The sequence below is a fragment of the Panthera uncia genome (genome assembly GCF_023721935.1).
Source record: "Panthera uncia isolate 11264 chromosome A1 unlocalized genomic scaffold, Puncia_PCG_1.0 HiC_scaffold_17, whole genome shotgun sequence".
In the NCBI taxonomy this organism is placed as follows: Eukaryota; Metazoa; Chordata; class Mammalia; order Carnivora; family Felidae; genus Panthera; species Panthera uncia.
The window spans coordinates 90,940,312-91,072,200 of record NW_026057577.1 but is presented as its reverse complement, the minus strand read 5'-3'; the positions used below and the strand labels follow the sequence as shown (position 1 = coordinate 91,072,200).

General features: G+C 42.2%; 4 protein-coding genes across 7 annotated transcripts in view; all 4 read left to right on the top strand.

Moving 5' to 3' along the window:
- Positions 1-13,706, top strand: part of RPL26L1 (ribosomal protein L26 like 1) — a 51,099-nt gene extending 37,393 nt beyond the window's left edge. The window contains 1 exon segment of the mRNA XM_049648694.1: positions 13,213-13,706. The gene's annotated coding sequence lies outside the window, so the exon portion shown is untranslated.
- The window catches only part of ATP6V0E1 (ATPase H+ transporting V0 subunit e1), a 32,422-nt gene extending 18,716 nt beyond the window's left edge, over positions 1-13,706 (top strand). Inside the window, exons 3-4 of the mRNA XM_049648696.1 lie at positions 5,045-5,174; positions 13,213-13,706. Of these exons, the coding sequence (XP_049504653.1) occupies positions 5,045-5,138 (94 nt within the window). The 3' untranslated portion in view covers positions 5,139-5,174; positions 13,213-13,706. The remainder of the gene's footprint in view (positions 1-5,044; positions 5,175-13,212) is intronic.
- A 12,075-nt stretch (positions 13,707-25,781) lies between these two features.
- On the top strand, positions 25,782-78,979 carry CREBRF (CREB3 regulatory factor). 4 transcript variants are annotated; one of them, XM_049648666.1, is made up of 9 exons: positions 25,782-25,878; positions 46,773-46,974; positions 49,193-49,318; positions 50,992-52,078; positions 58,307-58,501; positions 60,311-60,500; positions 61,684-61,757; positions 68,052-68,174; positions 77,969-78,979. In XM_049648666.1, exons 2-9 carry the CDS (start codon positions 46,966-46,968, stop codon positions 78,082-78,084), a joined length of 1,920 nt encoding a protein of 639 aa, XP_049504623.1. In that variant the 5' UTR covers positions 25,782-25,878; positions 46,773-46,965; the 3' UTR covers positions 78,085-78,979. The 4 variants fall into 4 exon arrangements, with proteins under 4 accessions (XP_049504623.1, XP_049504627.1, XP_049504626.1 ...); XM_049648670.1 differs by lacking the exon at positions 25,782-25,878 and adding an exon at positions 26,745-27,092; XM_049648669.1 differs by lacking the exon at positions 25,782-25,878 and adding an exon at positions 26,745-27,422.
- A 7,886-nt stretch (positions 78,980-86,865) lies between these two features.
- Positions 86,866-103,878, top strand: BNIP1 (BCL2 interacting protein 1). The gene is made up of 6 exons (XM_049648692.1): positions 86,866-88,222; positions 90,094-90,186; positions 93,895-93,986; positions 96,321-96,422; positions 97,181-97,299; positions 100,636-103,878. The coding sequence occupies exons 1-6, from the start codon at positions 88,139-88,141 to the stop codon at positions 100,830-100,832; spliced, it is 687 nt and encodes a 228-aa protein (XP_049504649.1). The 5' UTR covers positions 86,866-88,138; the 3' UTR covers positions 100,833-103,878.
- The last annotated feature ends 28,011 nt before the right edge of the window (positions 103,879-131,889 follow it).

Sequence of the window (131,889 nt, the reverse complement as noted above, 5' to 3'; positions counted from 1 at the left end):
ATATATATATATATGCCTATATATATATAAACCTATATATATATATAGGCATATATATATATATAGGCATATATATATATATAGGTATATATATATATATATACCTATATAAAAATTTGTTTTATTTACATATCATAAATAAATTTACATATCATAAATATATATATATGTTATATATATTTTTCCACATATAAGAGAGGCCATACAGTATTTAACTTCCTCTATCTTATTTTACCTAGCGTAATGCCCTTGAGTTCCATTCATGTTGTCACAACTGACAAGATCTCATTCTTTTTTTTCTCTCTCTTTTTTTAAGATTTTATTTATTTATTTATTTAATTTTATTTTTTATTTTTTAAAATTTACATAGAAATTAATTGGCATATAGTGCAACAATGATTTCAGGAGTAGATTCCTCAGTGCCCCTTACCCATTTAGTCCATCCCCCTCCCACAACCCCTCCAGTAACCCTCAGTTTGTTCTCCATATTTAGGAGTCTCTTCTGTTTTGTCCCCCTCCCTGTTTTTATATTATTTTTGTTTCCCTTCCCTTATGTTCATCGGTTTTGTCTCTTAAAGTCCTCATATGAGTGAAGTCCTATGATTTTGTCTTTCTCTGACTAATTTCACTTAGCATAATACCTTCCAGTTCCATCCACGTAGTTGCAAATGGCAAGATTTCATTCTTTTTTGACTGCCAAGTAATACTCCATTGTGTATATATACCACATCTTCTTTATCTATTCATTTCTTGATGGACATTTGGGCTCTTTCCATACTTTGGCTATTGTTGAGAGTGCTGCTATAAACATGGGGGTGCATGTGTCCCTTCGAAACAGGACACCTGTATCCCGTGGATAAATGCCTAGTAGTGCAATTGCTGGGTCGTAGGGTAGTTCTATTTTTAGTTTTTTTTTTTTTTTTTTTTCAACGTTTTTTATTTTATTTTTGGGACAGAGAGAGACAGAGCATGAACGGGGGAGGGGCAGAGAGAGAGGGAGACACAGAATCGGAAACAGGCTCCAGGCTCCGAGCCATCAGCCCAGAGCCTGACGCGGGGCTCGAACTCACGAACCGCGAGATCGTGACCTGGCTGAAGTCGGACGCTAACCGACTGCGCCACCCAGGCGCCCCTATTTTTAGTTTTTTGAGGAACCTCCACACTGTTTTTCCAGAGTGGCTACACCAGCTTGCATTCCCATCATTCTTTTTTTATGGCTGAATAATAACCCAATAATAACCAATATATATAATCTATATATATATATATGCTACAATCTCTTTATCTATTCATCCATTCATTCATTGATGAAGGCCATATTTTCTAGTAGTGCCTAATAACATTGCTGCCCTTGAAAGAATTTGTGTCATTTGATTGGGATGAGGGGATATGACAGGGGTCATCTCTGTGGGGATAAGGCAGGTCGCTCTCCTGCATCTCTGCTGTTTCTTCATGAAGCCACTAATAGAGGTCACTCCTATTATGGCTCTCACTGGAGGGACAGTGGATCAGAAGAGTAGTCCTAGCTGGACTTACCCATTCCAACAGGGAAGCCAAGCAGTTATTCGCTTAATCTGTGCGCCACCGGGAAGTAATCATCCTTTTGTTCCCTGTTCTCATATCTGAGTGTGGAACAAAAAAACCAAACAAGATTTGAGAGAGCTGGCTATAGTCTTTTCTGTGCGGAGGGTGTATTTTGTGCTTGGAGAATTCTAATAACCAAGACCTGAGCTTATGATAAGTGAGCAGGGAGTATTTGTAGAATGAAATTCTCTGCATGTTATTTAAAGCCCACTCTACTGCTAACCTTGTTTTGTCTCACAAGCTCATGAGCCCCTTGGGGGTTAGCCCCTTAACCAGTTCCTCTTTGTGTCCTCACAGCCTGACATGGAGCATGGTCTTGGTAACTGGTTGTGGAATTAGTTGGGAGCTCCTGGACTGCTTGGTTTGTTTTGTCCTTAATAAGCTATGGAAGCAGTCTGGTAGAGTGGGACTCAGGAGGTGTGGGTTCCTCTTCCAACTCTGTCACTGATTCAGTGTGGTATTGAGCTCCCTGGCACTTAGTTTCTTCATCATTAAAATGAGGAACATGGACTTGACCTCTGGGCCATTCCAGCCCTGCGGTTCTCTGAAATATGTTACCACACCATAGCTGCCTCAGTAGTTTGGATAATTTCAGATGGTTAGTTAAGTTATTAGGCTGGCCTTCAGGTTATGGAGACATGTGGAACAGTTTGGGCAAATGTGAAGGGTACACTTAGTTCTCTTTTCTTGGACACATGAAGTGATAGATTCATTGGAATATGATCTCTTCCTCCACCCACTTCCATCAATTCAGAGTGGATTTTTTTCTCTTCCAGTTTTCCAACGTGTTTATCAGCTTTAAAGGGAAATTTTAAGTCAGGCGGTAGTCAGAAGGGCAGGCACAGAGCTCAGCTGGTTGGAGGGGGGAAAATTCCTCCATGAAATTTCAAGTGAACTGACCTGGGCTTTTTCCCAAGGAATTTTCTTGAACTGTGGTTTGTTGGGGGTTTTTTTTGGTTTGTTTTCTTTCTTTTTTTGTGTGTTTGGTGTTTTTTTGTTTTGTTTTGTTTTTGTAATAAGATGTTTTGCTGGATTTGAAACATTAAGAATAGTATGTAAGATTAGATTTTAAAAAGTTTCTGAATCCTGATCTGAGCAGGCAAAGTGGACTTTGTTTTTGACTTGAGATATTTCTGCTTTACCTCAGGTAACAAAAGCTTTTGTGATAGACTTCATCAATAATCGGCAGATGGATTCTTTGTTTCCTTAACTCCAGACAGATTAAATTTAGTTAAGTAGATGCCTTCTGAAATGTTATCTGTTAAAATAGATTTCCAGAGATAACTCTTGTAGTTACCTACAAAACGTAGTTAGGAACATTAGTCTAACCTGATTTCTGGGTTCAGGAGCTGCTACCACCTAATTAGATTTGTGACCCTAGGCAAACCAGTTAGCCTCTCTCTGCCTCAGTTTCCTTAACTGTATCGTGGGAGAATTAAAAGAAAGATTATGTGTGAAGTATAGCGTCAGTATCTTTTAAAGCTCCCTGGATGATTATAATGTGCGGCCAGGATCGAGAGGCACAGCTATACGACATCATACAAAGTGCTGGGAGATGGTGCTTTCATTTCATTCTATATGTTTTTGATGAAGAAAGGAGACAGACTAGCATAGGTTCTAGCATTTTTTTTTTATCTAGTACTTGTAAGCACTGGCCAGTTATTTCAGTCTCTTACGAAAGGATGAACGACTGTTTTTACGGTCAGCCTCTCTTGCCTGCTGGGATTGGGGAAGTCCTGGGTCTGTGGAATTTTCCATGACTCTTAGCTCTGCACCAATTAGTGTTCACTGCAGGCACAGAGCTCTTCAGTGTGTCTGCTTGTGCTGTCTTCTTCCTTTTTTTTTTCACAGTGTCAGATAGATGCGATCTCAGCTACAAGTCTTGGCATTTTTTTGTGTTTAACACTCTCGTTTTAAGGACAGATCAGAGAATCTCACCTGAATTAACTTTTTGTTTATAAAGTGAGTCAGCTTAGGGTATCTATTTTGGCCCCATTTCCTCAAGTATCATGTTTCCTGTCACAAAACCACCTTACATGGGGTGGGGCAGGGTAGGAGGGCGGGCAGGTATGTTTGTTTCCGTAGGTGCAAGCTTCTGGTGTGGTGCTGGCAGATTCTGTGGCAGTCTAGTCGCTGGTGATCAGAATCGGCTTTTTGAGCCGTTGGCTGGCAGAGTTCTAAAAACGACAGCAAGTGGAAGAAAAAAGGTGCAACCAGCTGACAGTCCGGTTGGGTTTGGCTGGTTCCCCTCTTATAATAGGGGAATTTAAAGTGCTAAAATTTTAGAAAGAGACTCCTGCAGCAATAACTCTCCTTTTCCTTGCAAAGCGGTTCCTTCTATTCCATGCAGAGAGGATCGCTGCGTCAGATCATGTTACTAAAATCCACTCTGCCAGATCAGTCCATGGAGGCTGGGCTTGTTCACCATACCCTTGCCCCGTAAAATGAGAGTCTCCAATCACTTCATATATATTAAATAGGAATGAAAGGCAATGTGTATTCTGCTCAAATGTTACCTCCTTGGAGAGGTCTTCCCTCACTACCTCCATCATTCCCTATTCCTTCGTCCCACTTTCTTTCCTTCCTGATATTATATTAGGTAAGCTTCGTGAGGGTGGTGACATTCCATTTTCTCCTCTGTATCCGTGGGGCCTGGAACCTAGTAGGTGCTCATTAAATATTTGTTCACTAAGTAAAACATGGAATGGTTTGAACGGCCAGACATTTGTGTATTATCTTTCTTGTTGTTTTTGCTTTAGTCTTAGCTCAGTGATTCTGAAACTTTGCTGGATTATGTGTATTCCTCTATCAGACACAAAACCATTTATTCAGAATTTTGGGAGCAGTAGAACAAAAGTTTAAAGACAATTTAGGTGCTATTTTTTCGCTTCTAACCCTGAGGTGATGTAGCATCACTGTACTTCCTCCATAATTAGTCCATATAGTACAGAGGAATGCCTTGTTGCTTAGATTCTCAAGTAAGCCGGGGGAATTAAATTCCCATTTGGTTCAGCTCCACTGGGGCCCAAAAGACGTGTTACATATTTTAGTGGTGATGGTGATTAGAGAAGGGGAGCTCAAGTGTTACAGTCTAATTGGAAGATGGGGGGCTGAAATTTAACCTTGGCTGTGCCAGTAAAAATGGGTGTGTCATATCAGTGTGGGTCTTAGCATTTGGAGAATGGATAAAGTAACACCCATTCTTCCTGAGCCTGGAAGTTGTGATGATGCTAAATTGAGATTAGGTAAAAATACTCTGGGTTAAAGGTTTCCTATGAATGCAGGAAATCTTGGATACTTGGAATTAAGGTAATGAGAGAAGAAAAGACAGAGCAGACTATGGTGAAACCTCACTGCTAAATTTGACTAAAGCACTCGTTCCATCCTAATTGAAGATGGTCCTGTTCCCACATGAGTTCACCACTTTCTGTTGTTTTTTCCTCCCCCATTATTCTTTTAGTTGGCTGATTGCAATTCTGGCCCAGCTCAACCCTCTCTTCGGACCACAGTTGAAAAATGAAACCATCTGGTACCTCAAGTATCATTGGCCTTGAGGAGGAAGACCTATTCTCCAGCACTCAGTCATTGAGGTGACTATGCCCTGAACCTTTCACATCAGTGTTGTCCATCAGGCAGCTAGAGGTTGCCTTGGCTTTTCCTCAGAAAACGACAGCCATTTTAACACTTGGCAAGGGCAGGCTGCCGAAAGCAAACATCTGAAGGACAGAATTTGGAACTTAGGCCATTCACCTTACCAGAGGATTTATTCATGAGATTCTTTTCAATTCTGCTGTTACCCAGCCATTTAAATAAAGTTTGCATGCAGTCTTTCAGACACAGGAGCGCTATTATTTATACTTGATATTGCAGGATTCTTAAGAGTTGCTGGCAGATTTTAAATTAAGAGCATTTCTGAATGCTTTGGATAGAGAGAGACAGGTGCTTTTGGAAAACTGGAATGAAAATTGTAGCTTTTATTTGGTTCACAGGCTCAGAGACATAAGGAGTAGTATAGTGGAAAGATTTATTCACTGGCCCAGAGTCAGGAAACCTGTCATTAAGTTTGTTCCTCTTTCTTGATTATTTCGATAAATGGAAGTTAGCACTCAGTGCTTGCCTAGATCTGGCTCAGCTTTTTTGGCAAGGGTACTGCTTATGTGGTACTATGAAGCCCTAGCAAGAGACACAGAGTGTCTGACTCTCCTGTCTTTAGTAATGCTATGATGATCGGTGAATTCAAGTAATGACAGCCTGGTCCCTCCAATTGTAAAGTTCTCTGCCAGCCTTTTATCTGGGGGTTTTACCCGTTGATTGTCATAATCTTAGCCTGAAGTAAACGTTTCGGTAGAAAATGCAAAATGGTGATTTTCTAGTTCCATTATTACTTCTACATTTGATTAGATAAAACGTCTCTACCAAGATGAACTTAACCCTCATTCTAAGGTTATTTAGTAACCTTGAAATATAGAACATACAGGAAGAGCAGTGTCTGTATTTAATTATTTTAATTTTCAGAGTGAGATATTGGGTGTCCAAGTTACTTCCAGGGTATCCAGTGAGGTTGTCTTTTCTTCCCTTTTGAGTTTTAATCAGTTACATTTATTACCATTTTCGTAGTCAGTTGCTCTTTCTTTGGCCTACTAGAGCCTGTGTAAACTGGCTTCTGTGTCCTTTTATTATTAGTCTTTGGTAGTTTCCTCACTTACTGGCAACATCAAGATGTCCCAGACCCCTCTTGTGTGTTTCCTGTCCCAGACTTGGAATCAGCTGTTTCCTACTGAAAGGATACCTGGTTCACTAGTCAGTCCTCAAGCCCAGCTGGCCTTCATTCCTTTCAGTGGGAATGGTATTTAAAAACCAAGATCTAAAGGGCTCCTGGGTGGCTCAGTCGGTTAAATGTCTTGACTCTTGGTTTCGGCTCAGGTCATGATCTCACGGTTTTGTGGGTTCGGCCCCATGTTGGGCTCTGCCCACTGACCACTTGAAACTTGCTTGGTTTCTCCCCCTCTCTCGGGGGCTGTCTCTCGGCCCCTCCCCCGCTCACCCTCTCTCTGTCTCTCTCAAAGTAAATTTTAAAAAAAGAAAAGATCTGATTGCTAGGTACATCCATTTCTGCTGGGATGTTGCTTCTAAGCCTTTACAGTGGACAGAGCCAGGAATTACATTCTTCTGAGAAGAAAAAAAATCATGAGTTTATGTTAATATTTCTAATTAAAATTTAACATTACATGGTTTTGACTTCTTTGGTTTTATACTTGAGTATCACTCATACATGCTGAAAATCTTGCCTCCTACAGGCAGTAACTTACTTTCATTATCCTGCAATACATAATGATTTCCAGATAACACCAGATAACTACTAACTGTAAGTTTATTGAATGCAATTTAGGATTTCTTTGCTGCTTTATTTGTCCTTAGAACAAATAAAGAAAAGATGTTGTTTTCTGAGGTCACTTGAAATAATTATTTTCTCTCATCATTATCAATGTGATACATAATCAGATTAAGTTGTTTTATTTTGTGTTCAATTCATAGTAATATTTTTATTTGCTACTATTTTTGAATATGTAAACATATTTTCACAGTCAGAATTATAAACAAGATACATTCAGAGATGTCTGTCTTTCCAGTGTTTCATTTTGCCAAGATAAGCAAATACATACATACAGGTATATATATGTATATACGTAACATGTATATAAGCAAATACATACACATAAATATGTATATGTGTGTATATCCCCCCACACAGCTATTACAGAAAAGATATCATATTGCATATACTATTCTGTACTTTGCTTTTTTTCACTGAACAATGTATTTTAGAGACCGCTCCTATCGGTGTATAGAGATCTTCTTCAATTCTTTTTATAGCCATTGGTGTACTTTTAGATTGTTTCTAGTCTTTGCTGTTATTGATAGAGGCACAGTATCATCCTATACATATGACATTTTATTTTCTATTTTTGCTGGAAATCTTTGGGTTAGATTCCATGAAAAGTAGATCTCTGGGTTAAAGGTGTATGCTTTTTCTAGCTATTACTACACTCCCTTCTATAGGGATTATACCATTTTTACATTTCCACTAACAATGTAGGAGAGTGCTTGTTTCCTCACAGCTTGGATTTTTGCCGATCGAGATAAGTTAAGTAGTCAGCTTTTTCTTTTTTTTCTTTTTCCTTAGAGTTCTGTCTTTGCCCAAAGGGGTTTTGATATATCATATATATATATATATGATATATATATGATATATTATATATATTTTTTTTTTATCCAGCATTCCAATCCTTCCAGCATTGCCTTTCACTTAACTTCTCTGAGCCTCATTTCCTTCCTGTGTAATGAAAAAGGGCCCTTTGGACCTGAAGAACACTGGGTGTAGATCTGAGGTTTCATTTGTCCATTTTCTTTAAAAAAAAAAAATTTTTTTTTTACATTTATTTATTTTGAGAGAGACAGAGACAGCTTGAGCAGGAGAGGGGCATAGAGAGAGAGAGGGAGAGAAAGAGAGAGAATCCCAAGCAGGCTCAATGCTGCCAGCTGCAGAGCCCCATGTGGGGCTCAGACCCACGAACTGTGAGATCATGACCTGAGCCAAAACCAAGAGTCAGATGCTCAACTGAGTGAGCCACTCAGGCGTCCCTCATTTGTTCATTTTCAATCTCAAGTTAACCTGACTGACAAATACCTTCTGTCTGCACTCTGGTCCATAGCACAAACCAGGGCTGCTTAAAACTTGTATTAAAGGTGGTTCCTTTACAAGCAAACACCAGGAAGCAGGAGGGCAGAGCCAGACAAACTCTAATTAGGAATGTCTTCACATTTGTTCTGCATTTGAGGTCATGACTATGGTAGTACAATAACTGTAGGCCTTTGGAATTATCACATGAAGAGATCTAATCTCTGCCTAACAGAGCAAATAGAACTCTTGTGACAAGACTTCATTTTTCTTTGTGGTAAATCAAAAGATGGAGCTAAATTCCCTTTTGAACTTTGTACTTTTACACAACAGTGGGATGATAAAGGAGTGCAGAACCAGATTTAGGCCTGTCTTCATCTGGTAAGGAAAAATGTTTGATTTTGTACATGATTAGAGGCCAGATTTGGAAAGTAGGAGGTGTAAACCAGACATGGTATGCAGCAGAGAAAAATGAGGAACAGCCATGAAATCTTTAGGATAATTTTATATAGATGGAACTGATTTGATTTCAACAGCACAGTTAAACACCTAGCTGATCTTTTGCTACTTTAGTCATTTTAATTGCCACGATTTTCTCTCATGTGGTGATGATAGGCTGAGTTATAGCACATTATGTTTATTGGCTGGAAATCTTGCCCAGTACTTCTAAGAACGGTGCTCACTCCCTCTCTTTCCCCTGCCAACCTTGTCTGCCTTTCTTAGATTCCTAAGATGCTTCTGGAACTGTCACATCAAGATTGCTGTTTTTGTCATGGCCCATTTTCCTATTGCCCTGGGGGTGCGATGCTAGTGTGGAATCTTGCTGGAGTGGATTTGGCCCGGCCCCAGTGTCCTACAAGTTAGTTTACCACAGCATTGTAACATTTTAGATGAACTTATATGGCTTACTGTAGTCCTAAAGGGCAAACCTTGTTTTTGTTTTTTTTTTTTTTTTTTTTTTTTTACAGAGTCTGGACAGGAGAGGAATAAAGTATATTGGTAATTAGGCCTATGCCCCAGGGGGAGCTGTTTTTCTATGCATTCCAAAAATATTTGAGTGCTCATGAGGTGCCTGGTACTGAGTGGGGATTTCAGGGAAGGCTGTGGGCTCTAAAGAAGTTTGTGACTTGTTGAGAGGTTGAAAGTAAGCCATGTTTGTGAAAAGTTAAACAGTGCAAGGTGTTTTGTGGTTAAAAAGTGTATCTTTTAGGGGCGTCTGGGCAGCTAAGTTGGTTAAGTGTCCAACTTTGGCTCAGGTCATGGTCTCACCACTCATGAGTTTGAACCTCATGTCAGGCTCTGTGCTGACAGTTCAGAGCCTGGAGCCTGCTTCGGATTCTGTGTCTCCCTCTCACTTTGCCCCTCCCCTGCTCATGCTGTTTGTCTATCTGTCTCAAAAATAAATAAACATTACAATTTTTTTTTTGAAAATGTTATCTTTTACTCGGCTCTCTCTGACCGGATTTGCTGCTGCCACTCAAACTGTCATGTCTCTGTTTCAATTCCTGATGTCATAGATCTCCCCGTCACTTAGAGTCAGAACCTGTTCACTCACTTCTTTCTCTAATCACTCCTTTCTCCTTTTCCTCGAATCCATTTGATCCTGTTAATGGCTCTTGTGTCTGTTTTTGTTTCCCGTTTCTCCTTTGGGCACCCTAATTTCTGACCCAGATCAATGTGACTCCAAGTTATTACAGTGGCTCTTCCTCAGGTCTCCCTGCTCTGTAGTCACAGTATCTACAAAACTCCACCCTGTTTGTCTTCCTGATGCAGCTCTCCCGGAAAGAGATCACTGCTTGCCTCAGAAGCTTTCAGTAGTTCTCCGTAGGCTACTGTAGGGTTTTTTTTTAAACTTTAAATCTCTGAGGTTAGTGAGTACCTGCCTCTGTAACATGTTGTAAGCACAGCTTTTGTCAGGGTCACCAAAGGTCCTATGAGCCACAAAAGATAAGAATGACTAACCTGCAGATCATGTCCAGCTTCCTCACTTGGCCGTCAAGGCCTTGCCAGTTGCCCTCAGACCACTTTTGCAGCCTACTTATTCGCTACTTTCCTCCGTGACCTATTGGTTCCAGCCCTGCCATTTCCGTGTTCTTGGTCTAATTAACTTCACTTAGCTTTTCCTGTCTCTTACTACCCTATGACATTCATTAATTTAGGATGCAGATTAGTAAGCACATACTCTGCAGACATTCTTTCTGCCCTCCGTTCACCCATTCTCTCAATTCTTTGTGATGTTTTCTCTTTGAGTGTCCAGCTTTTCTGGCCACTTGGTCTCAAAGTGATTTCATTTCTCCGTAAATGTATTTAGCTTTTCATTTGGTACATTGCCTTGACTCGTTAAATACACATACTTTTCATTTGCTTAAATATCTCTTGTAGTTACTCTGCAATAAACACATATCTTGCACATAATCGTAAAAAAGGAATTGTTGTGTGAATTTATCGAAAATGAAAAACAGAGGGGCGCCTGGGTGGCTCAGTCAGTTAAGCGTCCGACTTCGGCTCAGGTCATGATCTCATGGTTCATGAGTTTGAGCCCCGCGTCGGGCCCTGTGCTGACAGCTCGGAGCCTGGAGCCTGCTTCGGATTCTGTGTCTCCCTCTCTGTTCGTCCCCCACTCGCACTCTGTCTCTCTCTCTCAAAAGTAAGTAAAGATTAAAAAAATAAAAATAAAATGAAAAAACAGATAAAAATAAAACCTATTCTTTGACACACACACACACACACACACACACACACACACACACTCACTCACACACACTCATCCTCCTCTGAAAAGATTTCCTGGTTCAGGCCTTAATATTTTTATGTTGTCTTCACTGTCAGTTTTATCTGAAAGTAGCCTTAGTCATTCCCTTCTTTTACAGAATGAGAATGTGGACCCTTTGGTTGAGGTCCTCCCCACCCACCCCCAATGGCGGTTTCATGTCAGAGAGACAATTAGAGTATGTGCTTCTTTAATTCACCCCCAAATCAAACCACAAGTCCATGCCATTTAATATAATGCCCACTCACATTTATCTCAAGCTAGTATCATTGAGCCTAAGTGAAAATTAGCCCCTGTTTCAGTGTGGTTTTCTAAAGATGAAGACTTACTTTTTACTTTTGTTATTGTTCGTTTGTCCAAAAAGGCCTAAACGATGAGGAGGTCTAACCTGTATGCTTCATAAAAAACTAACACACGAAACATCTGCATTCACTGCTTCGGTATTCTCAAGTAAAATTTCTCATCTGCGTGGAACACAGGTCTGTGCAGACAGGTTGTTCCGGTGGCCTAAGGAGGAGAAGAGGAAATGATCATTAGATTAAAGGTTTTATGAGGCAGTGAGGCACAAGAAACCAGTAGCTCTCGTAGTTGCCCCTCCCTGGCCTGATGTGGTTATTTTCCTAGTACATTATAAAAACAGTCCTCTGATTATATCTCGAGTTGAATGTATTTTGTTTGCAGTGGCCTGCCTTAGTGGGTCGAGCAGTCTGGTACTTCCCATGCGGAGGGTGGTTGGACTGCCCCAGCTTGCACCAGTAAGACTTAGCGGCCGTCTTGTATCTGCTACTGGGCATTGTGGACCCTGGGAAACCTATCATTTTACCGCACTGCTCTGTGGATTCTCCTGCTTGTGCCCACTGATCTGGAAAAACTTAAGGACCCATCGGATCTCCTACGTACTACTTGACCTTCAGTCTTGTCAGACGTGCCTGCCACAAACCGTGTCTCTTCTCAGTTTAACTAGCCCTTTGCCCCCCTGCACTTAACCCTCAACATTCTGGGAAATTCTGTGTCATAACCAGCTTGTTTTCTTATCTGCCAACTCAGGCCTTGTGTGGAAATTGCCTTTGAAAGCCACTATTTACTTAATTTTTCTATTCTCTTTAGTTTTTAATTTTGAAAGCCACATATGTGGCTTTATTTTTATAGTCTTTTTTTTAATGTTTATTTATTTTTGATAGAGAGACAGAGCATGAGCAGGAGAGGGGCAGAGAGAGGAGGAGACACAGAATCCGAAGCAGGTTCCAGGCTCTGAGCTGTCAGCACAGACCCCGATGCAGGGCTCGAGCTCACGGGGCTCGAACTCACAAACCACGAGATCATGACCTGAGCCGAAGTCAGACGCTCAACAGACTGAGCCACCAGGCACCCTTATTTTTATAGTCTTTTAAAATAAGCTTTATGGGGGTGCCTGGGTGGCTCCATCGGTTAAGCATCGAACTCTTAGATTTCGGTTCAGGTCATGATCTCACCGTAGTGGGATTAAGCCCCAAGTTGGGCTCCTCGCTTGGCATGGAGCCTGCTTGGGATTCTCTCTCCCCCTCTGCCCTTCGCCACACACACTCTTTCTCTCTCAAAAATAAATAAAATAAGCTATATTAAGGGAGTGGACGTGACCACTGTTACCAGTTTGATGTGTGAAGATACATATTTTAAATGTTTGCTAGCTCTGCAAAGGTGATATTACAGCTTTAAGCTTCCAGAAAAAGAAATCTCATTTGTCACCTATACCTGTAAGAATGGGGAGCAAACTAGGAGCAACCTCGAGTACCAAGGAGCTAGCTCTTTAGGAGTCTGACATAAGAGAAAAGCTTGCCATGGCTGTGGGAACCGTGCTTCCTTGCTGTAGGAGGGGAAGGGCAAATACAGATTCTTGAAGTGAACCCATTAGATGCCAGTAGGATTGGTCTGAGTCAACTTCCTGCTTTCTGTGACACAGTCCAACTGTTACTTAACGACCCTCAGTTCAGCAATGTCCTTGGTAATCGGACCTCTTGTCACAGCTCTACGAAACCTGTCCAAACCGGGACATTATTTGAGCTAACTTTTTATTCAAGTATTTACTGAGCACCTATATATTTTAAATTATTGGCCTGATTGACTTTTATTGATGTTATTAGCCATTTGCCCACTTGAGGATGGGTTAAGGATTAGTTACTAGAACGGCTTTGTTTTGCAGGTCACGAAGAGAATTCCTCTAGATGCAAAATCAACTCCAAACCCAGAACACCTCTGACTCGCCTGTGTTGGCCATCAGCTGCCTTAAACATTCACACCACGTTTGAATATCTCCTTCTACAATGCAGTATTTTCTCCTGTCACCTTTTTTTACATTTTGATGAATTATGTGCCTACTTAACCCAAACTGTGCTGGCTCTGTAAAATGTCTATGCACTCTTCTGAGATAGGAGGCGCTGTACTTCTGAGAAACGTGCTGCTCTCTCCTTGGAGCCTGTGCATTTGGAGACCACTCCTGCCTGGTCACAACATGGGAATCTGCGAAGTGTTTAAAAACTGTCGCGAGACCGGTAGAGTCAAGTGGGGCAGTCCGTAGGAGAGCACGTTCAGACGGAATATCTGTGCTAACAGAATTACACCAAAGTATATTTTCAGGACAACTTTCTTATTTCTGCCATCTATTGGAATAAATTATTTTTCTGCTTTCTGTGGAAATCTGGTTTCGGTGTTTGTTAAGTTCATTTTTGGAAGCTTTTCTATCTTTAGATATGATGCCTTTAAAAAAAAAACAAAAAAAAACTGATGTTGTAGTTCAAACTAGGTTGGAAGTGTAAACCTGGTCATGTGGTTTGACATACCTGAAGATACTGGTGAGTACTTTCCTGAATCGTTAGTAATCATTTCAGCGCTTACTGTAGCCAAGCAAGGCACTGGAGGAATCAAAGGTGTGGAAATTGAGGTCCCTGCAAGGTCAAGAGCTGATACACAATTTGGAGAGATAAGGTCAGTATACATAGAACTGTAATGCAAGGCCATGTCTGAGCATGGTCCATAAAAAAGTGGTCATGATGGTGAGCAAATTGAAGGTTCCTTGTATCACAGCAGCTCCTTGTATCATCACACCCCCAGAAATAGCACTGGAGAAATCGAGGCAGATTAAAAAGCCTGGTATAGGACAGTATTTCTGTGTTTTGGTAGCAGGCATCTGAATAATTCACTAATTTGGGGACTTTATTAGTTTTAAGAAATTAAAATTTTAAATGGATCTAAATTTTCACCAGTGCATGGCTTTTTGACAACCAGCCAAGCCAAGAATGGATTTCCTGTTTTGCAGTTTGTGCTTTTCTATTCCTCCCCGACTATCTGAACTCATTGCTTTGCCGTTCTTAGGACAAAAGAGTTTCGAGTTGAAATGACCGTCCTGCTTTCATTTCTTTGTTTCCATTCTTTACTTTTTGAACTTCAGATTTTCCTGAGAGGCAACTTCATACTTTACATTTCCAGCAAAAGGGTAGCCAATTTCATGGAATCCATAAAACCCTGAAGATCTGACATTGGAGGGGACCATGGTAACAAATGCTAGCTAACCCCATCGTTTTATAGATAAGCAATCTGCACCCAGACAGGGAGAATCGCTTGCCTAGTTAAATGTAGCTGCTCAGAGGCAGACCAGGGAGTAGGATCCCTGGTTTTGTAATTTCCATTTGAAAGCCCTTTTCACTTGCTACCCTGACTCTCCCAGAGTTGGAGCCAACTTTGAGCTTCGAGTAGAAGGGAAGACTTCTGCCAGGCTGTCTCCCATTAGAGCAGTTCACTTGACCCTTAATATCTGTCATTTAAGAAGGCAATGCAGGTGATTACGGTGGCCACATAAAAGGATGCCACAGTCTTTGAGCCCTAGCCGTGGGGGAAGCGTGACTCCATTCATTGCAGCTCTCCACCCAGATTCTTCTCGCCAGGCTCTGCACCCCATTATCCCTGGGGGCTGGGGAGTCCGTCTAAAACCTTCCCACTGCCACCCTGCACTGCTTTCTTGCAAACCACCACGGTTTTGAAGCTGAGCCTTGTGATGTCTCTAGTGTAGTGGCACTTCTTTGAGTGCTGCTTTCACGTGGCTTGAGTTCAGCATGCTGCATTAGCCAATAGGGAGCCTACATAGTTTTGGGACAGCAGACCTTAGCTATGGCGTGCTTGCAGCAGTGATGGAGAGCAGCATTCATGATCATGTTTTGACACATTTCCAATGTAATGGCCTAGTTTAAGGCAGAGGTCATGACCCTGGCTGATCCAAGTCCCTGATTTCTGCCTTGTTCTGTTACTTTGTACTGATGCATTTTTTTTACTTGCCATTTGCTCTCAATTAGACATTGAGAAACCAACTGGATGACATTGCTATTTGCACTAGGGCTTGCTTGCCACTTGCTGGGATCCAATTCCTACAGACACGAGTCAGGAAGATTAGTATGTTGGCTGCACTAGTAACAGTGTGAAACACAAGGATGAGAGCCCTGAAGGGCCTGGTTCTGTGCCAGGGAGGTTTTGATTGTCCCCCAGAAGGGAGCATTCTGCTCAGTAAGCCTTCTAGGGAAGGAAGAGGCCCTAATGAGGTAATAGTTCAGGCCTGAACCTGGAAGGGTTCTCCAAACCCTACTGGGACTTACTGCTAGTGAGGCCCTAATGGCCTCAGCATAAAGCCTATGGAAGAAGACAGGAGTAGGGGCGCCTGGGCGGCTCAGTTGGTTGAGCGTCTGACTTCCGCTCAGGTCATGATCTCACGGTTCGTGGGTTTGAGCGCCACGTTGGGCTCTGTACTGACAGCTCAGAGCCTGGAGCCTGCTTCAGATTCTGTGTGTCTCTCTCTGCCTCTCTCCCACTTGCGCGCGCTCGCTCTCTCAAATATAAACATTAAAAAAAATTTTTTTTTTAAACGAAGAAGAGGAAAGGACCTCCTTTCCTAGCCAAATTAGAGACCAAAGACTTCCTAGATAATCGCAAGCCCCTAAAGGCCAGGTACTGTCACTCTGTCACCTCATAGCTTTATTGGTATTGCTGAAATGAGGGAATCAGCTCAGATTCTGGGAGGGAAACTTGTCGAGTTCCCTTTGCCCAGGAAGTCACTTAACTCTTGAGCCTGTTTCCTTGTTTATGAAAGTGTTGAGAATATTAATATTAACCAGTATATAAACTCAGATACATGTTTTCTCCTCCCCTCATTCCTAGTAACTGACCCATTTTGTTACAGCATGGCCCATTGTCTGAGATGGATGGATGGCCGCGAATCACATTCCGCTTGGCAGTTCACTTGTTCCGGTGATTGCCGCGACCCCTGCTTAGAAGGAGCTCCATCCAGCCCTTTAAGAGGATATTGGAAATGTCCTTCTACAAAGCCTGTCCAGGTGAACACAGTGTGGACTCCTGGTATGATCATTAGACTAGGTGAGGCCCCAGGTTTGCAATCTTACTGCATCACTTGCAAGCTGGATTAACTTTGCACAAATCATTTAATTTATGAGCCTCAATTTTTTCTTCTACAGAATGGGGCAATACCTGCCCTTTCTGCTATCCAAGTTATTACCAAATGAGATGGTGGTGGTGAAGATGATTTGTAAATTTTAATAATACACAAAGTGTATTTTGCAAAGAAACGACAAAACCGCTGGGACCCCCTGATGACTTTCCTATTAAGATAAGCCCCAGAGGGGCAGCCAACTGATGTTTTCTTCTACATTTGGTTTACCTTTTGATTAGTCATTTGTGCTTGGGTCATAGAAAAAGAAAAGGCATGCTCCAGGCTCCAGGCGTGAGCTCTCAGCAGGGAGATAGATCTCTTAGAAACCATCATAGCGTAAGTGTCTGGACCACATCCTTCTTGCCCTTCCAGATTCTATGCGAGTTCTATGAGCCCTTCTGCCAGGACAGGAGTATTTCCAGCATGATTTGAAGATGTAATCTGAGGGGCACTGGTTGCTTTTAACAATGTTTTCCTTGTTTTCTTTCAACATAGAATGATGTCTATATCCTTATTACTGACCCAACAAAATTTTATCATATGTTATTTTGACATTGCTTCAGATATAGCACCATTTTGTGCATTTCTTCTGGGCAGTTTTTTAACAACAGTGCTTGGACTCATGGGAGATTTGACCCTGGATTTCCTTTTCCAAAAATTTGAAGAGTCAATTGCTCTTTTATTAACTATATTTAAATTATATCTTAAAATACATATTTAGGCATTTTAGAATGGGTTCACCACCCTATCCTTGCTCCCTCCTGTTCAGAGAACAAATGTTTTTTTTTTAACGTTTTATTCATTTTTGAGAGAGAGAGAGAGAGAGAGAGAGAGAGAGAGAGAGACAGCACGCCAGCAGGGGAGGGGCAGAGAGAGAGACACACAGAATCCGAAGCAGGTTCCAGGCTCTGAGCGGTCAGCACAGAGCCTGATGTGGGGCTCGAACCCATGAACCATGAGATCATGACCTGAGCCGAAATCAGCCGCTTAACTGACTGAGCCACCCAGGTGCCCCTAGAGAACAAATGTGTTTAAAATGAAGATGGGCTCTTAGGCAAAAGTTATGTATTTTTTTTTCTTGCCCCTTTATTTCAACTTCTTCTCAACAGTTGAATGGATGGAATTAATTTCTTTTTTTCTGGAACATATGCCTAGAAATGAGATTGAAAAGAGAAAACTACTAGCATTGCTTCTGGATGGGAATCACAAGTGATTAAAATTTTCTTTTTCCTTTTTAGCATGTTCTCCTATGAAAAGGTAATACTTGAGTAAAAAACAATAACAATTATTTTAATAACAAAAGATAATAGAATATTAAGAGAAAAAGGATTTTTAACTTCTGTACATAGCAAAAAGCCTGGTGAGAAACAGACCAAAATGTTGATAATGATTATTTCTTTTATGGCTTTGTATATTTTCCAAAAAGAGCATGGTATTACTTCATAATCGGGGGTAAGAGGGAAGGCATTTTGGAGGGGACCATTGTCAAAATAGTGTTAGTACTTCCTTCAAACATTATATAACACACCCACTTTTTTTTTTTCTTTGAGAGCAATTCAGGGTCAGGGGAAATGAAGTCAACTAGCTCTATTAAAACACTGAAGCTATTCTGAATCAATAAAAATCAGCAAGTTCACACAGCAATTCTGATTAACTGTTTCCATTGTGCCGGACAAAGTACAGAGCATTCAGCTTATAAAATTCTGGCCTCCTTTTGTATAGGTGTTCACAGTGACAGCATGGTGAAATGAAAGGGGAGCATTGATTTCGATTCTGCCCACATAGAAAAGTAGAAGCCTGGGGTATTAATGTTCTGGGGTCCCACATGCGTTAGAATAAGCCCCACTGTTCTTTCCCTCCCAAGTGCTCCAAGCAAGTCTTTTATTCAGGCTGTGTCACTGCTTCAGTTAAAACCTCCTCCTTTTGAAATGTGTTGGCCCATTTTCCCCCCCAATACTCACCACCACCACCACCACCACCACCACCACCACCCCCCCACCCCCACCCCGGCCAGCCGTAAAACGGGAGTATTCTAGTGGCTGAGGATGCTCAACGACTAATACTGCTACCCACGTGAATCCAGTCAGGATTCTGACATGGTTTCCATAGTTTCTTTACACTGTCCAAAGTGTGGTACTACACTGTGGGTTGCCACTCCAAAACAGAACAAGCAGAGCAGATGTTTTGTAAAAGTAGGCGATGTATTTGAGGAAGCCGGAGTTGAGAAGCTAAGTGTGACTGTGCAAGCCACAAAAGCTTCTCAGCAACACTCAACAGGTATTTTCCAGCTCCTGTTCTTTGTCCCGATGTTAGCTGCTCAGAACAGTGGGAAGCAGGAGACTCCCCCTGGGCTCCTGGAGCTTAGAATTCAGCAGGGTGACAACTGGCACTGGGTGTCCCTGGTGGGTGGAGCCCGAGGTAGCCAGGTCCTGTGCCTTAGGACGGACTGGTTGCTGGGTAAGAGCACTAGAAACACTGGTAGCGGGAGGCTTCTTGAAGGAAGTGACCTTTAAGGGTAAACTCAAAGGATGATTAAGAGCTAGGCCAACGACTGATGCCGCTGTTTCAAGAGTCTGCGAGAGAGAAGCATCCTGGGTTATGGTAATAGGAATGAAATGGAGTCAGAGAAGTAGTGTTTTGGGGGCTAGCGCATATTTACTAGCATATGCAGGTGGGTGACTGATTGGATGTTAGGGGTGGGGGTAATTAAGGGACAGGAAGGAGTCCAGGTTCCCCGCTGGGTGGACATTGGAACCTTTCACTGAGATGAGGGCAGTGAGGAGTTTAGTTGTAGACAGATGGAATTTGCCGGCACCAGAGGTATGCACGTGCAGATACCCAGTGGGCAATTGTTATGTGGCTCTGGAAGTTGAGCAGGAAACCCGGGCTGTAGGTGGGGGTGTGGGGCACCAGCATGGAGATAACTGAACCTGTGAGTGTGGCTACGAGGGCCAGGAAGAGCATGTAGAGCGAGCAGAGACGCAGTCTGGGCTGGAGGCTAGGAGCATCCTCTCTTAAGTGGTGGGCAGAGAAAGAAGAGGAATCTAAAGGGCACCCATGGTAAATGCCGCCTTGGCTTGGACAGCAGTCAGCACCGCCCTCCCCTCCAGCTTCCTCACATACCTTATCCTATGAGTAAGTGGGACATATTCCTATTTTACAGTTGGGGATACTGCGGTTACGTGACTTAGCCAGTTTCACCCAGAGGCTACCACCTGAAATTCGCAAAATTAGGTGCATGTACACTTGTCTGTGTTTTTCCAGGGAGCACATATATGGCTTTCATGAGACCTCTGGAAAAGTTCAGAACCACTATTACTAGGTACTATCAACAGTAGGGGCACCTGGCTGGCCCAGTTGGTGGAGCATATGACTCTTGATCTCAGGGTTATGGGTTTGAGCCCCATGTTGGGCAAAGAGTTTACTTAAGAAAATAATACCAACAATAGCTGATCCTTCCCTGGTGCCTACTGTGTGCCAGGCCCTAAGGACTTTACCCTTCACCAGACTGTAACTGGGGCAGGACAGGGCAAAGAGCAGTATTGCACATCTCTCCCCTTTCTAATAGTCTCAACTCCTCTGTGTCCCCCAACCCCCAGGCGGGAGAAAAGACCGCCAATCTGGTCCTCTTTTCTCCCGTGGTGTTTACAGGGGCCGCTTACTGTTATTACTTCCTTTTTTAGAAGGAGAGGAAAACTGCCCCCTACTTTGTCCTAATCTCACTTCAGTCTCCACCTCGACTCCCAGGTTTCCCAAAGGTGACTCCCTTGTTTTGCCATGCTGGGAAGAGATGCTTGGATAGTGGGCAAGAAGCCCCCTCATGTCGAGCTGACTGGTTATAGGGGCACCAGGGAAGAGCTGTGGCCAGGTCATCAGGACTCCTGCAGCCATGATCCTGGCTTTAGCCTGAGTGACGATGGGTGGGCTGACCAGGTTGCTAAGATGTCCTCAGGGTCTATATGGAAAGGCAGGCACCCTGCAGGGGCCTAGGTGGGCACTGAGGTATGGGGGCCAAGGCATGCATCTTCCCCCTGGTACTTCCCCTCCTAACAGGCTAGTACCTGCAGTTGGCATTCAGGTTTGTTAACGTGCTTTATGTCTTGCTGCGACTGGTGTGTAAGAACAGGTGTAGAGGGTGCCACCCATTTCTTTTACACATTTCACTCCCGGGCTGGACCCTGTGAGGCCAGGGTGAAAACACTGGTGGTACCTTCCCTGGTGTTGCTGTCACACCAGGGAAATTTATGACATTGCGAATTTGCAGGGAAAACAAAAAAACCTGGGATACACAGGACCCCCCCCCCCCCACACTTCACCCATAGTTCTCTGAACTTTTTATTCTTATTTATTTCTGTCTTCTAGCAACCTCTCTGGACTGTTCACTTCCTGGATGTGGAAATCCAGCTTCATAGTTTTACACTGGATTGAGGCTTTCGGAGCACACTTCCATCCGTAGCTCAGCAATCTATTATCAGAGTTACAGGTCTTGGTTCCTGCTGCTTATCAATCTGTTCCTCCACTTGCTGTTTTTATCGGCCTACTTCGGGCCTCACCAAGAAGAATGTCTTGTTGTACCTGTCCTTTGGGAATCTTTCCTACAACAAATGCTAGATTGTTCTCACTCTCTGGCTTCCTGGTTTGCTATCAGTTAGAGTTGCTGATACTAACAATGTATGTTCAGCTCAGTGCTGACAAAAAAACCAAACCAAAGCAACAAACAAAATCCCACAGGAACTGCTAGTTGTCCTAGAAGTTTTCAGTCTTAGTGGAACAGACAAAACAATTTTGACAGGAATGCCGCCTTGGAAGATAACGGGATCACCAAACAGTCTGAGTTGCTGGCTGCCTTCTCTTGCCAGGCTACTTTCCCTTTGCTGCTGCTTCTCTTCTAAGAAGCTTCTGGTCACATTCCTCCCTAGAAGGTGGAGGAGGGGAGAGCCAACACTGTGGAGCACCATTATGCATCAGGTTCTGCATTTGATTTTCAAAATCAACCTGAGGGAAGTTATGCCAGAAATCAAGGAACAGTCAGCTTAGTTTGTGCCTTGCCCCAATACGTTAGCAAGAAAGTGGCCCTGAAACACATAGGTATCTTGTTGTTAACCCCTGCACCGCGGCCTCCCCTGTTATAAACTCTGTTGTTGTTATTGGAAGCTTTTCATGTCAGTCTCCTTCAGGTTCTGGGTTCCTCCAGGACGAGGACTGTGTCTTCACGCACACATGAGACGCTCAACTTGTCATTTTATTTCTCTCTCTTCTCTTCCCCTACTCACCACTAAGCACAGGCTTGATTGACTATGCTGTCTAGTGACGTGCTTTGCATTCTCCCTAATTCAAGGACATATTAGTGTTTATGCCACTTGGTTTATTTTTTTTAACTTATGTTTTTAAATATAAGTTATTGTCAAATTGGCTTACATACAACACCCAGTGCTCATCCCAACAAGTGCCCTCCTCAATGCTCATCGCCCACTTTCCCCTCTCCCCCACCCCCATCCACCCTCAGTTTGTTCTCTGTATTTAAGAGTCTCCTATGGTTTGCCTCCCTCCCTCTCTGTTGTAACTATTTTTTTCCCCTTCCCTTCCCCCATGGTCTTCTGTTAGGTTTCTCATGATCCACATAGGAATGAAAACATATGATATCTATCTTTCTCTGACTGATTTATTTCACTTAGCATAATACCCTCCAGTTCCATCCACAAATTGCTGCAAATGTATGCGCCTCGATTTAATTGAGGACATAATAACACATGATAGGAATAGTACAAAGCAATAAGTACATTAAGTGCTCATTTGGGTGGTAGAGGAAAGGGTATTAATGAGGGCAGTAGTAGATAAGGTAGAAACAGACTTAAAAGATGTGGGATCTTGAGCCACGGAGGATAAATAGGATTTGGACCATAAGGGGTTATTAAGCTCCTATCCCATGGTAGGCCTGGTTCTCCATATGGGGAGTGAGGAATCAGGGTAAAGAAGTAACAGATAGAGTGGAGAAGAGCCTTGGCACAGAATTGGGGGCTTTCTGGGAGAAGAAACCAAAGCTCAGAGCTGTCACATAAAGAATACTGCATCCTACTGAGAGGTTTAGGCCAGGGGAAGAACTGAACTCTTCTTCCCCCAAAGAATGTTTTTTAGGAGAAGTAAAGGAGGGACGGGTGCCGATTGCCAACCATCAATTAGTATTTTTTAGATTCACCCTCAGCAATGCTCCAGTGTCCTCAGGAATAAAATCAGTTTTTAAAAGTGCGAGAAGGACACAGCTTTTCCTGGAGATCTTCCAGCTTTGAGTTAATCAATCGCACTTCTGAAGCTGTGAAATCTTCAGGTATCATACAGGTCCACAGGGGCCTGGAAAGAAAATACTTAGACTCAAAAGGATAACACTCATTTAAATATGTACATAATCAGCAGGCAGGGCTCAGTCCGTGCTCGAATGAAGAATTGCAAACTTTAGGTCGTAAGTCAAGCTAGGACCCGTGGCAACCATTTAAATTATTTTAATTATTTTCAGGAGAAAATCGGAACCCAGAGAGGTCCAGCCCCTCACCTTGGATCCTATAGTAAGTGGGCTCAAATTGAAGTCTTGGGTCCAAGAACAATGTTTCAAATACATTAAGGTTTAAAGTGGGTGAAATGTCAGCATATCCAAAAAAAAATATCGCTAGTAGGTTACACAGAGCATGGGCATTTGTGCTTGCTTCTAAGAGGGGAAAACGAATGGCCAGGGAACAGGGGTAGGGGAAAGATTTACTATTCACTGAATACCTTTTTGTACCTTTTGAATTTTGTGCTGTGTATATGTTACCTAATCAAAAAATAAATAATTTATTTTTAAGAGTTCAGCGGAGTCCTCTAAGTATTGCATTGTGTCCCCCATTGTGTCATGTTTGTGTAAAAAAAATATATATATATATATATTTTTTTTTTGACTAAGGTTATGTAAATGATTCTGCAGAAGCGAGGTTAAGCACTTGAGAAGTGGTGATGGCAGTTGGCTTCTACTTTGTGGCTAGAACAAGAGGCTCCTGAGCCTCAAGCCAATGCTATTCCAGAGTCCCAACTTCCTGCCCATTTTGATTGTGGCACAATCTGGCAGGATAAAACCCAGAGAAACACAAATCAATTAGCAGTCAGTGATTTCATTCACTTCAGAGCAAGATATGGTCATTAACAAACCGTGATGTCTCTGTCAGTCAAAACTGTCCTTTCCAAGACAAGGGAAGATGCAAAGTCGGGAATCCAATGTAACTCACTAGTGAACCCCTTCAATGGCAGAGCCCCGTGCTAGAAGAATCAGGCTGCTCCTTGATCCCAGCGAACTGTTGCCCAGCAGAAGTGTGAAAATGATGTGTCAAAAGGGCAGTGGAACAATGGAAGAGCTAACCATCAGCTGGAGTTTTTCCAAACATAGTATCACGTGAAAGGATAGTCTGTGATGTGTTCCATGGAGATTTAATACATGAATCAAAATGTGAACAAGTGAGAGGAAACTGGCCCAAATTTCCCAAGCCAGTTTTTCTATTGATGCTTCAATTTTAAACTCCAGTTGATATGGAAAATTAGAATGTGGTATGTTAGACTTAAAAAAAATAATTACAATCCTGCTACTTCCTGTGCAGTAGGGAAAAGACTTATTTCTTCACTGGGCATTGAGACCCTAAAGTATTTTGAAGGATACAGAGGTGAGATTTACTTTCCCCTTAGGTATCTACGTATGCCCACCTATTAATATTGTTTACAAAGGTATTATTTTAGTGGCTGTTAAACTGCTAAAGTCTAGAGTTACCCTTACTTGCTATTTAGTTTACAGTACATCTTCTAAATGATGTCTTTGAAACAATCTGATAATACTACCATTCATTAACTGTTCACCATATGCGAAGCACTGTGGTAAGTACCTCCTGAATTTTTCCACTCACTTCTCACAACCCCATGAGGTACTTACAGAGGAAGCTCACAGAAGTTAAACAATGTGCTGGTTCACATATGGTAGAGGCAGGGATTCAAATCCAGCATGTTATTCAACAAGTATTTAATGACTGTCTATGTCATGAAAGGTAGAGTAAAACAACCGGGCTAGTCCCTGCCCTCTTGAAGTTTATGATCTTTAGAAGTCTTTCAATTACAAAGTCCGTGGTTTTGACATTGACATTATACTTCTTTCCTAGGTCTGTGCAAAGAGGAGCCACATTTTCTAAGGCAATTATTCCTAAGAGAAATATGGCAGCCTGAGGGAATCTGGCCAAGCATTTCTGTTCTCCTATCCTCCTTTCTCCATGGCTACTAAAGTTATATTTCTGTTCTGTGCTCAGAAGATAAATTCTGTGCCCTTAAGAAGTATAAAGAGGAGTCTGGAAGCACAGGCTATGGTAACAGATCTGGGTTCCGGACCCAGCTGGTTCATTTACTAGCTGCCTGACCTTGAGCAAGTAATCCCACTGAGCCCTAATTTCCCGCTCTGCAAAAATGTGTATATTACCATTGCGCGTCCCTGTAGGGTGAACTAAATGAGATGATGAGCCCACCACACAGTACACGTTCAGGTCGCTATTGTTATCAACAGGATTAGGGAGCACAAGAAAACCTCAGGCACATGTGTTATGAAGGTTTGTGTAGGCGCTTCTAGTTAGCATCCTGTTTGTACAGTCGTGTACAGGTATTCTCTCTCAAATGTGCACGCAATATAGTTGATCCCAGTGTCTGGGGTTTACGTACACAATAAATATTAGTTGAATGAACGAAAGACTAAAGGCAAGGTCAGTCTCAGCAAATTAAGAGGTTCAGATGTGGAGGACATACCTAAAACAGTCGATACAATTCCTCTCCTAAGCTTATGCCCCTATGGTCCCGGAGCCCCCTTCAAGTTTCACTGAATTTCGAATGTAAATGCAAATTGGCATAAACATAAATATAAACGAGTATACGTATATTCAGGCCTCACCGTGTAGCTGTGAGATCAGATAAAACGCTGGATGGGAAAGTCATTGTAAATGAACCTCCCCTACAAACGTGAGTGTGGCTGGGTATCAAAGTCGGCCCACGCCCACGCAGCAGTGGCAGGCGCCAAGCCCCCGCTCCGCCCCCTCTTCCTGGTTTTTCCCGGCAATCCGCCCCTCCGGCGTCATGTGACAGGGGTGCCCTGCCGGGCCGAGCTCCTGATTGGCCCGGCTGCAGAACGTCTCGCGATTGGCCCGAGGCCGGCGGGCCCCCGCCTCCCTCCTCCTCCTCGCCGCGGCCCACGTGAGGGGGGCGAGTCACGCGATTTCCGGGAACCCGTCAGGAAGGACATAAACAAAACAAACCGAGGCAGCATGGAGAGGGGCCGCGGCCCCTGCAGCGGAACCGGACCGAGCCCCTGAGCCGCCCCCACACGCACAGGTGAGCTCCGTTGCCCTCCGCCCAGATCCCACAGGGGTCTGGGCTGGAGGACTAGCCAGGCGAGGGGCGGAGGAGGGCCGCTGGCCTACGAGGCAGCAGCGCCGGGGCTCTGAGCCGGGCCGGCGCGGGGCGGGGGCCGGGACCAGGGCCGAGTCTGGGGGCGCGCGAGCTTCAGGCTGCCGCCTGCCGGTCACGGGGTCCCCGGTTCCCCTCCCCCACCCCCGGCCCGGGACGGTTATATAAAAGCGCGGGGCGGCGGTAGAGGGGACCCACGGGTGGGCGGCAGGGTAGACCGGGGGTGGGCAGCTCCAGGCGTCTGTCCTGCCAGGCCGCCCGGCCCTTCACTGTTGCCTCCAAGCCCGGGGCCGTGGCTGCCGGCAACCGGCCTGTCAGAGAAGCGAGCGGGTGGGAGGGGCCGGAGAAGGGAGGGGAGGCGAGGCTGGAGGGGGAGGAGAGAGAGGGGCGTGTGAGGAAGGGCCGGGTCCACTAAGGTTGGAACCGTGCAGGCAAGAGACTAGGAAGCGCGAGCTGGAGGTGGGGGGGCTCCAGGCAGGGGTGTCTCTGGGGTAGCCGCTCCCCCTTCCCGTCTCCGCCCCAGAGACGGGCGAGAGGGGCCTCCCTCCCGGGATTTGTTTATATGTCTTCTCAAAGCAGCTTGAAGCGGCTCGTAGGCGGAGCCCTCAGCGCGGAGTGGCAGGCCGTTCGGCCCAATGGGGCAGGAGGACGGAGACAGCCGCGCCAATGGGCTTGGGGGAGGCGGTGCCGCGGACCCCCCCCCCCCCCTAGTTGTTAGGCTGTGCCGGGGGGTGGGCCGGGTGGGGCGGCCATGTTAGATGGGAGGGGACCGGTGGTGGTGGGTCACTGAGAGGGGAGGAGACAGGGCAAAGGGCGAGGGAGCCGGGCCGGGGGCGTTTCGGGTGTCCGAAGGCGAGTCCGATCGGACCAGGAAGTAGCTCAGGGGAGCCAGACCCCGACCCACCGCTCTCCCCTCCCGAGCAGAGGAGGCAGGGAAGTACCGAGGGCAGTCTAGCCGCCCATGGGGGTGGTTCCTGGGACTAGATGGAGCTCAATCTCTGGATTCTCCCTCTTTCTCTGCCCTACCCTTCCTGACAAACACGGCCGCCAAACCCTGTAATTGCTCTCTTCTAATCCGAGAAAGCAAACCTTTTTGCTGTTTTCTGAGCGGGCTTGAGCCTTACGACTACCTTAAGAAGGTACTTGGATAACTAGCGGTCTGAATTTCGGCACAAGGCCTCAGATAGAGGCAGGCAGTGAGGAGGAAGTTCTGCTTCTCTGGATTTTGCACAGAAGCCGGGACTAGAAAAAGCCGAGAAAGTTAAGAGCTGGGTGGGGTTTCCATGTTTTCATCAGGGTACCTTCTGAAGATCGCCCCCGCACTTGCTTGTCCAGTCTTAGGAGTAATTTGCCCCTCCTGCTAACATAAATCCGTAGCTCACGTGAATCAATTTCATGAGAAAACAGCCTTCAGAAAATTATTTACATTTGAAGGCTCTTTAGGAGTTTGTCTTCTGAATATCCTGCAGGTGAGGAATAGGATCAAGATCTGACTTAACTTCCTTTTTAAAAAGCAGAAGAGAAGACTTTTGTGTAAATCTGGTCATCTGTGGTAAACTGGTTGTCACTTGATTGTACTGTTAAATATTTCCCCCCGTTTTCTTTTTATCCAAAGTAGCTAGGAAAGCACCAAAGACGAAGGGGGGAGATGGTATGAGTAGTTAGAAAATCAGTTATTTTACTTTGTTTCCTGGTTATTTTGGCATCCCGTCGCCTTATTAGATGCTTGATTCAGCTTTATGTTCACGTCACCTTACAACCTGTAACTGCACTGGTATTGTCGAGGGTACCAGGCTGCGTGTTGATGCATCTTTGGTTAAACACTTAGGGTATCAGGCAGAGGCTATTCAAGAGTTGTCTGTATTTACGAATAGGCGTTGTCTCCTATTGTAACTGGAGAATAATAATAATCGGTAAATAAATGATTTGTCAATTTCTGTATTAATTGGACATGGTAGACTCAGTACTGTTAAGAATGATATGTAAAAATGTAATCCCTGATTTTTTTTTTTTAATTTTTTTTTCAACGTTTTTTATTTATTTTTGGGACAGAGAGAGACAGAGCATGAACGGGGGAGGGGCAGAGAGAGAGGGAGACACAGAATCGGAAACAGGCTCCAGGCTCCGAGCCATCAGCCCAGAGCCGACGCGGGGCTCGAACTCACAGACCGCGAGATCGTGACCTGGCTGAAGTCGGACGCTTAACCGACTGCGCCACCCAGGCGCCCCTAATCCCTGATTTTTTAACAGACGTCAGTTCTTAAATACAACTTTTATAGCAAAAAAAGTATTAGCTTTTTTTTTTTTTTTCTTATTTGAAGAATGGCATAAAGAGGGGTGCCTGGCTAGATCAGTGGGTAGATCATGCCTCTTTTGATCTCGGGGTCAGGTTCAAGCGCTACATTGGGCCTAGTGCTTACTTAGATAAAATAAATGAAGAATGGCAAATAGATCCAGCAGGACTTACTTGACTGTAATTCTTCCCTATGACTTACATACCAACTTTGGGATTTTTAGACTAGTAAGCATAGAAGAGGCTGAATACATCCAGAAGAAGAGATTTTGGACGTTCCACTTACCATCCCATTCTCTGTCGTGACAGGTGAAAGCAAAGTTAGAAAGATTATGGCCTACTTTGTTTACTGGTTCACTGTGTGTGGGCTCTTGGATGCCAGCTTAAGGAGTAAAAGAATAACTTGCATGGTTCCCTGGTGGTGGTTAACTATACAAGTGACAGTGAAAGTCAGTAAGTTTGTATGTTTGTTCTATTAATGTAACACAGGTTTTAAAAGATTAAGAGTTGAATCCACCATTTGCTTTGAAAGTTTAGTTTTTAGTCACGATTGACAATTATATGACTTGGAATGAATCAGCAGAGGTTTGCTTCCCTGTGGGTTTTGACTTGGATGTTTTGGGGAAGAATTCTCTTTCATTGCATTCAGTAGTTCATCATCCAGGCTAGGTAAACTCTTAGGCGACATAATTTGTCAGGTCATTAGTCTGATGATTTTAAGATAGGGGTTGACAGACTTTTTCTGTTCAGGGTCAAATAGTAAATACGTAGGCTTCGTGGGCCATGTAGTCTCTGTCCCAACTACTCAGCTCTGCAAATTGCATGAACAGCCATAGACAATTTGTTTGGGGCTGTATTGTAATAAGATTTATTTACACGAGCCGGTTGTGGTTGAAGGTTGTAGTTTGTCAACCTCTGTTCTAAGATATCAGTCACTGGGTTTTAATTACTTACATGTCTAGATATTGCAGCATATATGAACATGCATCAAAAGTAGTAATTGGAACACTTGTAGAATGTACGTATCTCTTGAAGAACTTTTAGAATAAGAGCACATGGGAGCATTGTATTCTATATTTTTATATCATTTGTGGATAGATGTTTTCCTGAAAAGACATTTTAAAGCAAATGTTGGAATATTAAGTCCTATTTATTTTAGAGATGCATTCTGATTGAAAACATTGCTTTTTAAGATATGATACCTAAGAACCTTAATACAGTCGAGGGGCGCCTGGGTGGCGCAGTCGGTTAAGCGTCCGACTTCAGCCAGGTCACGATCTCGCGGTCCGTGAGTTCGAGCCCCGCGTCAGGCTCCGGGCTGATGGCTCGGAGCCTGGAGCCTGTTTCCGATTCTGTGTCTCCCTCTCTCTCTGCCCCTCCCCCGTTCATGCTCTGTCTCTCTCTGTCCCAAAAATAAATAAAAAACGTTGAAAAAAAAAAATTAAAAAAAAAAAAAATACAGTCGAGAGTATGGTCCTGTTGATACCTAAAAGTGCATTTAGGTTATCATGCCTAATAAAACTGTGTATAGCTGTTTGAAGAGATGTCAGTGAATCGTCCACACACTTGGCTCTTATATACATCATGCAGTTAATTTAGAAGCCACACTGATAGTGCCATTGCCTGAGATGTTTGTGAAATTACCGAAATAGGGTTGGGTACTTTTTCACACAAGACCCCAAAACGTACAGATTGCTACCCCTTCCCTTCCTTGGAAAACGTCAAGTGGTGCTAAGTGCCCACTGAAGCCGAGATGCCAAAACGTAAAAATACTACACAGGCATATACTTAATTTTCTCATGGGTGGCTTTTTGCTTAGTTTCTGTGTAGTATTTCTCCAGTTTTGTTGACTTGAACTGGATTTCAAGTGCGAGCATGACAGCTGAGAAAGGAGAATATATTGATCTCTTAAAACTGATAAGCATCATGTGGCCTATAATCTTTTTTCTAGTTAACCTACTGTTTGCCTGGGTGACTGTGGCTAATCCAGTTTATTAATTTGTGATGGGAGAGATTAATATTTTCTGTCTCACAGTGGGATTGGGAAAGTGTCAGTTACTGTATTCCCAAGCTTTTCTACTTTGAATATGCTAATACTTCCAGCTGCTTGGAACCACCTCTCAAATCTCTCTTCGGTTTTTTTTCTCATAGTTTAATTGCCTCTCAATTTATCTTTATTAGTACTTGTTCTACTCTACAGTACTTATCTACTCATTTATCTCATCTACCTGGTGAGCAACTTGAGATCAGAGTCTGCCTCTTTATTTCTATATCCCCAGTGCCTCACCCTGTGCCCAACATCTTTTAGTGCTTGTGAACTGTTTAAATAAATGAGTAAATGGGCGCCTGGGTGGCTCAGTCGGTTAAGCATCCGACTTCGGCTCAGGTCATGATCTCACAGTTCGTGGGTTTGAGCCCCACATCAGGCTCTGTGCTGACAGCTCAGAGCCTGGAGCCTGCTTCGGATTCTGTGTTTCCCTCTCTCTCTGCCCCTCCCCGGCTCGTACTCTCTCTCTTTCTCTCTCTCTCTCTCTCTCTCTTTCTCTCTCTCTCTCTCCCTCTCTCTCTCAAAAATAAATAAACATTAAAAAATTTAAATAAATGAGTGAATTGCTAAAGACTGCTTATCTGGAAGGCAGTAAGTCAGTCTGCTATTGGTAGAGATGTTGGGCTTAGTTGGAAGGGAGGAATTAATCACCATCAATTTCACTTAAAAATTGACCTTTTAAGAAAGTTTATGTAAAAGCTATTTTGATGATGTCTTAAAATCTCTTGAATTCTTAAAAAATTTTTTCAGATACATTCTATTAGTTAAATTTGTTGAATATTCCTTCTAGACGCATGCATACAGATATGCATGCGCACACACATAAAACCCCTGTGCCTTGTCCTTTGGATTTGTCATTAGCTCTTGGCACACTTGGTCTCTGAGTGTTTGGCAAATGTGAGTGGAACCTCTTATTTCTTAGAGGTTTGTGATAATTGTTCATCTGTATAGCAGTGTTCCTCGTCTTGGGGAAGCACTGTGAAATCGTTCTTGCTACTAAGTCTGGTTCATCCCAGTGGGGACAGTTAGACTCAGAGTTTGTTGCAGGGGACTGCAGTGCTACTTGGTGACTGCAGTACCATCCCGTTCCACTGCCAGCCAAGCCTTACATGCTTTTTCACCAGTTCATGACCTTTCTTCCAAAACGGAACTTTCCTCCCTAAACGACTTTCTAAACCGCTCATCTCCCCACTGATTCCCAGCAATTCTGATCATCCTGCTATTCTGTCCATTTTTTTCCCTCTGCTATTCTGTCCTCTTAACACCAAACCCACTTTTACATATTTTGTTACAAAGTCATGTTTTACTCATTTATCCTTGGGTGTTGTTGACTTTGACAGTTTCCCTGTGAAAGCATTATGAGCGTGCTGATTTTGTCTCCTCCAGTTTTCTTCAGATTCTTTTTGTACACTTATTTTCTTTAGTATATGATGTTCTGCCTTTGAGGGTTTAAGGTGCTTTTTTTTTTTTTTTTTTAATTTCAGAGAGGAAATTCCTTCTTTGACTACTACACACTATTCCTGATGCAGTTTGCCTTCTCTTTATGTTTTTGCCATTCACTGGAAATTTAAAGCATTACAAAAATAAAACTTTAAGGGGCATCTGGATGGCTCAGTCTAAGTGTTCAACTCTTGATCTTGGCTTAGGTCATGATCTCATGGTTCGTGTGATCAAGCCCTATGTCAGGCTCTGTGCTGACAGCGTGGAGCCTGCTTGGAATTCTCTCTCTCTGCCCCTCCCCTGCTTGAATGCTCTCTCTCTCTCTCTCAAAATAAATAAACTTAAAAAAATATATTAAAAAAAAAAAGTTGACCATGGGCGAGTTAAAAGAAAATAAAACTTTGCAAAAGGGTCCTTTATGGTATGGGGAGGAAGTAGGGGTAGGCCATGTGGGCTCTTGTTCGAAAGATTCACTGTAGAATTCCTTTAAACAGCAAGGCTTCTAGCTTCCTACTTGTGATGTATAAGATGTATAAAATTTCCTACTTGTGAAAAGACTTCACAGTTTTTTAATTTTTTTTTTTAACATTTATTTATTTTTGAGACAGAGAGAGACAGAGCATGAGCGGGGGAGGGGCAGAGAGAGAGGGAGACACAGAATCTGAAACAGGCTCCAGGCTCCGAGCTGTCAGCACAGAGCCCAACGCAGGGCTTGAACTCACGGACCGTGAGATTATGACCTGAGCCGAAGTCGGCCGCCCAATCGACTGAGCCACCCAGGCGCCCCAAGACTTCACAGTTTTTTAAAATTCTTTTTTTAGTAAGGGTTTTCATCCTTCCTATTGAATGCTCTACTGGAGTTGCTCATAGACTAATATAGGAGACAGACATTGCAGTTCAACAGGATAGCATTTAGAACAACATGTTCTGAAGATATGGAAGAGGGACTACTAACTCTGCCTGTGAAAGTTGAAGAAACTTCACGGAAAAGGTCTATTTGAACTGGGTTTGGTTTTTTTTAATACTTATTTTTGAGAGAGAGAGAGAGAGCGCGCGCGCGAGGAGGGGAGGGGCAGAGAGAGAGGGAAACAGAATCCCAAGCAGGCTCCAGGCTCTAAGCTGTCAGCTCACACAGGGCTCGAACCCACAGACCACCGTGAGATCATGACCTGAGCCAAAGTCAGACACTTAACCCACTGAGCCACCCAGGTGCCCCCGAACTGAGTTTTGAAGACCAGCAAAGGAAGCATTCTAGTCCAGTCAAGGAGGTATAAAAGGGGTATGCGGGGCACCTGGCTGGCTCAGCTGGTAGAGAATGTGACTCTTGATCTTGGGTTCAAGAGTTCAAGCCCCACGTTGGGTGTAGAGCCTACTTAAAAAAATGAAAGATGATGTATGCAATTTGTGAGATAGGCTTGGGTATGAGGAGGCTTCGCCTAAGGCAGGGTCATGGAGAGGGGTAGATGGAAGGGGAGGAGACTACTTGGTGAGATTTAGGAGGAAAGTGCTTTTTTGTTTTCCCCTTGTTCTCTACTTCTCCTGGGCCTGCTCTATACTGCCAGGTCTCTGGTCTGTTTTCTCTGTAGCTCTGACTTTGATTAGATGCTCTCTTTCCCCATAGTTGTTAGTTTTTCTTTTAGTCCTTCATCAAGGTCTAACATATCTCCTTTCTCTCTTACAATTTGTCGGTACCAACATACCTTTTATTCTGACCAAATGTGTCTCTTGCCTTTATTTTACCTCCTTGCTTGCATCCCTTTCTTTATTCCCTTTGAGTTTCTTTTCACCTTTTTTTGACTCTTGCTTTTCCTTTTCATTTTGCTTTATTTAAAAACAAAAACACTTTCACGCATTTTCTTTCTGCTTATTTTGCATTTGAGCAGTAATATATGTCTGAGTTGATTTCCTTTTGGGAAGTCTTGTGAAATCAACTTGTCTTTGATACCTATCCAAGTACTGATTATCCATCTCTATGAATTTCCTTTTATGAAGCATTTTCTTTGTATTCAGAGATGCCATTTCTGATAGTTTACAATGCAGAATATAATCACTTACAGGTTTTGTTTTCTATCTCTTATGCACCTTAAAATTAATCTATGATGAGATCCAATTCATATATCACCTTTTCCTGACGTTTTCCCAAAAGTACCCAAGTAGAGATGGTAGTACTCTTCTCTGTAGTTTTATAGTATTTTCTAAACACCTCTTTTTAAGTCAGCTTTATTGAGGTATAATTTGCATAAAATAAAGTTCACCTGATTTTTAGTTTTGACAAATGTATGCAGTCATCTAATTACCTCTGCAGTCATGATAACAGAACATTCCCAAAAAGTTCCCTCATGACCCTGCTTCACCCCTGGCCCCAATCACTGATTTACTTCCTATCACTATAGTTTTCTCTTCCTGGAACTTCATTTCATTTATTTATTTGTTAATGTTTATTTTGAGAGAGAGTGTGTGCGCGTGCGCGTGCGCAGAGGGGGGAGGGGCAGAGAGAGAGGGAGACACAGAATCTGAAGTAGGCTCCAGGCTCCAAGCTGTCAGCCCAGAGCCTGACATGGGGTCGAACCCACAGTCCGCAAGAGTGTGACCTGAGCTGAAGTGGGACCTTTAACTGACTGAGCTACCCAAAGGCCCCTCCTGGAATTTCATTTAAATGCAGTCATAGAATGCGTTCGTTGTCTTTTGAGTCTGTCTGCTTTTCCTTAACATAATGGTTTTGAGATTTCATGTCATTTCAAGGATCAGTTGAGTACTTGTTATTGTATGGATGTACCACAATCTGTCCATCCATTTTGGGTTTGCTTCCAGATTTTAGGCCATTGTGAATAAAACTGCTATAAACATTCATGTGCAGATCTTTGAAATACTTCTTTTATCATTAACTATCTTTGATTTGGAGGTCCAGTTGCAGAATGCTTATGAGTAAAAGTCCTGGAGTTAACTGTATTCACAAACAGGCCTTTTGCTTGTGCTGTGGTTTTTCGCAATGTGTTAGCTTAGATACCTCATCTGTAAAATGCAATTGGTAGAGATTGGAGCAAGCTGGAGAGCATAGGCCAGTTTAAAGGGATAACTCATTTCAGTTTGAGTGATTCAGTTCAAGTGATCTTGCTGGAAATATGTACCCAATGACTCCCCCGCCCCCCCCCCCCCCCACCAAGAGAGTGGCATTTGTTAACAGGATTCAGAAATTTTATATGAAATTTCCAATTTAAATGCTGGTAGTTAAAATTACATTTTTTTAAATAATTTTTTTCATTTTAATTTTTTCATTTTAATGTTTTCATTGTGTGAGCCGAGCAAAACCCGTATGTAGGCATTGATTTGTGGCTCCAGTTCGAGACCTTTATTTTAAATCTTCAGTTAACTTTGTATTTTGTTTTAAATTGTGTATATTCCTGGTAGAGTGAACTTGGTAGGATCTTGCTCCCTAGTAGCTTAGCATAATAACTTGTGGTTGTCCAACCTCCCAAGTGAAAAACGAATGAATTACTATAAATGAATTTCATTCTTTTCTCTGGTAGGAGGATTATCAGAATTCTGAGTGTCTGATGGGAGGGTGGGATCAGATTCTTTTTACTTTTGGTACTTCTTTGATAGTGGCTGATTCTATTCAAAGTTCTGTTTTCCTGGCAATTGAGATAGTCCATCTCCTTTGGTTTATTCTGAACCCTATTGAGACAATTATAATATAAACTGTGTGTATTTATTAGGAACTGTGTAAGGTATTATGGATATAAAGATAAGTTTTAAATGTTAAGTCCATTCTCTTGAGTTACCCATAATCTATGGTGAAGCTAATAGAACTATAAAAAAGATAAACTGTATGTAATTGGACAATTAGAGCTATAATCTCTCTGAAGAAAGCCTTTCCTCTTGTAATTTTCTTGCCAGTTTTTTTTTTTTAAGATTTTTTTTAAGTGATCTCTACACCCACGGTGGAGCTTGAATTTACAATCCTGAGATCAAGAGTCACATGCTCCACTGATTGAGCCACCCAGTCACCCCTACTTGCCAGTTCTTTATTGTTGTGTTGTGTTTTTCTTTTCTTTTCTTTCTTTATTTTAACTGTTTATTTTTGATAGAGCACGTGTGCACACGGGGGTGGGAGGAGGAGGGGCAGAAAGAGAGGGGGACAAAAGATCCGAAGCAGGCTGTGCTGACAGCAGGGAGCCCAATTTGGGGCTCGAATTTGCTAACGGTGAGATATGACCTGAGCCGCAGTCGGCAGCTCCACCGACTGAGTCACCCAGCTGCCCTTATTTTATTTTTAAGTAATCTCTACACCCACTGTAGGGCTCAAACTCACAACCCAGAGATCAAGAGTCACACTCTATCGACTGAGCCAGCCAGGTGCCCTGCCAGCTCTTTATTGTGTACAGAGATGACTAGCTGGCAGCTTTATGAATTACTTTGTAAATCCAAAGATTCTTTTGCTGATTAAACCAGCATAATTGACACTGACCCTCATAAGCCAGGACAAGGATGTTAAATGATCTGTGTTGCCTGTGTATACCTTATACATCCTAGTGCCAAGCAGTTGAGTTTTTGTGATCATTAAGTGTGGATTTTAGACAATCTAGGACTCTGAGTTGAGTTTGGGTTTATACCTTAAGTAGCTGCAACGCCCCAGGATTATTTTATAACAAGGAAGAAATCTTAGGATAAAAAATAGCCACAATTTATTGAGTAGCTATTTATCTGTTTTGTGCCAGGGCACATATTAATGTGAATCACAAAATCCCTGCAAAGTGAGATGGGGAATTCTTGTATTTACAAATAAAAGAAGCCAAGTACGAATCTAGAATGAAATTCCAAATACTCATAAAGCAGAAACTTTTATTTTGAATCTAGAGTTTGCTTCTCACAGAGCGAGCCTTTGGAGTACTAGAGCCAAAGAGCCAGCCTTTCTCAGTGTTGAAAGAAAAGACTGCAAAAAACTATTCACAACCTCTTTGTAGCCTTATGCCCATAACCCCTGTACCTGCTGTTCTGTAGTCTTGTGCCAGTGGTGTAGCTCATTTCACAAAATAGAATTTGAAGAGGATTTCAAAATTGTTGTATATATTTTGAAAAGTGTCCAATCTGGGAAAGGAGGGAGGAAACGAAGTTTGAAGAAGAGCCCAGATCGCTGATAACGAGTGCTGAAGTTGTTAGGGTATGTCCAGAGTGTCTTGTGATGGTTTTTCTGCTGGAATCTTGCAGGATGGTTCAAGCGTGTTTGCTTACACCACTGTCTGTTTCTATGCTACAACCTTTAATCCTGCGGTTTCCTTTTTACACTGTAGTTCTGCTGAAGAGCTCAGAAGACTAAAGGATTCTTTAAAATTTCAGCGTTTAACCTGCAAAAATATCTTGTTTTAATTAAAAATGGGAGTGGGAAGAGACAGAACAGTGTAACATGTATCAGTCCAGTGCCTTAATTCAGTTGGTTTAAATAAAATTTAATCCTACTCCTTCCTCTTCCCTCTCCTCACTAAAGAAGAATTCTCTCTGGTCTTCAGAATTGACTGGAATTCAAATAATACTTTTTCTGGTTGTGTAAAAGAAAATTCAGGAGTACAATTTAAAATATTTTTATTCTATGACACTACAGTGATTCAAGACTCATTTAACAAGCTGCTACTAGATAACTTCAGAGCACATAAAAGATGATCAATAAATATACAGTGCCCTTGAATATCATGTGGGTCAGGGGCACTAACCTTCCCCTCCCATGCAGTTGAAAACCATGTGTAACTTTTGACTCTCCCAAAATTTAACTATTAATAGCCTGCTGTTGACAAGAAGCCTTACCGATAACATAAACAATTGATTAACACGTATTTTGCATGTTGTATATATTATATACTGTATTCTTACAATAAAGTAAGCTGGAGAAAAAAATGTTCTTAAAATCATAAAGAAGGGAACATACTTTTACAGTACTGTACTTATTGAAAAACATTTATGCATAAGTAGACCCACACAGTTCAAACCCATGATCCAAGGGTCAATTGTATACTAAATGACTGACTTTTTTGTATATAAAGAAAGTTGCACCTCTGACTCCTTATCCAGAAAGACCTGTGATCTTAGGGGATTTCCCATTTATTGTCCGTCAGCTCTTGTCTGGATGCCTGTCCTGGGAAAGGCATTGCTTTTGGCACTGTTGTGAAATAGAGATGGTCGGTCTCAAAGATTTTACGATCTGATAGTGGAGACAAGGGTTTGAGGAGGAGGAAGAGAAAAGCCATTATGAGCAAAGGCATGAAAGGCCAGAGCCTCACTGTTGGAAATTCCTAGTGGAGTGAAGTGAGATTGTGTGTACCTCAAGGGTTTGATGGAATTGAAAGATCAAGCTAATATTAGTGTTATAAAATGGTAGTGGAAGATGGGATTGGAAAGGTAGTTTCATTATATCTGAGTATTTTGAACATTATCCAAGACATTTCTGGGAGTTGATGAAAATTTTTGAGCACAATGCTAATACAAAGTGGTGGTTTAGGGAGAAAATACAGTGGGACATAAGAACTGGAGAGAGGGGGGAAGGTCTCTAGGGCAGCAGGAAGGTCTGTAGGGCAACTATTGGAATGGTAAATGTAACACGATGAGGAGCAAGTAAGAGTTGAGAAAGTGGGAAAGGCAAAGATGAACAGATGCCTGTGTGCTGGGTACAAGGTAAGTTGTCCGTGTATCTTTGTTAAGAGAACTGGCATGATTTAACAAAGACTTGAGGAGGAAGAAAAGAGGGTTGAGATCGGTGTTCCATGCCTGGATGTCTGAGAGTGGTAGTACTGCTGACAGAATGGAAATGTTTGGATAGGAAGGTGACATGTTGTGTCTGAGGTCATGGGATGTGAATGAACATGGAAATACCTGGTTCTCAGAAGGTAGGGCTCGTGCATTCACATATTTAGGCTGAAGGTGTGGATTTAGAAGTCTTCTGGAGGTGCACTGAACGAGACAGTCTCTATAATGATAGGTTTGCACAGAGGCATTTACTAAATGACCTCAGATAAATCCCTTATCCTTGCTGGACTTTTTTTATTAATGTAAAAATGGTTGGACAGAGGTTAGGACATGGCAGTGATGTTAATATGTACCCTAACTACTTCACCAACTTGTTTTATCAAATGACGGGGTATAGCAACGTGCCTGTTGTCTGTAAACAGTGATACAGGTATAAACTTGTGAATATTTTGTTGCCAGTGGTAACCAAGTGTGGCTGGGGTTAGAAATGCATTCTTTAGTTCTGTCAAAAACTGTCCCATACTCTTATTCTTGTGCTCTGAACAACTTAATTGACAGGTTTCAATGCTTCAGAAGGCCGCTAATATCTTGTAGTTAATAGTTTTTAGAAACGGAAAGTAGCTCTTCCTGGGGGCGCCTGGATGGCTCAGTCGGTTAAACATCCGACTTTGGCTCAGGTCATGATCTCACGGTTCATGAGTTCAAACCCCACGTTGGGCTCTGTGCTGACAGCTCAGAGCCTGGAGCCTGCTGCGAATTCTGTGTCTCCCTCTCTCTCTGCCCCTCCCCTGCTCACACTTTGTCTCTTCTCTGTCACAAAAATAAATAAAGATTTAAAAAAATTAAAAAGAGAAATAAAAAGTAGCTCTTCCTGTTTAACTCACGTCGATCCAGACACCTGCTTTAATGGTCTTTCTTTTTGGATCCCAAAGGGTTTTAAGTAAGCTCCCATATGTTTCTGTAGGTCAAAGATTAAAGTTGGGCAGGAGCCTTTGGAAAGGAATTGAATAAAATTCTGAGAGGTCTTGTGTCTTCCTCCAAAACTGTATTTCAGGGAGAGATCATTTTTGAGATGTAGTATCTTTTCTTAACTCCTCAGGATCCTCAGTAAAATGTAATTATTTTAATTAAAATATCCATATTTTTAAAACTCTCTGAATGTGAGGATCAAAGGGGACTATCGGATTTACCCAGGAATAAAGAGTTTACAAAATGGGACACCTGGGCGGCTCAGTTGGTTAAGCATCCGACTTCAGCTCAGGTCATGATCTTGCGGTCCATGAGTTGGAGCCCCACATTGGGCTCTGTGCTGACAGCTCAGAGCCTGGAGCTTGCTTCGGATTCTGTCTCTCTCTGTCTCTCTCTGCCCCTCCCCTGCTCGTACTCTGTCTCTCTCAAAAATAAACATTAAAAAAACAATTAAAAATTTAAAAAAAAAGTTTCCAAAGTGTTACGGTAGGAGGATTACATCTGCTTATATAGGGTCATGATAGGTACTACGTGGCTAGGAAAATGATCTTTTCTCACTCAATATGAGGGAAAAGATACGTCTTCTCTCTCTTTACCCTGCTCTTTTCCTTAAACACCAGCAGCAGCAAGGTTTGGAAAATAAATAATGGGGGTCTTTTGCTAATAATTCCAGACATAAAGTATAACCATTTAAGTGTGAAGTGTTACCTGTTTTCTATATTTTGGAGTCCAGAGAACTGCTGTTGAAAGGTAGAGAATAGCAGTTCACTTGCAGTGTGTTCATGGGATTTATATTACATAATAAAGGGAGAATGTGGCCACCACCATTTGCCCCATGTGTTCCTTGCATAGGCAGTGTATGCTTCCTTAATGGTTTGGAGATTAGTGGATCTCTGATTTCTGCTGTGCCGTGAAACAGGTAGTGACTTGATTCAGTAAGCATCTGAAGAACTGTTTTGTTCCATAGAACTATTTTGTTCACTATTCTACTGCATAGTTTTCAAAAGGAATTGTTGAGTGGGACATATGAAGTATGGCAGGATGGATGGAATGTGGCTCATGGGTCCTGGTCTGCTAAGGAGCTTGGGCAAACTGATGAACTGTCCCATGGGGAATCCCGTGGGACATACACACTGTATAAACTTAAATTACCAAGTCGGTGGTCCTTCTTTCCTTCCTTCTTCCCTTTCCTCCGCTCTCCTTCCTTTCTTTCATCTTTACTTGGGGATTAAGCTTCAGGAAAAATGGTTTATTTAAATTAGGGGGTCAGGACAGTGAGCCACATCTTAGAATTGTGGATCTAGTACAGTTGAAAGATAACAGAGAGAACCCAGAAACTCTGCACACATGAAAGAAATGATGAGCATGAACCAGCAAAGATTAGGAAATGTTAAAATAAACCATGGTATGTGAATTACTTAACAATGTAAATGTGTTGGCATTTCTTACCTCAAAAAATTTTTAAGTATTTTTCATAAAACAAATTTGGCCATTTAAACCATTTTCAAGTGTAGAGTTCATTGGCATTCAGTACATTGACATTCTTGTGTAACTTTCCAGAACATTTTCCTCATTCTAGATAGAAACTCTGTACCCATCAAACAATAACTCTCCCAGCCTCTGGTAACCTCTGTTCCACTTTCTGTTCCATGAATTTGCCCATCCTGCTACCTCATATAAGTAGAATCATATGATATTTGTCCCTTTGTGTCTGGTTTATTTCACCTAGCATAATGTTTTCAAGGTTCATCCATGATTAGAACTTCATTCCTTTGTATGGCTGAATAATGTTCCGTTGTATGTATTACTACGTGTGTGTGTGTGTGTGTGTGTGTGTGTGTGTGTGTGTGTGTGTTACCGCATTTTGTTTATCCAGTCATCTGTTGATGGCTGGTAAGGTTGTTCCCACCTTTTGGCTATTGTGAATAATGTTGCTGTGTAAATGGGTGTATGTGTATCTGTTTGAGTCCCTGCTTTCAATTCTTTTAGATATATAGCCAGATGTGGAATTCCTGGATCATATGAATTCATGTTTAACTTGGTGAGGAACTGCTAGAGATTCCCAGCTGCACCACTTTGCATTTCTACCAGCAATTACACAAGGGTTCCAATGTTTCCATATCCTCCTCAATATCCTCCACTTGTTATTTTCTGGTTTTGGGGTAATAACCATCCTAATGGGTGTGTCAGAAAGCTTTTGACCTCTACTCTGATGAGTGTTGGATAACTCAGAAATGCTACCTCCCACGTGTGAGGAATCAGTTCCCTCGGGTTAACTAAGAGGGAGCAGTGACCTAAGTTAGTGCCATAAAAGGGGAGCTCTAGGGATTCTGACCATCACATATGGTATCTGCTTTTTTATAAGATATTTTCATTTATAAGTTCATTTATATTTTTAGCCTTTTAAACATATGTGGACTCTCAGGAATCACGTGAAACCCTCAGGTTCAGAAGGGGCACAATTTAGGGGCTCTTGGATGTGTGTAAGCTGCCTGGGCCCCTGCAGTCAGCTCTTCAGTTTGGCTTTTTAAGTTTGGATTAGTGGTTTGAGCAGTCCGAGGGATGAGCTTTTGTAAAAGTCCTTTGGCCTTACCTATCATCTTACTTCACATTCACTTTTTGTCTTGCCTAATGTACATAGTAAGCCTCAACGTATTTTCAAGTGGAGTACTGAAAAAACCTAGGGAAGGACTTGGTAAAAAGGGCTATGAAAGATACTGAGCTGTGGTTGTCTTCGATAAAGTGGTAAATGCTCATAAATCAGTCATTTGCTCCATCTCATTTGTAGGGGAGGGAAACTTTTTCTTTCTTCCCTTGTAGGTTCTTTGGCTGGTCTTATGTAATTAAATTGACACAAGGCAGATTAACAGGAGAAAAAAAATTAATTTCATATGTATGGGAGCTCAAAGAAGTAAGAGATTCAAAGAAGTGACCAAAGCAGGCAGCTTTTATACCTTTTAGACAAAGGAACAATAAATCTGTTAAAGAGTTGATAAGACAAAGATGGTTGGGCTTGGGATAGCAAATTAATGAAGAGATAACAAGGTTTATTTATACAACCTTCTTGGCCCTGAATTGCCTATCTCTGGCAATAAGTATGCCTCTATCTCCCAGGTGCAGGGAGGGTACCTTCCACATGAAGACTTTATTTCCTGCTTTCAGGGGGACAGAAGAGGGTCTGAGTATCTTTCTTGTACTGGCTCTTTGTTGAGTAACTTTAATTAAAAATAATATACCAGGGTGGCATATTTTGGGGTGGCCTATCCTGGACCCCATCACATTGCTTCAGAGAGCTAATTTTCTGCTAACGGTATCTTCCTGTGCCTAGAAGATGTTGTTGAATAGTTCTGAACAGACCCAGGTACAGGAAATGTTGGCGAATGCTTCTTTTTAAAAAAAGTTTATTTATTTTGAGAGAGAGGGAGCAAGTGAGCACAAGTGAGGGAGGGGTAGAGAGGGAGAGAGAGAATCCCAAGCAGGCTCCAAGCAGTGAATGTGGAGCCCAGTGCCGGGCATGATCCCATGAACCATGAGATCGTGACCTGAGCCCAAACCAAGAGTCAGATGCATAACTGACAGAGCCACCCAGGTACTCCTACTGGCAAATATTTCTGATGGAAGACAGTCTTCTCTCCCTTGAAAAGCCCACAAAACTATATTGGGAACTGGTGAGCCAGAGCTATGAATAAAGGGAACTCATAACTAGGGAAATTAATTTAGCCTTTTCTTTAGGGTGGTGTTGTTAAACAACAAGAAGCTCTAGTCTTGAGGTCTCCTTGAGTGCAGGGTAGAGGATTTTAAGATCAACTAAGTTTGGGAAATGATATCTGCTCTATTCATCTATTGGTGGTTTATAATGCACATTAGCACCTAGCACCTTAAAGTTCGCAAGAAGTCCTACATAAAGGTAGTATTAACAGTTTTATTTAATGTTGTATTTTCCAAACCTCATAACCCTTTTGTTGAGTAACTATTCAACATCATTTGGAACAAATACTCCTCAGGTCACACGTTGGGAAATTAATTGCTTTTAAAGTACATAACTTTAATATCAAAGCTTTGAGTAAAATAGTGGGTATTCTTGAGAAGTATGAAGGCCTCCTGAAAAGCCCATTGTTACACTTTTCCTCTTGTTACTTGCTCATCTAAACATTAATGTACCCTCTGTATATGGCTCCCCAGTATAGAAGATGATTTGGGAGCAGTGTATCATTACAGAAGATTCTGTGCAATGGTAATTGGTGTAGAAATCTTTATTCTTTTTTTTCCCTTCCACTTTTCGGTGGGGAATTTTGTTGTTTGTAGTTGTTTCACAATAAATGTTTGGAATGGTATGAAGCATTTGGAAAACCTTGGGAATGAAGATAATTGATTGTGACCTTGGATCATTAGTTTTAGAGACTGAGAGAGTTTATTGCTGAAAAGAGGTTCTGCTGCTTGGGGTACAATTTGCTCTTCGCCCATCCTGTTTGCTGCTACCTGAGAGACTGGGAGAAGCACCTAAGGACCTTTACTCCAGGAGTGCGTGCTCAACTCTTTACATGGTGGATACCCTCTCTTTGGGAATTGGTGTCCTTAAAACATTCAGCCTTGCTGCCAATAACTGTCACAAATGTTGAGCTTCTGAGATGGACTGCTGTGCAACAAAAGAAAGCATTGGCAAAATATACCTGCTGATAATAATCACCTTTCAGATTTATTTTATTAGTACATCCTAACTTAATATATCATTCAAGTCTCATAGCATTCCTGTTACATAGTTAAAGGAGAATAATTGTAATTCCTCGGTCTGGGTGCTCAGTCATAAATTTAAATAACTTGTTCAAAGTCATAGGACTGTTTAGTTTTAATTATAGGATCAAAACTGGAATCCAGATCTCCTGTCAAGTGCTCCAAACAAGTGGTCTTTTTGCTAATTGCATTGACAGCCTAGTTTTGATGTCCAGTGTTTAAATAAAATTTTAAATAAAAAAAGGTTTCTCCTGCTATGCAAAACTAGAACGCTCTTCTGAAACCTTTCGTAAGCTGAAATGTCATAAGGCGGAGAAGCAATTACCATTAATTATGAGGAAAAATTTTGATCATTCCCAGACCCAAAAAATAACCTCTCGTAGGGTTTCCTGATAACCTTAGGATACACCTTGCTAACACATGCGCAAAATAAATGTAGATAAAGCACAGAGGCTCACAGACACTGTTCAAGCTGTGGTAGCTTGATGCTGAGATGCTGAATGTTGTTCCCAGGGAAGGAGCTGGTGAGGCTGCTCTCGCTGTTCTGCTTGTGGTGTGCCACTGCCTCTATAAGGGCCCAACAAATGCTTAACACTATTTTCACCTTTTTTCATAAAAACAAAAGTTTGCTCTGGATTTCTTTCAGTTAGCAAAAACTGGTACTGATGTAGGTCTTTTGTAAAAGTGAGGTGGCATAACATGAACTTCAAAAAGTGGGATATACCTGTATTTGTATCTGTACATGGTTTTGTAGCTCGGAGAATTCAGTGGCCAGGAAACTAGTATTTTTAGTAGTAGTGTTTCTTTCTAGAAATGAGAAACATGAGGCTTAGAAAGATTGACCTACTCAGTGTTGTATAGTTTGCAAGTGAGAGCTGCGACTAGAACTTGGCCCTTTTTTGGTCCAGCGTTTCCCTGATAAACCAAGTTGTTGGTAGCTGGTGTCCTTAATAGACGTCAGTAAGTATTTGTTGAATAGAACTTAGTTTTTCTTGAGTTCTTCAGCCCTGTTGCTTAGTAAGGGTAAACTTCAGGTTTTAGAGTATCAAACTTGTCTCCCAGGTCCATACTAACCCAGTTTGTTGAATGCATCACTTGAATCATATTTCTTTTTGGAATCTAAAGCAATAGGTCTAGAAAAGGCAACCGACCCTGTTTCTCACAGGAATCAAGGGAAGAATTTGGACTGAGATTATATATCAGCAGTAGGACCAAGGCAGAAGGAAGGCTGCATTAGGAGAAGCTGGACTAGAACTGGCCTTTGGCAGGAGCAGGGAATAATCTGGTTGGACTGTAGCATTGGATTGAGGTGCATAATTATTGAGATGTTAATTCTGTTTCTAGGCCCAGTCTGGGCACTCGATGGTGTTTCCTAGGCTAGAACAGTAGCGTAAGAATGAGAGCCCACCAGAGGGGAGAGCCCAGCAAAGATCCAGGAAATACAAATGGTTGTCAATTTATTAATCTAAAAAGTGGACCAATTGTTGAATCCCTTGTTGACAGTCTCTTATTTGTTCAGCAGAGGCCTTTGAAATTGATATAATGTACGATTCTAATCCTCTAGTCCAGATGTGTTAACTATGGAGCAGCTCAGCTTAAATTGGCTCTTTACATCAATCCAAGAAACGATACTGCAACTAGGCAGAAATGAGAGCAAAGAGTTGAGTGTAGAGCTGTGGTTCTCAAATTTTAGGGAGAATCAGAATTGCCTAGAGGGTTAAAGACATAACTGGAAGAAACACTCCCAGAGTTTCTGCTTTAGCTGCTCTGGGTTGAAGCCCAAAATTTTGCACTCGTTAACACATCTCTAAATTGATGCTGATGCTGCTGGTCTTAGGATCATGCTTTGAGAACCACTGATAGGAAAAGTTGATGAAGTGCATATAATTAAGGCCTTCACAGAGAAGGAAAAAGGGAATTAATCCACCATAGTCAAGACACTGTGCAAGGTGATTTGCAATCATTACTTAATTTAACCCTTGAAACCCTTCTGCAGAGTAATCCTTAATCCCTGTTTCCTCCCAGGATAAACATGTTGTTAAATAAGATATAAAAAACTTACTGGAATAATTCTCATTTCAAGGACAGCTTTCACTTATAACTCAAAGAATAATGTTGCATATGCTGTTATGAATGTGATTTTATTTAATGCAGAGGATGATGTGTTAAATTCCATTGTTGACTTTATTTATTCGTTACTCTTGTAGATTTATAAGAGATATAAAATGTAGATCGGTTTTACGGTAATAATTACACAATAGATGGAATTAAATGTTGAGACATTATCATTTCTCATAAAGTGAATGGGAACTTTATTTAACATTAGCTATCTTTCAAATCACAGGAAAAGGTAGGCCTCAGTTAATTTTGTCAAGGTGGTTTTTTTTTTTTAATGTTGCCAGTTGGTTATTGACTTACCCTGTTTTAGAAACAAATAGAGGGATGGTGAATTTCAGGAAAGTTACTACCAAGAAATGACCAAATTCTTGAAATTGCAACCCTAAGACTTATTCCTTTAAAATGTTCTTTGTTAATGTCATTTTTGAAAGGTCAACTTGTTTTTAATGGCACTCAGTAAAGTTACTTTGTGTTGTTGTTTGACAGATTCACACAGAATTACTTAAAAAAAAAAAAAAAGCAGTGATCCAAGCATTGAAATTGAAGGCATTCTGGGAAAACCTGGCATTTATTGTGAAAATCGTCTTTGATCTTGAAATTAAAAGTAAAGCTGGAAAGGAATTTACAAACGAGGAAAAAGAAAAGTTTGCCATCGGACTCACAGGATCTGGGCTTGGAAATGCCTCAGGTAAATTACAACAGAGTAGGTACGAAGTTTTATATTTTCCCACTGCAGAAAAGTCCATACCATTGATTCTGTAAGTTCTCTGAATCTTAACACAACTTGACAAACACTCTCTTTAAGACATTTTACTTACCACCTCAGCTAGTTTTGAATACATGTCCTTCCTTCCATTGCTTCTATTTCCTCCTTTGCTACCACTTTGAAATGTAATGAGCTTGACATGGGAAACATGGTGAATGAAGAGCTGGTTAGAAGGGGGACAGGTCTGCTGGCTTTATGGAGGCTAACCCAACTCCCCTGAAAATATCAGTCTGCCACAAAAAGCCCACTTCCGTCTCGGTGTCTACTTCCTGATTCCCGTTTGTTCCTTTGCATGTATGCCTACTGAATTGAAAAGTAGTTAAGAGGAAATGGTGAGATATTTCAACCTTTCTCTCTTTCATACACACACTTATGTTCCCATATATGTGTGTGTGTGTGTGTGTGTGTGTGTGTGTGTGTGTGTGTGTGTATGTGTGTGTATACCTCCCAGAAAACATTTCTGAATGATTATATCTATTTATATTATGGTAACTACTTAGAATTGATTAGCTCTGGTTTGGGGCAATTTCTGAAAAAACTAATGAAGCCCCCCCTTTTTTTTTAATGTTTATTTATTTGTGAGAGAGAGACAGAGTGTGAGTCGGGGCAGGGCAGAGAGAGACAGAGACACAGAATCTGAAGCAGGCTCCAGGCTCTGAGCTGTCAGCACAGAGCCCGACGTGGGGCTCGAACTCACAAACCGTGAGATTATGACCTGAGCCGAAGTTGGAAGCTTAACCGACTGAGCCACCCAGGTGCCCTGCCCCATGAAGCCCTTTTAATCCCCATTGCACATCCATACTTCTTCCTGTCCCCCTCCAGTGCTTAGTTCTTACCCCCTTACCTCTTTCTGTTTGTTCAGTGCTGAGGAGAAGCCTAGAAATAATGAGAGGGCAGGGACTCTTAGGTGGCTTTATGTGGGGCCAGGCAGAATTACACCTTGAACACAGAAAATAAGCAACTTGGTGGGACTCTCCAGAGGCTCAGAGGCAGGCAGCAGAGGCAAAGAAAGGGGATTTGCTGGTTGATATTAAAACCAGGGGCCTGTCTCCACCCCAATCTCTGTGCCAAGTAGACTACCTGTACTTGTTTAGAGTTCTTTCCCATTCAAAGTTTCATTTGCTCTTTACTGAATACTTGAATTTAGAGCTATAAAACACTTACTTTGAGCATGTGGCCTGGTAGGGTTGGGAAAAATCAGAGAAAGAAAAGAATGGGTTGGGAAGTGCCAATGAAGAAAAAACATGATAGGAGAGTGTGTAAAAAGGCCAGTCCGTGGTAGGTAGAAGCTATATGAATAGAGAAATGCAAGCAAATTGGCTAATATAATTTTTTTAAGTTTCAGCAAAAACTTGCAGAAGGACAAAAAAGAGAGAATTTTTATTCTTTCCCATCTTCTTCCTTCATCCAAGTTAGATTTCAAAGTTTGGCCATTCACTTGTTTGGCCACTTTGGAGTGTGAGTCCTCACTTCACTCTGGAGTGATTTATATAGATGTTGAACTGGAAAAGGGGGATGGAGAAAAGAAGCATCAACTCTGGGTGCCAAGTTTTTTCCCGCTAATTTTATTACAGAATGAATGGTACCCTTTTCTGGAATCAGGATTTTTTTTGGCAGGAGGGGGTGGGGTATCAGGATAAAGGTTACTGAGCTCATGCCCAAGTGTCTGGTCTCACCAGTAGGATTTTTGGATATTTGGCTGTTCCTATCTTCATCACGTTCCTGGATGCACTTGTTGCACTACAGATGCCAGAATTCTCTACTCTTCTCTCTAACTCGGGGAGTTAGAAGAGGGAGTGTTGTTAGAGATAGATTTGAAGAAATGTCATATAGCTGAATAAAAGTACTCATTAAGTAGTGTAGGCTGATTCTAGTGGCTAAATAAACTTCAGTTTTTAGAAGTTAGATATTATTAACAGTTGCCACTATTTCTTTTTCTGTTTTTAATGCATCTTCATTATTTTCCTAGTTTAAGGTCACAATTTAATGCTAATTAAATCTCTTAAATGCACTAAAAAGTAGAAAATATACAAAATTCTGAAAATAATAAGTTAGTAGGCACGGGAGTGGGGTGTATGTGTAATAAATTGGCCTTGGAGTAGTCTTTAACTTTTCTAAAATTAAAATCACTTTGTTGTAGCCTAGTGTAAGCGGAATGGATCCGCCTTTTGGGGATGCCTTTCGAAGCCACACCTTTTCAGAACAGACTCTGATGAGCACAGATCTCTTAGCAAACAGTTCAGATCCAGATTTCATGTATGAACTGGTAAGTAACACTTTCTTGGATTCTGCTTTAATTGATTTGGGGTAAAAATGTTGTGGTATCTTTTTTTTTTTCATTTATAAATGCCTGAAAAGAAAAAGGATGTCAAGTTTGATTCTCGTGACTGTCAGTCTAGTAATTTTAGATGGCTAAAATTGAAAAGAGTAAAAGGAAGGCAGGTGGGTGAGGGGATGGGTGAAATAGGTGAAGGGGATTACCATGAGGAGCACTGGGTAGTGTATCGAATTGTTGGATCACTGTATTGTATACCTAAAACTAAAATAACACTGTATGTTAATTATACTAGAATTTAAAAATATGCATTATAATTATAAAAAAATAATTCTATACATACACATATGCACACACATAAAAGAAAATAGAGGAGAATTTACCTTTAGATAAGTCCAGCTTTTGTTGATGAGGATGGGAAGCTTTTTTGATATGCCTAACTGCTAACGGGCTCTTCAGCTGGGATATTTAGGAATGATAACGTTGAGCAAAGCATCTGATGCAAAGAATGTGAGGTAAAAATAGCAATTCCAAACAGTATACTTATTACTTATTCTCAAGGTAAATAGACACCTAAGAGTACTAAAATAATTTTTTTTTAATTTTAATTACATACCATTTAAGCAACATGGAAGTGTATAAAAACTGAAAAACTAAAACTAAGGACACAAACCGGCTAATTTACTACAAATCATTGAATTGTACACTTGATATATGTGAATTTTGTGGTCTGTAAGCTGTATTTCATTAAAGCCATAAAAACACACAGAGACACACATATAAAAGCAAAAACAAAACAAGAAAAGCCCCAAATGGAAAAATCAAAACAGAACAAAAGCACGCCGAAAAAGTGAAAATTTCCTTGTTTCCTTCCTGAACCTCCACCCTCCAAACTTTCCTCCCCAAAGATAGGTACTCCTAACAGAGTTTTTCTGCTTATATATAAACATATGAGTATTTTAAGTTAGGTGACATATTCGTAGATACGGTATTCTGTAACTTAATCCTTTGAACATAAAGACTCATGGTGAGCAGCCTTTTGTGTTAGTACATTAGACCTTAACTGCATTCTTTTTAATGACTGCATAGTCTCACTGACCTATTTTAAAAATCCTATGTCTGTTCATGAGGAGTATCATACTTGTGAGAAGTAATATAGTCCCCATGCCCAGGTGTTGTTGTTAAGAAGGTCTTACTGAAAATCGTATCTTTCTGTGGCTGAGTTTCAACTCTTCTTTGGTTTGCTCTTTGTCTCAATATTAAGTTCTCATTTAAGAAGACAGATCCTTCTGTGATGAAGGTAAGGTCTTCATTATTTGCTTTGTAATTGAAGCTCGTTTCTAAGGAGTTCCTCAAATCCTAAGTCAAAGATCAGGAAATGTAAAGCTTTTTCAGGAAGAGTGTTTATAGTAAAGTTCAAGAGCCCTTGATATTTAGACCATACCTAAGCCTCCCAAGGGGCATCTTTTCCCTTTTTTTTTCCTTGCGCCGGGAAATGATATTGTATGGAATGGTAAAGTGACCTGTAAATAGCCTTTATCTTAAAATAGGACAGACCAGAGGTCAAGTACTGATTTATCAATTTGATATATGGATGTGAGGATGGAGGTGAATGTTTCTTTCCTAAAATGTGGTGTGTGATTTTTTGTTTTCACTTTTCTCAGGATAGAGAGATGAACTATCAACAGAATCCTAGAGACAACTTCCTTTCTTTGGAGGACTGCAAAGACATTGAAAATCTGGAGTCTTTCACAGATGTCCTGGATAATGAGGGTGCTTTAACCTCAAACTGGGAACAGTGGGATACATACTGTGAAGACTTAACAAAGTATACCAAACTAACCAGCTGTGACATCTGGGGAACAAAAGAAGTGGATTACTTGGGTCTTGATGACTTTTCTAGTCCTTACCAAGATGAAGAGGTCATAAGTAAAACTCCAACTTTGGCCCAGCTTAATAGCGAGGACTCTCAGTCTGTTTCCGATTCCCTTTATTACCCTGATTCACTTTTCAGTGTCAAACAAGCTCCTTTGCCCTCTTCATTCCCTAGTAAAAAGATCTCAAGCAGAGCAGCTGCCCCTGTGTGTTCTTCTAAGACTCTTCAGGCTGAGGTCCCTTTGTCAGACTGTGTCCAAAAAGCAAGTAAACCCACTTCAAGCACACAGATCATGGTGAAGACCAACATGTATCATAATGAAAAGGTGAACTTTCATGTTGAATGTAAAGACTATGTAAAAAAGGCAAAGGTAAAGATCAACCCAGTGCAGCAGAGCCGGCCCTTGTTGAGCCAGATTCACGCAGATGCGGCAAAGGAGAACACCTGCTACTGTGGTGCAGTAGCAAAAAGACCAGAGAAAAAAGGGCTGGAGCCTCTTCAGGGTCACGCCACTCCAGCTTTGCCTTTTAAAGAAACCCAGGAACTATTACTCAGTCCCCTGTCCCAGGAGGGTCCTGGGTCAATTGTAGCAGGAGAGAGTAGCAGCCTTTCTGCCAGCACATTGGTCTCAGATTCATCCCAGAAAAAGGAAGAGCACAATTATTCCCTTTTTGTCTCCGACAACTTGGGTGAACAGCCAACCAAATGCAGTCCTGAAGAAGATGAAGACGACGAGGAAGATGCTGACGATGAGGACCATGATGAAGGATTTGGGAGTGAGCATGAACTTTCTGAAAATGAGGAGGAGGAAGAGGAGGAAGAAGATTATGAAGATGACAAAGATGATGATATTAGTGACACTTTCTCTGAGCCAGGTATGGTAATGCTTGGAGGCTTACCAGAATGACCTTTCTGCTATCTTGAGATACGGGTATTTTCTTTGTCTTAGTTTGGGGATCAAATGACTTACTATCTTGGATCAGATACGGAATTGCTTTTTTCTATTCAAGCAGTTCTGAAATAATCACTGCTGCGCTTACAGGCTATTCTTCAGGAGCTTCTTCTTAATTTATCTTCTGTTAAGGGACCTACTTTGTTACTCTCTTCAGCAGCTGTGCAAAGATACCAAGAATAGATTGACTTAAAAATATTCCTATTTATACACATGTACTTCTGTTACAGTCGAGGCAAGTTAGGAGGGCCCACAATGGTAAACCAAGTGACGATGGTTTGTGTTACTTATGCTTGTAACCAGCAAGGCCTCCTTAGTCAATAATGTAAAAAAGAGCTTTTTCTTTGTGTCTGCCCCATCTTTCATTCACAGTGTTTTTCCATTACAGCATGAAAAATACATGCTGTAATTTAATGCGTATGCAGGCTACTCTGCTTTAGTGATGTACAGCACATATAAATAAACGGGAGAAAGAAAAGAAACCTGTGGGAACTGGTTCCCTTCATTCAGCATTTACATGCTCGGGCTGTTGCCACTGTTGGCTTGTATAGTATTTATGAAAATGGTATTGCCAAGTGGCACACAGTTTAAACTGCACAAAGAAGTGAAGATCTTCAAATTTAAGCAAAAGTTATTTTCTTCAAAAATGTTGATACTAGTACATAAAAAAACGAAGTTAGTTTTTAAACTTTATCAGTTGTCAGAGAGAGCCCTTTTGTTATGACTGCTGGAATTTCTAGCAGTATAAACATTAATATTTAATTTTCAAAAAGGCTTTTAAGCCACGGTAGCTGTATGGTAGCCCTTGAAGCACTATTATTGCCGAAAGACTTTCCTTTAATGAAATCTTTCTATCGTAACAAATGCTTAGATGTGTGTGTTTGATACAACCCAGTTGTTTGACTTGGGTGGAGTTTCAAGTAAGGAAAGGGTCCTTTAAATTTAACGTGGAGGAAAAGGGCTTGTGCCTTTTTCTGGTTTGCTTTAGAACTCTGTGTCGTCTAGATAGAACACTTGTTTTTCTACTTAACTGGAAAACTTTCCTGTCAACAAATTAATGAAATCTGCTTTGAGGGTCACCTAGCTGGCCAGTTGGTACAGCCTGTGACTCTTGATCTCGGGGTTGTGAGTTTGAGCCCTAGGTTGGGTGTAGAGATTACTTAAAAAAAATGTTTTTAATCTTTTTTAAAAAAAAATCTTGCTCTGAGATGTTTCAGGGAAAGTTGTCTTTGTAGCTAGTGGTAAGTTATATAGCTCCCTCCCATGGGAAGACCAGAGTGCTGTTTATGAGTGGTCATCAAGGTCTATAGATCAGGCCTATTGCTTTGAGTTCCATACTTAGGATCAGGGTAGGAGGGTAGGTGAAGAGTGAGATAAAGAGATGAGTAATAACTAAGGGAAATGGAAAGCGTGGGGAAGGAGAGGCCTTTGCCAGTGGGTACTTAAAGGAAAATATAAATCAGAGGGAGTCAGTCAATCCCACCATCACCAAGGACTGTACTGTCTGTCTCACTTCTGGTTGTAGTTTTGCTTTTCTTTGGCTTTCAAGTCCACTTTAAATTCACCCTTTATCTTTTAATGTGGTTTTACCTGGATAAATGTGTTGAGAGATGAGTAGGTCCGCGAAGAGAGATCACTTGATGAGTTGACCCTCGTTTCCATTTTCTCAGCCTTTTGACTCTCGTAGGGAGAGGGGACCAGTGTTATAGTTGGTGTTGCCCTCATGCCACATTCTCTTGCCCTGTCTCCTCTAGAATTATCCTGATTTGTGAGCTTGCTGGTGTTAACCAACACTACTTTGAAACAGAAATGCTTTGGCTGGCACTCAGCAGGGTAAAACTGTCCTCTTGGCTCTGTTTAACAATGCTAAATGTTTGGATGGCATTTAATTCACTCATTTCCAGTTGACTTGAAGTAAAGCCTCTTTGGTTAGTATTACTTGGACAGTTCTCACAAATGGTAATGAATGACATGATTTAACCACATAACCAACACAATTTTGTGGTACTATTTGGGCTTTATTCACATTTGCTAGTGAAAATTTCCCTTTTTCTTGGAAGAAAGAGCTAAACAAGTGACTTCAGGAATGCAAAAGTGAGTTACTGGTAAGAAGCAGGAAGACATTCTTTGAAGCAGAAAAGTGGGGATAGTTGTAGTTTCTTCAGAGTGCTAGTTTTAGAGTGGGTCGATTGGTTTAATTTGCAGCAGACAGTTACAAAGGCCCTTTTGTGATGACTAGCTCACTTGATGCTGTTTCTTGGCAGTTGGCTACAACAGTGCCTGAGCCTACAAAGCTCCAGGAAAGGTGTAAAATGGAGTTCCAGTCCCTACTTTGGCCTTGCTCCCAAGTTTTAATAGAGCCTATTCTGTGGACAGGCTGTGACTGTTCGGGGTCATTGGGATTACATGGTTGTAATAATAAGAATTGGGCCCCCAGAAAGAAAGTTTATTTTGTAATCCCTCCTAAACATTTTCACGATTGACTTTACTGGTAGTCTGCACTAACCAACGATGTGTGATTAGAATTTTACAGAATAAACGTGGCCTTTTGGATTTCCATCTGATAATCATGTCAGGAAGGAGTGAGTCAGATCAGTATGGTGATCCAGCAAATGAAAAGAAAAGGGAAAAGGCTTCATGGAAGTGTTGCATTAAACAAACACTTGATTTGTTAAAAGAAAAATATTTCTGAGTGCCTACTTTTGTGTCAGGCACCGTGTGTATTAGGTATTGGCTATCTAGAGATGAACAAGGGAGACATGATTCTTATCTTCATGGAATTTAGAGTTGAGTGGGTTTGTTTACTGTTACGATTTCTCAGTCTTTTAATCCGCTTGTGTGTAGTGTGACTTGGCAAGAGAGAGATGCAGGATGAGGGTTTCTTAAAACTTATTTGACCACAGAACTCACTTGGGGATGAAGGCCTATCTTATGGTAATAGTGTTTCTGAGAACATACTTTGAGAAATATTTAATTACCTTAAATGCTAGACCTATGATCTGGGAATATAATTTTTCTGCATTCGACTTGCTCATGGTGGTCTCTGTATTGCAAAGTGGCCATCTTTAAGAAATCCATTGTGTATGTATGACTGTGTGTATGTATGACTGTGTGTGTGTGTGTGTGTGTGTGTGTGTGTGTGTGTGTTATGGTGAATTTGTGGTGTATGTTACTAGAAAATGTTAATACGTTAGGTCAATACGTTATTGATGGCCCTTCAGTGTTTTTTTGGAAAAGGCTGACCGTATATAAATAAATAAAACTGGTAACTAATTTGAGTGGACCGAAGAAATGGAAATCTTCATCATTCTTTGAATTTAACACAGGATATATGTGAAGAAAAATCCATTGAGACCGTTTAACTAGACAGATAGGAAAAGAGAGAAGACCAAGAGGAGCTAGACTCCTTGAGTCACGGGACTTGGGTCACCAGTTCCAGGGCTGCCAAGTCACTTAAAGCCTCCATGAGCCTGTTTCTTTGTGTAAATAGGGTTAAAAAATGTCTTTTTTTTTTTTTTTACCAGGCTCTTAGAAGTCTCAAGTATCTGTAAGTGAAATGTGTAGGTACATTAAATGAGATAGACAGTGTTTTGCCAGAAATCCAGGCCACCTGAAGAGAACTGCTAAGTAGGGGAGAATATCAGGTAAATTGCCAGAGGGATGGGTTGCCTGAGGAAGCTGTATAGGAAAAAATTTCTTTTCTACTTTGGACTAGGGTAGATTTCAATATGGAACACTAGTTCTTTCATTTTTTTATTAAAGTATAGTTGACATCCAATATCCTATTAGTTTCAAGTGTGCATCGTAGTGATTCGTTATTTTTATGTATTACAAAAAGATCTCCATAAGTCAAGTCTGTCACCATACAAAGGGTTTTTTTTTTACTTTTTTTATTTTATTTTATTTATTTATTTTTAATGAAAGTATGGTTGATATACAATGTTAGTTTCAGGTGTATAATATAGCGATTCAACATTTATACACATAAAATGATCCCCACAATAAGTCTAGTTACCATCTGTCACATACAGTTATGACAGTATTATTGATTATTCCCTAAGCTGTACTTTATATCCCATGACTTATTATAACTGGAAAAATATACATCATAATCCCCTTCACATATTTCACCCACCATCCCCGTCCCTCTTTGTAATCTTGTATACGGTTTGTTTCTTGTATCTGTGAGTCTGTTTCTGTTTTGGCTTGTTTGTTCGTTTGTTTCGGTTTTTTGTGGAACACTAGTTCTTGACATTGGTAGGAAGTTGGGAGTGTTTTTGTTGGTCCACCTGCCTGTGTTGAGGTGTTCCCAGCCATACTAGGTTAATACCTATGGGCTGGTAGTTTGTTCGAGCCAGTAAGCTTTTCTTGGTGAAAACACCATTTCTGGTGGCACAATATTGCCCTTGCGCCTTTTCCAAAACTAGGTTGATAACTGGAACAAGATAAAATCCTTTAATTTGAAGTGTAACGGTGGCATAAATAAATAGACCAAAGCCATTGCTTTATGTATCTAACACAGTTTTTAAAAATCAGACTTCTAGGAATGATTGTGTGACTCAACTTCTGGATCATGTCTTAAGAAGAACCTGAAGTTCACTGTCACATCCCTTGCCATATTGTTTTAAACTACCACGTGTGCAACTCTCATGCTGTTAATGCTAGCAGTGCTGCAGAAGCCTCTCTTGATTGTTGCCCTGAAATCATTCTGGTCTCCAAATTGATCCTTTTTTAAAAGGTCATGTTTATTGCAGTGTTTATTTTATGTATTGTCACACATAAAATTCAGCCTTCTTTAAGTGTACACTTCTTTGAGTTTTGACAAGCGTATGTACTGGTGGTTGTATAACCATCAGGATATAGAAGAGTTTGACCACCCCCCCAAATTTCCCTTGTGTTCCTTATAGTCAGCCCCTCCCTCCACCCCCAACGCCTGGAAGCCACTTTCTAGTTTTGCCTTTTCTAAAATGTCATATAAATGGACCATATTTCTGATTAATCTTTTATTTATTTATTTTGAGAGCAAGAGAGAGCAATTGGGGCAGGGGCAGAGAGAGAGGGAAAGATCGAATCCCAATGTGGGGCTCAAACGTAAAAACTGCGAGATCATGACCTGAGCCAAAATCAAGAGTGGGATGCTTAACCAACTGAGCCAGCCATGCACCCCTCTGATTAATTCTTAATCTGAAGGAAACCTGGTAAAATTCTCAAATTCTAACTTTTTTCCAAAATGTGCAAATGTCATCACTTTCCAGTGTCAGTTCCAGAGGAGTGATGATTTTAGGAGGGAGAGTGGTCATTTTGCTTGGCCAGAAGTGCCCAAGTTTTCCTGGCCACGTTAGGATTGTATGCATCTTGTGTGGGGCCCATCTCCACTCCCCTGCATATCTAGAAGTAGTGATGTGGAATACACTGAGATGGACATTCTCTGAAGGTATTTTAGATTTGTAGGTCATTCTGCGTGAGGTCTGACCAACAGTTCCCGCAGCTCAGTGTTAAGTATGTTCTGAAACTCCCCATTAGTAAGGAAAATAACGTCTTAAAAAGTGAAGTAAATGCAAATTTCTTCCAGTAAAATATTAGACTGTGCATATATGTTTTTATTTGAGAGTCTATGCAAGAATTCTCATTTTTGTACTTTTACAAAACGGTTAGGGTCGGAGGTAGGAAGAAAACCACTCCTGCCTTACAAAATTGTGTCTAGTAAGAGACCATCATAGAAATGCACACCTGTCTGTCTGGGAATGTTTTGGATGCATAAATTTTAGGAGAAAGACATTAGAAATCACAGTGTCATGTCTTAGTACCATTATCTAATGGTACATTTGACATTCCTGTAGCTATATTTCATCATTCTCTCAGAGCCTATGTGAAGATACAAAAGATGTCATATACTAACTTATAAGAACCAAAGAGAAATAGAAGGCGAGTGAACAGTATAGTTATCTGTGTTTATTAATCTCAATATTTTATGAGTTAGAGATTTCCATATTAAGTTATTTTATATGGTCTATTATCTTTGACACACCAGTGATGTTTTCAGATGAAGTGAATCAAGTGACAAATAGATCTTTTTATTTGCCCCTATTGCTATATTGAAAGTTATGGAACTTAAAAAATTGGGGGTGGGGGGGATTTTTTTTTTTTTAAGGTTATGAAAATGATTCTGTGGAAGACTTGAAGGAGATGACTTCAATATCCTCTCGGAAGAGAGGTAAAAGAAGGTACTTCTGGGAGTATAGTGAACAGCTCACACCATCACAGCAAGAAAGGATGCTCAGGCCATCTGAGTGGAACCGAGATACCTTGCCAAGTAATATGTATCAGAAAAATGGCTTACATCATGGTAAGACGGAATTACAGCCAAACATTTTGTGTCACTTTATTTTTTTTTAATGTCTTTATTTATGTATTTTGAGAGAAAGAGCGCTCAGAGGAGGGGCAGAGAGAGAGGGATAGAAAGACTTATAAGCAGGCTCCATGCTCAGTGTGGAGCCCAATGCGGGGCTTGATCTCACAACCAGGAGATCATAACCTGAGCTGAAATCAAGAGCTGGATGCTTCTGAGCCACCCACGTGCGCCTCGTGTCACTTTACATAGAGACCATAAACCATAATGCTTACTAAGTGTACCTGCGTATTCAGCCATTCCTAGCAAAGTGGAGAGGGGAACAGGAGAGCTGCTATATTTACTTATTACTGCAGAGACACTCACAAGTAGCCTTTACCAGTTGTGAGAGCTGTCACCTACACAGAGGAAGGCCTGTGCAGAAACAACTTCTAGTCATCTCCTGTTCTATTTATCCTACTCGGGAAATGGCCAGGAGACTGCCGATTCCTGACCTGCCACAGTTGCTATAAACCAGAAGGGTTGGGGAGAAAGGGGCTGGGCTCCCAGCATCTTTATCTTCTGTTCTTGCCCAATCTCCAGGCTGAAATGTAAACAGGGAGATTGGAATCAAAATGGTAATAGGAAGGGGCGCCTCACTGGCTCAATTGGTAGAGCATGCAACTCTTGATGTTAGAGTCATGGGTTTAAGTCCCACATTGGGTGTGGAGCCTACTTTAAAAAAAAAAAAAAAAATGGAGGTGGGAAGAAAGGTGGGAAAAGAAAGGAAAGGGAATAATTGTAGAGAAAAGCACTGGAGAGAGGAGAGTTGAATAGTAGGAGTCAGGAGAAACTTATAATCATAGGCAAGCCAAATTTCCAATGGTGAACAAAGGAAGATGTAGTTAAGTAGAATTTCTTCTTTTATTCTGTATGATCTAAAACCTGTACTGAAAACGGGGAGGGCACTAGTAAGTTTGGCTCTCAATAAACAGTTTTAGTAATCTCTCATGCTACAGATTTATGTTGCTAAGCAATTTTGACAACAGGAATTATATCAAAAGTGTATCTGTGCCTCATTTTCCCTTTCCACTGGCACTCAGTCTGTATTCTACTGTTTGTCAGGGAATATGGGCTTCAGATCGGTTTTCTACCAGAAATGAAAAGACAGGTCCACTAAGTAGCTCTAGGTAGCATGTGCCGAGTACTAGGAAAAGTTCTTTGGTGTATTGTAGTTCACCCCCCATCACTCTTGCCTGCAGTGATAGGGCAAGACCCCTGAGTCTTCTGTAATGTTATTTATTGAACTAACCAAGGAAGAGCTTTCAAAAAAAGCGGTCTTTATTTGCTGGCCTTTTGAGTCCAGCAACAAGGTATACATGTCTGAGAATTTTTCAGTCATAGCATCAAAATATCTTGGTTTGAGTAAAGTCTCCAGAGTCTTTTCTGGGTGTATATTCTACCCTAGCCCTGATTCTTGGGCTTGGTGAACTTGCCCTCAAGTCCTGAGGTTTGAGATGCTTATTACCACCATGCATATAATTAAGATTCTGACACACCAGGGCTAGAAACTCTAAGGTGCATAAGGACTTGGCGAAGACTGGCTCTGTGCCATGTTTCCCCCATTTCTTGCAGTTACAAGGTGGGAAGGAGAGGAGGCTAGCCCCTTTAGCATAGGCTGTTAACACGCTGAGACTTCTGAAACATGCCAAGACTTCTAAAAAAGAAAAAAGGTGGAGGGAGAAATGTGGATTTAAAATATGGCTGCAGAATGTGTCTTTTGTTAAATACAGTGATCTAACTTAAATCTCTTTATACCATCTATAGGAAAATATGCAGTCAAAAAGTCACGGAGAACTGATGTAGAAGACCTGACTCCAAACCCTAAAAAACTACTCCAGATAGGCAATGAACTACGGAAACTGAATAAGGTGATTAGTGATCTGACTCCAGTCAGTGAGCTTCCCTTAACAGCCCGGCCAAGGTCAAGGAAGGAAAAAAATAAGCTGGCTTCCAGGTAAATGATAATCATGTTCACCTGTGTGAATAAAGTCTAGGAGGTGAGGTTATAGATTCTAAGTGAGCTTTTATGGATGACCGTCAACATATGTTTTTATAAATACTACAATAAGAGTATTATAATTTTTCCTTTGAAAATAAAAGATGGTATTCATACTTCATTTATGCTTCATAGTACCAAGAGATGGTATTATGCTTTTAAAGGGGAGAGGTGAAAGGACTGTCAAGTGCATTATATTACAGCAAGGAAAAGTTTTGTCATAATTTTAATTTTTGTTTTGTGGTAAGTCAGATTTTTTACTGGGATATAATTTACTTGAGGTAAAATATATCCCTTTTAATGTACACTTTTTATGGGTTTGACAGACATACCCAATCACATAAACACCACCACAATCAAGATAATGAATATTTTCCATCACCTTAAAAAATTTCCTCATGCCTCATTGTAAAGCGAACTCCTTCTCCCACCCCTAATTCCTCACAACCACTAATCCGTTTTCTGTCCCCACAGATTTGCCTTTTCTAGAATGTCACATAGATGGAATTATATGTAGCCTTTTGAATCTGGCTTCTTTGATTTAGCATGAGGAATTCAAGATTCATCCATGTTGCTGAGTAGTATTCCTCTGTAGGGATACACTGTAGTTTATCCATTCCCTAATTGAAGGGGCATTTGGGTTGTTTCTGCTTCTTGCCAGTAATGAATAAAACCACCATAAACATTCACTTACAGGTGTTTGTGTGAACATAAGTTTGCATTTCTCTCTACATGTTCAACTTCATAAGACATTGCCAAACTATCTATTTCTGAAGTAATAAAGTAAATTTTACAAAACTTAACTGTTTTTCAAAGTAGCAGTAAGTAGTGTTTACATCCCAATTAGCAACATATGATGGTTCCACTCACTTTACATTCTTTTGGTATTGTCAGTTTTTGTTTGTTTATTTTAGTGTACTGATCATAGCTTTATTTTTGGATGTGTGGTAAAATTTTTTAAAAATCAGTTTGGATTAATGACTGTATTGTGTGTTTTTTGGAAACTGAGTTCCTTGATATAAGCATCAATAGGCAGTGATTCTCGGTTGCTATTAGAAAATAGTTTGACAGCAGCAAAAAGAAGTATATTCTGAATGTTCACTTAAAAAATAAGTGAACTAATTGCTCCTTCCTTTCACAGGGCTTGTCGGTTAAAGAAAAAAGCCCAGTATGAAGCTAATAAAGTGAAATTATGGGGCCTCAACACAGAATATGGTAAACCTAAACTTTTAAGAATTTAATTAACCTCCTGTTATTTTGCCAACCACTCTCTTTTTCTTCGGTTTTGTTATTTGCTTTCCCTGTATTCTGCCAAGTTTTAGGCCAGCCTCCTTTTTGTTCATCCATTCAGTAAGCTACATACTCTTATTCATTCATGTTCTCCTTTTAGTGAGTGTATCTGTGGCTCCCCATGCCAAATTTCCTCTCTACCCTAGAGAGCTTGTATACTTGTGACCACAATAATCTCCTACTTCCATTTTACAATCGTATTGCTGGGTTAGCCAGTTTTATTGACTAATGTCTATTTGAGTGGATAATTGAGATCTGTGTTTTACAAATTTGATGGCTCCTTAAAAATCATCTGGGTACATGTTAAAATATAGATCCCTAGGCTTCTCCCCAGATCCAATGAATTGGAGTCTGTGCAAGTAGAACCCAGGAGTCCATATTTTTAACACTACTCCAGATTACTCTAGGCAACTATCTTAGCACATATTTGGGAACTGTTGGCTTAGATCAGTGCCCCCCCATCTTTTAGAACATGGCACATGTAAAAAGTTATCATCTCTAAGACATCCTGGAATATAACAGAGTAGGCTGCTCAAGGGAGGGGAAGCCCCTTATGGACTGAGAGGATTATTATTTAAAACACCTGGAACCCTTTTTCAGCACTCTAGAGGTTTGTAAAGCTCTGGTCTTGATCTTCTGTAATAAGAACCATTCTTCCTTTCTTCCTTGCTCTGTTACTATTCCTTAAGGCGGGTATCATAAGAGTTTGTATGTTCTTTTGCCTCTAAAATTATGTTCTTCACCGGACAGCTCTTGGGCTATGTTGTATCTGAAAGTGGATCAGTGGCAAAATGACCAGTTGTTATTTGTTTCCAGAGATTTTCTGAAGTCAGCACAATGTCTGGCACGTAGGTGCTCACTAAACTTTGTGCAGTTTTCTTAATCCTTTATCTTGATTATCTTGCTTCCACTTGTGAGGGCAGAAAGAGGATTTCCTACTGTGAAGTTTACAACTTGTGAAATGAGCTGATGGTTTTATTTATTAATGGCCACTCAGGAACTCTCATCAGATAAATGAGTTAGGTAAAACAATAGTTGGTTTGTTAGAAAAGAAATCTACTCATTTTCCTATTAGTCTTTCTTGCTGTTGAAGCATTCTGACCTTGAGCTCTGTGAGTACATATACACATAATTATTACAATACCATAGGCATTCATATTTCATTTTGGAACCCAGATGACTTACACTGCAGGGAGATATGATGGGCCATTTGGGAGCCTTCTGGCTCTGTGTTTCCTTGGGCACTTGTAGGCATCTATCTGTGTGTTGTTCAATTTATGTATTTAACTATAAGTTTATGTATCTGTGTGCCTGTAGATTTGTGCATTTGTGTATATGCTAATTTACATCTCCACACACATGCTTTGGGTCTGTAATGTAAGTATATTCTGGATTAGGGAACACCTGGGGAATTGCTAAGGGCCAGTTGGAGTGTTTCTGGATGTGTTCTATCTCATTGATTTTTGATAGCTGCCTTAAATTTTTCTTATTTCCAAAACTAATAAAGCCTCTGTTTTCATGTAGGAATAGGCCTGTCTTTAAAGGTTATCATTTTCTTCTCAGTTAGTCGGCATGGAGGAAGAGGATCTTCTCATTCATTTATTTCTCTTCCCCTTCTGCCTCCCTTCTCTTCTCCAGTTTCTGGGAAAGAACAGCCAGCCATAACTATTGGATTAGTAGTCATTTCAGAACCCCATGAGATTCTCTCATGTAGTCTGCCACATGTAGTTTGAAAATTCTTCCTAGGGTTTCTGGTTCATCCCTCAAGAGAGTGGTGCCCTTGATTCCTTGAGATATTTGTCAGTCAGTTAACTGTTTTGTGGAACACTCATTACTCACCACCCACCTATTAGCTGAGTAGTTCCTGGAATTTGTGATTCAAAAATCTGTGACATTTGAAAAAGAATTTGGGATTTGGAACTATAGATTGCCAACCTTAAATTAAACTTTATGAAAGATATATTGCATTATCCTTATCTGTTTTGATTTATCTGTATTCTGAAGGTCTTAGTTATTCTGCATTGTATGTTTTGTACTACATAGAATTAAGCACAGCACAGAACCCTTCCTTCATCTTCCCTAGCCCCTTTATTTTAGGATTCAACAACTTATACACTTAAGATGTTAAAATGGAATTTACTTGGCAGTTAGAGGGAAAAGGATTAACAATATCTAAACACAGGAGTTAATGAATTCATCATTTCTGCTAAAGATCAAGCACCCAAATATAAAAGACCACACTGAGAGGGACATCCCTAAGACATCCCCAAGTGGAAAATGAACCAAGTCATGGAAAGCTGAGATAGCCCCAAGAGCTAACAAAGAGCAAAAAATTTTAATTTTGATGGACTCCCAATTTGCCAATTTTTCTTTTTATATTTTATATTTTTTGTGTTCTGAGAAATTTAGCCAACTTCAAAATGCAAATATTTTCTTGTATGTTTTCTCCTAGCATTCCTATAGTTTTAGGTCCTACATTTAGGTTTATGGTCCATTTTAGGTTAATTTTTATTTATGGTGTGGAGTGAGAATTGATGTTCATTTTTATCCATATGAATATTCAGTTGATCAAGCACCATTCATTAAAAAGATTTTCCTTTTCCCATTCACTTATTTTTTCATCTTTGTCAGATCAGTTGACCCTATATGTATGAGTCTGCTTCTGGACTCTGTATTCTGTTCCATTGATCATTTGTCTACCTTTATGTGAATACAAACTATTTTGATTTCTGTAATTTTATAGTAAATCTTAAAGTCGGGTAAGTTTAAGTCCTTGTTAATCCTACAATTTTGTTTTTTCAAAATTATGTTGGCTATTCTGTGTCATTTACGTGACCATATACATTTTGGAATCTCTTTTTACAAAAAAGCTTACTGAAATTTTGATTGGGATTGCTTTCAATCTGTAGATCAATTTGCAGAGAACTACCATCTTAACAAAATGGAGTCTTCTAATCCATGAACTTGGTATCTCTTTCCATTTATTAGGTCTTCCTTAATTTCTTTGTGCCTTGTTTTATGGCTTTCAGTGTAGAATGCGTAACATCTTTTGTTCTGTTACTGGCTATTTAATATTTTTTGGTGCTCTGTAAATGGAATCGTTTTTGAAATCTATTTTCTTAAATTTTTTGTTTTAATGTTTTATTTTTGAGAGAGAGGGAGAGAGAGTGCAAGCGGGGGGGGGGGCAGAGAGAGAGGGAGACAAAATCTGAAGCAAGCTGCAGGATCTGAGCTGTCAGCACAGAACCCTTTGTGGGGCTTGAACTCACAAACCACAAGATCATGACCTGAGCCAAAGTCAGACACTTAACTTAACCAACTGAGCCACCCAGGCACCCCTAATTTTTAAAAAAAAATTTTAATGTTTATTTCTTTTTTGAGAGAGAGATAGAGTGACAGAGCATGAGCAGGGGAGGGACAGAGAGAGACACACACAGAATCTGAAGCAGGCTCCAGGCTCTGAGCTGTCAGCACAGAGCCTGACGCAGGGCTTGAACCCACAAACCGTGAGATTATGACCTGAGCCAAAGTCAGATGCGTAACCAACTGAGCCACCCAGGTGCCCCTGGGCACCCTTATTTTTTTTTTTTTAATGTTTATTTATTTATTTAAAAAAAAATTTTTTTTTTCAACGTTTATTTGTTTTTGAGCCAGAGAGAGACAGAGCATGAACAGGGGAGGGGTAGAGAGAGAGGGAAACACAGAATCTGAAACAGGCTGCAGGCTCTGAGCTGTCAGCACAGAGCCCGACGCGGGGCTTGAACTCACGGGGCCGTGAGATCATGACCTGAGCCGAAGTTGGACGCTTAACCGACCGAGCCACCCAGGCGCCCCTTAATGTTTATTTTTGAGAGAGAGAGAGAGAGAGAGAGAGAGAGCGCGTGATTGGGGGAGGGACAGAGGCAGATGGAGACACAGAATCCAAAGCAGACCCCAGGCTCCCAGCTGTCAGCACAGAGCCCAACACGAGGCTCTCCGTGAGATCATGGCCTGAGCTGAAGTCAGCCACTTAACTGACTGAGCCACCCAGGTGCCCGTGAATTTTTACTTTTAAAACTCTTTGGGGGCGCCTGGGTGGCTCAGTCGGTTAAGCGTCTGACTTCAGCTCGGGTCACGATCTCGCGGTCTGTGAGTTCGAGCCCCGCGTCGGGCTCTGGGCTGACGGCTCGGAGCCTGGAGCCTGTTTCCGATTCTGTGTCTCCCTCTCTCTGCCCCTCCCCCGTTCATGCTGTGTCTCTGTCTCAAAAATAAATAAACTTAAAAAAAAAAAACAAAAAACTCTTTGCTGCTAATATATAAAATGGATTTTTATATATTATTCTTGTATCTTGTCATCTTGCTAAATTTATTAGTTCCAGTGTAGGTATGTAGATGCCCTGGGATTTTCTGTTTAAGCAGTCATCATCTGCAAATAGGGATGGCTTTATTTTTTCTTTCCTGTGTGTGTGTGTTTTTTTTTAATGTTTATTTTTGAGAGAGAGAGTGAAAGCAGGGTAGTGGCAGAGAGAGAGGGGGACAGAGGATCTGAAGTGGGCTCCATGCTGAGAGTAGTGAGCCTGATGTAGGGCTTGAACTCACAAACTGTCAGACCATGACCTAAGCCAAAACCAAGAGCTGGATGCTGAACCGATTGAGCCACCCAGGCTGTTTTTTCTTTTTTTTCTGATATTTTTTCTTTTTTTCTTTTCTGATATTTATGCCTTTCATTTTCTTGCCTTATTGCAATATCTAAGACATTGGATAGACATGGTGATTGTCTTGTTTGCAATCTCAGGGAAGGGAACCTTTCACCTTAAAGTATGATGTTGGTGGTAGGCTTTTTTGTAAGGTGATACCCTGTATCACTTTAAGTAAGTTCTCTTCTTTTCCTAGTTTCGTTTATCTTGAATGGTGTTGAATATTGTTATATGCTCTTTTTTGCATCTATTGGAACAGTCATGTTGTCCTCCTTTATTCTGGTAACATATCATATATTTACCTCTTAATATGGTGAATTACATTAATTGATTTTTGATTATTAAACCAACCTTGCATTGTTAGAATAAACTCTACTTGGTTATGATTTAGTTTCCCTTTGTATATTAGAGTCTACTACAAATATTCTATAAGATTGTATTCCAAAACTTTAAGTTGGATTCTGTTGCTAACATTTTGTTAAGAATTTGATGTCTATATTCAAGAGGGACATTGGTCTGTGATTTTTTTTGTAATATCTTTGTCAGGTTTTGGTATTTGGACTATTTTGTCTTTATAGAATGAATTAGGCCATGATCTTTCTTCCACTTTTCTGAAAAGTTTGATAAGATCAATTTTGTTTCTTCGTTGTATATTTGATATAGTTTTCCATTAAAACCCTCTGGGTTTTCTTTTGGGAATAGATTTTGGATAAATTAATACTTTTACTACAAATAGGGTGTTCATATTTTTCATTTCTTCTTGTGTCAGTTTTGTTAAGTTGCATTTTCAAGAAATGTGACCATTTTTTACCAAATTATTGAATTTGTTGGCATAGTATTTTCTTATTATTCTTTCAATGGCTCTAGATTCTTAAGTGAATGAATCCCTTTTTCATTCCATGTCAATCCAAAAGGTGGAACCCCTTTTTCATTCCAATCAATCATATAGGTGATTGATCTATTTAGCTGGGGTTGGTTGGGGGTGGGAGTGGATATCAATTTTGTTGATCTTTTTAAGGAACCATTTTGGGCTTTGTTACTTTTCTCTCTTGTTATGTTTGTGTTGTTTATTGATTTCTGCCCTTTATGATTTCTCTCCTTCTATTTACTTTTGGTTAACTCTTTCTTTCTTTCTTTCTTTCTTTCCTTCCTTCTTTTTTCTTTTAAAGCTTCTTAAGGTGGGGATATTTGTTTTTAAAGTTTTGTCTTTGGAGGACTTGAAGGACTTCATTTGATTTATTTAATAAACATGTATTAACATCTATGATTTGATATACAGGCACTATCATAGGTCTTAAAGCCATGAAGACAAGTAAGGAAATTGCTTATAGGATAGTAGACATTGATACATGTCTACAGTGTGTTATCGAAAATGGCATATCATTTGAAGTTAGTCCCTTTGGATAAGAAAGCTTATAACCATTACTACTTAATATTTTCTTACACATTTTCCATTTTTTAACCAAATAACTGTTACTACATAATAAAAAGCAAATTCTTCCATGTCAGTGACGTGTTCCAAGTGTCTTGTTCTGTCTTACAGATAATTTATTGTTTGTAATCAACTCCATCAAGCAAGAGATTGTAAATCGAGTACAGAATCCAAGAGAGGAGAGAGGACCCAACATGGGGCAGAAGCTTGAAATGCTCATTAAGGATACTCTTGGTAAGAAGAATATTGGAAAAATTAATAACAGTAACATGTAGTATAAGATATATGATTTAAGGAGATACTAAGTTCTTTTAAGGAAAACCCCAAATGCTTTTATTGTAGTTACTTTTCTTTACGAGTTGTTTTGTCTTTTGAGATTTTGCATTCATAAACATGTATTGCTGGTTACCACAATTTGTTATTTATACTTCATTACTGAACTATTTTAACACTTAGGAAAGATGAACTTCTAGCAACTTTACCTTTTGTGAGGAAAGGAAAGATCCCCGAGCTGTCAAGCCTGTAATTTGTACTTTGGTGGAGGTTCTTATCTGTACATTTACTCAGTAGTACATTTCACGGGATTCTAATAAACTTAGTTGTGTGGTTTTCCCTGGACAGATTATACAACATGGGGAGGAACAGAGAGGCAGGCATCCAGAAATCAAGTAGAGGAATACCTGATGGAGGAAAGAGGGAGATAATACAGACATGAGAACTCTAGAGGTGCTGGAGCTTAGGGGCCATAGGAGCAGATCACCTTGGGAGTAGCATCCCAGGACACTGCAGCATAGTGCAATCTGTGAGAACCTTGAAGCATCATAAAATTGGTTCAGCTGTTTCATATGTTCTTTAACAATATTTATTCTAGGACGGTCTTTTAAAAACTGGTTCTTATGTAGTCATTATGTAGAGTGACATACTTCAGCTATCTGAGAATTTTCTTCCAGTTCATTTTTCCCCAGGATGCTGATTGTGTATTGAATCAGGTCACTCAAAAGAATTAGAGCTTACTTGTTTTTTAAGTTTATTTATTTATTTTGAGAGAGAGGGAGAGAGAAAGCAAGCAGGGGAGGGGCAGAGAGAGAGAAAGAGAGAGTATCCCAAGCAGGCTCTTCACTGTCAGTGGGGACTCCAGCTTGGGGCTCGAACTCACTGTGAGTGTGAGACACTGTGAGACCATGACCTGAGACGAAACCAAGAGCCAACCGTTTAACCGATTGAGCCACCCAGGTGCCCCTAGAGCTTTCTTTTTAATAATTATTTAGTTCCTTACCTGAATTCTAGAGTAACAAACACTATAAATCATTCTATTTTCTTAAAACTGTAAATATCTCAGAATTTTTTTACATTTCTGTTAAGACAATTTTTCTTACTTTTAGTTACTATAAATTCATTCAAAGTGTTTTCAGTGCCTGCTCTATGGCCCAGTGTGGGGGGATATAGGGTTGAATAACAGACTTGGTCACTAGTCTAAAAATGGAAGACCAAAAATAAACAGAAAAAAATAACAAATTGTGTCAATCACTGTGAAGAAATCAAGATGTTTCCATGGAGTGAAGTGAGCAACAGTTTATTTCTATTTATTTATTTATTTATTTATTTAATATAATTTATTGTCAAATTGGCTAACATACAGTGTGTAAAGTGTGCTCTTGGTTTTTGGGATAGATTCTCATGGTTCATTGAACAGTTTATTTCTATTTATACAGAAATACTTCTCACAGCTACCAAAATGATTGCATTTTCTTTGATTAAAAATAAATGCAGATTGAATGCTTCCATGCATGTGTCCACAATGCATGTTTCTGATGGTCTTTGAAATTATTAGTTTCTCTTTGTCAGCATTGTGTTCATAATGAAGGTAAAATATTGTAGTATATTTGAAAGGCAGTTTGGAAATCATTGGTAAAATTAGCAGTGCATATAGATATTAGCAAAATAGTTTCATAAAGTTTGGCAACATTTATGCTTGAAGGCCAAAGGAGAAGGTTTGTAAGTGAGATCAAGGGCCAGGAAAGAGGGCTTCCTCGGGTGTTTGGAAGGGATAAACAGCTAACATTTACTGGGTACTTACTATGACCTAGGACCTGTCTGCTAAGGTTGTTTAGTCATTTACTTTCACAGTTCTGTGAAGGAGGTATTACTACTCTAGTTTTACAAATAGGAATTAGAAAACACAGCAAGGTATTAAAGTATCTTATGAGTCCCACAATCAATAAGTGGCCGAACCAGGAGTAGAAGTTCTTTGAGTTCCAGTGCTCACACTGCCTCCACATACCATCATTGAGCCCTATCATCTGACTCTCATCTCTGTAGTCTGACCTGAATAGTTTATCATTGGCCCCCTAATCGCTTCATCCAGTAGGCCTACTTGAGAATTTCTTTTTCTTGACACTCATTGTAACATTTGGCACTTCTGAATATTTTTCTGGAAACATTTTCTTTATTTTAAGATCTGCATGCCTTGTTTCCTATCTTTTTACCAAAAAAAAAAAAAAACAAAAACCAAAAAAAACCCCCCAAAAAACCCAAACAAACACTAGTGGTGTCTCTGTGGCTCTGGCAAAACCAGTGGTCTGAAAATTAAAGTCATGTTTCCAAAAAACAGAAGTTTGTTTATTGTAGTGGTTAAAATCAGAGTATTTGAAATCAGTTCTAGATTGAACTCCTGGCCCTACTACATACTACATGAGGACCCTACGAAAGTGACTTCACTTCCCTCAACCTAATTTTGTTCATCTATAAAATATGGACAATTGTGTGGATTAATTGAGAAGAGTGCATATAAAACACTTAGCACCCTGCTGAGCACATAAATTCTCAATATTCCATAAGTGTTAGCTCTTGATGTTACCATATTACATCTTAACCATTTAGGTTTTTTTCTTTTTTCTTAAAAGTTTTATTTCCACCTTATTCCTAAAATCCATCATTCATATTTTAGAAAATTGAAGAATTTTTTCATGACAAAGTCAATTAAAATTAGTCAAATGCTTAAGTTGCATGTTCACAACATATTAACCTGATAATTATTTGTGATATAATTGGCTAACAAGATAGATCTAATTTTTCTATTTAGGTATTCCAAACAGTATAACATTTCAGTGATTATTGCTTATCAGTAATTAATAATTCTTTTTGCTAAGTTTTAGGAAATGACCTATAGTTACTAGATAAGTTCACAGAATAGTAAAATGAATATGTAATTATTATATTTACAGAATTACCTTTTCAAAAGTAGAGTTGTACATATGTATCAAAATAGAGTAATGCAAAATGAAACAAAACTAAGAACTGTATATTTACACAGAAAATAAACAGTAAAGGGGTTCTTGGGTGGCTCAGTTGGTTAAACGGCTGACTTCAGTTCAGGTCATGATCTCATGGTTTGAGTTTGAGCCCTGCATTGGGCTCTGTGCTGACAGCTCAGAGCCTGGGGCCTGCTTCCGATTCTGTGTCTCCCTCTCTCTCTCCACCCCTCCCCTGCTTGGTCTCTCTCTCTTTCTCTCTCTCAAAACTAATAAACATTAAAAAAAATTTTTTTTTTAAAAACACAAAAAACCCAAGATCACCTCAATTACCCAAAATACAAGATGAGATTGAAAAACTACCATTCATTTAAAAAAATAAAAAAATAAAACAGTATGAAAGATCAGAAGTTTATTTTGAACAAAACTATATTTATGTAGAAAACACTTAGGTGAAGAGTGGATTCTAACTATCAATATTTTCCTAAACAACCAGTTACTTTTTACCTCATGTAGATTAATTCAGTATGCAAATAGGAAGTCCTGGTGAATTTACTTGACTTTTTCTTCAAATGGATTGATGCTGTTTTAAAATTTTATGTATTCTTTCAGTGCATTTCTGTCTTTAATGTTCTTTAAAATAATTTTCAGTTCTTTTATTAGGTAGAGGGAGGAACTTAATATTACAAGTAAAGATTCTTTTTACCTTTTTAGTTTTTAATTTAAAGGCCTTATATGTTGATAAATGTGTATATTCTCTTTACATCTCAAAGGTCAATTTCAAATTCCTTGACTCACATTTTCTTTCCTTTAAAAAAATTTTGTTTGTGTATTATTTTTGAGAGAGAGAGAGAGAGAGAGAGAGTGAGAGAGAGCACGAGCAGGGGAAGGGCAGAGAGAGAGAGGGAGACACAGAATCTGAAGCAGGCTCCAGGCTCTGAGCTGTCAGCATAGAGCCCCACGTGGGGCTCAAACTCACAAACCCTGAGATCATGACCTGAGGCTAAGTCGGATGTTTAACCAACTGAGCCACCAGGTGCCCCTTTCCTTGAGTATTTAAATATGCTTCTCCGTTTTTTTTGTTTTTGTTTTTGTTTTTTTTGGCATAAAATGTTTCTGTTAAAAAGCTATTAATTGCCCTAATAATTGCCTAGTTTTTTTTTCTCCTTATATAGGTCATTTGCTATTTTTGCCAAGTTGTCAACAGGATTTTTTCTTTTTTTTTCTTTTTTTAATGTTTATTTTATTTTTGAGAGAGGGAGACCACTAGTGGAGGAGGGGACAGAGGATCCAAAGTGGGCTCCACACTGACAGCAGTGAGCTCCACACGGGGTTCAAACTCCCGAACCCACGAGATCATGACCTGAGCCAAAGTCAGATGCTAAACCAGCTGAGCCATCCAGGCACCCCATTCTTTTTCTTTAAATCCCAGTAATTTCACTAGACTTTGTCTTGGAGTTGGTCATTTTAGGTTGATATTGTCATGTGTGTACTGTGCTCTTTCAAACATTACTATTTGACCTGTTTCCTTCCTTTGTTTTGTTTTTGTTGTTCAGGGAATTATTATTTGTGGGTTGGACCTTCTTTGCCTAGCTTCGGTATTTCCTATGTATATTTAGTTTTTTATCAGTTTTTTGCTTCTTAATTTCTTTTTTTATTTTAAAATTGTTTCTTGCTTGCACCTCCATGTCTCTTGAAAGCATTATTGTTGTGTTTATTTGCTGCTCTTGTATTTTTTTGTTTTTTCTTAATTTCAGAAATTAATTTTTCTTCCAGTTTTTTTCTGAGTTCTGTCACCTTATTTATGAGTTTTTCTATTTCTGATTTATGTTGTCCCTTCATGTAACATTTTCTCTAATGTGTTTTAGTTCATTTTGAATATCCTTGCGTTCGTTCTGAAATAATAGTAGGCTCTGACCATTTGGGATAATAATAAAGGATATATATGGTCGTTTTGTGGTCATATCTGCTAGGATATTCATTGTTTGTAGGAATATTCTTCTCTTTTTTTCTTACAATAACTTTATATGGGATTTTTGACCTTGATATTTTTCTATTCATTTGTATGTGAATTTGGTTTTTCTGAACTTTGAAAGTTTGGTTCACAATAGCTTTCCTGACTTCAGGCTTTACAGAGTCCTCTGTTTTTGTTAATATAAAACTATGTTTTGTATTCATTTATGAGATGGTGTATAGTCTAGCCACAAGAAGGGGACACAGGAGAGGAGCAGGAAGAAAGCTTATCCTAGAGAAACAAAGTCACCACATGCCACAAGGGGGCCACATGAAGGAAGCACTAAGGGAGAAGACTCAACAAAGCAGGTAGGGAAGAGACAGAGAAGAGAGAGAGACATGGAGTGGGAGAAAAACAAAGGAACCTGGGGACAAGTGCCTTTATTGGATGCTGAGGTGATATGCAAAAGCAAAGGGTGGGAGGCAATTTTTTTGGTACATTTGTGTGTCACTAGCCCACAGTCAAGTGAAGGCAAGAAGAACTTGTGGCAGGGCAGGTGCACAGGGCAGCTTGCTTTCTGAAATTTCTTGTTCTCTGCTCCTCTCCCATTTTATCTGCACCGTCTCTTTCTTTCATATCTATTGTTCCTGTCTTACTCAATTTTGATTCTTACCAATCCTGGCTCTTCTCATGCAAGGGAGTCCTGGTTGGTCAGTTTTTAGTTCACAGAGGCTAGACTGCTCCAGCCCCTCAACACCTTACTGCGGGCTCCTTGCACTCACCTTGTACTCACTATTCATTTGGACAAAAATCCCTCACGGCTTCAGCTGTGTTCTCATGTTGGTTTCCTGTGGCTTCCAGTGCATAACCTGTTTGGCTATTTTATGCTTTTGTTCTCAGGTCCAATTACTCCCTTTTGACTCATCCTACACAAATGTTGGTAATGTTAATACCATGGAGGTCTTGTCACTTTTGATAGTTTGTTTGAACCCTTTTGGATTTTGGGGTTTGTGGAGATAACTTGTCACTTGTTAATGTTTTCCATGGTTTTTCTGCTTAATCTCTTTATATGGGGAACTGAGGAGATTAAAAATCTATACAGCTTTGTAACAGTCTTTTCAGAATTCCCCTCTGGAGCCGTTTAAATAAGTTGGAGTTTCTTTTTCTTAAAGATTTGGTAGAATACTCTTTGAAACTGTCTCATCCTGTGTGTTTTTTTGTGATTAACTCTTTGAAAACTTTCTGTGTTCTCTCTGATAATTTGTATGTCAGATTACAAGCTCTTCTGGAGTCAGTTTTGATAATTTATATATTCCTAGAAAATTACCTACTTCCTCCATGCCCTCAAATTTATTAAAATTATCTTCATACTCCTCTGTATCCGTGGCTAGTGCTTCATTTTCATTTGTTTATGTCTACTGTGTTCACCTTCACTTCTTGAATTGGTTAATTACAGGTGGTTCTGCTCCCCCCCCCCACCCACCCAAACAAACCAGCTCTTGAATTTGTCAGTTCTTCTTATTAGATGTTAGTTGCTTAATTCACTTCTTTTTATTCTTTCTTGTTCATTATATAATTAAAAACCTTTGAAATTTCTTCTGAGTGCTGCGTTAGCTATATCCCAAATTCTGATGTCATATTTCATTGTTTTCTGAATACTTCGAAATTTTATGCTTGATTTACTCTGTGACCCAAGAATTGCTTGAGAGAGATTTAAAATTTTCCAGAAGGTAGATATTATTATTTTCCAGTTTTGTTATTAACTATTCTTTTTTTGTGTGTGATTTAAGATTTTTTTAAGCTATCTAACATATGATTACATTTATTTATATTTGTTACACTTATTACAACCTTTTTAAATGTTCTGTGGGCACTTGAAAAGCAGATACATTTATTATGTTAAGACTCCCATTATATTGGAGCACCTGGTGGCTTGGTTAAACATCTGACTTTGGCTCATGTCATGACCTCACAGCTTGTGAATTTGAGCCCCACCTCTACTGAATCCCCTACCCCTGCCCTGCTCATGCTCTCTCTCTCAAAAAATAAACTTAGTAAAAAAAAGACTCCGTTATATGTTGGTTAGGTCATCTTAAGTAGGTCTCTTTTTCCTTTTCATTTTTGTAGGGGTGTCCATTTACTCTATGTAAAACTGAGAATGAGCACCCACCACTAATGTATTTCATTTTTTCTCCTGTTTTCCGAGGTTTTGCTTTTGAATGCTGGAGTGCTTGAATGGGAATCCTTACCAGTAGATCTTTATTATGAATTGTAATCTTTACATCATGAAGCATACTTCTTTTGTCTTATTAATAGCTTTTTCTCTGAATTCAGTCTTGTCTGATATTGTAATCATAAATACAGCTTTCTTATTTTTATTTTCAGTTTTTCTGAATCACTTCATACTAGACACATCTCTTTTAAAAACATTTAAATTCAAATTTAATTTTGATAAGCATATTATAAAATTCACTTTTAGATTTTTATATATACCATATAGTCCTTTATTTGTCAGACTGGGAGTTTTTCTTTAATAGGTGAGTTGAACTCATTTTTTATTTATTGATACATGTTTGATTTTAGTTTTGTCATCAAAAAATCTGTTAGCCTTTGTTCATATGGCTTTTGCCTTTTTATATCATTCACTATATGATCCATTATTATAGTTTTAGTATGTGTTCTTTGATAATTTGTAAGCTCTGCATTGTTATCTTGTGAGTTGACTTTTTTAGTTATAACATATATATTTTTTCCCTTAACTTTTCATTTAAGAAAAGTAGAAATAGGACACTGAACATCTGCTTATCATTCAACTAGATTCACCAGTTGTTAATATTTTGCTGCAGTTGCTTTATTTGGATATCTACTTATTTTTATTCCTAAGTATCTGAAGGTAACTTCTAAACATACCCTTCATCCCTAACTACTTCAGCGTGTATTTCTTGAGAACAAGGACATTTTGAGAATAAGGCACAATACCATTTTCACATCCAAGTACTTCAACATTGATATAATATCTATATGGAGTCCATATTTAAACTTCCCCATTTGTCTCAATAATGTCCCTTAGAGCCTTTTTGGTTTTGATCCATTAAGTATCATGCATTACATTTATGTATATCATTTTTCTCCTTTAATCTAGATCAGTCTCCCAGTGTTGTGTTTATTTTTTCCTATGAAAAATCTAGGTAGCTGTTCTTGTAAAATGTCCCAACATCTGGAGTTGTCTGTTTCCTCATGATTACATGCAGTTAAATTTTCTTGGCAAGAATCTTCATAGGTGATTATCCTTCTCATTCCATCAATCAAGAGGCACATATATCAGTTTGTCCCATTATTGGTCATGTTAGATTTACTCACATGATTGAGGTAGTGTCAATTGTCTGGTTTTTTTACAGTATCTTTTGACTTCTTCCTGGGAGCAGTGACTAGATATTTTTCTATTTCCATCTTGTTTTAATCATTTATTTTCTCATTACTTTTAAAACGTGCTTATACCTCTGTTATTTGACTTATTATTTTTTTTTTTAGCTTTTTTTAATGTTTATTTATTTTTGACAGAGAGACAGAGCATGAGCAGGGGAGGGGCAGAGAGAGAGGGAGACAAAGAATCCAAAGCAGGTTCCAGGCTCTGAGCTGTCAGCACAGAGCCCGATGCGGGGCTCAAACTCACAGACCACGAGATCATGACCTGAGCTGAAGTCGGACGTTCAACCGCCTGAGCCACTCAGGCACCCCTGTTATTTGACTTATTGATTTGAAGTATCTTTTGACTTCAGCTGTAGGAGATGAGGAAGATGAAAAACTCAACATACACTGTCTTCTACCTTTTTTTCCCTCTTCTCTTCCAACTTTTGTTTATTCATTCACTTTCTTTAAAATGAAGAAAAGTTGGGGGGGGCACCTGGGTGGCTCAGTCGGTTAAGCGGCCGAATTTGGCTCGGGTCATGATTTCGCGGTCCATGAGTTCGAACCTCGCGTCAGGCTCTGTGCTGACAGCTCAGAACCTGGAACCTGTTTCAGATTCTGTGTCTCCCTCTCTCTGACCCTCCCCTGTTCATGCACTGTCTCTCTCTGTCTCAAAAATAAAGGTTAAAAAAATTTTTTTTAATAAAAAGTAAAATGAAAAGGGAACATAAACTTAATCCAGTAGTTCTAAAAATTACTGAAAACATCCCTCAGATCAGAGTTTTCAGTTACATGGGTGAAACCCATCCATGGGATGCACAGAGGCTGGAGAAGTTGGAAGAGACTGGCTGAAAAAACAGAGCAAACATGCTGGGCTGGGGAACAACGCTTGTTGGTGGGTGTGGGTTTGGGCTTGGACTATTTTTTGGAACCTATTACCTGTCATCTCCCCCACTTAAAAATGGTGATTAACCATTCTTCATTATTGGTTTGACCTTTCTAATCTAAAAATTATAGGCTCTGGAGCACCTGGGTAGCTCAGTCAGTTAAGCATCTGACTCTTGTTTTCAGCTCAGGTCATGATCTCATGGTCTTGGGATCAAGCCCCGTGTTGGGGTCTGTGCTGAGCATGGAGCCTACTTGGGATTCTCTCTCCCACCACCACCCCCCGCTCCTCGCCCCCCCCCCCCGCCCTCCCCTCCCCCCATCTCTCTCAAAATAAATACACATTTTAAAACTGTAGGCTCTAATCTGATGAGGAGATTGAATTTCTATAGTAGCAAGCAGCTGAGTACTCATCTAGGACTGGTATCAAGCTGGGGGCCACCCCTGACCCTCAGATCTGCCTACTTCTCACCTTCCATCTATGCCATCGCCATTTCTGTGCCTAAGTGTGCCTTATTTCTTTTTCCTAGGTCTCCCAGTGGCTGGGCAAACCTCAGAATTTGTTAACCAAGTGTTAGAGAAGACGGCAGAAGGCAATCCCACTGGAGGCCTTGTAGGACTAAGGATACCAACATCAAAAGTGTAATCAGCCTCATTGGACCACTGGTCAGAAATGTCTGTGTTTGTCACATTATTCATTGTAAATTTTCATTCTGTTTTGCATGTCAGTTTAGCATTATGTAAACATTGATTAGGTTACATTGTTTTAAGAACTAAGTAGCATAAGTGAAGCATGATCCAAAATACTTGATTATTGCATTTTCAGAGCATAGACCATGGTTAAAACTGCTACTGGCGTCAGAATTGGAACGTGTACATTTAAGTAAACGTTTAGATACAGATTGCAAAAATCTGTTAAAGTCAAACAAGTTTTGGAGGAGTGAAGATACTAGTAAATGCCAAATACTGTGGCAGGTTTATGCTCTGAACCACACAAAAAAATTGAGGAAGCATTTTTTTAAACAGTCCGTTTAGATTGTTTTTAGAATTATTCCTTTTGTTCTGATTTTTCCACAACCATTAATCTCACTTGTACATGGCACAACCCAGCACTCATGCCCATGTGCCATATTAGAAGTTCATTTTCCGAGCTCAATATGGTATATATAAATATATATATAGATATATATATAATGTCTGTGCAAGTAAGAAAAAAAAGCATATTCTTTGTGCCTTGTATTTTGGGGAAACTATAAAACTGGTAATATTTTGTATGATGAAAACCCTACTGAGGAGAAACAAGATATATAGATGGAGAAATTATGGGGTTTAAATGTTTTTTTGTTCCAACTCTTTTTCAAATTTTTTGAATGTATATAGGACTATGTTGAAATGTAGATATATGCCACAGAGTCTGTGTATTGTATAAAAAACAAAACAAAAAAACAAACAAAAAAAAGATGGCTCTAGAAAACTCCTATTTCGGTACTTGACCGGAAGAAGACAAATACTTGCACATTATTGCGATTGTTTTATTTTTTGTACCAAAGACAAATGCAACTGATATGGCAAACTGCCAGTCTAAGTAAAGTTTTGCACAGCTTACATGATACTGTATGAATGTATGAAAAACAAAGGAAAAAAAACCCAGAAAAATGAAAAGGTCAGGGTTAGGGATCTTACTGAACTGTGAATCTTATTTCTGTTTGGGTCCAATTATCTACAGAAGGAGCATCCACACATACAGATATTATTTTGCCGTTCCTCTCATTCGCTTCCATAGTAGATAAGTTGGTGGCCATTTAGATGTCTGTAAGTCTTTTTATTTCTGCACTTATTGTAGGAAATTTTAATATATTTCATTTTAGTAAGCTATTGGTAAAATAGTTTTTGACCTTGAAAATTAAAGTTTATTTAGCTTATTGTAGTATACTTCCACCAAACAACCAAAATACAGATTATTTTTATTGTATTATATATATATATGTAAAGAAAGAAAAAAAAGCTAAAAATATCTAATTCTTTAGTTGCCACTTTTCCAATCAATGTATTATTGTGCATGTAATATTTTCAAAGATCAACACAAGCTTAAAACAAAAACAATTTATAGATTTTTATATTTTTGTACAGGTATTTTCAAACTAGCTTCTTCAAACTTACATGTGACTTCTATGTTTCTAGAACTGAGAAATAATTAACACGTTTAGTTTTTAGGTGCTCTTTTTTGCTCACATAAAACAGCTTCATTAGTCAGTGTTTTAACTATGTTAAAGCTTTACCTCTTGATGAGAAATTTCTTGTGTCAAGGCAGCATTATAAACCTTCCCCACAGATCTTTCCATTCTGTCTCTCTTACTGTTGATTCTCAAATCTTGTGTTTTGAACTCTGAAAACTGGTGGCTTAAAAACTATACTTAAAAAAACAAAAAAAAAAATCCTATCTAGCCCAGAAAAAATACCAAAAATTTCAGACCTAGCTGCTGGGAAAGTATCTATTTCTCCAACCATTTCTCCGTTACTCCCTGGAGAATTTATTCCTTAATTATATTTTGTTTTTACAGTGTGTTTTCTTTTCTTCTACTTTATTCCCCCAACCCTCACCGCTATTTGTAAGCTGTAGCATATGAAGCTATAGCTTATAAAGGCTTGATTCTAAAACACACAGTAACAACTGAACTATGTCCTTATATGCTTCTTTGACATCATGAAAAGGAAACTCAGAAAAGGATTAACACCTTAGCTGAACTGTGATACACAAGATTTTCCTGTGTGCTTGGTGGAAATGTACCTGGTTAGTTAGTGCATTCATGCTCAACAGGCGATAAGCTCAGATCTAATGGTTTAATAGAACATAAGCTCATTGTTTAAAGTTTTTCCTCTTCAGGTGGGAGAAGGCAGAGCACAGGCTTATAACTTGGAAGTATCTGAAGTTTTGACAGAGTGTGTTTAGTAGATTGAAACATGTTCCAAAATATGGCAGTTTTGCAATCAGGTGAAAATCACTTCATGATAGAGACTCAGCTGATGAGGTTTATAAAATTGCCCCTTTCTAGCTGCTCTGTTAGGAATTCTGGTTTTTGATACTTTTTTCCTGTCTGCAAACCAGAATTTGATTTTTTGGTCTTGCATTTCAGAAAAAAAAAAAAAAAGACTTTGAATCTGTTTAGTAGATTCCATATCCTTGCATTTCAGTGTTTTATATGTACTACTTAAGTTAAATAGTTTAAAAGCTTTTAAATAGTTGAGCTTTTTAATGTTGACACTTTATTTTGTACCTATTTATATATGTATGTATATCTTAGAAAAGCACTTTGTTAAAAAAAAATTGCATTTTATATGATTCCTGCCATTTGCTGCTAAATCTGGGCTGGTCAGAATGCTGCAGCGATACTTGATCTAAATAAAAAAACCTGGCAGTAAAATGTAGAGTGAAAGTTAAATCCTCTTGCTGTTTTAACTTTATCATAAAGATGACATAGGCAAGCTGTGCAGCTTTACATTTTAACCAGGGGACTCTGTGGCATTTAAAACCGTCTAGAAATGGTTGTACTTTAATGCCAGTAATAATCTGCTTCCTCTATTGTCATTAAAATATATACGTTTAGTGTATCACACAACAGATCTTATAAGGGTAACGTAAAAACCCCAACAATTGTACATGTTCTGTTTTTGAAAATTGTGGCATGTATTTTTGGGCGAAGATCATTAGAGAAGAGCTCTCTAAAGGTTTTCTGTGTTCATACATGGTATACAGATAGCTCATAACGAAGTCCAGAATCTTACTTTAAGTGAAGGCATTGTGAATTCACCTCAAGTAAACCCATTGTTCCAAAAGCAATTATAAACTTTGACTCGAGTACTACTATGATTTAAGAAAAAAAATACAAAAAACGTTCTTCCTCGTTTCAGATACACTGGATTCTTTATAGAGTTTGTCTCCATATGAAAGCATGCTGTCCAGTTGTTCTTGTTAAGATCTTGTCTGAGTTTTGAATTGGGTGCCACACTTTTTCAGTCAATATGATTGCTTGTCCTACTGTACCATGTATGATTCTTGTCCTTTCCTATATCCTTCATGACAGATTATGATGTGGCTTTATATTGTGCCTTACTTGTACATTGAAACTGAACATCTTCATTCCCTTCCACTTCCTAAATCTTTCACTTTGACCTTTTTGGTAAGAGAATCAGAGCAATTATAAACACATCGTGAAGGATTTCAGATGGGTATGGTTTCAAATTCCCTCTCTTCACAGTTATTTTATATTTGTATGGAAGACCAGTTTTGAATGGTCTTTAAATATGAGAGGGAAAGACTTAGCAGTAATTTCACTACATCCCTTTTTTCTGACTTTCATGAATTTGTCCTACATCTTCTTTCTGATGCTTGACTTTATTTGCTCCGTAGCAATAGTCTGCATTTAAAGAAAGGTGTGTTCAGTTCATCAGCTTGAAATTGACTATTTCATCTTTCCAGAATTTTTTAGGAGAAGAATACCCGTTTTGTTTGTTTTATAAAACAGATGACAAGTCTCTTTAAAAGAAACAGAAGTACAGTACTTTTGAAATACAATGCTGTTAGTTTGGATTTCTTTTTTTATATATACTATTCATACAATTATCTGATGTTTGCCTTCATTAATAAAGCTGTTAGTTTATTCACCAAAATGTCAAGAATGGATGTGCTTTTCTTTATTCCATACATTTAAAAATATTTTAGCTGCTAAGATTTAGTTAACTTTCTAAGAAACAAATTCAAGTTGCCTTCAGCAGGAATTAACAAAAGCTTATGTTCCCTTTCTTTATATAGTCTTCCTAAAATTCTGTTCAAGTATTTTCTAGTTAATTATGTAAGAGAATGTTAGCATCTCTCCAAATCTTGAAACTTGAATTTTGAGAATGCATTGAATTATGCTTTCAGTGTTAAAGTAAAAGGTTTCAATTATCCTTCTAGTGAAGTCGATTGTGGAATACCATTTCCCATGGAACTGAGGCCATTTCCACAACTTTGCACAGAATTGCAGTCTTGTTCTTCCCTTGGATCATGACAAATAAGTCTCACACAGTGCCGTAATACTTGTGGATTCTTTTGTAATCTTTGTAATCTTAATAAGGGCATTATGAGAAGATGACTCCATGTTTTTTTAATATTTCAAACACATTGGGATGGAACAATGAACGTCCGCTGTAGGAACAGTTGTTTCGTTTTAAGGAATAAGCATGTTGGGAAAAGATGATGAAAATGTACTACTGACAGTTTTACACTTCCATAGGCGAGTGGGATTATGTGTTGAAGCATAATCCTCATGCTTAGTAAACTGACTGAAATTGTAGAAATTACACCTAGGAACTGAATGATGCCAAATTGCCATTTTTCTTTAGAAAAGAGAGGTTTGGGTGTAGTAGTGAGGGACTAGAACCTTAAAACTGCTTCCAAACAGTTATCTTGGAATCGAAGACTTGGTGACTAGCGAAGAACACGAGGGTCCGGTATCTCAGTGTGCCAAGTTCAGGTGAACTAGGTTTGCCTCTTTCATAACCATGTAAACACAACGGTGTGTAGGTAATTAAATTCTGGGTGTATGGGAGCGGGACGGACTACTGTGTCTTGCCCTTCGCCCTTTGTTTTTTTCGGAACCAAATAACAGAAATGTGTATGTGTGTACTGTATCTGCCTTCTCCACCGCATCTTTATGACACTGTATTCCGCTGCCTGCTTTTTTTTTTTTTTTAATCTTCTTTCCCTAGGATTTGTCCTCCAACTTAGCATTTGTGATTAACAGTTGATACTAGGGCTGACCGCACATGAGAAGTCACAAGAGAAGAGCGGAAGGGCAAGAATTCAGAGCATTCGTTCATACAATGTGGCAACCTCTTTTGCGTAGTGGCGTAGGATCCTGTTTGTAATGCTATCATAAATATTCTGTAGTTTTGTTTCCCCATTCCCCCAACTGGAGCTATGAAACTTATTGGATTCAGTCTTGTCTTTTGTCTAGAAAGAATTTTATCTTGTTGACGCATGAGCTGTTTAAAAATTATTCTATTAAATGTTGGTTAATAGTTGTGCAGTTTTTCTTTTCAGAAGAAGAGGCAATTCAAATGTTGCCTTTGTTTTCTGTCACCTTCCAACCCCCCAGCACTTCTAGTCAGATACAGATTCATCAGTGTATGCAACATCCTTTGTAATTTAAAATAAAAAAAAAGATGAAAAGGTTTTGAATTGTTTGCCTCATGTTTTCGCCCTTCCCTTCTCTGTTGCTTTTCTGTCGTTTACCAAGGTGGCTAACCATCTCCTCGTCTGCAAAGAAATTGCAAACTAAAGACAGCAGTGAACTGTGGATTGTGCTGCCCCTCTCTTGGTGTAGGGCATAAAGAGCTAACATTTTGGACACTTCGGGCTTTTTCAGTACTCTAGTGAAAGTTAGTTATTATGGAAAATTATTGGTTGATGAAAACATTTGCATTCTTCATAGTTTGGAACATAGTTTAGTTTACATGTACTTTTCGTCTTTGATTCTTCAGGCAAGCAAGGGAAATAAAATGTTTCAAGTCTCTCCTGACTTAAACATTTGTATGTGCTTGTATGTTTAATCAAAGTACGTCTCTGAGATAGGCTGGGTATATACACAGAGCCTTAAGTGAGGAGACCTGAGTGAACACCACCGTGGCACTGTGTTCCTTCAGCCAACAAACCTTTGTTTAGCCCATGCTCCGCCAAGACTTGTGCTAGGTACGGACTGTAAAGAGATTAGAGAGACATCCAGGAACTCCTGAGGTTGCTGAGGGGAGGCAGCATGTGAACAGGATCGTGGAACAAGACAAGAGCTGTTACAAATGGAAAGGGTTCTGGGTACGTTATTGCCGAGATAACTTGCAAGGATGCGGGTACCACATCCAGTAGGGTATGTTAGGGAAGAATTGACAGGCTTGTGTTCGTGATATCCCAGGACTCTTGAAAACAGCTCTTTTTGCTTCATTCAAGGGATATTGGGGCCATCAGAGAGCAAAGTGGACGTGGCCTCTCAGGGACTGGTTCTGCTTCAGGACTTGACCTCCATCCCAGGAGCCTCTGTCATGGTCTGGGAACTTGTAAGGAGTTGGGTGAGCCAAGTCAGTATAGTCCTTAGGAAACCAAACCTTTTGTGGGTAGCACCTAGTTAAATGGGTTGTTCAGTTGTCCCTCCTCACCCAGTGATTTCAGAACCAGGAGAGCTCTTTAGCAAGCAAGCAAGACATAAGTTGGGAAATGCTTTAATATTCCTGCTGAAAGGTTTATAATAGGAAGAGGGTGTTAGAAAGGCTAGGAGCACCTCAGTGACTCTGTTGGTTGAGTGCCCAACTTCGGCTCCGGTCATGATCTCACGGGTCGTGACTTTGAGCCCCACATCCAGCTCTCTGCTATCAGCCTGTCAGCACAGAGTCCGCTTTGGATCCTCTGTCTCCCTCTCTCTGCCTTGTCCCCGCTTACGCTCTCCCCAGAATAAATACTAAAAAAAAAAAAAAAAAGTCTAGAAGGCTGGGGTAGCATTCATTAAACCCCTGCTAGGTGCTTTCCTGTCAGGTAACTCTGCTCTCCATGGCGCAGTGAGGTGGGTGGTTGTGTCCATCTTACAAAGGAGAATAAACTCCGTTGAGGAGACTCACCTCACACCCAGCGTGTGTGATGGCCCCAGTTCAAACTCCTGTCTGCTGACTGCACTGAGAGACGATTCGTACTCCTGAAGGGCCAGGCCAGGTTACAGGCAGTATATAATGGTATCTGTGTAGGAGGGAGATAAAAGGCTTAGAATCTGAAGCCAGAAAGAACTAAAGCTAAAACCAAGCAAATGTAGTAACCAAAAGTTAGTCTCAGGATGTGTGGGTAGAGGTGATAGCAAAACAGTGTTGGCCAAAGCAGCCTGTGATCGAGAGTGTGGGTCACCACACTGTACGTCTATCCCTCAAAGATGGCCTCTAGATTAAGGGCTTAGAGTTGGGTCTCTTCGTTAGAAGGGAGCATGTTGGAGGTGGAGAAAAGGGGATCTGTGTTTTCTTCTCTAATTGCTATGTAGAGAATTGCATGGAGACTGTCAGTTGCATAGCGGCCCAAGGTCATGCGTCCTAAATAGGGAGCTTCTATTTGAGGATCCAAAACTTTTGAGTGATCTGAAAAATTTCGGTTTCTTTAAAAGATTCTAAACTTAAAACATCACCAGGAATGAACTTAAAATGTACAGGGTCTAGATAAAGAAAACTTTAAAATAATATGAAGGACATAGAAGAAGACATGAACAAATGGAAAGAAAGACCCAAGTTTTTGAACTGGAGCAGCCAACAACATGAAGCTGTCAGTCCTCAAAATTAACAAATGTAATGCTATCTCAATAAGACATACCAATGGGGTTAAAAAAAAAAAAAACACCTAAGTTCATATGGGGAAAAAAATAATAGCTGGAAGATGATGCTAGGGGGAAAAAAAGATCGGGTGTTTAATCCAAACATTAAAACACATAAAACTATAAATAAAACTAAAAATTTTTGGTGCATAAATGAATAGGCCAATAGAAGGAAAAGTTTAGAAACAGATTCAAACATAAGAATTTATTATGGTAAATGTGCCATCCAGAACCAGGGAGAAAAAAAGATGGATTCCTCAGAAAATAGCGTTGGAAAACTCTCTGGAGAAAGAAAACTTGGCTCTGTATCTCACACCATATTTCAAACTGTATACATAACAGGAAATGTGGGCAATTCCTTTAAAATCTGTGGGAGGGGGTGGGGAGAACGTTCTAACTTGGATCCCAAATTCAGGAGTCATAAATGAAGATTGACAAATTCTATGTGAAACAAAAATAAAAAATTGAAACCTTTTTAAAGTCAAAAACATCGTAAGCCAAGTCAAAATGCTATAGACTATGAAAAAACTCATCTCTAAGGGCTAATCCTCCTAATATATTAAGAGCTCCTGGAAACTAGTATGAAAAACCAACCACCCAATAGAGAAATGAGTAAAGTAACTACAAATAGCACACAATCTCATTCATAATAAGAGAAATGCACATTAAAAGATGGCATGTTTCACTTAATCAAATTGGGAAAAATCCTAGTGTTTAACACACCATGTTGGTGAGGCCATGGGAACGCAGGCATTTGTACCACCTTGCTGTGGAAAACTGACGTAACCTCTATGAAGAGCAATCTGGTGGTTTGTATCTAAATTTTAAAATGCACATATCCTTTCATCTAGCACTTCCGTTTGCCCTGGGCAAATCATCCCGTGCCTGTTTCTTCATGTGTAAAATGCAGACAATTCTACCTCGTAGGGTTGTTGTGAGAATTGTTAGATGAAACACATTAAGAACTTTGTACAAAGTGCCTGGCACATAGGAAGTACTCCAAAAATGTCAGCAATGTAATAGCAGCTAATGCACGGTGAGTTTTTAAACATATGCTGCATTTACTACACGGTGCTTGGTGCTTTTCATGTATTACCTCATTTAATGCTCCAGCCATCCCCGTGATTATCACCAGTTAGCCTCAGGATTCTGAGGCACAGAGATGTGAAGTGGGTCGTCCTGCAGGATTCAAGCAGGGTTGACTCCCAAGCTTCGCTTAAGGGAAGGTGCGTGGAGCACTGGAGTAACACAGATGGGCAAGCCATGTGTTGGTTTTTGAGGGAAGATGTGGCTCTCAGTTAAGGCTCTGCCACTCTCAAGTTGGGTAGCCTTGGGGCAGGATGTTCAGTTTTGTTTCACTGTTGACCTACTCTTAGTCCATCTGCCAACCTGTAAAACTGGGGTATAACTATTTCAAGTGTGGTTGAGAGGATTAAACTAGGCATTCAGGTCTTCCTAATTCATGCTTGCTGATGTGAACAAAAGTAAGCAGGGTGGGAGCAAAAGGGGAAACGCATTCTGAGAAGAGGGAACAGCACATTCCAAAGCTACAGATCTAAAAAGAGCCTGAGGAATCCAGGAGTGGGATGAGATGCGGTGGCTGATGGCCTTGAAGACCAGCTAAGAAACTTGGACAATTTAATAATAAAAAGAGCCACCATTTTCTGAGAGTCTGCTCTTAATTATTTCCATCAAAACTACTCCAGCGAGGTAGATTTAATAAATCCAACTGTACACAAAAGGGAACTGCCAGGAGCCTCAGAAGAGGTGTAAGCTGGGAGGTGGCTTGATCAGTTGTGATTTTAGAACCCTTGGACCAACAGGAGGTGCTCTAAGAGAACTGCCTTGAATCCCACACATTAAAAGTATTAATAACATTTATCATTTTTGCATTTATTCCACAATTTATATTCACTGTAGAACATATGAAAAATACAAGAAAGTTTAAAGATATAAAAAATTGTTAATTCCACCCTCTAGAGAATCCCAAGTGATACTTTCCTTCCAGTCTTCTCCCCCCGTCCCCACCTTTATGCAAAAAATATGTAGTAATTAGAATGGCTCTTAGATAGAAGATGTGGAGAGGTCAGTGTTAAAACGCCCTTCATACTCCTTCTCTTCTTCCTTTTCTTAGGACCACACCAAGGGGAGAGCCGATTCCCTCCGCGTTTTCAGGGATACTCCCCAGGACTCATCGCCGCCACGCTCGCTCGCCTCAAGCCGGTCTCTAGGGGGCGCTGCTGCAAGACCTGGAGCGGAAGGAAGGCGATGCTGAAACGCGGTTAAATTTGGGCACCGCCGCCGCCCGTAGTCGGCGTCCTCAACATGGCGGCTCCCCAGGATGTCCACGTCCGTATCTGTAACCAAGAGATTGTCAAATTTGACCTGGAGGTGAAGGCGCTTATCCAGGTACTAATTCCCGGGACCCCTGTCGGGCCCCAGCAGCCCTAAACCCAGGCTCCTCTGGCCTCCTGTAAGCTCGGCGGTCTCACTCCCAAGCTTTCCCCGCTTGGTCAAGTCTCCGAGGTCGTTGGCCCCGTCCCAGGGCCGGCTGCTCCCTCCCTCCCCCTTTGGTCCATCTCCTCGACCATTGGCCTTGATCCTCTATCCAGTTGCGGTTGTCTTGCCCTCTTCTGGACACTCTCATGCTCCCCCATCCTGACCAAGCTTACCCTTTGTGACCCCCACTTGTCCCTCCCACTCACACTTCTCGACCCGGACCGCCACACAACATACCTGTCACCTTGGGTGGCCCCGCCTTCTGACACCGCCCTCCCCACCAGTTGGTGGCGTCCTGAGAGCCATTGGCTCCGCCCACTCCTGACCTGCTCCTCTGGGTCTGGTGCCCGGTGACACCAAAGGCCGCCTGACACGGGAGGCACCAGGTGAAATGAACGTAACCTAGGCCGTAGTTGTGACTCTGTAAATGAGGAAATCAGGTAAAATGCCAAGGCCTGGGGCAAAACTGCGACCCGGACGAGGAAAGTCAGCCTAGAGAAGGGGCTTAAGGAGTCTCTACAACTTTCTTTAACCGATGGGGTAATTGAGGTGTTTTGCCTTAAGCTATTTAAGGTAGAAGGCAGCAGAGCGATGAACCAATTGGCACAGGCAAGAGTTAGGAATGTAGAAATGATCCCTTGAACTTAGCAAAAAGAAACCAAGAGTTTTAAACCTTGGTTTCAGGCAAGTCATTTCCATTTCCAACAGATGCTTTTAAACATTAGATGTAGACTCAGAGTTTGCAAGTAACTGTGACAAAAACTGAAGGAAAGTCGGACTCCCCATGGAAACCAGATGCAGGATAAACCAAATTAGTGCTTTATCATGGTGCAAGAAGTGGGGTTTAATAAGTCAGAGAACAAGTGAGGAAACTTGATGCAAACATTTAAACTTCTTCAACTTCACTTCTTCTCCATACACACTGCAGTACTTCTGGGCTGACTCTGGAAAAATAAGCGTAGGATTCATACAAATAAAACATTTTCACATAATCTAAATTGGGTAAGCCCCTCTTGTACTGTCTGTGTTTGGTTTCTCATGATTGCAAATGAGAAAGATTGATTATACGTAGATGTACTGCACTCTTACTGTGTTCCAGCTCCCCTGCAAAGTGCTTTACATACATACATGGTTTATGTGGTAGGTAATGTGGTGAGGAAACTGAGGCACGGAGAACTCAGTGACTTTTTGTTACACAGCTAAGAAATTGCTCCAGCCAGAATTTGCATCTGCATACTCTGGCTCCAGGACCTGCTCTAAAACCTGACCCCAGGGCTTTTGGATGCCCAGAAACCAATTCTAGATTTCCCCTCGAACATGTCTGTAAACACCGTGATTTATATATAATAGATGGTTTGTAAAATCAGGGTGAAGTTAATCTTGTCATATGATGCCAGGAGTTGATCCTGATTTTCAAGTTGGAAAGTTCTAAAGTTACAGTGTCACTTTTGGATGTCCGTTCTTGTTGGACATACAAGCTGCTTTAAGCCTTTTATACGGATCCTGTGGTGTTTTGTTGAAATCAGGAACTAATAAGTCAGGACAGCTGTGTTTCTTTTTATACTTTTGTATTACCTGCTCAGAATTACAGAAATAGGAGAGAAATATAAATGATAATGTTTTTGCTTGTGTTGCTGAGGTAAACAGCAAAGATCAGGATGAATTAACAGGCAGTAGGCCAGCCTTAGTTGTGATCTGAGCCAGTCTTCTCACTGTACAGATGGTATCATTTCACTTCATTGCCTTGAGAAAGTCCCTCTCACCTTTTCAATGTCTCCTAGGATATTCGGGATTGTTCAGGACCATTAAGTGCACTTACTGAACTGAATACTAAAGTGAAAGAGAAGTTTCAGCAACTGCGGCACAGAATACAGGTGAGTAGCTGCAGAAGTAAGATGTGGAGAATGCGTCACAATGAGGGGGCTCCATCAGGGAGCTGCCTGAGCGCTGTCCGGTTTCTTCAGTAGACATTTAGACAGTGAGGGTAACTGTACTAACTTGCTCTCAAGGTAAAAGTGAAGAACTTTTGAATGTGTTGCTACTGTCTCTTGCGGTGTTTTGTTTGTTTGTTTGTTTCCTGCTGCTCTTTGCCCAGCCTCTTCCTCCCTGTTTCTGAGGTCTCCAATCACATCATATGCACATATAACACTCCTGAATCCAACTATGGCATATGTGCAATCTCAAAACCAGTGGAGCAAGAAGGACCTGTTTGCATAGCCTGTTTGTGCTGCTGTGCCCTAGAGAGAATAAGATGAGTACATGGGCCTGCCCGTCGCTGGGTGGGTCCTAGGGCCCTTGGTCTCACTCTGTGGTACTGGAGTTTAGAGATCTACGCTTTTCCTGTGACCTGGCCCCACAGGCCAGCCAACAACTCTTGTTGCTTAACAGAGGATAGTCTGTTTCAAAGCTGGTAGCAAAACTGGCCATTTGGACCTGAGAAATAGTATGTCTGGGCCCTGTGTATTGCTCTCCTAAGGGATTTTCAAGGGCAGTTTTGAAAATAAGTACTTTCTGCCATAAGAGTTCACTTTAGAATTTTAGCAAGGTCACTGAACCTAGCTGATGTTTTTTTGCCTCCGTCTGTAGCACTGATTTATAATTGAATTTTTATTTTTGAAAGGCTGTTACTTTCTCATGTATGTGTATACATTCAATGTATGTATGCCCATGGGTGAATATGGACACTCAGTGAAAAGTCCCATGTATGAGTGTTATTATTCTCTGTTCTTCTCCTCCACACAGGTAACCACATTTGTTACTTAGGTATCTTTTCATGGTGTATCTACTCAAATACTAAAAAAAGCCAAATATATTTTCTTATTTCCAGTCTCTCCTATAAAAGGTAGCATACTAAAACACCGCTTTTTAAAACTTAATATCTTTTGGAAATCTTTCCACATCAGTATTAGAGTGCTCCCTCGTTCTTTTTTTTTTTTTTTTTTTAATTTTTTTTTTAAACGTTTTTATTTTTGAGACAGAGAGAGACAGAACATGAACAGGGGAGGGTCAGAGAGAGGGAGACACAGAATCTGAAACAGGCTCCAGGCTCTGAGCTGTCAGCACAGAGCCCGACGCAGGGCTCGAACTCACGGACCGCGAGATCGTGACCTGAGCCGAAGTCGGCCGCTTAACCGACTGAGCCACCCAGGCGCCCCTCGTTCTTTTTTTTATAGTCCTAGTTTTCTAGCCAGTTCTGTATCAAAGGGCATTTTATTTGGACTACTTCTCTGCTTTTTGGTTTTTCGTTTGTTTTGCTTTTTAAAGCTAATGCATTCCCTGAAAGACCTTTCTTCGACTCTCATGATTTCAACTCTGCAGCCACACCCACCACCGTAAGTATTTTCATGTTCCTTCTGTTTAAGTATCTGAGTGCTCAGTGCTTATTTCCTTCACTAATTGAAATTACTTCACTGATACATTTACATATTTATTATGTCCCTCTCTCCCATAATCACCTCCTCGAGCACCAGAATATCCTGGCACCTAGTAAGGACTTAATAAGCACATGGTCAGTGAATGAATAACCCCATCCCAGTTTTATCTGCATTTCCTGAACATTTATACCAGGAAATACATACAAGATTCCTATTTGATGTTTTTAGCTCTTTATGAATGACTACTTTGTGTATTTGCAACAAGATTGTGTAGTACTGGGGAACTGGCCTCATATCCTCAACATATGCCTCAGCTGGGCATCGACTGACTATGTGTAAATACCTGTGTGAGTGTCTTTGTGTATGTGGTTCTCAGACTGGAATTTGAGAACTATTTTACCCCTTTCTTTTCTTCCACAACTATTTGGGTCTCTATGACAGAACTCCCTTTTATGAGGAAACTATACATTTCTTCCTTCTTTCCTTCCTCCCTCCCTTCTTCCCATGCATCCATTCTTCCATTCAGTGATTTGGTGCCTAATAATGTGCCAGGCACAAGGAATATATGTAATGAACACTAGATAAAATCCTGCTTTCCTGGAGTTCACATTCTGGTAGGGAATCTAGATTTTTTTTTTTTTAATGTTTATTTATTTAAAAAAAATAATGTTTGTTTATTTTTGAGAAAGAGAGACAGAGTGTGAGCAGGGGAGAGGCAGAGAGAGAGAGAGAGACAGAATCAGAAGCAGGCTCCACGCTCTGAGTTGTCAGCACAGAGCCCGACATGGGGCTTGAACTCATGAACTGTGAGATCATGACCTGAGGTGAAGTTGGACACTTAACCAACTGAGCCACCCAGGTGCCTGGGAATCTAGATTTTTAAGTAAATAATTAAGCGAGTAATTTACTGGCTACATTCGCAAAACTTGCATTCCTTTACATTCTTTTTTTTCTCTGACTCAGCAATATCTGGGACCATTAACTGGAAGTTATCTCTGAGCTAGTGAAATGGTGGATACAGACACGTGTTCCTGACCAGCATGTGCAAATTAACACATAAATGAGTATATAAATAAATGCGTATATAAATGCACTAAAATGTTGATGTTTTTAGCATCAGTAGCTTGATTGGAACTGGAACTTGTTTTAATCTGTAAACAAAGAACATGGCTTGATTCTTGAGGTATAATGACATCTTTCGTTAGAGTCTGTCTGCTACTTCCATCATGTGAAGTTCTTGGGGGGTCTCAGACTGCCAGTTGTTGTGTCCACTGCCCCTCACTGAGGTGGACCGTTTGTCTCCTGGTGTTTGGTGATTCTGGGTTGTGAGCAGTCCTCTTCAGCCGACCTTATCTGTGGGACTTTTGTACAACCTGGACTGAAGGCAGGTCTTTTCAGAGGTCTTTGGATTTGCTTTTGCTATGTCTCCTGGGGTCGTAAGTCTGGAAGCACTTTGTATGTTCATTTCTCCTCGGTGAAGATTCCCAAACCATTCAGAGAGGAGGAATTGTTACTCCAGATCAGCTTGAGTGTGGCTCCATGCTTTTAAATTCTCAGGAGATATTTTGTATCCTAGCCAGAGCCCAGGGCAGAAAAAGGGACAAGCTTCCATGCTGTCTCTCGTGCTGGTTGACAGATGTTTTCCTAGTTCACCTTTTCACTGGAGGGATATCCCTTTGTAGGTCCTGGATTTGTGGCTCCCTGCCTCAGATAGCTCAACGCTTTGTTTGGCTGTCCATATATGGGCTTTGAAACCTTCAAACTGTTTGCTACCAGTATATTATGAAATAGGTACAGAGATGGAGAATGAACATTTAGACACATATAGCAGTTTGATGTTTGCATGTATCTCAAAGTGGGACCAAGGGGCTCCTATTTAGTAATTTTTCCCCCCTTTTGATTCCAGTCATGGCCCGGACGACAGGAGTAAATGTCCTATCCCAGGGCAGTTGTGCCTCACTCACAGTCTGACATCTCTGGCTCTTAGTTTCCTTCTCACCTTGGGGCACTGGGGATTGTCCTTACTTTCTTGCAAACTCAGCTCTATATTTAGAAGGATGTTTGTTATATGTCACCTGGCATTCCTGAGTGTTCTCTTTTAGGAGCGTTTTTAAGTGCTATCATATAACCTCCCTAGAAAGAGAAGTGCTCTTTGGTTTTTATATTGGCTTTTAAAATCATTTTAACATAGAGCTATTTTCCCCAAAGGAGCTTGAGCAGTCAGCTAAAGAGCAAGACAAAGAGTCAGAGAAGCAAGTTCTGCTCCAGGAAGTGGAGAATCACAAGAAGCAGATGCTCAGGTAGGTGGGGCCTGTGCTGGGTCACTTGCTCTGTGGGAGGCTTGTGCAGAGCTTTGCCTAATAAACCTGGCTTCGTGATTTAAATGTGTCATTTATACACAGACTGTCCTCTCTAGATGAGTAATTCTCAAAGCAGGGGCAGGTAGGGGCTATTGGTAGGTCGAATTGTGTATAGTTTACAAAAGCGTGTTTAACCATATACTATATTTTATGTTTTTAACACAAACCCAAAAAATGGTTGCTCATGTAATACAAGGTCCTTTTTCTTTAAGGATAATTGATACCAGAAAAAGCCCACCGAAAATGAACCTACTTAAGATGAAACAAAATTTAGAAAGTTTTAAATGGGACCTTATCTTAAAAATGAAACCAAAAAGATGTAACTAAGGTGATGTTATGTTAAATAACTTGGAGATGATCGTTATAACTCATGTGCTAACCTTTAATTATATTACTGAGGTATGTGCTCTTTCTTGGTATTGAGTTGGGGGACTGTCCAACAAAATTGTCTGATGGCATGAAACCGTACCTGTCCCTTCACATTTGACCTTGGTACCATATCATACAGAGGATTATTGTTGCAAAAATATCGGAGGGCTCCATCATCTGTCCCAGTCCTCTGGTAGCCAGGTCATTCTCTTGAAGCCTCTGCTGGTCATCGCCCTCCTAGGTGTTCTCTTCCTCCTTATTAATTGCTCTAACTCTGCCAGATCTGTATTTGTCTGTGGTTTTGCTTCTGATTTGGATAATTATCCAGCATTATCCTTGCTGAGAGCAGCTATGTTTATAATACCCAGCAATCAGGAGAAGACTGTCTGACAAAGATGTGGGCATGGTAGAGACTGGTGTAAGCAGGGAGGGATGTGTGCATGGTGACCGGTGTTAAAGTGCTTGGCTCAGTAGTATCACTGTGTCATGATGGCATTTGCTTCCCTTGGCCACCAAGGATACCCAGGTTGTAAACAGTGAGTAAAGAGGACCCTTGTATAAAGTATAGTAAATTACACGAGGTGAAACAGGCTCAGCACGGGTCTGAGAATGGCCATCCATGATGTGGAGGTACAGGTAGGGAGAGCAGGCAGTAAATGAATACTTTGGCAAGCCGTGTTGAGACAGCAGTTGTGCTTGCCCGCGTTATTGTGCTTATCACACCGGTCAACAAATCCTTTGTTTGCTTGTCTTTCTCCCCAAGAAATGTGAGCCGCTTGAGGGCGGCCACTATGGCTCACTCATCTCTGTGTCACAGGGTCGAGGAGAGCTCCCTTGCCCACAGTTTGAAAATGTAATTGATTCTTTTTAAATACCAGGTGTGAAATGGCATAGCAGGTGCTGTTCAGGTGACAGAGAACTTGTTTTAATGTTTTAAGCACAGAAGTGCTATTAGAAAAACACCCTCTCAGTTCATGTGCCCCGTGCTTGACTTTGTAAATATCTCAGGGGTTAGCAAAACTGATGTGATCCAGCTGCCTAAGAGTTCCAGTGCTTGAGTTTGATTCTCTGGGGGGGCCCAATTAACATTTTTATAGTCCATCAACAAAGGTTACACTGCTAACCCCAGGGAGCTGTTCACCAAATTTGAGTTGTCTCTCACAAGGGAGATCAGGTAAAGAATGTAAATAAATCATGTCAAACTGGGCTCTGCTAATACATTGTGTTTGTATTGTTCATGATCGGTCTGGGTGTGTAAAAGACAGCACGTCTTAAAGAAATACCGAGCAAACCCTAAGTGCTGAATCACTATATTGTTCACCTGAAACTAATATTACACTGTATGGTAACTGGAGTTTAAACAAAGCTTGGAAAAGAAATACTGGGGAAAACGGTCTTTCTATGATTTTTCTACTTCTTATAACACATATTAATTGGCTAATGGGCCAGAAACTGTTGTTCTAATTACTGGTGATCCAAAGATGAGTGAGACATGGTTCTCAAGGAATGGAACTAACCAGCACACAAGACGGAGCCTTGAAGTGTTACAGATGTGACTTGACAGAACAGGGCCTTGTATGTCCAAGGTGGATTTGAACTCTGAAACCCTTGCTGGCTGTAAACACAGAAGTGCCATGGCCAAACTGCTCCCTCTGGCTGCCCTGGAAGGAAAGGGACAGCTATGGGCAGTAGGGCAGTAGGGGGACATCTTGCAGGCAGCCTCCAGGGTCCAAACCAGAGGTGTTGGAGCCTTAGCTGGGGCAGCTGCTAGGGCAGCCAAGAGGGAGAAGTGTCAGGCCAAGAGGGAGGTGGAGATGGGCTCTGTGGGCCGGGCCTTCCCCATCACTCACTTGCCGTGACTTGATCTGACTGACAGAAACTCATGCGAGACCCTTCTGATTCCAGCAATCAGACCTCATGGAGGAAGGCTAATCTCACCTGCAAAATTGCTATCGACAATCTAGAGAAAGCAGAACTTCTCCAGGGAGGAGACCTCTTAAGGCAAAGGTATCTTTCTTTTTGTCTTTCTGGGCCCTGATAATGGAATTGACAAGGTGCAAAACCCACTGTAGGCAGCCCCTTCTTGTTTTCAATGTAAAACTGGTACTTAATTTTATTATATAAGTAGTATTTTTTAAAGTATGAAAGAAATATATGCTTACTTGTAGTAAATTGATAAAGAAAAATATGAATTATAAAATGAGAATAAGCTGTAATCGTGTTACAAATGTTGTGATGTATTGTCTCCTCCCATTATTTTTTTTTACAAAGTCAAAAATCGTACTGTATATAAAATTTAGTATCTTGCTCTTCTTCACATCATATAACACAAAGACTTGCTTGTTGTTTTAGAAAACTCTTTAAACGAAGTTTTAAGAGTCCGTAGTATTCTCTTGTATTAACTAATCCCCTGTTTGCATGTGTTTACATTTCTAGTTTGTCAGTATTATAAATAATACACAAGGGCACGTCTCAGGACATAAGGCTTTGTCCACATTTTGGATACTTCCTTTGGAGAGATTCCCAGGGATGAGATTATTGGGCAAAAGGCACGAACATTTCTAAGGGTCCTGATACCTGTTGCCGAATTGCTCTCGCAGAAGGGTAGCAGTCTTCAGCACATCCTTGGTGGCATTGACTGCGATCATTGATATTTAAGTATATATGGTATCTTGATAAATAAAAAAATGGGATCTCATTTGAAAATGGGGTTTTCTCGCAGTCAGGCTTTTGTTGACATTCCTCCTCCCACTCTGGATTTTTAGGAAAACCACCAAAGAGAGCCTGGCCCAGACGTCCAGTTCCATTACGGAGAGCCTCATGGGGATCAGCAGGATGATGTCCCAGCAGGTGCAGCAGAGCGAGGAAGCCATGCAGACGCTAGGTAAAGCCAGACCTGGAGTTAGAAGCTTCTCCCAGAGACACCAGCTCCAGAGCCTTTGCCTTGGCACCTGCCACCAGGCTCTTCCACCTCTGCCCCCCACCCTAGTCCCGAAGCTGGCTGACGTGGGTGGCTTCTCACTTCTTCGACAGCGTGGTCTTGCCCAGAGTGGGATGTGTTGCTCTTACTTCTCTTTTTGAGTTTCATGGTTGTACTAGAAGATCTGCACACCACTGTCAAAATGTTTCCCCAGCAGAAGCACTTCCAGGGCCTCATGTGAAAGGCAGAGATCTCCAGGCCCTCTTCTGGAGAGTGGCTCCCAGCAGGGCCAGGGAAGGGGCCTGGGAGTCTTGTATTTTTTTATCTGGCATTCTGTGGACCCGTGTGGCCAGGCAGGCTTGGGAATCACTGCCTAGGGAGATGTTTAGTGTATTGGCTGCCGACGAGGCTGCTAGGTCCTCGGCTTACAATTATAACCCCCAGTGTTATTTTCACTGTGAAGTGCTTTTAAAAGATACAGTCAAAGGCCATAGAAGAAGCTGCTGGAGCATCTGGTTCTCTCCCAGCAGCTTTCCCATAGTGCCTCTCTTGTAATGCAGAAGAGAATTGGCCCTCTTCAGGGTCCTCCATATAGGAAAACAGAAGAAGAGAGATTACACTTTGAAACACTTTTGGCAGATTTCACAGAGACAGTAGAGAGCATGGTGCAGAGGTCCAACGGACCCGTTCCCCCAGCTTCAGCAGCTGTCTGCTCATGGCCAGTCTTGTTTCAGCTCCGCCCTTCCGTGCCCTCATCTGGATTATTTTGAAGCAAATCACAGACATCATCTATAAATATCTCAGTGTGTCTCTCTGAAAGATAAGAGACTCGTGAAACAAAAAACAAACAAAACCAGAGCACGATACCATTATCACCCCTAAACAGTATCTGTCATTTTGAGCCACATTTTTTTTTCAGTGCACTATTCAGTGCACACAACAGGCAGAAAAGCACAAGGAAAGCAAGCAGCTTGTGCCCAAGGTCAGTCCCTCTGTTTGAAACGTATCTGGGCATTTAGGCTCAGAATCAGCCGGTCACCTCCTCTACATGTGTGCTGGAGGTGGGGCTCAAGCCTTGGTAGAGGCCTTGGAGAACATGCCAAAGGGGGGGCCGCCTGGCCTTGTTAGTTGAGGGCTTTTCTGCTTTGATGCAGGTGACGGACTGCACATGCACATACCGGAAACAGATAATGTAGTTAAATGGTGAGAAGGGTACAGAGATGCCGATGGCCTCTGGGGTTTTCAGGGCTGTTCTTGGGGCCCATTCTCTCCTACCAGGAGAGAAGCTGTTGAAGAAAAAAGATCCAATGTTTTAATTTTTTTTTTTTAATGTATTTATTTTTGAGAGAGAAAGTGCGTGCTTGAGAGCGAGTTGGGGAGGGTCAGAGAGAGAGGGAGACACAGAATCTGAGGCAGGCTATGGGCTCTGAGCTGTCAGCACAGAGCCCAGTGTGGGACATGAACTCATGGACTGCAAGATCATTACCTGAACCAAAGTCAGATGCTTAACCGGCCAAGCCACCCAGATGCCCCAAAAGAATGCAATTGTTAATCCTTTCCTTGTAGCTCAGAAAGTCAGCTTGATTTAAAAGCCTGTTAGGACTACAGTTATGTTTTGTTTTGTTTTGTTTTGTTTTGTTTTGTTTTGTTTAACGCATATTAGGGATATAATGGAATTTGCTGAAATTGAGTGGGGTAGTAGTGTGGGGACAAGAGTGCCAGGGAGTTAGCAGTTTGGGGTATGGGTGATGGGCACAGGGCATGTCATGATACTATTCTGTCTATTTTGGTGATGCTTTAAAATCCTCTATGATTTTTAAAAAGAAAGGCCTACTAGCTTTTTTTCTGAACAAGTTCTTACTTAGGTTTTTGGAATGGCAGCAGGCATAGAGAAAGAGGACCAAGAGGGATTTTTGATATCTGAGTGTTTATTTTCACCCCTCATCTGCCTGTATATAAATGCTTCTCTGTTTCCTCTGGTAATTTCTTTTACTTACTTATTAACTTTTAATTTTGTGAGAAGGTAACATATATTACATGATTAAGGAGGAACCTCTAGGCCAGCACTGTCCAACAGAAACACAATGTGAGCCACATATGTAACTTTAAATTTTCCAGTAGGCACATTAAAAAGGTAAAAAGAAACCTTTGAATGTATTTAACCCATTACATATAAAATATTACCATTTCGGTGTGCAATTAATATGAAAAATTATTGATACTTTACCTTCTTTTTTTTTTTTTTTCTCATGCTAAGTCTTTGAAATCGTGTGTGTTTGACACTTAGGGACGTCTCAATTTGGTTTAGCCACATTTCACATGCTCATGTGCTGCATATGTCCAGGGGCTGCCGTGTTGGGCTGCCTCGTAGACACCAGGTCTGCTCCCCAAGGGCAACCACTGTTACCACTTTCTTTTATATCCTCCTGAGGTCTTCCAAGCGTGTCTAGCACAAGCAGATTAAATACTGTTTCTACTCCTCTCTCTTCCATAAGTGGAAATTTTCACATATGCTCTTTTACCCCTCACTTTAACAGCATATTTTATTCTGTGGATGTTTTGATGATGCCTTGCTAGGCTTTGTGGGAGAACCTTGCCGGGTATACTCAAGTGTCAGGCCCAGATACCCATACTCAGAAGTAAATTTGACTCCTGGATACAGTGAGCCTTCAGGGACATGTACCTCCCCTTAGATTTCATACAGTGGCCAGAGCACAGGTGCGTCATCTTTAAAGCTACAGCAGTGTCTCAGGACTGAAGGACTGGTATGTGTGTGTGAGGGCTTGTGGCAAGGCCCAGCCCAACTTCTTCTGATCCCACAAAGAGCAGATCTGACTGTCAGGGGTGCGGGCGGGGTGCACTTTGGACAGTCTTGGTGACTCCCAGCTTCTGCCCCCGTACCGTACATTGCCTGGCCACAGTCACCCAAGTTCGTTTTGGGACTGGTGGTTCTCAACACCTCCCTGCTTCAGAAAACTGAAGTTGGTGGTCAGGAAAGGAACTCGCTTCTGCTTTTTTCCCTGGTGATGTTCATGTTGGAGAACACCTAGTTATGGCCCCGTGACATTGTATATAAAGTCACATCGCTCTAAGCTGGATGAGACCTAGAGAAGTGCTTTCCTTGTAGTATCCTTATTCTTTGCTCCTCTGGATTGTCTCTGCTCACATCTTTGCTTCTGGCTCAAGGGAACTTGCTATAGAGTGCAGTGTTATTTAGTGGTAACCCAGCCAGCAGAGCAAAGTCTTTGGTTTTGGTGCTCTACAGTCTCTGAGTCAGGCTTCCTCCCTCTTTTGTTTCAGCCAATTCTTCCCGGACTATCCTGGATGCAAATGAAGAGTTTAAGTCCATGTCTGGGACCATCCAGTTGGGACGGAAGCTTATCACAAAATATAATCGCCGAGAGCTGACGGACAAACTTCTCATTTTCCTTGCCCTCGCCCTTTTCCTCGCTACGGTCCTCTATATTATAAAAAAGCGGCTCTTTCCATTTTTGTAAGATAGGGAATTACCAGCTTTTGCCCTTTAAAGTCCGGTGTCAAGATCTGGCCATGCTACCAAGCTCTGGTAAACCAGTCCATGCCTCCACAGTCTGCTCCAGTTGTTCTGCAGGTTGGATGGAGACACAGAGTTCCCCAGGTTCCTGCAGGTGGCTGGCTGGCAAAGGGCGAGCAGAGCAAGGTGTCATTGAGACACCTACAGGGACACAGGGACTCCACGAGCCGTCGCAACAGTGCTTATGGCTGTCGCATGGGGCATTCAGAGGCCAGCCTTCAGGCTTTGATCCTCCTGTCTCTCCTTCTCCTGCTGTGGCCTTAGTGCCAGATCTGGTAGAAGGAAGAGAAAAGGGGGGGGGGGAGGAGGATAAGGAAAACTCACGTCCATTTCTTGAATAAACTTGACTATATTTAATAGAATGAAATGCATTTGGATTATAAGGTATCCTTCTGGGAATTTGTGTCCTGCTTTTGGTGTCCAGATTTCTAGGACATGAACTTAGATCATTTATTTGTTCTCCCAACAAAGGATTATTAGGCAGCAGTCATGTGCAATGTATTACAGATCCTGCCGACTGTTACAAATAGATTGGTAAAGCAGCTGTGGTTCCTCCCTCAGGGAGCAAGGAGAACAAGATCTCATAGGCTCTAAAAAAGTAAGTTACAGAAAGCCCCCACCGGAGGTGGCTGACCCATCTGAAAAGGCTGAGGCAAACAGTCTTTTCTTTCTGTGTACAGTGGTGGGCCTGGCCTCTCGGTGTGCAGCGTCTTGGGGGCTGGCGCATGTCTTTCTCTTTGAGGTGCAGAGCTAAATATAACGATGAGAGGGAGGCTAGTGATAAGCGGAGTCCTGTCTGGGCCTGAGTTCTGTCGAGGCCTGGGGGATCCTAGGGCTCAGGCTGGGAGATGTTCGTGTCCTTGTGCTATAGGCCTGGCTGGCCTCACACATGAAATCCCAGCCTCCCCACTATTTATAGCCCCAGAGGCCCTGGGATGTGTAACATGGAGACAGGGGAAAGTGAGAAGAACATGGACTTTGAACCTTGGTTTTGAGTCTTGGCTGTTTAACTAAAGGACCATGTGACTCTGGGCAAGATATCTTATGTCACTAAGCCTCAGTTTCCCCACCTGTAACATGGGGGTGATAGTCCACATAGACATTTGTTTAGTCAACATGAGACTCCAACAAGAATGTGAAGTAACAAGTGCAGCTTCTGTCTGACTGAGCAGTGGGCTTCCCAAGTGGGGCCACCTCCAGGGCTCTGGACCCTGAGGTTTGCTGCAGCAAACAGGGGCTTCGGTGAAAGCTGGCCTGGGCATCACAAGTTCTGTTTAGATCTGTTTGAGCAGAGGATGTCAACAGTTAAGGCTTTGGCTTCAGTTACGAACTGCCAAATCTTCATGGGACCAAGTACTTAAGAGATTGGCTGCACACCTCAGACTGACTAGTTTAATGAGTAGGTTCTAAGTTAAAGTGCGTGCGTGTGTGTGTGTGCGTGTGTGTACACACTTCTATATATACATATATCATACTTAAACGATTTCTGGCCTCAGAAGACACTCACTGCAAATTGTGCGTGCATGTGTCTTATTTATAGTCAAATTAAAGCTGAGAATAAAGCACAGATGGGAAATTCCCACTCAGATTCCAGCTGTAAGTGCAGCAGATGGCTGTTATCAATTTAGGATTTTCTTGTCTTAACATTTTTCTTTACCACTTCCCACTAATTGTCAACATCCTCCTTCCAATATGGGAATGTGTGGGCGCTGTACTCCTTAAAAAATCTCCCTTTGACTTTATTCTTCTGTAACTTGCTAGGTTGAATTTGAAATGTCATCAATAGCATTGTATCTTGGAACCCCATTCAGCCACCGGGATTCAAAGTCATCCCCTAGCGGGCTGGCTGGACGGAGAGCAACCATCTCCATGTTCAACCATGAGGGGGCAGTGTTCACATTTGCTCTGTGGTCTTGCTGTGTGTATGGCTTCATCAGTCCATAGGGAACGCTCTTGCGGATTTTTTTTTCCACGTACCAGACTTTAAAAACAAACAAACATACAAATGTACAAAGTTTATAGTTTTTAGAAGATGTTTCATAGATGATTTTCATTTTCACTGTGAAAAGTAAGGCCAGCTTGTGTTCTACAGTTTGGTTAGGTGACAGTCAAAGAATTAAAAGTATAGAGCAGCTGTCAAGAGGTCGTCCATTCAAGTATTTACTGAGCACGTACTTTGTACCAGGCACTGTGCTAGGTATAGGCAGTGAATAAAACAAAGATTCCCTGTTGTTGTGGAACTTACAATATGTGAGAGAGGGCAGGCAGATGATAAACAAATAAGCCATTCATTCTGTTAGACAATAAGTGGTCTAGGAAAGAGGGAAGCCCGCTAATGGAGACAGGAATGTAGGTGTGGGGATAGGTTTGCAGTATTAAGTAGGGTGGTCAGAGCTGGCCTCACTGAGGAGGTGAGGTCTGAGCAAAGGCTTGTTGGGGAGGGAGACCCCTTAGCCATGCGGACTGCTGGGGGAGATGGGCTCCGGCACAGGGACCAGCTGGGGCTGGAGCAAAGGGCTACAGTGGGAGCACCTGCGATACTGTGGTTGATAGTAAGAAATATATATTTGATAGTAAGAAATATATATTTGGTGTCCCCAGTCAGGGACACAGAGCTCCTAAAACCCTTGGACTTTCCTGCAGTGAGAGCGATAAAGGTTTCTTTTGTTACGTGCATGAGGCGACTTTTGGAAAGCACTAAAGACAGGGCTGGTTGCCAGTGGACCTCAGAGGAGGGGAGAGGGGTTGGAAATTAAGTTCAGTCACCAGTGGCCCATCATTTAATCAATCATGACCGTCGAATGAAGCCTCCACAAAACCCAGGAGGACGGTGTTCAGAGATCTGGGTTGGTGAACACGTGGAGATTGAGGGAGGGTGGCACACTTAGGGCATGGAAGCTCTGCATCCTTTCCTCGTGCCTTGCCCTATGCGTCTCTTCCATCTGGCTGTTCTACCCTTTCTTAATAAACTGGTCATCTAGTAAGCAAAATGTTTCTTTCATTTCTGGGAACCTCTCTAGTGAATTAAGCAAACCCGAGGAGGAGATAGGTGTTCATGGGAACCTCCCATCTGCAGCCTGTTGGTCAGAAGCACAGGTGACAGTCTGGACTTGTGGTGGGCAGCTGAAGTGGGGATTTGGGGGGAAGTTTGTGGGACTGAGCCCTTAACCTGTGGGATCTGATGCTGTGTCCAGCAGATAGTGTCAGAATTGAGTTGAATTCTAGGATACCCAGCTGGTGTCAGAGAATCGCTTGTTGGTGTGGGGAAGAAACACACATCAGAACTGGGTACAGAACTGGAACATGACTGATGTTTTGGAGAATAGCAGGGAAGCTAGTATGGCTAGAGCAGGGTGTGAGGAGTCCTAGAAAAGTAACAGGAAATCGGAGCTACTGGGGGACAAAATCATGAAAAGCCTTATAGGTCATCAGAATGACTGTCCTTGTACTCTGAGGGACATGAGGAGCCAGTGGAGCAGGGGAGTGACTTAATATGACTTACGTGTTGATAACAAAGTGAACGAGACAAGTGCAGCGCCAGGAGGCCAGCTGGGGGGACGATCGCAGGTGTCCAGGTGGCAGATGATGGTGGCTTGTACCTGGCTGAGCAGGAGAGGCGGTGAGAACTAGTCATATTCTGGATATATTTTGAAGATAGAACCAACAGGATAAGATTTCTTGAAGGAACGAAAGCAAAAGACTATGAAATTCTTTTTTTTTTTTTAATTTCTTTTTATTTTTAAGAAATCTGTGTACCCAGCATGGGGCTCAAACTCACAAACCTGAGATCAAGAGTCGTGTGCTCTACCAAGTCAGCCAGCCAGGTGTCCCAAAACTATGAAATTCTTGGCCTAAGTAACAAAAGGAGGAAAAGATCAGGAGTTGGGTTTTAGACCCATTGGGCTTGAGATGATCTGTTAGACCCTCTAGTCAAGACGTCAGATACACACGTAGCTATGTGTGCATGGGGTTTGGGAGAGCAGTCAGGGCTAGCTGGGTAATTTGGAAGAGGCACGTAGATGGGATTTAAAGCCATGAGGTTGGATGAGACCACCCAGAGATTTGAGTATAGACAGAGAAGTAACAACTACGAAAAAAGAGGAACCCGCAAACAAGACTGAGAAGGAATGCCCAGAGACAGAGGAGGCACTTGTACTGGTTAGACTTCTTAGGGAATCTGTTCATCATTTAATCCCCCAAACAAGGAGACTTCCCGATACACAAGGATCTGTGTTTTTCATCATCATCTTCATCGTTATCATTGTGGCTGCCATCATCATCAAAAAGCATCTGATATTTATCGGGTTCCCACCGTGTGCCAGGCACTTGAGGACCGCACATAAATGTAGCCCCCCTGCCTTTAAGGACAACCCAGAATGACGGTGGTGCCTGTGCACTGGGGACCTGTGGAGGGAGAGAGTGTTCCCCTGGACAGGACATGGAAGAGCCTGCCATCCCCCTGAGCCACTGCTGTCCTCTCTCCTTTACCACCCAACTTCTGTGACAAGTCTCCATTTCCTCATCTCCCACTCCAGTCTGACCTCCGCTCCTATCACTCTCCCAAAAACAAGCCTTGCTGAGGCCTCCTCCAGACTGTTCATCTGAAGGATGTTGGCCTCCACCTTCTCTCATCCTCAGCAGTTGTTGACCAGTACCTCCTGCTTCTGTGACTCCACACTTCCGGTGTTCCTCTTGTTCTCTGAGAACTCCTGTTCATTCTTTTTTCTTCGTCTCCCACTCAGCCTTAAGTGCTGCTTAGAGCTTCTGCCCTTGCCTCCCTCTATATATTCTCTCACAGGCAAGGACCTCCATGTCCCCCACGGTTTAATAATCATCAGGAGAATCGCTGTCAATAATTCCAAAGTTATTTCTCCACCACAGACTCTCAGGTGAGCTCCAGGTTCCTCTGTTGTCTCCATTCCTCCACTCCTCTGCTTGAGCTCGACCCTGACCTCTCTCTCCCAGGCTCTTCTCCAGCCTCCCAGTCTTCCCGGACACACCTCCCATCCCCCTTCCAGGCTTCCTGTTCCCTTCACCAAGGCCATCTGCTTGACACCTCTTCCCACCCGCCCAACGGAGGAGACTTCTTCATTCAACGGTCAATATATTGTTCTGAAGGAAGGCAGATATCTTGTGTTGGCAAATTTAGGTGGCCAGAAACTCTCTGCCGGAGGCAATTTGGCAGTGTGACCCAATTTGGATATTTGTCTAAGGAAAACTGTAGTCTAAAAAAAAGATAGTAAAATGTAAAATAGGCTCAGTTTTCTTCCTTGACTAATGGTGGTCTCCCCTGGGGCCCTGCCTGAGGGTTTGCCCAAGCTGTGTTTCTTCCCTAAACAAGGGCAGCATAAAAATAGCTGGGGGCTAATCTAAGAGATACCAGCCAGGAGTCTCAGCAGTTGTCAGGAATGAAGGGCTGCAGGCGGGTGGGAGGGGGAGAGGAGGGGTGGGTGTTATCTACCCCCCCCCCCCCCCCCCCACCCCAGTCCTCAACAGCAGAGCCCCAAGGGCCCATGGTATTGGTCACCTTGCATTTTCAATGGGCTACAGTGCACCAGCCCAGAATCTAATTGCAGTCCTCCGGGCCATATGCCCCTGGGCAGGGATTGCCCCTTTGTCATTTCCTCATCTGGAACACAGAGGCAGCCAAGAGCATTGACCTCTTAGGGGTGCTGGGAGATTGAAGGACAAAAGTCCCCCCAGAGCTCACAGTGCCTCACATGGTGCCTCTCACACTGTCACTCTAATGGCCACTGCATTCGTGGCATGACCTCATTCCCCTTTCTCTTTGGGGCTTTATTTTGGGTAAATGGTGGTTAGGTGAAGAGGATGCTGGGATAGGCAAGGAATCAGGCCCAAGGATGGAGTAGAGTTTCTCAAATGGCAGAGAGCTAAGTGGGACAGAGCAGGCTGTGGCAAATTGGTCGTCTTTCCCAAAACATCAAAAAAAAAAAAAAAAGAAGAATTAGCTCAATGTAAAGTGTTCTGTTTTTTATTAATATTAAATCTTTGCTCTTCTCCCCCCACAGTCTCATTCACTGGCAAAGAATGCTCCCGGATAAAAATCCATAATGTAGCAAGTTAAATATGGTCTGGAAAATGAGGAAACGGTCAATCAGTTTTAATCCTGACAGCTTGACTGGTGTGAAAAACAAGAGGGTTCCTGACAGAAATGCTCTAGTTTCTAAGAAAGGAGTTTTTAGTGTGCAAGAGATGGCTGTGCCATTGCCACCCTCTGAATAGGTTCGCAAGCCAGTGGATTCGAGGACCAAGGGGAGGTGCGTTGTTAGACTGGGCAAGATCCTGGCTGCCTCCCTGAATGACCTCCACCCACTGCACCCCCAGTCCATTCCAGAGTCCTACTGGTATGTGCTTCAGCTACACTCTGTGCTGGGCACTAAGGATAGAAGCATAAGATTCCGCCTGCCTTGCGGAACCCACAGCCTGTTAGAGACACAGCTGGAGCTAGATAGTCACCCCAGAGGTGGTAAGTGTGCCCTGGGGAGCACAATGGGACAACCCCTTTAGACAGCTTAGAAGCAGCAAATAGTAGTTAAAATAAAATCAACAATGGAGCAATCATAATGAAATCCAAAATGAGGTTAATGTATTGAGTGCCAGGCACTGTGCGTTATTTCCTTTAACCCAGGAATTCTACCCATAGTTGGTTGTTACTACCGCTGAGGCAGTTGAGATGCAAAAGGGTCCAGAAACACACCCAAGGTCACACAGCTAGTAACTGGTGAATCTAGGGTTCAAACCCAGACAGCTGGGCTCAAGAGTCTCTGGACTTCTCCCAACAGTAGGCATAAGAGAGGCCAACAAAGTTGTAGGGGCAGAGACCCCTCAATACACATCCCACCCAGCAACCAAAATGATGTAAAGGAGAGGGTAGAGATGGAAGGATTTGAGGGCGCAGGGTTCACAGATCCCTGTGAGGATACCTGCTGAGCCTGAGGTCGGCACTAGGGGTTCAGGAACAGGACAGTCACATAAGCAAAAGAAAGAATTGACTGGTTCACGTAATGGTATGTGGCTTTCGGCACAGCTGGATCCAGGTGCTCTACCAAAAATGTTAAGAACTCGTCTCCTTCCGTCTCTTCTCTGTTTCCCATCACTTGGCTTTCTTCTGAGTGGATTCTGACCAGGTATCAAGTCTCCCCCTTCCTCCATGGGCAGCTTCAGACTTCCATCCACTTAGCTTGGGATCCCTAAAGAAAGAGCCTTTCCCCTATGAGTTCCTAAATATCCCTTGGTGGGACCCTGCACTAGTCCCTGTGGTGAGAAGGCCAGGATGTCCTGATTGGAGAGGCCCGGGTCACGTGCCCAACATTGGGGGGGAGTCAGCCCCTCTTTGACCAACAGCAGAGCCAAATATGGGAGGGAGTGGTTCCAGCTGCCTTTCTGCTAGCACAGTGGTGCATGTGCAGTAGGCTTTATGAAGGTTGGGGTTACTTCCTTTGTAAGAGGAAGCATACTTGGGCCAGAGGATTCCCCTTTATGAAAGCATTACATATTAATTGCAGTGAAATTAGAAAACATATTTAACCCGTGCAAACTCCCCCTCCCAAAGACAGGAATTTATAAACCCATCTAGAGAGAACTGCTGGAAACATTTGGGAGGGCGTTCTATGTCTTTTTTTCTTTCTTCTTTTCTACCTTCAACAAATACAGGATCATCTGGTATAGCCTGTTCGTTTTTTTTTTTTTTTTACTTTAAAAATAATTGATGATGATATAATTTATAATAAACTGCACATAATTAAACTGTCCCATTTGTTGCATTTTGATGTGTGTACCACCACAATCCAGGTAATATCCATGACCCCCAAAAGCGTTCTGGTGACCTTTGTAATCTTTATTATTTTTTTTTTCCTTTGTAATCTTTAATGCAGGTGCTGCCAAAGCGAACACGTGACCCTTTGTCACCTGTTGGCCGGCACTGCCCCCCCCCCCCACTGCTCCCGCACTTTGTCCAGATGACCGCTGATCTGCTTTCGATCACCGTAGACTAGTTTGTACTTTTCATCATGTTACATGAATGGATCATATCATATATACTACGTGGGGGATGTGGCTATTGGCTTCTTTACCCCAGTATAACATTTTGAAGTTCATTTGTGTTGTCAAATGTGTCGATAGTTCATTCCTTTTTGTTGTCGGGTATGATTCCATTATATGGGTGCGTCATGGTCTGTTTATCCGAACCGGATAATGGACTTGAACAACCATGTTCATAGCAGCATTATTCACGGTAACATACAGGTGGAAATAACCCAAGTGACCCACCGATGGAAGAATGGATAAACAAAATGTGGTAATACATATAATGGAATATTACTAGGCCTTAAAAAGGAATGAAATTCTGCCACATGCTACACGGATGACATACTTTGAAGACATTATACTAAGGGAAATAAGCCAGACATGAGAGGACAAATATTGTATGATCTCACTTATAGGAGCACCTTTCCCGAATTCATAGAAACAAAGTAGAAGGGTGGGGCTGTGGGCGGGGTGGGGTGGGGGTAGGGGAAAAATGAGAAGGGACAGTAGGGAGTTACAGTTTAATGGGGACAGAGTTTCAATTTAGGAGGATTCAATTTGGGAAAAGTTCTGGAGATGGATGGTGGCAATAGTCATACAATGGTGTGAATGTGCTTAATGCCACTGAATTATATACTGAAAAAGTTAAAATGATAAATTTTATGTTATGTGTATTTTACTGCACACAAAAAAATTGTTTTAATGGTGAGGGTGGATTCCCTGGGACCCCAGTGGAGTGCCTCCAGATGTGAAGGTGAGCTGTCAGAGCCTGGACAGCTCTGGGACTGAGTCCTGAACAAGTCCTGAGCCCAAGCACTCTGCCCCTGCTGCCTCCCGTCTCTGCTCTTCTCTGGAAGCCTTCACCCCCTCAGCCTTTTCTTGGCAGGACACGTGACCACTCACTGCTCTGGCATTTAAGAAGACGGAGAGAACTTTCCCCCATCTAGGAAGAAAGATACTAGGGAAGGATTCATGGAACGCAGACACCGGAAGCCTCACAGTCATGTTTAAAAACTCCCTCGCTTGCCCCCATATTATCACCTCCAAGGGCATGACCATTCTTTACCAAAGTGAAATTTCCTTTGTCTCTCCCTTTTCCTACTGCCACAATTGGGCTTTGCCTAGTTTATTGGAATAACTTTCTGGATGGTCTCCTTACCCTAGGCTCTGAGGGCTGGGCTTATTTAAGGTGAAGAAACAGCACATTTCAAGAATATGAGGGTGAATGGAGAGGAAGGTACACAAGGTCATGGAGGAAGTGAAAAGAGAGGGTTCACCTTGGGAAGGGGGTTCAGGTTCTGCTCTAAGAACACTTTGAGGGAGTCTGTGCACACGTGGAGACATCTGCTGTCTCTGGTTTCTCTTTCATGAGGGTTCAAGGTGGGCTTAGGGGTGCTGAGGAGATGAAAAAGACAGGGACTCATGGGGTGGTGGGTAGGATGGCTGGTGGTATTGGAGCATTGCAGAGGTTCTGGGAACTTTGGTTCAGGAAACCCCTGTGTAATCACTTTAAAAGATGTTTGCAAATTTCTTGACATTCTTTTCATCAAGAGGTAAGTCCTCACCTCTTGAATATGGACTGACTGTCACGATGTGCTTCTAACAGTACACTGCAGTGGCAGTGAGGCTGTGTCACGTCTCAGATGTGACAATATAAGGCAACATAGCATCCATCTGGCTCTCTGGGGGCACTCACCCTTAGAACCCAGCCACCATGCTGTGAAGAAGCCAAGGCCAAACAGGCCATTTGCTAGTGTTCCAGCCCAGCTGAGGTCCCTGCTGACAGCCAGCATCGGATGCCAGGCATGTGAGTGATGAAGGCTTCGAAATGACTCCGGCACCAGCCACCATCTCACTGCACCTGCGTGAGAGGCCCCAAGGAGGAAACACCTGGCTGAACCCCACGGATCCCCGGAACCCCGAGAGGAAATAACAATGGGCGAATGCTGTTGTTTTCTGCCGCTGTGTCTGGGGCGATTTGTTAGGCAGCAGTTATTACCTGGAAAGTGCTGCCAGATCTGCTTCCCTCGCAACATCAATTCCTTTGGTTGATTTTGTCCCTGTTGGATGAACATTCATCTTGTGATGGTGAAGTGATTCATCTGATGGTAAAAAGTGGTACAGGTTCATCTGCGAAAATTTGGAAAAAAGCAACAAAGTCTAAAGAAGAAAAATAAAATTACCTGAAAACCCTACTAGCCAAGATAATCCCCAGCACGTAATAGGCATATTATGTAAATAATATGTAAAATTATGTAAATAAATATTTCCTGAGTAAGTGAATGAACCTGATGATTTGACCCCTCTCCATTTTTGGGCATTTAGGTTGTTTGCAGGTTTTTGGATGGTAGGTTTCTTTCTTTCTTTTTTTTTTTTTTTTTTTAAGTTTATTTATTTATTTTGAGAGAGAAAGAGAGCAAGCAAGGGAAGGACAGAGAGGGAGAGAGAGAATTCCAAGCAGGCTCCGTGCTGTCAGCACAGAGCCTGACCTGGGGCTTGAACTCACAAACTGTGAGATCATGACCTGAGCCGAAACCAAGAGTCAGAAACTTAACTAATAACCCAGGCGCCCCCAGAATGGTAGGTTTTTGACCTCTGGAGATTCCTGTGCCGAGCAGGTTGGAAGCCGGGCACAGTGAACTTGTTCGGCAAGCCATTCTAAGGTTTGCAACCTCAACATTTGTCTTTCCCAGGTAGAAAAGCATTTCCTGGAGCCTTCAGCTTCCTCCCATCTAGGGCATTGACTCGCCCCCAGCTTGGAAAAGAGATTGCAACCATCTTCCTTCTGGAAAATGGATTTACATAGGAAGGTGAGCTTTCAGGGGTAATATTTATTTCCATCTTTCAGTCGCACTGCTCATGTTCCTCAGCGTCGTGCTGACTTCAAACGCTTTATCCAGCAAGTATAGGTTTTGCCATCAGCCACTCTCAGGAACAAATGTGGTTGTGTAATCCCAGGGCCTACGAGCAATGTGGCAGCAACTGAAACCAAATTATTAACCACTTTCTAAACCAAAAACTGAAAAGCAAATAGCAGAGGTACTTTTGAGCAGATAATATTAGTGATCCAGAATTTTATCAATCTTCTAACCAAAATTCACCCAGATCCTTCTAACTTAAAAGAGTCCCCTCACAAGGTTAATGTGTTTCTTTGTGTATTTAACACACATAACATTGCTTTCTTCTCTAGTGTTCTTGCAGTGATGTAACTTGTAGAAACAGAACGGAGTTTAAGCAGGGGGTTGGGGGGGCTCCCCAGGTAACCAGGAGTATTTCCCTCCTTTCCTTAGGGACTGGGGAAGTAGGTATAGCTAAGCACAGATGAGGTTATTTGGTTGTAGTAGGGAATAGTCTGGGGGAAGGACCCACACTCTTTTCCTTTGGGCAGGAAAGGGATGTCTCTCTCCCTCAGCCTCAGCGTTGAGAAGCAAATGCCCTGTGGTGGGCATCTGCTATGTCTGCCTCTCCCACATCTATTTCCCTTCATCTGGGAATACCCCACCCCTGCCGGTTTTTCTTTGGGGAACTACCCTTCTTCACTCTCAGTCCACATGGTTAGGGTGGAGCTCACCCAACCCTTGATGCCAGGGTTGGAGATGTGACCTGGACAGTGAGGGTCAGATTAGCTAAGTGATTGTCTCATATAACCAAAGCCAGGCCACCAAATATCAGTCCTCAGACACTTGCTGGAATTATCCAGAAAGAATTCTGGAGATTGCTAAGATTTCTGGGATTGCTAAGCTCATAGGAAAGGATCCTGGAGTTACTATGTTTGGGGGATCCTGTTCAAGAAGAGAGCTGAGAGTCAGAGGGACAGAGAGACAGCATCCTATTGACATAATTTAAGACCCTGGGATCTAGCCATGCCTGAAACCAGCTGTATTTCTGGTCTCCCTATGTAGGTCATCCAAAAATTAACTTATTTTACTTTGGGTTCTGTCACTTGCAACTGAAAGGATCCTTACTCATATAGCCCCTGCATATTAGAGGAGGGAGAAATTAAGAGGGAAGGAACTGGCAGGCCAACCCCCTTCCCAAAGAGGCTTCTGAACACGGGCCCTCCACATCAGCATGGCCTGAAGAATAACAGTTTTTATCCAGACTGCTCCCTGCGAAGGCCCAAGCCCCGTAGGCCTTGTGGTTTACTTTTACCACCAGTTGTTCAGTTAACTGTGGACTGGTCTTAACCCAGAGCTGGGATTAACATTGTCCCAAAGTCTGGGATTTGGCCCTTATTGATGTTAAGCCTGACGCTTGGCTTACGACAGGTTTCTGCCCCAAGACCAGCCCTACTTGACCACAGGGATGAGTGCTTAAATCTGACCACTGACCAAGAATAAAGAAACTGGGTGTCAAAAGCTTTACCAACCCCAGTGGTGTTTCCTGTTTGGGTTGCAACCTGATTACCATCTCATAACTTCCCCACCTTTGTTGGGGGGCCCCCAGTGCCCAAGGCAGAAACTCAACTTCCTTCCCACCTCCTTTGTCTTTACCTCTGACTAGTCATGAGGCCCCCACTTCCACAGAAACACTTAATATGAAGAAATGTGACCGGATTCAAAGTCCCAAGAAGTTCGTACATTATAATTGCCAAGTGAAAGAAAAGAGAGGTTCTTTAAACGTAGTTTTGACCATTGTAAATTTTTAGATATGGCAAAAAAATTTTTCTAAACGTATTTTTTAACTACTTATGAAAGCAAAATTTGTTGTTTTTTGTTTTTTTAAATACTATTTTTAAGTTTATTTATTTTGAGAGAGCACATGTGTGGGCATGCTTATGAGTGGGGAGGGGCAGAGAGTGGGAGAGAGAATCCCAACCAGGCTCTGCCCTGTCAGTACAGAGCCCCACTGGGGGCTCAATCTCACAAACTGTGAAATCATGACCCTGACCCAAGCTGAGATCAAGAGCCGGACTGAGCCACCCAGGCACCCTGTGAAAGCAAAATTTCTTAGCAATGGTGACTATTAAGAATTTGAAGCATTCGTCATTAAAGCAAAGATTGCAGGTGGCCGTGAGCCTAAAGCTTGACACAAAAGTTACATTCATGGAAGGAAATTCTCATTCAGATTTTTGAAAATATTTCATTCAAATTTCCTATTGAATAGGTTTCCCGCTCTTCGTAATTTATTTCTAAATCAGTTACATATTATGAAAGTGTGGTGAATGTTTTCACTAAGCCCCATAGAGACAGGTCTGAAACCCCTCTTGTGTTGCCATAGCAATGTTACCATCTTGGTAAAACAACTTTCTACCCTTTGGTATGTGTGAAGTATTTCTTTAAAAAGTCTGACAACTAGGAATCCAGAAGCTTGGATCATCCTTACTGGCATCACTTTCTAGTCCAGACCCAGCACACTATTTTCATTTTCTCCTCTGTACCCATCTCAGGCTCCTACTGAAAAGCCCACAGCTAGTCCACCAGTAAAATGAAAAAAAAAACCACGTCAAGCATGGACTTCAATGTCATTGCGTGTAGAATGGAGGTACAATGCCTGTCTCTTTTCTACTTTTCAAATTGGTTATGAGAATAGCATGATTATCCCTTGAATAAAACTGACACGTAAATATTCTCTCATATGCAAATTCTATATGGAAGGAGCCCCATTTCCAAAAGCCGTGTGAGAACAAGATGATTTCCCTTCAGAAAAATGACTAACTGTATGGTGTGTTAAAACATAAAATCCAAAGTCTTTGCAGATTGGAACTCCTTGGGAGACGTGCGCCAGATAACAGAGAAGCTTAAAACGACATGTTCACTTGGGCATTTATCCCAGAGAAATGGAAGTTTATATCCACACAGAAACCCACAGACAAGTGTTCACAGTGGATTTAATAGCCCCCAAACCAGAAACAACTCCAATGTCCTCCAGCTGGTGAATGGCTGATCAAATTCTGGTGCATCTTTACACTAGAACACTACTCAGCAGTAACGGGGGGCAAACTGTCCATATGTGCAACGACCTGGCTGGGCGTTGTGGGAATGATGCTTAGTGAAGAAAGCCAATCTCAAAGGCTGCATGCCCTATGAGTCCATTTAGGGAACATTCTCAAAATGACAAAACTACAGAGGTGGAGACCAGATTAGAGGCTGCCAGGGGATGGGTGGAGGGGGTTTTGGCTGTGAAGAGGTAACGTGAGGGGATTCCTAGGTGGGGATGGAAAGGGTCCGTGTCTTGATGACCGTGGTGGTTACACCAGTCTATCCATGGGATAAAATTACACAGAAACACACACACACACAAGTGAACACGTAAAAACCGGTGCGGAGGAAGGTCGGCGGTCTAGTTAACCGTACTATGTCCACATCAGTCTCCTTGTGATGTTGGGCTATTGCTCTAGAAGATGTTACCACAGGGGGAGGGCTGGCTGAAGGGTCCGTGGAATCCTGTGTACTATTTTTGCAACTTCCTGGAAGTCTCTAATTATTTCCAAAGTTTTTAAAAACCTTAAACTTTAGGAATTAATGCAGATAATACTTTTTTTTTTAATACTTTAAAAAAAAAAAAGGCTTCTTGCTAGACTCAGGTTCAGTTTACTTGTGCTTGATTCGCTGAGTACTGTTCAGGGGCACAAGTCCAAGTGCAGAGTATCATGTACCTTATGTGCTTGTGAATTTGACTTGTCTGTTCCCCCCCCCTCCCCCAGTAAAGATCAGGCTGCAGCTCGTCAACTGAAATGAGATGTGGCTTTAATTCCTAGACTCTCAGTCCTCACAGTCATCCATTTTGTTGGGGACCAGAGGTCACCTGGCGGAAGTGCATCCCTCTGTCTCACTTCTCGCCTTCCTGGCCATGGCTGTGGGTCCTTTTAACAGAGTGGCCCCTCCAGGTGTGGCCCCCATGACCCCTGTCTTCCCCTCACCGGGTGCAGTGCTCACGTGGGAGGCTGTCCAAGGCTCCCATCACTGGCTTCAAAGGCGGCCCTTTCAAGGAAACAGAGCTCAGCTGTCCATGCCCTGTGAATAGTTATGAGTTGGGGCGGGAACTCTAGAGAATCACAAGCAGCTCCGATTCCCATGCTTAGGGCCACTCAAACCACCTGGCTTTGAAGCCCCAGCTGGGGTGTCTGTGCAGCTTCCAGCAGAGCAGAGTTCAGGGAAGGAAAACAGATGGCTGAGTCATTAGCGGAGGACAGGGGACAGCATCCTCAGGCCAAGAATCCAGAGCTCCGGATGGGTTTCAGCATCCCCTAGGGTAGCTCCGAGCCTCTGGAGGAATAACCCAGGGGTGCCACCAGGCTCAACAGCACCTTTGAGGAGTTGGAAAGTTGTGTCCCTCTAGGGGGGGTCACGGGTCCTCTCGCCCACACAGTTGGCCAGCGAGTGGCACCTTACGTGAACATATTCAGCCGGTTCAAGGAAAGCTCAGATGGCCAGAGGAGAAGGCTGGAATGCAGGCTGGGACAGGCTATGAAGGACTTAGATTTTCATGCCAAGGGATTTGAACCTCATTCTGTGCTTGAGTGGAGGGCCAGGTGTCAGTCAAGTGAGGCATACCCCAAAACCTAAGCCTGAGGGAAATCTGGTTTCCTACCTCGTGGCTGTAATTGACCGTGGTAGTTTTGAAATACAGCCACGGATTTGTTGGCACTTCTCTTTTGGAGGAGGAGTCTATGTCTCTGTCCATAAACTCCATGCCCTTCCTCTCAAAACTCCAAGGGCTTGGGACTCTTTTGATGAAGGGAGTACAGTGGAGGTGATTCTCTGTGACTTCCAAGGTTAAGTGATGAAAGGCCATACAGCCAAACCTCGTTCTCCTGAACCCTTGCCCTTGGAAAACTGAGCTGCCGTGTAAGAAGTTCAACTCTCCTAAGGCCAATATGGTGTGAGGCTCCCAATCCACATGGAGAAGCCAGCGTAGATGCTTGGGCTGTCAGTTCAAGTTGCGGTCAATCTTGGGGTCATCCCAGCGTAGGTGCCAGATAAGTGAGTAAAGAAGGCTCCAGGTAATCCGAGCCCCCAGCCATTGCAGTCTTCCCAGCTGGGGCCCCAGACACCATGGAGGGGAGACACGTCATCCACACTATGCCTCATCTGGATTCTTGGCCAATAGAAGAGTTAAACAGTTGTTCTGTTGTTTTGGGGTGGTTTGTCACATAGCAACAGATAACTGGAACATTACCGATAACCTGAGTAAGACAGAGATCTTAACCTCAGATGCTTCCACTTGGGCAAGGCATGAAGTAAGAATGTGAGCATGGGGCCTAATGAGGGAGTGGCCTCACCTCACAGTACCCCCCCAGCTCTGTCCATCAGGGAGGGGTGGGTCCTCACCTTCCATGCTCTGGTTCCAGCCTCCCCCACAAATGCCTCTCCATGATGGTGGTGCCCTGGTCCTGTCACCTCCCGCCCAGGCTCTTCACCCCTACCCCTACCTCTGGGCCTCCAGGCCTCCACATGTGTCCCTAGGACCTAGCATGGTGTCTGCACATAATAGTTGCTCACTAAGAACTTGGTACATGAGTGGATGGCTTAAAACAATAGACAATTATTGTCATACAATTCTAGAGGCTAGAAGTCTGGGATCAAAGTGTTGACAGGTCCGTGGTCCCTCTGAGAGCTCGAGGGGAGAATCCTCCCTTGCTTCTTCTAGCTTCTGGTAGTTACCAACAATCTCTGATGTTCCTTGGCTTGTAGATGCATCACTCCAGTCTTGGCCTACACCACCACATGATCATCCTCTCCCTCTGTGTCTTCATGGTCTTCCCTCTGTGCACATCTGTCTCTGTGTCCAATTTACCCTTTTAATAAGGAGACCAATCATACTGCCTTATGGCCTCCCCTAATGACTTCACCTTAATTAATTACATCGGGAATGGCCCTATTTTCAAATAAGGCCACATTCTGAGGTACTGGGTATCAGGACTTCGCATATCTTTATGGGGGGGGGGGGAGCGGCACAATTCAACCTATAATAGCTTGGATAACATAAGTCCACCCCAAGATAAGGACCTACTCCCAGGATGCTGATGAAAAGCCCTCTGAGCCAGCAGGATGAGGATGAGAACCCAGTCTGAGGGGTTCACCAGGTGACCAGTGGAGCACCCATCCGGGAGGACTTCTCAGGCACCCTAATGCATCAGCTCTCCCATGGGCTTACCATCCCGTGTAGAGGTAACCCTTTTTCTTGCCTTTTGGCACATCTCTTCATAGGGCAACACTTACTACCACATGTCATTATTTTATTCACTATAAGCTCCAAGAAGGACAGGGTCCTCATATATCTTATTAAGTCTTCTTTCCCCAGCCCCAGCACAATGTCTCAATAAATACTGAGTGCACACATGAATGAATAAATGAATAGTGATCCGTTCACTATTGAGGGGAAAAGGGGTTTCAGAAAGCTCCCTTTGAATCACTGTGGAGGGGCAGAGACTGAAATTGAGGGGACCAAGGAGGCGGGCGCAGCCATAGGCTGTCACATAGAAAGCATTTGAAAATTGATTTGTGGAGGTTTCAACCCGAATGCAAAATTGCTGCCTGTTCCTTCCAGGAGAGGGGTACCTTTGTGCGGTGATAATGGCACCCCTGGGAGCCAGGGAGGTGCTGGGCAGGGATCAGCACACGCCTAGTGCTGTGAATGGACCGGTGGGTGGGAAATACAGGACAGGATGAAAGGCGGCAGCCCACCCTGGCTCCCTCCTTTCCAATTGTGTGCTGGTCAAATATGACCCAGCGAGGCTTGTTAACTCACCCCTTTCCAGACCTGTCTTGCCCCTATACCTTTCCTTTCTGGTGTGTGGCCAAGGTGACCAGGAACAGTGACAGCAGAGCAGACATATGCCCTCGGCAAGCCCTCTTACAAGGAACAGTCATGCTAGCCAGCTGCTAGCCCGTGAACAGATACCGAAAACGTTATCATATCTTTCTGTTCAAACCACGTGATGTAAACTCCACTCAGTGATTTACAAGCCCTTTAACTAGTGTTTCTCAGTAAATGCTCCCACGTCCCAGTGTCCACACATAGCAGCTCCATGAGGCAGGACCTCATTGCCCCAGTGACGCACGGGAACCCGAGATACAACAGAATGAAGTGTCTTGACCAAGATCCGACAGTTCAAGAGCAGCAGTCGGACTCTCTGTGCCCAAAGCCTGTCCTCGACCTACACTACAACCCGACTTCCAATTCTACCCAGTTGGGATTGTCCACGAGGAATCTCAGCTTTGGGGCCCAGGACTGAAACTACCTTAGTTAGGCCCAGTCTCCCACTTGAGACAGAGACCCATGGAAAGTGGGGAAGGGAACTGATGTTTGTTGAGAACCTGTATTATCCCATTTTTATACTCCCAATAGCATGGCACATGGGACTTTATTAGTCCCATTTGACAGTCAGGGAAATCAAGAGGTTGTTTCATGATGCTAGAGCATCACAGGATAATAACATAGGTCAGTGGGTGCTAAAACCAGTGCTTTTGCTACTACCCCATGGTCCTTTCCAGAAGAAGGCCTCCCTGTACCTCCCTGTGTCTTCCCCCAGACAACAGATCCTTATGCATCCCATGGGCCCTGCTTGCCTGTGGCTGTAGAATGTGGTCAGTCCCCCCACCCAGCGCTGGGCTCAGTGGAGATAAGAGGATGGGGACTGTTGGGCTGGGTTGGGGTGGATGCCATTTAGGGATGGGAACATCCCTGTGCCGGCCAAGGCCCATCTGGAGAGAAACCCCAGCTGACCATAGCCCTCAGGAGCCTTTCCTGTAGATTCAGGGTGAGGATACTCTGCAGATATCCAGTAAGGTTGACAAGACCCTGAGATGAGACACCCTTAGAGATGGCCCCTGAGCTCCAATGGCCTACCTAGTTCACCAGATGTATATTTTACCCAGTCCTGGGCAGAGGGGAGGGGAAGGGAGGAAGGGAAGAAGGAGAGGGCAGGTACAGAGGCTGAAACACAGCCTAGGCAGTCTGGCATCGGCTCCTACAAACTATAAAATGAACCCAAGAGAGAAAATGTTGAGCTTGGCTGGGGCAGGTGGCAGAGGCGTGATAGGGGAGGCATACTTTGCCTTAGATTTGAAGAATGAGGAAGACTTACCAGGGAGTCAGTCTAGGGAGGGCATTCCAGACAGAGGGAAGGGTGTACACAAAGGGCACAGGGGAGTGACGGATCACGGGAGGGCAAATTTCTAGGCATACAGGTGGGACATGAGGCTGGAGGGATGAGCAGGGCGATTAGATGACAGAGACTGCTCATTCCCTCCTCTTTGTATTGTAAAAATTTTTAGGTAGGCACGAACATAGATATCAGCTTACCTACATTTGGCAACCTCCCTTGCAGCTAGGTAGGTGTGGCGAGCCAACTATTTTCAGATAGCGGGACAAGAGTGAATGTTCTAAGTGAAACTTTCAGATTGTGCCCCTCTCTACTTTTCCCTCATCCCCCTGGCTGGAATGCAGCTGGGATGGTGAGGCCATCTCAGACCATGAGGTAGCTGTTGCGTATTGAGAACAAATTACAGAACAGGATAGAAAGAGCCCAGATTCCCAATACCATCAAATCATAAGTTGGAACAAACTTTGCATGAAAGAGAGATAAACTTGTAATTTGCTGAAGCCATTCTAGTTTGGGGGTGCCTTATTATAGCCGCCTTTTATCCTAACTTCATTATACCCTGCAGAGAGGTTTAGTTCTCTCCCCAGAGCAGCGGATACAAACTTGACGACTTATAGAGGCCAAGCAAGCCATGCAGATGAGGAAGGCAGACTGGGTGCTTCTTTTCACCAAAAAATACCTTCTTTCCTGTTTGAAATACAGGATCCTCGTCGCCTAGCTTTAGTTTTTCCAATTTTGCAAGACAAGGACATAAGAAACCTTTCTCTGTCCTCAACGCCGCCGTAAGAGAAATAGCTGGTGCCGCCTCATTGTTGGGGAACGATAGGGGGTGGTGGGGACTGTGGTGAATTGGAGAGCAGATGCTTCAGTCAAAGGGCGGCTGCCACCTGGCCTCTCCTCGTGGCTGCCACGTGGGAACATGAGCGCCCGTGGCCGGATAACTCCACTTTTCAAATTTAATAATCTGAATTGTTAAAGTTCACAACATTTGGGGGCGCCTAGGTGGCTCAGTCGGTCAAGCATCCGATTTCGGCTCGGGTCATGATCTCACAGTTCGTGGGTCCAAGCCCCACGTCGGGCTCTGAGTTGACAGCTTGGAGCCTGCTTCAGATTCTGTGTCTCCCCCTCTCTCTCTCCCTCCCCTGCTTGTGTGCTCTCTCTCTCTCAAAAATAAATAAACATTAAAAAAAAGTTTGGCACCATCTGTGTATCAGAGGAGAGGAGCCCAGAGCCTCCTGAGAGAGCAGCCAGCTGAGAGACCTCACATGGGAAGAGCTTGGTCAGATGGACAGTCGTTCAGGTCTGCAGCACCTCCAAACGGTAGCACGAGGCCAGTAACATGAGGCCACCTGGGGCCATGAGACGTGGGACAAAGAGAAGATAGTCTGGAGCAGCACAGAGCCTGTCTTCAGCGTCGCTGTTACACTGTTACGGTAAGGAGGAACTGCCAAGGAGTTACTTTCCGAGCTCTTAGAATAATCTTTAAAGGCGTTACATCAATATTCATGAAAATCACATTCATTGTGCTCATTTTAGAAGAGAGAGAGAACCCTGCATGGGCAAAACATTCCAGTTTACAACCTCAACAACTCTAGTGACTGGGGAGCATGATGGAATTTCGAATGAGGACGTTGTGGGGAGAGATTTGTGTGGAGAATGGATTGGAGAGTGAGAGACAGGGTCGGTGGCCCAGGCTGGTAGAAGGCAATGGAGCCTGACTAAGGTGGTGAGTGTGGGCACAGAGAGGGGCAGGCCAGAGCCCAAGGCCACCGCCAGCGGGGAAGTGGACGGCCCCCCCTTCCCTGGCTTGCATCTGGCTGTGCTTTGGGAGGCCCTCCGGCTGGCTCTGCGGTGGGGGCTTGGGAAGGTGGGTGCGGGGTGGGGGGTGCTGGCCCCGCAGAGAGCGACCTCTCTCAGGAGCCTCATCCCTGATGTGCTGCAGCCCACCTAGAACGTCAGCAACCCAGTTTGGACGCTTCACAGGAGCTCGGTGTGGGTAGGGCAGCATTTCCCACGCTGTGGTTCCCACAGTGTGGGGCACAGGACCCTGGGGCCATGAAAGACAATTTCATTGTATTTTTTGATGCATTTATTTATTTTTGAGGGGAAGGGAAGGGGCGGGGGGGGGGGGGGACAGAGGCTCTGAAGTGGGCTGTGTGCTGACAGCAAGAGCCCAATGTGGGGCTCGAACTCACAAACCTTGAGATCGTGACCTGAGCCGAAGACAGACGTTTAACCGACTGAGCCACCCAGGTGCCCCCATGAAAGGCAGTTTTAGATGGTGCACAGAAAACATTTTAGTTGTCGGTAATTTTGTACTGACTTTCACGTACCTTTGGGAAATGGAACTGGCATATCAAAGCTGTGGTTTCACAGGTATTGTTGAGGATTAGGCAAGTAAAAGCAGTGAGTCACTTAAAGCGAACTTAGGGAACATGTAAAGTAAATAAGCACCCCAGCGCCAGGCTGAGTGGCCGTGGGAGAAACAGAGAAGGTGAGGCGTGAGGGCTGGGGCTGGCTGCGCTGGCGGTTTCCAGTTCAGCCAGCCATCTTTCATTACCTTTGGTTGTCTTGTGTTTGCTAGATACTGGCTCAGTGTTTGCACACACATCGGGCTACTTATTGCTCACAAGCCCGCCTGCTCAGTCTTTTTGTCCTCATTGGAGGATAAGAAAGGCTAAATGCCAAGGGCTGGCCTGGACTCTAAGCTCGGTGTCTGGCTGTTTTTGGGACAGTTGTGACAGGCAGGCCGTTACTCCACAAACAGCTCTGAGAGGCGGGGCTGGAGTAGGGGTCCCCCTGGCTCAGGAGCTGGCCGTGGCCCTCAAGGAAAGAACGTTCACCAAGTGTTGAGCACTTGCTAGGGTTGTTCTGAGGACCCTCGCAGGGTCAGCCAGACTTTGTTTTGTTTTTCAACATAAAAAGTGTTTTTTTCAGTTTTTCAAGGAAATGCATGATCATTCCAAAAATTCAGAAAGAAGGAAGAAAACAGACACACATAATCCCACCAGAGATGATCAGTGTTAGTGACAGACAGACATTTGGGTCCAGGTTCCTAATATCAGAATGCAGGGGAAAGCATTTTCTCTCCATAACAGAAGTGTCTCCCCAGAGCCACCTCCCACCCCTTTCTGGTACCCCATCAGGTTGCCTCCTGAACATCAACAACATTTGACAGGTCCAAGGACTTTTCTTCATCTGATAGAATGTTCTGGTTTCTACCCCTTGGCTTCTGGTGTTCCCCCACTGTTGTGCTCTGTAGTCTCTCTTCCCTTCTGGCCCTCTAACCCCCGTCTGTCTGTGCTCCGAGGCCACAAAGCTTGGCCTGACGGCTTTGGCATTGAAAACACCTGACTTTCCAGTGCCATCTGAGGAGGGCGATGCTCCTAGCCCAGCTCAGAACAAAACCCAGAGTGTTTCTGGTAAAGAGATTAGGAACATAAAAAGGAGCAAGTGTCTGGGCACGGGAGCTAATTGCTTGCGAGGCCTCGCCTGCCGCAGGCCCTGCGGCTCACCCCACACTTGACTCCGGACCGCAGGTCCCAGAGGCTGCGGATGAAAGAGCAGAGGCTGGATTCCAGCATCTTGATTTCAGCCCGCAGCTTGGACAGCTGTGTGAAGCAGGCCCCCGCTTCCACAAGGGGAAGGCGGCCCAGCCATCTGGTTGGCGGGAGTCAGGGGCATGATTAGCTTCTTCTAAATGCTGTGCTTAAACCAGGTTCTCTGGCTTTGAAGATGATTCCTGCAGGACCAAACAGTTCATTTCCTTGTGGGGAAACACTGTCAGGTTTAAAAGCCATCATTCTCCCGGGAGGCCGGGTGGCTCTCTCCTCATCTATAAACACTGTTAAGGAGGGGCTAGGTTTCTGTTCTAACAGTTCCTTGAGCTTTACACTTAATGGGGACAGGGTGGCACAGGGAACAGATGGGCAGTGAGGCCATCGATGGCCCCGAACAATTTGGTCTCGTCGTCTTGTGTGTTTTATTTTAAACAATGCAGCTGTGCTCTCTGCTGCTCTTTCAATAAGGGCACGCCGTTCTCAGCCCAGGCGCCACACCTCCAGGGAGCATCCATCCGTTTGCCATGTATTTACTGAGCAGTTACTGTGTTCCAGGCAGGGTAAACCAAATGGAGCAGTAGAGTCCGGAGGATAAAAGAATGGGCTCTGGGCCAAGCCTGCCTGAGTCCTGAGTTCAGTCCTGGCTCAGCCCCTTACTCTCCATGTTCTGTTCACTAAGACTCCGGACCTTGTCCGTAACAGGAAGGTAATGATGGAATCTGTCTATGGGGTTACTCTGAGGATTAAATGTGATGTTGCAAGTGCAGCCTGATGCTTCGTAATTGCTCAGTGAGTACTGACAGTGATTGCATAGTCCCTGCCCTCCATGGTGCTGATGGTCTAGAAGGGACAACAACAAAGCAATGCATCTGCAAATGTGTGGAACCGATGTCATAAGGGGCGCTAAAATAGAGGACACGGAAGCACTCAATTTAGTCTAGGGCTCGGGAAGGCCCTCTCGGAGAAAGCTACCTGCAGGAGCGAGTGATGCTGCTGGAGAGATGGACAGGCCTCGTTGCCCAGACAAGGAGTTCGGGATCCCCTACAGGCAACGGGGAATCCGTGGAGGGTCTCGTGCAGGGAAGTGACAGCCTCCAACTTCTGCCGTGTGGAGACGAGACTCTAGGGAAGTGGATTTGTTTTCTATTATCACAAACTCAGCGGCTTCAAACAATACAGATTTATTATCTTACAGTCCTGGAAGTTGGAAGCTCTCAAATCAAGGTGGCAGGAGGGCTGTGTTCCTTCCAGAGGCTCTAGGGAGCCTTTTCCTTGCCTTTGCCGGTTTCTGGAGGCTTCCTGCCTTCATCCTCCCCCAGGTGCGTTCACCACAACCTCCGCCATGATTGTCACATTTCTTTCTTTGACTCCAAGCCTCCTGCCTCTTGTAAGGACCCTTGGGATGACAGTGGGCCACACAGTTGGGTGCCAGTCCGCCCATTTCAAGACCCTGAACCTAATCATACCTGCAAAGGATTTTTTTTTTTTTCCTTATAAGGTAACATTTTCACAAGTTCTGGAGATTAGGCCATAAACGTCATTGACATCATTGTGGGAGACTGTTATGCTGTCTAACACAGGGGGCAGGAATGGAAAAGAGGAGACTGGTTGGGAGGCTACTGTGATCATGCAGGCGAGAAGGAACGATAGTCTGGACCAGGTTGGAAGCCGTGGAAGTGGAGAGAAGTGGGTGGAATTAGAGAGATTTACTGGTTGCCCTGGCAGAGGAAAAATGAAAGATGGACTAGTGTTCTGGCCCTTAAAGCTTTCATCTGGAATTGACATGTTAATATCACTTCTGCTCACAAGTGACATGGCCGTGCTAACTTTAAGGTGGTGGGGAAATGCACTCATGTTATGTGCCCCTCAGGAAGATAGTGTGTGTGAACCAGCCTCGTGACTGCCACATCTGTCGTAGAGACACTGGAGCTAAGGGCCATCTAAGGCAGCATTCATCCAGCTGGCTTCTCATGCCCCTTGAAATAAAATCCCAGCTTCCTACAGTGGCTTCATGTGAGTTAACTATACCCAAAATAATGCTGTGAAACAATCCCTTCCCACCAATCCAGTGGCTTAAAACCGTCAGGTTTTTTCCAACATCTTTGGGTCGGCTGTAGTTTGACTGAGGTTGGGTGGGCTTGGCCCAGGCTCTAGGTTAGGTCCAGGCCTGCTCCAGGTGTCTCTTATCCTCCTTGGACCAGTGGGCTGGCAGAAGCCCAAGATAGTAAGCCCCACCATGAAAGCATATGTCAAACCTCTGCCAGTGTCCTATCTGTTAACATCTCATTCATCAAAACAACTCCCCTGGGCAAGCCCAAAGTCAAGGGTCAGGAAAATTCATGTACAGACATAAATACCATACAGAGCAGTGAAGACTTATGGCCAATCTGCCCCATGTCCACAAGGCTGACTTCTCCAACCCCACATCATATTCCTCCACCCATCCACTGAGCCAACCATCTAAGTGCTCACTAAGCTCCAACCAGCTTGTTTCTCAAACATGCCAAAGTAATTCCCACCTCAGGGCCTTTGCACAAGCTGCTCCCTCTGCCTTGAACTTTCTTCTCCAGATTCTTCCCTGGCTGCTCCATCTAAAAACTCAGAACATAACTAAAATGTTACTTCCAACGTGTGGCCTTACCAGACCACAATGCTTAAAACACCTCTCTCCGTCCCTTACCCTATTTCACCCATCCAAAGCACCCTCTGTCACATCACCCAGCCGAATTTTTTCTCAGTACTACAATCTCAGATGACTCTTTCTATACATGTATTTGTTCGTTTATTGTCAACCTTCTCACCAGAACCAAAGATTCGTGATGGCAGAGATATTGCTCACTGTTGAGTTCCCTAGTGCCTTCCACATGTTTAATAAATATGTACTGGAAGAATTTCAGTGGTGCCAGAGAGGAGCAGAGGAGGGAAGTTGGAAAAGGTGATGAGTAAAATGCAGACAGTCCTATTTCTTATTCCATCAGCAGAAGTGGATTTCTTTATGTTGAAAGTCAGAATTGATGAATCCACTTTCATTCAGGCAGTACACATTTATGACACGCTTTCAGGGATGAAGGCTCTGTACAGGGTGAACCTCCGCTTTCAGGGATGAAGGCTCTGTACAGGGTGAACCTCTTTTCCCTAGAGGGCCCGTGATTTAGCAGCAAGACAGAATTGCAACAAGATGAATAAATGCTCTGACTGTTACAGAAAACAAGTGCAGGAGATTATGAGTCTGCAGGTGTCCTTCCTTCCTTTCTTTCTTCCTTCCTTCCTTCCTTCCTTCCTTCCTTCCTTCCTTCCTTCCTTCCTCATATGTGAGCACCTACTAAGTAGTGTGTTCTATATTAAGCACTGTGAGCATAGAGATGCATCAGATTTCCAACAGTAGCCACCACGTTACAAAATCTGCGTAACAGTAGGGAATGCTTCTCGGAAAGGGTGGGCCACATGACATGGACCTTGATGGATGAGTGGGAGTTTACCAGGTAGAAAGGAGGAACTTCAAACATAAGAGTGAAAGTGTATATAAGAGAAAGTACTGTTTTTCATGCCGTGAGAACAGGGGGGTGGGTTGGGGTGGGGTGATCACTCTTGAAGGAAGACTCATGATAGAAAAAGGGCTATTTAACATAAATGGAGTCCAAACTGAAAACAAATTCTGAAAGAAAAAAAAAAAAGATTAGTTTGGGACTTTGTCTTGAAGAAATGAAAAATGAGGAAAATAAATTCATCTAATAGTCAACAAAAGTTGTTATATTGACAGTTGTTTTAATTCTTACAGCAAACCCAAATGGAATCAGATGTTGATTTGGGGAAAGATGGACTTATTCTGGCCAAGTTCGCCACATCCTTCACTTTGCATTTGACTTCAGAGCACGGGCCACAACTTGGGCGGGTTTCCCCAGTGCCTGTCTTTGCCCTCTGGTGTGTTGAATCGCTCCCATTTGGAGCTGACCCTCTCAGCATTTTCCTGTCTTTGTGTTTTTTTTTTTTAATTAAAAAATTTTTTTTTAATGTTTATTTATTTTTCAGAGAGAGAGAGACAGAGTGTGAGCAGGGGAGGGGCAGACAGAGAGGGAGACAGAATCCAAAGCAGGCTCCAGGTTCTTAGCTGTCAGCACAAAGCCCGACACGGGGCTCGAACTCATGAACCGTGAGATCATGACCTGAGCTGAAGTCAGAGGCTTAACCAACCGAGCCACCCAGGCGCCCCCTGTCTCTCTTTGTTGATAGTTGTTTGCTCTCCTTCCCTCCCAGCCCCCAATTGTCCAGGACTGAGCTGGTGTCCATGAGGTTCTCTGATGCCAAGGTCCTCAACTTCATGACCTCCTGCATCTTTTGCAAGAGTTACCTTTTCATTTTGCTCTTGATTTGCATTTTATTTGCACCATCTCATCAGAATGCTGGTCAGGCAACCCACAAAGATACTAGCAGGATTACCAGTGGCCTTGTTGGGGACCAGGGGATGGGTCTAGGCAGGTAGGACACTTGTGTTATGCTGGTCAGGTCCTTAATGATACGTCTGCTTCCCTGTGCCTCAGTATAAGGACTTGCACATTGCAGACCCTCTGAAGTTGCCATGTCTAGGGCCTGGGTGAGAGGACGCAAGCTGAGGCTGGGAAAGGAGAGAGGCAAGCCCTGGCAGCTTCACGTGCCTGACTGTCCTTGAGGGCAACAGGAGCCCTGAAGAGTATAAACGGGGTGAGACCAGGTCAGAATGGACTTCAGAAACCTCCTCCTCTGAGACAACCAATTGGCTTGGAGGGGGCAGGGAGGGGCACGGAATCAGAGCCAGACTGAGGCAGGAACTGCCCTCCTCCATGGTGGCTGGTGGCCCAGGTGACTTTGTGCACGTTTAGGCCCCTGTTTTGCATGAGCTGGAGTTGAAGGACAGATGCCCATTCTTGGCTGAGAAGGGTCTCTTCTGGAATCATGGACTGCCAAAATAGGAGATATGAAAAAGAAGTTGGAAGGGTGGGGAGGGACTCTTCTGGATATGGTGGCCAGAGAAGCCTCTCTGAGGAGTCTTAATCCTTAAACAGGAGACCAGAAGGTTGAGAAGGGGCCAGTCAGACAATGGTATGTGGAAGGTGCTGATGGCAGAGAGAATAGCATGGCAAGGGTCCTGAGGCAGGAAGGGGCTTCTCTGGTTCAGGAGATAGACTGCAGATTGGTATACCTCATGCAAGAAGGGGATGGGCCAGGGAAAACAGGAGAAACAGATAGGGGCTGGAGCAGCAGGCCCAAGAATTCTGCCCTAAATTTAAGGAGAAGTCATTGAAGACCTTTAATTAGGGGAGTGATGTGATTCCATCTGATTTGTGTCTTTGCAGGATTCCGTTGGCTAGAGGCAGGCAGGCAGAGGGGAGCAGGGATAATGGAGCCTGTGGCTAGAATCCCAGTGGGACCAGGTAGTTGCTTGGCCCAGGGCCGTGGAAATGGAAATGGAAACAGCGAACAGATGTGAGATATAGTTTAGAGGGCCCCCCAGCTGGGCCTTCGGATGTCTGCCCCCAGATCTGTCCACATCTCACCTCTGAGGCAACAGAGTGTTGGACACAACATGGGTTTCAGAGTGAGACAGGCCTGGGTTACACATACTCCAGAGTAGAGCCAGCCTTCCCACCTTTCTGAGACTTTGTTTTCTTATCTGTAAAATGGTGATGACATCCTCAAAGAGTTAAATATAGAATCACCATATGATCCAACAATCCCACTCCTAGGTATAGACCCAAAGGAATTGAAAGCCAGGGGCTCAAACAAGTACCTGTATACTCCTGTTCATGGCTATATTATTCACAATAGTCAAAGAGCGGAATCAACCCAAGCGGCCATCCACACACGAGTGAGTAAACAAAATGTCGCGTATCCATGCAGTGGGATCCTATTCAATCATAGAAAGGAACGAAATTCTGAAACAAGTTACAACATGGATGAACCTGGCAAACCTTATGCTAAGTGAAATAAACCAGCCACAAAAAGACAAATACCATATGTTTCCACTTATTTAAGGTATGTAGAGGAGGCAAATTCATAGAGACAGAATGTAGAATAGAAACGACCAGGGGCTGGGGTAAGTATGAGTGGGGAGTGATTACTCAATGGGTTCAGAGTTCCTGTTTCTGATGACAAAAAGTTCTAAAAATGCATCGTTGTATGACATTGTAGGTGTGCTTAGTGCCATTGAGTTGTACACTTAAAAATGGTTAAAATGGTAAAATTTTATTATGTATAGTTTACCACAATTAAACAAACAAACAAACAAACAAAAACATGGTGCACCTGGCTGGCTCAGTCAGAAGAGCATGTGACTCTTGATCTTGGAGTCTTGAGTTCAAGCCCCACATTGGGTATTGAGATTACTTAAAAAAAATTTTTTTAATATGAAATTTATTGTCAAATTGGTTTCCATACAACACCCAGTGCTCATCCCAACAGGTGCCCTCCTCAATGCCTGTCACCCACCCTCCCCCTCCCTCCCACCCCCCATCAACCCTCAGTTTATTCTCAGTTTTTAAGAGTCTCTTATGGCTTGGCTCTCTCCCTCTCTAACTTTTTTTCCCCTTTACCCTCCCCCATGGTCTTCTGTTAAGTTTCTCAGGATCCACATAAGAGTGAAAACACATGGTATCTGTCATTCTCTGTATGACTTATTTCACTTAGCATAACACTCTCCAGTTCCATCCACGTTGCTCCAAAAGGCCATATTTCATTCTTTCTCATTGCCACGTAGTATTCCATTGTGTATATAAACCACATCTTCTTTATCCATTCATCAGTTGATGGACACTTAGGCTCTTTCCATAATCTGGCTATTGTTGAAAGTGCTGCTATAAACATTGGGGTACAAGTGCCCCTATGCATCAGCACTCCTGTATCCCTTGGGTAAATTCCTAGCAGTGCTATTGCTGGGTCATAGGATAGATGTATTTTTAATTTTTTAAAAATTAAAAACTCCACACTGTTTTCCAGAGTGGCTGCACCAGTTTGCATTCCCACCAACAGTGCAAGAGGTTTCCCGTTTCTCCACATCCTCTCTAGCATGTATAGTCTCCTGATTTGTTCATTTTAGCCACTCTGGCGTGAGGTGGTATGTCAGTGTGGTTTTGATTTGTATTTCCCTGATGAGGAGTGATGTTGAGCATCTTTTCATGTGCCTGTTGGCCATCTGGATGTCTTCTTTAGAGAAGTGTCTATTCATGTTTTCTGCCCATTTCTTCACTGGATTATTTGTTTTTTGGGTGTAGAGTTTGGTGAGGTCTTTATAGATTTTGGATACTAACCCTTTGTCTGATATGTCATTTGCAAATACTTTTCCCATCCCGTCAGTTGCCTTTTAGTTTTGTTGATTGTTTCCTTTGCAGTGCAGAAGCTTTTTATCTTCATGAGGTCCCAATAGTTCATCTTTGCTTTTAATTCCCTTGCCTTTGGAGATGTGTCAAGTAAGAAATTGCTGCGGCTGAGGGCAGAGAGGTTTTTTCCTGCTTTCTTCTCTAGGGTTTTGATGGTTTCCTGTCTCACATTCAGGTCCTTTATCCATTTGGAGTTTATTTTTGTGAATGGTGTAAGAAAGTGGTCTAGTTTCATTCTTCTGCATGTTGCTGTCAAGTTCTCCTAGCACTATTTGTTAAAGAGACTGTCTCTTTTCCATTGTATATTCTTTCCTGCTTTGTCAAAGATTAGTTGGCCGTACTTTTGTGGGTCCAATTCTGGAGTCTCTATTCTATTCCATTGGTCTATGTGTCTGTTTTTGTGCCAATACCATGCTGTGTTGATGATTATAGCTTTGTAATAGAGGCTAAAGTCTGGGATTGTGATGCCTCCCGCTTTGGTCTTCTTCAATATTACTTTGGCTATTTGGTGTCTTTTGTGGTTCCATACAAATTTTAGGACTGCTTGTTCTAGCTTCGAGAAGAATGCAGGTGCAATTTTCACCATGATCAAGTGGGATTCATTCCTGGGCTGCAGGGCTGGTTCAACATTTGCAAATCAATCAATGTGATACATCACATTAATAAAAGAAAAGAAAAGAACCATATGATCCTGTCAGTCGATGCAGAAAAAGCATTTGACAAAATTCAGCATTATTTCTTAATAAAAACTCTTGAGAAAGTCGGGATAGAAGGAACATACTTAAACATCACAAAAGTCATTTATGAAAAGCTAATATCATCCTCAATGGGGAAAAATGAGAGCTTTCCCCCTGAGATCAGGAACACGACAGGGATGTCCACTCTCACTGCTGTTGTTTAACATGGTGTTGGAAGTTCTAGCATCAGCAATCAGACAACAAAAGGAAATCAAAGGCATCAAAATTGGCAAAGATGAAGTCAAGCTTTCACTTTATG

Excerpts from the sequence above, each read along its gene's own strand:
- CREBRF (XM_049648666.1), top strand. Across the intron at positions 58,502-60,310 it reads GAAAAATGGCTTACATCATG|GAAAATATGCAGTCAAAAAG; the intron begins GTAAGACGGAAT and ends TACCATCTATAG. Across the intron at positions 60,501-61,683 it reads AAAAATAAGCTGGCTTCCAG|GGCTTGTCGGTTAAAGAAAA; the intron begins GTAAATGATAAT and ends TTCCTTTCACAG.
- BNIP1 (XM_049648692.1), top strand. The coding sequence starts at position 88,139 with ATGGCGGCTCCCCAGGATGTCCACGTCCGTATCTGTAACCAAGAGATT. Across the intron at positions 93,987-96,320 it reads CACAAGAAGCAGATGCTCAG|CAATCAGACCTCATGGAGGA; the intron begins GTAGGTGGGGCC and ends TTCTGATTCCAG. Across the intron at positions 96,423-97,180 it reads GGAGACCTCTTAAGGCAAAG|GAAAACCACCAAAGAGAGCC; the intron begins GTATCTTTCTTT and ends CTGGATTTTTAG.